This window comes from Pinus tabuliformis, chromosome Q, assembly GCF_031772625.1.
Source record: "Pinus tabuliformis cultivar Carrire ecotype Pingquan chromosome Q, CPIR1, whole genome shotgun sequence".
NCBI lineage: Eukaryota > Viridiplantae > Streptophyta > Pinopsida > Pinales > Pinaceae > Pinus > Pinus tabuliformis.
Window position 1 is genome coordinate 784053778 of NC_142296.1, and position 144179 is coordinate 784197956.

At 38.0% G+C, this 144179-nt stretch overlaps 1 pseudogene; it reads right to left on the bottom strand.

Annotated features, from left to right (window-relative positions):
- Positions 1–34763: 34763 nt before the first annotated feature.
- On the bottom strand, positions 34764–110389 carry LOC149221829 (protein trichome birefringence-like 10; annotated as a pseudogene).
- Positions 110390–144179: the final 33790 nt, after the last annotated feature.

The window sequence follows — 144179 nt, forward strand, 5'->3', positions numbered from 1 at the left end:
GAGGAAGTGATTTTCATCCTCGATGTTCATGTTCTCATAGAGATGGCAGATCCTTTCCATCTATGGTGTTTTAGGAACCACCCAACGACGCGTTTCACTATGGAGCTCATGAGAGTTCGTTCTAATATTTGATATATTAATTTTCTTCTTTGCGCTAGTTAAAACCGAGAGATACTTTTGATCTTCTAGGGTGGGGTTGATGAACTCCTTATAATATCTTAATACCCAGAGGTACTTTTGATCTTCTAGGGTGGGGTTGATGAATCTATTCGGTGCTAAATCTTTCTCACACCACATTTTTTTTTAACTTAGAAGTAACCATATTTTTAATGTTATTAATGTTTTGCAATGCAATATTCTTGTCGATCTCCCAATGGTTTAAAGAGGCCCTGGTGTCCTTATACCAACCTCGTTTGAGCATTAGGTGGTTTTGGTAAATCTATAATTCATTGGAGTAACTTAGATGAGGACCAAGATTAATCCTACTTATTACTACTATAATACCAAAACAATTAAACCTTTGTTTAAATGCAGTATACCTTTCAAAGTTCTATTTATCTATCTATATTACAAACTATAAATTGGGAAAAGTTCAAATATTCTGATTTTAAAAGAACATTGCACTACATTAAATAATAATACCATAACATGACAACATCTATTCTATAATAAAATTTTGTTGATGAGAACTTATGGATACCTTTGTGACATAATTGAAGAGCCCAATGTTTCAGGTGAACACTTCACCCATCTTCAATAGCAGGAAGCAAAATGAGGGTGGGAAGAGTGCATGACCATAATATATAGAGAATGATGATTTCAAACTTTTCCATGTAGGGGGGAGCCCATTGCAACATTGGTGACTTGTTCATTGTATTCTCATTGAAAGCTAAAGAATGTAGAATGTAGACCAAACTTAGCAAGCTTAGTTGTTTCCGTGTTAGCAATCTCATATACAACCTCATTACATCTTCTAAGAGAATCTTGGTGAATAGGGAAACCAGGTCAAAAACTAGATGTTGGTCAATTCCTAAACACCATGGGATAAAAGAGTTTATAACCTTTGTGATATAAGAAGGTGCAAGATGAAAAACATTTTTTAAAATTAGATCTAATTTTCAAAACTTTTGTCATACTACCAACCTCCAATAAAATTATGATAATATAAAAATCCTCCTCACTTCTTTTCTTTAAAAAAAAATAAAATGTTAAATATTTTTATGAATATCTTACTTTCTTCACCTGATGTAAACCATATAAATTTTAAGGAAAGTTAGTGATCATAATGATATATATAAAAGATTAATTCTTATATATATAAAATTAACTTTTGAATATATAAAATAATATAATATTTTTTAAATAATTAAAATTATAAATATATATATATAAATTAAAATAAATATTAAATTTATGTTAATATTTTTTAGAAAATGAAATTTATAATTTAATTTTAATTAAAAAAAAAGCAATTAAAATTAAAATTGATTCACTTAACATAAGGGTGAACGGTCCTCCCGAAGAACTGGCCCTTATCCTCTTCGGTTTCCGGTAGCTGAAATCAAGTGCATCTATATAGACCCTTGAATTGTCAAGAAACACTAGCTATGAAGGAAGACATTCAAGGAAAGATAAATCGTTCTTCCATTTTAGTGAGTAGGCTTTGGGGCTCACGTTTCTCTCTGTTTTCCGGTAAAAAAACAATGTCACCTCACTTCTAGGGCTATTGTCAATCCCAGTGGCTTATACAAAGGACACCCTTACATGTACAGAGTAGGTAGCCCTATAGGCTTTATTTACATCAACTTGTTTTGTTAAATATGTGACTGGAAATAAAAAGCTTCGATCTTATACCAGAGGCACAAAGAATTTACACACTAAACGTTAATATCGTCAGACCTTTTCCCAACCATTTGTTTTAAATGAAAAACGTAATTTCAAACATTTTCATTTCCGCATAACTTACAGGTAAACAAAAATTCAATGAAATATAAACAGGAAGCCTGTAAAATTGATCTGCATATAGAATCTGGTGAGAGTGGGGAAACTAAGGCGTGAACACTCATGGATGTATTAATTATATACATATCATCTAGTCTGTGTCATAATAAAATCGAACCTAAGATGAATAGCGCTGAATTTTGTTCAATTCTTGGACCAACTATGGTTGTAACAATTGCATATGCAACATATATAGACGCTCTTCTATATAATGAAAAATCCAAACCTAAATGAATAGCATTCAAGTATGGGTGTTTAGCTGATTTCTGTGCAACGGGTGGTTCGGAATTTAACCCTGGGGTTAGGCAGCTTCTAGCCATGGTCAGTTTTATAGACCTGTACTCGTCGCATCACCGTAGTATTTTTCTGAATAATAAATTAATTCTTCGTCCTTCGCCTCTTCAGTCGAATCCTCCATTTTTCATACAAGCTGTAATGGATGCAATCTCAAAAAAACAAAGCAGGTGAATTCGGGTAGTGGGTCGTGGTGAGATGAAGGGAACATGAATGAAAAATAAATAGCGAGGGAATATAGATTATGGAAGGCCCACGTACTGTTCGTTTTCATGGACCCTTTTTATAAAAAAAAAAAAAATGGATTTCAAATGCTTTGCTTTCATCCTCCACTCGTCGAAAATGAAAAGTCATGGTTGCTTCGGAGTTTCAGACGGTTCGTTTCCCCACCCGATAGGGTTGCATGGACGTGGCAATCCAGGGATGACGTATGTACAGATGGTTTCCAAGCATTTAGGGTTTTAGGAGATGGGAGGGTGTTGTGGATTTTAGGGTTTTCTGAGAAAAAGCTGGCAGTGAAATTGTGCAACGGCTCTACTTCGCCATTATTCATTTACATAAATTCCCTTTTAATTGGCTATAACGCTACGGTTCCTCTTCCACTCTCGCAATTAGAAAGGCGTTACATTAGCACAACCATCTTAGTCCCCGGTGGTGAACATGATAGCAATTAAAATTGCTTGCCAAGGACATTATCATGTAGCTGGAAACAAAATGTACTAGCTACCAAATGACAAGTAATATGAAATCATCCTTGGTATTTGTCAACCTTATGTGTTCTATCATGGACTATGTAAAGTCATTGGCTATCTTCATATAATATGCTCATGTGGTTGTATGCATGAGAGCTCCCTCTCTACTCTCTTGGAGACTTTATAATCAAGTTTTTCTCTATCATTCAGTATCGGTGAGATGTCTTTCCTTTGTCTATATATGATACGTAGGTTGATTATATATGTGAAATTTTATTACGGGTGGTTATTTCTTATCTTTTCCTATATTATTTTGGTTATACTACAAGCATTTATGGATATACTTTTTCTTTTTTTTTTTCTATAATTCATTGTGTAAGTTGCATTTACTTTGTTTGTGTGGTTTTTTTTAGGCAATTGTGGTGATAATTGTATGAGAAATACAATATTCTTAGATGGAAGTGCATTTGCAACAACAATACATACTCTAATTTTTCTATTCTTATTCATAATAAATTTAATATTAGCAAGACATTTTTTATAAGAAATTAGTTATATAAACTAACTTTTGTATCTCTTTATAAATTATAGCATTTCTAAGTTTTTATGTAGCTTTTACTTAACTAATTTGGCAATACTAAGCAAATACACATTCTAGCATACTAGGAATTCATCCATGCTACTGAAGTCATTATTTTCCCAAGTAAAGACATCTTAGAATTTATTAATAAGCTCAATGTACTTGTTGATCTCATTGGTGTAAGGTTCACCCGAGCTTAAGGATACATAGGAAATCTTTAGTTCCCACATTGATATTAATATATCCCTCAATATGGATATGGTTTCCCTCCTCAAATGTTTCAAGAGTTGGCAAGATCTTAAGGCTACTAATGATGATTGAATCTTAGGGTATTCAAGTGCATGAGTATTAATAAACCTATAAAGTCAATGTTGTAAGGAATATTCTCAATTGAATGATAGGTATTAAGGGGAAAAAGTAAACATTAAGCACATGTAGGATATGTGGTGGAAATTACATATAATAAAAGTGTTTAATTAGGGTTTACATATCAACTTTGTGGAAAATAACAACAAGAAATGTTAAAAATAACATGAAAAAAATCCCTAATTTAATTTTGTCCTTTAAATTGGGAATAAAATTGTAATTCCACATCTCATGACAACTTGTAATAGTTAACTAAGTTAATTTGACTTAGTTAGCTCAGTTAATTCGAGTTGAGGGTCTAACTAGAGTCGTGTAGAGTGTCTCCTACAATTAGGAGCACTAGTTTAATTTATTTTGAGTTGTAATTATTTAATTCAGTCTAATTGAGTTAAATCAGTTAAACTAGTTCCAACTAATTGAAAAATTAGTGGGAGGTCCGGTAATGGGGTGCAACCTGTAGTAGTGGGGTGTAACCTGTAGTAGTGGGGTGCATCATGCAGTAGTGGGGTGTTGCTGGTCGAATAGTGGGGTATTGCCTAAAGTGAAGTGTGGTGCCGCATGGAGTGATCAACCAATAAATTGAAGATTCACTCATAATTAACTCATGTATGTGAGATTAGAGAAAGACCTAGTTGAGATTGGAGTTCAGGGACAATGTATTATGAGTTATAAAATCATCTAAGTTAAACTGATGGTGCATGCAATCACAAGAAGGCCTAAAATAAATCATTCCTTAATTAGAAAAATCACTAATTTTAGCCATTCAAATTGCATTTAAAAGGAGGAATGAAGGCACAAGTTTAATCATTGTTTTGGTGAGCACGAGTTGGTGAGACCAAGAAATAGGAATCACAAGTTTATGCATGAAGCTTGTTAGATAAAGGTGTGCCAAGAGAAGCTTGTGCACAGTTTGGTAGTGAGATAGATAGAGATAGTGTAGAGATTGCTTAGGCTTGAGGAAAGCATTGTAATCTTCTCATATTTTCTGATTAATGCAATATATAGATAGCAGGGGTTTTTAGTTGTGGCTTTCCCTAGAAAATCATTGTGTTATGTGTGATTAAATTCTTTCTCTTATATGCTTCATGATTTTATCGATTGTTTATTTTTTCCTCTCATGAGTAGAGTAGATTCAAGTCAATTGTTTTAGCATATTACAATTAACAGTTTGAATCTACGAGGAATTTCTACATGGTATCAGAGCTAGATTTGTAGGAATTTCTACATGGTATCAAAGCTAGTTTTGTATAAATTTCTACATGGCATCAGAGCTAGATTTGTACAAATATCTACATGGTATCATAGTTGAAATCACATTAGAAGAGAAGAATTCAAAGTTGTCCTTGCAGATTGATGGAGCTCTAGTTCAGGGCAGATCTAGAAGACCCTATGTGCAAGTTTCTTAATGGAGGTAGAAGGATGCTAGTTGGCAGATCAATGAGAAAATGTTTAGTGACACAAAAGGGAGTTTTGATCATTGACATTAGCAGAATGAGAAGAAAAGAGATTTCCCACAAGGAGATCGAGACTCAAAGGGAGTCTAGTTTCAGAGGGATCAACCCTATGGAAGCTAGTACTTCATGATATGGGGAGGTCAGACTCATTATTACAGTAGTTGCAGAAGCAGTGCAGAAGCAACAATAGAGAATTATAAGCAACAATATGAGTAGATGAGAGTTGATTTACATGCAGTTATACCTCCTAGTGTGAGGTGGGGCGATGTGAAGTAATAATCCCAAGAGTTGTAGAAATTTGGGCAGGGTCTATTGAGGTTTTTTGTCTTATGGATCATTACCATGCTATGGGGAGCCATAATATTCAGTAGTAGGAGGATCAGTGTTAGTCAGATACCGAGGAGTGCAGATTAGTGTTGACAGCAGACCAGGAGGCTCAGTAGTATAGTCAACAATAACACAATTTTCCCAGTAGATAGTTGCAGACACAATTGATTCAATTTATTTTGTTTGGATGCTATTTTTTGTTACAGATGTTACAATAGCAACAACAACAATGATAAGAGTTGCATGCAAAAATTTCCAAAGGTATTGGATCAGGATAGACGTGAATCCCTTTCTTGTTGAGAGGGAGAGTTGAAGCAACAAGAAATGTTAAAAATAACATGAAAAAAATCCTAATCTCATTTTGTACTTGAATTAAATTGGGAATAAAATTGTAATTCCACATATCATGACAACTTGTAATAACTAACTAAGTTAATGTGACTTACTTAACTTAGTTAATTCGAGTTGAGGTTCTAACTAGAGTCATGTAGACTGTCTCCTACAATTAGGAGCACTAGTTCAATTTATTTTGAGTTGTAATTATTTAATTCAGTCTAACTGAGTTAAATTCAGTTAAATTAGTTCCAAATGATGGAGGAATTAGTGGGAGGTCCAGTAGTAGGGTGCAACCTGTAGTAGTAGGGTGTAACCTACAATAGTGGGGTGCTTCCTACAGTAATGGGGTGCAACCTGTAGTAGTGGGGTGTTGCTTGTCGAACAGTGGGGTGATTCCTGAAGTGTAGGGTGGTATTGCATGCAGTGATCAACCAATAAATTGAAGATTCACTCTTAATTAACTCATGATTGTTAGATTAGAGAAAGATCCAGTTGAGATTGGAGTTTAGGGACAGTCTATTATCAGTTGTAAAATCATTTAAATTAAATTGATGATGCATGCAGTCAGAAGAAGACCTAAAATAAATCATTCCTTAATTAGAAAACTCAGTAATTTTAACCTTTCAAATTTCCTTTAAAAGGAGGAATGAAGGCACAAGTTTAATAATTGTTTTGGTGAGCACGAGTTGGTGAGACCAAGCAATAGGAAGCACAAGTTTGTGCGTGGAGCTTGTGAAAGAAAGGTGTGCCAAGAGAAGCTTGTGTATAGGTTGGTAGTGAGATATATAGAGATATTGCAAATGTTGCTCAGGCTTGAGAAAAGCATTGTAATCTTCTCATATTTTCTGATTAATGCAATATATAGATAGAGAGGTTTTTAGCTATTGCTTTCCTAAGGAAATCATTGTGTTATGTGTGATTGAATTCTTTCTCTTATATGCTTCATGATTTCATTAATCGTTTATTTTTTCCGCTGATGAGTAGAGTAGATTCAAGTTAATTTTTTTAGCGTATTATGATATCCAATTTGAATCTACAAGTAATTTCTAAAAAATCCATTAGTGTTTATGCATAGTGTAAGGTTAAAAGCATAGTAAAATTCCCACATAAGGTGACTTGAAGACATGAAAAAAGCCAAAATTAAGAAATTCATACTTAAGAGAGGAACTAATAGAAAGAGAAGAAGTCTTAGTCAAAAGAGAATTAGCAACAAACAAGGTAATAGGTGACAATCCCAATGGGTATAAAAAGTAGGGAAAAGTATTATTATGAAGCTCGTGTGAAATAAGGTCAATCATGGTGATGTAGCTACCAATGGTGGGGCTAGTGCATTGAAGTGAGTTAACAAATAATCTAATATGATTGCATTTTCTTACATAATATTAGAATTATGATGTAGAATTTATGATACTAAGCTTTATTTTTCATTGGTTCTCTAATCATAAAGGAGTTGATTCACATTTTGAATTATTTATTTTCACTCTATTTCTTAAGATAATTTCCAAGTTTTTTCCAAAATTTCTAGAACATGATATGTCTCGAAAGAATCCTATAAAATTACATAAACCAGTTAGGTAAAACTAGCCTCTCAAGAATTTTAATAAACCACAAAATTAATTAGTATTTTTATTTACATGTATCTATTCCAACCCATATATAAATATCCTGTTCATAAATACCTTTAACCTAATATACTAGTCATTTTCTTACCTAAAACTTTCATTCTATCCATATAACATAACCACTAATTATTTAATGGAACCCCAACAACCTTTGATAAGAAAGGAATAGCTTTTCACTTTTCATTAATCTAATAATCCTTTTTATTAATCTAATAATCGTCTGCTATCAACAATTTTATACATTAAATTTATAATTAATCTAGATAAATCTTAAAATATAATTATAAATTTAAAATGACAAGAAATTTATTATTAAAAATACTATCCACTAAAATATGTTAAATCTTTAATTTTTAACCAAGAATATATCAAATCTTTAATACCTAACCATAAAATCAAAATTTTAATTAAAAGTATATATTATTGTGCCATTATTTAATAAAGTGGAAGCTATCAAGATAAAGATATCTTCAATTGTGGAATTGAGAAAAAATCTTTAATACCTAACCATAAAATCAAAATTTTAATTAAAAATATATATTATTGTGCCATCATTTAATAAAGTGGAAGCTATCAAGATAAAGATATCTTCAATTGTGGAATTGAGAAAAAATTGCTCACCAGGCCAAATAATATATTTTTATCTGTTCATTACACTTGTTACGTTCATTAAAAAAAAATGTGAGTTGAATTTGATTATATATTACACAAATTATTTTTTTATTAAAGGGAAAATGGGAAAGGTTATACTTTTATTTTCATATTAATAAAATATTATTGTATTTTTTTAAAATAAAATTTAAAAGTTATTAAAATAATATGATTAAATAAGAGTTAATGATAGCCTCTTTTAGCATGTGAGATAGATAGATTTATAGATTTTACATTGTGAATTTCTATTTAAGATTAGGTGGATAGATTTATAGATTTTTACATTGTGAATTTCTATTTAAGATTAGGTGACTGCATTTGGTGGAGCATTTTAAAAGGTAAACCATTCGATAACAATTATTTGTTATTTGATTTATATTTAAAATTAAAAGGTAAATAATTTGATGACAATTATTTGTCATTTAATTTATATTTAAGATTAGGAGACTGCATTTGGTGGTGCATTTGGTTTACTTTAAAAGACAAACAATTTGATCACAATTATTTGTCATTCAAGTATAGGAGTTTTAATGATTGAACCCTAGCTTTGGTTTTTTATTGTTGTGGTGCTAACTGGGTAATAGTGGATTATAAATCTAATATTTTTTTTTTAAGATCAATATAGTTTGGAACACACTTTCTAATTTAATCATGAAAAATTTTAAGTTTGAAGTTTCATCGATAGGTAAAAAAATTTAAGTTTGAAGTTTCATCGATAGGTAAAATTAAGGTTTCTAAATTTTAATTGGGCGAATCTTTTGTGTTGGAGTGTTTTATTATGATTCATATTAAATTTATTTTAAAAACATGTTAATAGATTTTGCTCACACTTAACCAAAAAAACACTAGTTTTTGTATTATTAAATTTGAATTGCAATCTTCCATTTACCTCAATTTCTAAGATTTGGTATTTTTGGAAGCATTTTTTTCATAGTCATTTCATGTAAATTGGGGTTCCTGCTCTAGTTTTCCTTGATTTTTGGAAATGGATATTTTAAAAACTCATTTCATCCACCCCATTTGGTTTAAATAGTGTTTTCTACTCTACATTAAGTTGTTACAAGAAATGAATCAATTTTATATAAAGAACATTCTTGTAATTTACATGTTTATAAAGAGTGGAGAAATTCAAACTTTGAAGTAGAAATTTATCAATACACTTTGATCCTTCCAAAAACTTGTAAATTATATATATATCTTTGTGAATTATATGATTTAATCATCAATGTGTTTTTAGCAATTAGGTATCACTTAATATAATATCATTTATCTATATATATATATATATATGTTGGATATAAAAACTAAATAACAATTTCCAATGTTATATATTTGTTATTGTATATGATTCTTTTGTTGGTAGTACTAGGGTTGTGCCATTTGTTGTATGTATATTTAAATATCTTTCAATATTATATACATAAAATAAAGAATAATATAGTGGTTGTTATGTTAACCCATTGCGATGAAGAATATTGATTTTTATGGATATAAAGATCACTTCAGTTTTGGGTGCAATAAATTTGGCTATGAATTGACACAATTAGTTCTTTTTTGGTACGCTGAACGCTTAATTTTAATTCATTGGAATGATGGATAATTTGTCCTTCATCCCCATTGTGCTTTTAGAGTGTTTGAATTCATTTGACCTTCATGTTTTGGTTATTGTTTCATGCTTTATTTATTTTGAGAGCTTAATTGATTATTTTTTTTTGTTCCTAAGTTTTAATAGCCTATAGATTTTAGTTGTAACATGGCCTCTTCATTTATTTCAAGTCTAAACTTTATTTTTATTGAGACTTAATGATTGTTGGAACAAATTTGTGATAATAGATCTAATAAAATAACTAAAAAGTTAATTTTAGATCTGACAATTCTTTAATAATTGATTTTTTGCTTAAATGAATACAATAGTTGAAATTCAAGAAATATATAACAAAAATAAATATATGCATGCATTATCCTTAATAGACTCAATTTAACCCAAATAGAAGGTGAACCTTCTCTTCTCTCTTTTATCACGTATGTAAATACGAAAATATGCAAGTATAAAATAAGAGGTACTCTTTATGGAGTTTCTTGAAAATTGTTACTTACAAGACTATTAAAGAACCTTAAACCCCTATGGTGCTCTCTAACTTCCCACTCCCACATAATTTTTTGAATTATGGAACAAAATACAATAGCATAGTGGAACCCACACTCCTAATGGATTGGTATTTAAAGATTGATAGCCAATTAGGGGTCAAATTCAACTCCCTCAACCTTACACTAAGGTTACAATTTTGTACCTTCTAGAGTCTTATTGAAAGTAAACACGTGGCTAGGCCAATTTTCATGATTAATGGGGGCTGACTTGGCATCCTCTCATATCATGGTAACTAACATGGTAGGTTAGCTTGAGGAGGCATAAATTTGAATAATAACTTTGGTTGACACTAAGTGTGGATCAATATCCTAGGATGCTACAATAATGTAAGATATTTTTCACCTCCAAAAAATTAATTGGCTTCCTCAAAGTGACTCCAAAAGGTTTTAAGCCACAATTCTCCAAAATGGGATCAATTGTTAAAATGAAGATGCAAGATAATTTCTCCACCATTTTTCCGCTATGAAAGTATCAAGATATATGAAAAATAGTGTAGATCCAATCCATATCATACCTCCTTAAAAATTATTAAAATGAAGTTGCAAGCTAATTACTCCATCTTTCTTCCATTCTAAAAGCATCAGGATAAATGAAAAATAGTATAGCATTAGAGAAATTTTGAGGTCTAAAATGGGCCTCCTAAGGAATATAATAAAATAATATTATATTATATCATCAAGTTTTAGAAGGAAAAAGGATAAAACTATTTTTTCAAGTCGTATTTTTAACTTATCTCCCTACGATTTTACTCAAATTTCAAGTGGGAGAACTCGTTGGATGCAAGATTTAATTCCTCATCCAAGGAGTATCTATGTTATGAACCCTGCTACATGAAAAAATATAAATACATGAAAAAATGTGATTGCAACCGCATTTTTCATGTATTTCTAATTTTTTGTGTAGCAGGGTCCATTGAAAGTATGCAACATGGGTATTCCTTGGATGAAGAATTAAATTCCACATCCAAAGAGTGTCCCCACTTGAAATTTGAGTAAAACCACTCAGAGATAAGTTGAAAATACGAGTTAAAAAAGTAGTTTTTTTTTTGTTACTTTTATACTCCAAAAATGGTGAATCATCCCCCATGATTGACATCATAATCTTGAATTCTATCGGTTCTTATAAAGTTGATTTTGGTTGTACATTTTTTTTTTAGGCCCATTTTCGACCTCAAAATTTCTCTAATCATCTAATCCATATCATACCACCCCATTTTAAAAATTATTTTGTACCCCATAAGATTTATCGAATTAAGTGAGAAAATTTGTCATTTACCCTCCCTTATGAGTACCATAATGATTTTCCTAAAATTTATCCTTTCAACCCATTCTACCAAAGGTCATTGTTCTTTTGTATTTTAGTTCTAGACCTCTACTGTGAGACTTTTCCCCCTTCCAAATTTTCTTGAGCATTTGAAGCTAAACCCCCTATTTAATGCATCGATTGCTCCTCTTTCTAATCAAACATGGAAGGATCATAAAGTTTGAGATTCTTTACATTCACTACTGGGTGACGTTTCATGAATGGGGGTAGACTGATTTTGTTGGCGTTATCTCCTACCTTTTCCAGTATCTCAAAAATGCCACACTAAAGAGTCGTGATCTTCTTATCAAGACCCTATAGTATTTCCTTATTCAATTATAATTAAAATATATCTCCTACTATGAATGAAATATTTGTTTTGTGTTGATCATGTTTGGCCTTGTATTATTCTCATCATTTTTTCAACATCTCTCGTACTTGCAAATATATTTGCCTAATTTTCAAAATATAATTCTCTATCTTGATGCATCTCTTATGAGATCCTCCCTCATTTCTCGTTTTTGATCTATAACATCGAAGGGTGAAGGTGAAAAATATCCAAGGAAAGTTTTAAAAGGTGACTTATAATAGAAGTGTGGGTTGCACTATTACAAGAGTGTTCTATATCAATCATATTTTCATCCCATTTCTTCAAATGTTTCCGATTGTAACCTCTTAAACACTAATCAAATTATTGTTGACTACTTTTGTCTACCCATTTTTTTACAAATGGAATGTTATATACCTCTTTATTTTTGTTTCCATCTTCTACTATTGTATAGTTTGAAATGCATTGAGAAATACAGTATCCCTTTTTGAAATGATGCTTCTTGGCATCCCAAATTTCACGGAAACCTAGTCAATAACAAATTTTTTGCTTCTTTTCCTTTGATGGAACTTTTACAAGGAAGGAGAACAAGCATCTTACTAAACTTGTTAACTACCAGAAATAGGTAATCATGTCCCTTCTTAGTTGTTGGTAATCCTCCATAAAGTCCATGGAAAATATTTCCCAAGGACTAGTGGGTATCGATAAGTGATGGTATAGAACTTGCTTGCTATTATCGAGCTTATTGGTACAAAAAAGTATACATTCTCTATTGTACCATGCTACACCTTCTTGCATTTTGGGTTAGTACACATAGATTTGTAAGTTAGAAACTATATTCGCAACACCAAAATGTCCTGTAGACTTTGAGGTGTGAGCCTCTATGATAAGTTTCAATCGCTCACTTTTAGGAACAAAAATCCTATCTATCTTGGAGAGTAACCTATTTTGGAGATAATAATTAAATTTATTGTCACCATCTTCTTCTTGACTCTCAACCCTATAGTTGTTGGAACACCTCCTTAAAGTCTTGATCTTTTGTGTCTGCCTCTCTATATGCATCATGGGTGAAAGGATCCATGTGCATCGGAGTTCCCGAAGATGTACTTTTGGATGTCGGTGGCCTTGAAAGCATGTTTTTCAACCAATTTTTGTTTCCCTTCTTGTACTTGGTGACTAGATGAAATTGTTGTAAGAAACCCATCCATTTGTATTGTCTAGTTCACTATAGCTTACTTTGGGTGTACATATACCATAGTGGCTTGTGATATATGTGGATGATGGTTTCCTTTCCAATCAGATATTGTTTCCACTTTTAATAGCATGTACCATGACATGGAGTTCCTTGTCATAGGTAGGGTAGTGAAGAATTTCCCCATGAAATGTTTTGGAAAGAGAACACAGAAGCCTTCCTCTTTGCATTAAAATCACTCCCATGGGATACCCACTTGCATTTGTCTATATTTTTAAATATTTACAAGTTTGGTAAGGAGAAAATCGATACTTGAATAAGATTTATCTTCAGCTCTTCAAAAGTCTTAGGATAAGTCTTCCCGATGATAGCATGGTGTTGGGTTACACTTTTTGGAAAGAGAGGGTGCGTTTAGATGGAAAACAAGATGTTTCGATTGAGAAACTTAAGCGATTAATCGAGTTCATTGAGTGCCAAAAAGATAAATCGATCAAGGGTTAAAAATGAACCCTCAATCAAGCCATGTTTTCCCATTAAATTCCCCAGCCACGGTCTACTTGCGCCATTTGCACAAATCGCAGGACAATTTAGAGATCGACCTAGAGTGTTTGAATAGCTCAACCAAGGGTATTGGAACTTGATCGAGCAATTGGATCATGGAGTGTTCTAATAAACCTCACCAACAACCCTGCCAACGTCCTAGAAGCTCAAACGAAGGTATGTATTCTATCCTTTTTGTATTTATTTATTTTTGTAAAATTAAATAAACTAATTTAACAAAAAAAAACTTACCATACAAAAACCATAAAAAAACCCTTCAAAACAACTTAAAAACCACAAAAAAACATAGAAAACCACAAAAAGCCATCTAGAAAACCACAAAAAACCATGAAGAAAACCCTTCAAAATAACTTACAAAACCACAACAAATAACCTAGAAAGCACTTTGAAACCACCAAAAAAAAGTCTAATTTAGGTTTTAAATGATTTCCTTACTTGCAATGGCAACACATTTTATTTATTAAATTCATATTTTCTTATTTTGAATGGTAAAAAGGTTATTTTCTAATTATTTTAGTTTATAAAGTTTTCCTTTAGGAATTTTGTGAAATAAGTTTTCAAAATATCTTATTATTTTGTTATTTTAAATGCATTTTAAATTTATAACAAATTTGGGAGAAAATATACCCCAAAAAACTCCAAAACAAAAATAATCCAAATTATAACCAATAAATAAGTAAATTAGGAGCTTGAGATTGACATGATGAATACGGTTGCTCATGGTGAACCTTTGTTTATCAAATAAAAAAAAGGGTTATTTTATTTTATATTTTAAATTTAAACTAATTCATATTTCAAATATTTTTTTAATAATAAGTATAGGATGATTAGTTTTAAAAATAAAATACTAATTTTAAAGTTAAAAATCTAAAATACAAAAAAATTGTTATCTAATTATATATATGAACAAAATATTTAACTTAATTATATATAATATTTAACTTTATACAATTATAACATAATATATATAACTATAATATAACTATGTTTAACTATTATTTAACTATAACATCACATAATTATATGTTATAGTTCCTAATATAAAATATAGCATAACATAGTTTTATAACTCTTTAACATATCATAAAATTATTTAACACACATACATATATATCTTATAACTATAACATAGCATGTTACAACATAATTATAACTAGCAATTGCACCGATAGGTGCAAAGGAACGAGGATAGGAGGAGTAAGGGATGTGAGGAAGACAATAATCAAGCAAACTATAGACAATGAAATACAATCCAAATTTAAGTTTATATGCATCCTCTAAAGAATGTAGCAGGAGGTTAAATTTGAGAAAAAAGTTGCAATAACATAAATTTCTCAGAGCAATGGAAATCCTTGCAGGCATAAGGTACATAGGTTGTGCAGAGTGTTAGTCCAAGTTAGATAACCTTGTTTTTTTTTTTAATATGCTCAATCATCAGTCCAAATTAGATAGGCCTTTATTTTTAATATCCTCAATCCTTACAGAGTAGATCAAACTCTCTACATGATTGTACTCTGTAAAAATAATATAATAAAATCTTACTCTTTTTTAATTTTTCATATGTAGCATAAAGTTTTTCCCAATACTTATAGATATAAATTTAATATTTTCTTAATTATACTTCTAACTAAAAACATTTTCAAATTATCTTTATGTTTATATTCATTCCCAAAACAAAGCCTTATGTTCCTTTAATTTAGGTATATTATATTACTTTTCTTTAATTTAACTTATATTTTATTTCATATAATAATTGTTCACTCTATCGAGACTTAGCCATATAAATAATTCATTAAATTCTTTTATAAAAAATGTAATTTATAAATCTATTTAATATTTCAATTCTTTAAAAATATGAATCATATTTAGTTTAACTTATTACATATCTATTTAGATGCCATGATTGATTTTATTTATCTTTTAAATATAGATTAAATGAATCAAAACTTATCATATATGAAGAATCCATACATAATTTGAATATTTAATATATGTTTGTATGAATTTGTTGTTTCACTAATTGAAAAAACAATTAAACGTTAAAATCAGTAATATTAGGCCTTCCTCACAATATAGAACTCCAGAGATGGAAAGAGAGGTGTGTATGGAGGAGATAGAAGTCTCTATTAACATAACAAAACAATATCTCAATAAATAAGAGGCACATTTATAACTAAGAAACCATTGCAAAAGCAAGAAATAATAAGTAAAAGAAGAGAGTAAACAATTGATGCTAGTGTGCTTCTTCGTGTGCACCCATTTGGCCTTGGTCCTTGTGTATTTTCTACTCTTCCATTGCAGAAATGCATCTTTCCTTAATAGATGAATATCAAGGCTTTTAAGTTTCAAGTCTGTGACTATTATTATTGACTTGTACTCTTTGAATTTTAAAACATATTATATTAGTTACATTCTTCCAACCATATAAAACCTAAATATGGAATGTTACTGAAGTAAATATTTAACTATTTTAAAAGTCATATTTAAGATAAACTAGTTGTAATAAGTGACCATAACCACTTTTCGTATTTACAATAAAAGCAAGAATCTATTTTCACCATTTACAATAAATATAATAGCCACTTTTCCAATTATATTTTTATAAAAACAAAAATCACTTTTCATATTTTCATAATTATGAAATTTATTGTGACAACTAAGTTACAATAAAAAAACAATAACCACTTTTCATATTTACAATAAAAGCAAGAATCTGTGTAAACCAACAATAAATAGAGAGACCACTTCACTCATATTATTTCTATATAAAAAAAATCCCTGGGCATAATCATGAAATTTACAAAAAACAAGAACCACTTTTCACCCTCACTAAGAAAAGGCCAATTTCTTATTATTGGTTAGTTGGAAAAATTTAACTATACCACTTCATCATTGTTTGAAAATGAAAAATTGGACAATGATTCCAACATTATTCACTCTCAAAGCCTTACATGAAAAAAAAAATGCAAAAATGTTATCAATTATTCAAATTTCTAAAATTAAGAACATATGATTCATCAAAATTTTTTAAAATAAAAAACATATTATTCATTTCTAAAATTAGGAACATGTGATCCATCACAAAAGGTTAAAATTAAAAAAATATAATTCATAACAAAAGGGTGCAATAGTGCAAATATCAAAATGTTCACTATTGAATTTGTAAATTATATATCATCGCATAGATAAAATAATTGACAAACTTTCTGATTCCATATCAAGAATGGACAAAGGGCAAGATTCCTTGACTGGGAATTTTATGAAACACTTCTATATCATGGTCAGTCTAACTCAGTGGTGTGCCTTGAATGCAAAATTTTAGTAAACCCACAAGCTTTTTTGGGAACTTACACAATTTCTTTTATAGATTGGATTTCATTGAACCCACACAGCCCTTATTGGAGATTACATAGTTTTCTTCAGAGATTGAATTTCACTAAACTATACAAGCCTTTTGGGAGACTACACAGTTCTTGTAATAGATTGGATGATATGAGAGATCAACTCATAATTAATTGAATAATTTTGGGATTCATTAATGATTTATGGAGTGAGAGCCATAATCCTTGAGAAATTTTTGAGAAGCGTTCCCACATCCTAGTCAATCTAATAAGGTAGTCTGAATATTGTCATGATAAAAGGAAAAGATTTTTCATTGAATCCACAGAATTTCTTAGTAACTTTACATAGTTCTCTTCACATATTGGATGACCTTTTTCACATCCCAATGAACTAGTCATATACAAACCACAAGGGACCAATCGAGTTAGTGAAAATGAGCATTGTTTTCAACACTAACAGGGTTTAGAGGAACCAAGTTCCTGAAAAATAAGCATTGTTTCAACTCCACCAGGTTTTGAATCTTCTAAAAAGTGAAAACTAGACATTATTGTAGCACCACAAAGCTTTAATCCTCAAAAAGATAAATCAAAACGTTGTTACATCCCCAATAGGGTTTGAATATGTTATGAAACCATCTCACAAAAGGATAGAAAAGAGAGATTAACGCCTTCAAAATAAGCCTCTTCGAGGGGGAAACCTCCTTTGCATTACACAAATGAATAATTCTTCGATGATACAAATGACAAGACCTCCTTTCTATATATAGGATTCTAAGGGATCATAATATAAACAAAGCCGACATAACAATAATAATATAAGGGCACAGTAATAACAATAGTGGGCATTTATGGGGCACAATAATAACAATATGAGGACTACATAGGCACAACAATATAATAAGGGGGTTGTGCTAATAACTATAAGGGGTTACATTAGTAGTATAGGGACCTAACATGCCCCTCTCCTTCAAAAAGTGTTGTCCTCAACACTTGAGTAGTTCTTTATGCTTATGTATAAAATTCTTGTCCTCTCATGTGGAATCTTCTGTGGGTAAGTTCTTACACTTGATGAGATACTCTGAAATTGATCGATTTTGTATCTATGGGTTCTTGTTTTTATGACTGCTACATGTTCCAATATGATTTTTCCTTCCTCGTCAAGTTCTGACAATATTTTTTGAACTAGGATCTTTTGCAACTTTTGAATGAGTGGCCACACTTCTTTGTCCTTCTTCCATTCATCCCTTGCTTCGTTTATCCATTCTGGTTAGATAATAGAAATAGCACAAAACAATGCTTCCACATCCTCATCCTTTCTTGAGAGTGCATCTACAACAACATTTTGCTTCCCTTTTTTTGTAGATGATTTCAAAGTCATAACCCAACATATTTGTGATCCATTTTTTCTATTCTTCTAAAGATAATCTTTGTTCTAAAAATTATTTAAGACTATCATGATCCATTTTTATCTTAAAGTGCCTTCCCATTAGGTAAGGTCACCATTTCTTAAGTGCATGTAGTATTGCCAAAATTTCCTTCTCATAAATAGCTTGCTTGAGATGTAGCCGTAAAAATACCCAATCGCATACATCAAAACTTCTTTCACTGTGATGTTGATCTGCTTGTTGTTTCATTCGATTCCACACCAAAGTGGTGTTATTATTTAAAAGTTGGAAAACTTGTTGTTGATGCTCTATGTGATATTTCACTGCTTGAATCTTTTTCTTCTTGATATGTCCTTCTATCTCAAGAGTTTGAGGAGTGGTAATTTCTTCCAATGCATTACGAGATATGGTCGATTCATTTCTTGATGCTCGATGTGATCTTTCACTTCTTGAACATTTTTCTTCTTGATATGTTCTTCTATCTTGATAGTTTAAGAAGTGGTAATTCTAGCCAATGCATTACGAGATATGGTCGAATTCATTTCTTCTTTCTCGCTGTGATCTTTCACTTCTTGAACCTTTTTCTTCTTGATATGTCCTTCTATATTGAGAGTTTGAGGAGTGGTAATTCTTGCCAATGCTTTACAAGATATGGTCGGATTCATTTCTTCTTTCTTTGGGTTTGGTTCCTAGTGTATATCCTCTTCTTTTGATGTTTCTTGATCCCTTTCTTCCTCCTCTTCATAATCAATGTAAAATAATTTCTTCTCAACACACTTATGACCTTTAGTGTATTTGCTATCACAATTGTAACAAAGCCCTTTTTCTCTTTTTTCTTCCAATTGTTTTGGTGTAAACCTTGTAGGTTGTGGAAGGCTAAGAGAAAAAACACTTCCATAATTACAGCCGTGAGTGGTGGATTCCTTGTTTCCATAATTTCGCTTTCAATTTTTCTTGCCAACCTGAATGCCTTCTCCAATGAATCAGGTTCCCAAAGACGAAACTCATGTTGAATGTTATCCTTTAAAGTCCCTATGAAGACATCAATCCTTTGCTTCCCTGGAGTATCATTTACCCTTATATTCAACTTTTGAAAGTCCTCAATGTTCTCTACCATTAAACCCTTTTGTTTGAGTTTTATCAATTGGCTAAAGAAGGTGCTTCTCTTTGTATCCTCATAATGTGCTATCATTTCCTCCGTGAAAATTGACCACGTGAGAAGTGGTTTACAGGAACAAAGCCCTTCATACCATGAAAATTGATTTGGTTCTAAATATAGAGATGCAATACTTACATTTTTTAACATTTTCACCTCATGTAGATCAAAATATTGCTCCATCTGTAGTATCCAATTTAATGGATCCTTGCCATCAAACATCCTCATATCACATTTTCTTGATTTTAGGAGCTCGATCTTGAAACGACTGCAAATCTGTAATTTCAAATCTCCCAGTTCTGAAATTTCGTCCTACAGTATCCCTCTGAGTCCCCTTTCTAACCCCGCAAGTCTGATTAAGATTGGATTTTGTAAGGAAGATTTATGTCAAATATCCCACGATGACCTGATTATAGACTGGTTTAGTGTAGCGAACTTGTATGAAGTTCCACGTGTCACTATTTCAACCTTAGGACCTGAAGCTGATACACACAAAACTACAGTTTGTCTTATTTCTATAACTTCTTATGAAATTTAAATATGATGATCAAAGAGAAAGTTATGACAATTTTCCGAAGATCACCTCTTTGGTATGTAATTCAGGAGCCTGCAAAAACGCTAAATGTCTTGGACCGTATCTCTGAAAATATAGCGAACCTAAATTTTCAATTCAGGCCTGCACGTCACCAAGATTTCAGATCAAATGGGTTTTAATTTCAGAATCTAAAACTTTGTAGAAAACAAATTATAGCAAAAATACGATGATGACCTATTTGAGATGGAATTATGGAACTTGCCAAAACCCTAACTTCTTTAGATGATATCTCATAAAATATAGCAAGACAAGATTTGAAATTTGGACCCGAGGTTCCGACTGATGTATTCTGAAATGGGTTTTTTGTATGTTTTCAAACATTGCAGAAAACATGCTATATCAAAAATTCCACGAAGACCTGTTTGGAGCAGTGAAACCCTAGAATCCAAAGATCTGATACCAAATGTTATGAAACTAGCTCACAAAAAGATAGAAAAGAGAGATCAACGCCTTCAAAATAAGCCTCTTCGAGGGGGCAACCTCCTTTACATTACATAAATGAATAATTCTTCGATGATACAAATGACAATACCTCCTTTCTGTATATAGGAGTCTAAGGGGTCATAATATAATTAGAGCCGACATAACAATAATAATGTAAGGGCACAATAATAATAGTGGGCTTTTATGGGGGACAATAATAACAATATGGGGACTACATGGGCACAACAATATAATAAGGGGGTTGTACTAATAACAATAAGGGGTTACACTAGTAGTATAGGGACCTCTCAAAATACTGAAATTTAGGGGTTGGTATAGCCCCAGAAGGCTTGAGTCCTCAAGAAAGTGAAAGAAGAGCATTGTTAGCGCCCCACCATAGTTTGAATACTCATTTACAACCTCAGAATGGTTGAGTCCTCAAAAAAGTGAAAGCAGAGAGTTGTTCCAGTTTAATCAAGGTTTGAATACTCTAGAATGAAAAAGATATACATTTTTACAACCCCATAAAAGTTGGGATCCTCAAAATATGTCCTAGGTATTACTGTGAAGGAATTGTTGTGCTGGTTGAACATAAAGGGGTTGTTGTATTGATTGAACTACCATGTTATGACAAGTGGGTGACTTGTTAATAAGTGGTGAAAGGTATCCATTGTAATGAAACTAGGAAGCATTGGGGCGGTGGCATGGTGGTTGGCATGACATAGCCAAGATTTAACCTCAGAAGGTGTAGAGCCCAAAGTCTCCTTTTCCGTATATCAAGAGTGAGGGGAGGTGATGTTGGAGATGCGTAGTTGATTTCCATGGATATAAAAAGTGTTTAAAGTAGGTAAAACCATTGAAAAGACAAGAAAGCAAAATCCTTAACCAAATTGGATAAAACCACCACAGGGCAAACAAAATACTTCACACATTCACACAAGTAGTATACACCAAAATGAATAAAAATGGAGGGTTTAAAATGAGAGGGGAACCTGGAATATCTTTTACCATTTTGGATCTTTTTCCATAAGGCTAAGGAGTAGGCTCCCCACCCTCATGGAATCTCTTAGAAATATTTGATCTTAGGCACATGTTATCAATTCGCCAAGACGTGAAAAATAAAATTGCTTTAGAGACCAATTTCAGCCAAGATTTCCCTCTTAGGTGTGATTCATGGTAAAATAGTCGAAAACTTGGAACTTTTATGAAAAGGATTCACAAAACTGTACCTCTTCAGCAATCCCCTAGCCTTAATGTAAGCCTCTCAACTTTGACTCACGAGACCGGTCATAGCAAAGGAATACATGCCCCCCTACGAATGCAATCAAAGGAAAAAGCGCCAACATGACCAAATTGAGTTGCCAGACCATCGAGAAACCCATTGTGAATCCAATAATGAATCGACTCATGAAGTGAAATAAATTCCCAACTTGCAATAATTCCTTGAAGCCAAATCAGAACCATCTTCCCACCATGCAAGTAATCAAATAACCAGCATGTGTCCACAATTCAACTCTTGCACTATAAGAACATTGTTGGTGATTGTAGACACTACCTCCCTACCTGTGGCATCTATTTTCACCTACTACAAAATGCGTTTTCAGTTGCCTAAAGTACAAAAGAGAAGAAAGGTTTGTAGTCATATACCAAGCCAGATAAGGACTCAAATTATAAATAAGACCACCTCCATTGGATAGTGCTTTTAATAATATTTCCAACGGTATGTGGAAGTACAAAAATGGACTTCTCAATTAGAATATATGACCTGTTAATGTTTAAGGATTTTGTTGCCTTTGAAATGAAGGAGAAGAGCATATCAGAGGTCCCACAAAGCGGAGGTAGGTGGGTCCAGGCCATATCGCATATCAACGATTGGTGTTTTCAAAATGTCAACCTTAACAACGTTGCAATTGGTAAATGTTGATAGTGTTAAATTGCTAGGATTATGCCTTCAGTGTTGAAGCATCGGGAAAGATCGAAGGTGAATTAACAAAGGATTTTAGCGAAAAACTAGAGTAGGTTTAGGCATTTTCTCTCTCCTCTAATGGGACACATAGAAATGTAATATTGGTTCCGATAAGGGACACATGATGAAGAGATATTGGTTTTGATAAGGAACACATGGTGAATAGAGATTGGTTCCGATAAGGGACATGTGGTGAATAGAGATTGGTTTTGATAATCCACGTGGCGGTTGATGTCATGATGACATGAGATTACGATGGACACGTGGGAGGAAGATTCTACATTTTCAGGGGTCAAAGAGGCCAAAAAAGGGTAACATGTGTCACCACTCACGAGGTGCCATGTAGCGAAGGATGATGTTAGATCGAAAATCAACGTTCATAGGTTGAGGCATGTTGTTGCATCAAAGTAAAACCTTTGATTTAAATCCTCCAACTGAGGGGATCCGATATGAGGTTTGGCCCATGGTCAAGAGGAACTTAAAGGACCAGGGGCATAAAGCATGTTACTAAGGGAAAGTAGCCCTCAGGAAGGAATAAAAGGGCCTAGTGCCTTAAGGCTAAACACCTTGTCACCGCGCTCGGTTTTATGAAGAAAAATGCGGGAAGGGCGAAGTAGAAGGGGCTTGTCATATCAGAGGTCTTCAATTGGTAGATTATGCTGCACCACTATGAAGTTTGTGACATGGGACTTCTTTGATAATACACTTTGGTGACACTACAAGGCATATTGGGCTCTAATAGCATGATACAGGAAGTTAAGGGGATGGTCGGGTCAATAGCTATGATTCTGCAACACCACCAAGGCCACCATAGTTGATCGTTCCCTGCTCCAGAGAGTGGGGAATTCAAGTGGTTAAAGAGGAAAGTGACAGTTGAACTGGCTGAATCATCGTGCAGAGACGTGGCATGATCAGAGGTGATTATAGGGATGGTCGGGAGATATTTTCCTCACCATCATTCAAATTTCCTTATTTTTTTTATTCTATATTTCTTGCATTTTAAAGAAAGGAATCGGATCCTAATTGTAATCATTTGGGCAACAGAGATATCACATGTCAAGACAACTAGTTGATCAAACAACTAGAGATCTAGAAGATATATTTTGTAACTGTCAATTCAAAGCTCCCCCTCTTCATATAAATAGGGGGAAGAAACACTTAATAGAGGTTCCATAATTCTGCACCCGAGGGGTGCAAATTCCGTGATTACAATTTTGGTTCTATTTTCTTGTTCATGAGGGGCTTGAGCAATACCTTGTTGAATGTAAATGGACTAGTGAATTGGACTCATTTTGAAGGATGAATGAAACTCTTTGGTGATTCCAATGAAAGAAATATACAATATGTTTCTCTTTTTTTTATCAATTCATGTATGTTTTTCTCCCTCTGAAATAGTGTAATGAAGTTGTCAGTTTCACTCTTATTCATGGTTGTATATTTTGTTGCTAAGTAGTAACAATACCTGTGGTAATTACATATTTACTTATGTTATTCGATAGCCTACAGTACCTATATGAGCACAAATTTACATATGCTAATTAGTTTGAAATGTAGTCATGATGTATAGGTCTTGGAACCATAATTATCACTCCACTGTTTCTATCATTCCACCTCTTTAGTCTTCCATACTTCTACTGGAAAATTGTTTCTTAGGATGTTGTCTTGTTTCCATCCCTATGCATCGAATTCCCTCCTCTCTTTCCTCCTCTTCACTTTACTACAACGACAATATTAAAACTACATATTGTTGTGTGTCGTCCACTAGAACTAGACATTTCTCTCTAAGACCAACCCGATTTAACCTGTGAGCATTCAGATCCATTTATTCACTTGATTTTACCTTAATGAAGGACCATTGAACCAAACCCCCCTTTATTATATTTTTGTAAACTATTTGACAATTGAAGTGTAGCAAAAATCCCCATTGATAATATTTAAAATAACTCCTCCCTTAAGTTGTCCTAGGCACTGGACTACAGTCAACCCAAAGGTTGTCTCTAAGAAGCTTCTATATCGCCTGAAGCACTTGTGCTATAGGTGCTAGAAAAAGTGACAACATCTTTCTGGCACCATTTCCCGTGTTATAGAACCAGCTCACAAAAAGATAGAAAAGATAGATCAATGCCTTAGAATTCAGCCTCTTCGAGGGGGAAACCTCCTTTACATTACACAAATGAACAATTATTGGATGATACAAATGACAAGACCTCCTTTCTATATATAGGATTCTAAGGGGTCATAATATAATTAGAGCCGACATAACAATAATAATGTAAGGACACAATAATAACAATAGTGTGCTACTATGGGGCACAATAATAACAATATGGGGACTACATGGGCAGAACAATATAATAAGGGGGTTGTACTAATAAAAATAAGGGGTTACACTAGTAGTATAGGGACCTAACATGCCCCTCTCCTTCAAAAAGTGTTGTCCTCAATGCTTGAGTAGGTCTTGATGATTCAGTATAAAATTCTTGTCATCCCATGTGGAATATTCAATGGGCAAGTTCTTCCATTTGATGAGATACTCTGAAATTGATCAATTTCATAGCTGTCGGGTTCTTGTTTCTGTGACTTCTCCAGGTTCCAATATGATTTTTCCTTGTCAAGTTTTGGAAATATTGTTTGAACTGGGATCTTCTGCAACTTCTGAATGAGTGGACACACATCTTCATCCTTCTTCCATTCATCCCTTGCTTCGCTTATCCAATCTAGTTGGATAATAGAAATAGCACAAAACAATGCTTCCACATCCTCATCCTTTCTTGAGAGTGCATCTGCAACAACATTTTGCTTCCCTTTTTTGTAGATGATTTCAAAGTCATAACCCAACATATTTGTGACCCATTTTTTCTGTTCTTCTAAAGATAATCCTTTTCTAAAAAGTATTTAAGACTATCATGATCCATTTTTACCTTGAAGTGTCTTCCCATTAGGTAAGGTCACCATTTCTTAAGTGCATATAGTATTGCCAACATTTCCTTCTCATAAATAGCTTGCTTGAGATGTAGCCGTAAAAATACCCAATCGCCTACATAAAAACTTCTTTCATTGTGATGTTGATCTGCATGTTGTTTCATTCGATTATGCACCAAAGCGGCGTTATCCTTTAAAAGTTGGAGAACTTGTTGTTGATGCTCAATGTGATATTTCATTGCTTAAATCTTTTTCTTCTTGATATGTCCTTCTATCTTGAGAGTTTGAGGAGTGGTAATTTCTTCCAATACATTACAAGATATGGTCGGATTCATTTCTTAATGCTCGATGTGATCTTTCACTTCTTGAACATTTTTCTTCTTGGTATGTTCTTCTATCTTGATAGTTTAAGGAGTGGTAATTTCGGCCAATGCATTACAAGATATGGTCAAATTCATTTCTTCTTTCTCGATGTGATATTTCACTTCTTGAACCTTTTTCTTCTTGATATGTCCTTCCATCTTGAGAGTTTGAGGAGTGGTAATCCTTGCTAATGCTTTACAAGATATGGTCGGATTCATTTCTTCTTTCTCTGGGGTTGGTTCTTAGTGTATATCCTCTTCTTTTGATGTTTCTTGATCCTTTTCTTCCTCCTCTTCATAATCTATGTAAAATAATTTCTTCTAAGCACACTTATGACCTTTAGTGTATTTTTTATCACAATTGTAACAAAGCCCTTTTTCTCTTATTTCTTCCAATTGTTGTGGTGTAAACCTTGTAGGTTGTGGAAGGCTAGGAGAAAAAACACTTCCATAATTATAGTCGTGAGTGGTGGGATTCCTTGTTTCCATAATTTTGCTTTCAAATTTTCTTGTCAACCTGAATTCCTTTTCCAATGAATCAGGTTCCCAAAGACGGATCTCATGTCGAGTGTTATCCTTTAAAGTTCCTATGAAGACATCAATCCTTTGCTTCTTTGGAATATCATTATCTCTTATATTCAATTTTTGAAAGTCCTCAATGTGCTTTGCCATTGAACCCTTTTGTTTGAGATTTATCAATTGGCTAAAGATGTTGCTCTTTGTATCCTCATAATGTGCTACCATTTCCTCCATTAAAATTGACAACGTAACGAGTGGTTTACGAGAACAAAGCCCTTTATACCATAAAAATTGATTTGGTTCTAAATATGAAGATGCAATACGTACCTTTTGTAACAGTTTCACCTCATGTAGGTCAAAATGTTGCTCCATCTGTAGTATCCAATTTAACGAATCCTTGCCATCAAACTTCCTCATATCACCTTTTCTTGATTTTAGGATATCGATCTTGAAACAACTGTAATTTTGTAATTTTAGATGTTTCAGTTCTAAAATTTTAGCCTAGGCTAGCCCTCTGAGTCCTCTTTCTAACCCTACAAGTCTGATCAAAATTGGATTCTTGAAGAAAGATTTATTCCCAATCTCCCGTGATGACCTAATTATCGATTGGTTCAGTAGAGAAAACTTGTACGATGTGCCACGCGTCACTGTTTCGACCTTACGTTCTGTAGTTGATACCCCACAAACTATAGTCCATCTTCTTTCTATCACTTTTTAAGAAATTTGTATCAGATGATTCGAGAGAGAGTTATGACGATTGTCCCAAGGTCCCCTGTTTGGAATATAATTCGGGAGCTTGCAGAAACCCTAAATGTATTGGACCGTAGCTCCGAAAATATAGTGCAAGAAGATCTGAAATTCAGGCCCAATCTCCACCAAGTTTTCAGCTCAAATGGGTTTTAATTTCATAATCTGAAACTTTGTATAAAAGAAATTATAGCAAAAATGCCACAATGGCCTATTTGAGATGGAATTGTGGAGCTTGCAAAAACCCTAACTTCCTCAGATCATATTGCCTAAAATATAGTGAGACAAAGTCTGAAATTTGGACTCTAGGTTTAGAACGATGTATTAGAAAATGGGTTGTTGTTTTATCATCTGAAACGTCACAAAAAAAAGATATAGTGAAAATTCCACGAAGACCTATTTGGAGCAGCGAAACCGTAGAATCCAAAGCTCTGATACCCAATGTTATGAAACCAGCTCACAAAAGGATAGAAAAGATAGATCAACGCCTTAGAATTTAACCTCTTCAAGGGGGAAACCTCCTTTACATTACATAAATGAAAAATTCTTGGATGATACAAATGACAAGACCTCATTTCTATATATAGGAGTCTAAGGGTTCACAATATAATCAAAGCCGACATAACAATAATAATGTCAGGGCACAATAATAACAATAGTTGGTTTCTATGGGGAACAATAATAACAATATGGGGACTACATGCACACAAAAATATAATAAAGGGGTTTTACTAATAAAAACAAGGGGTTACACTAGTAGTATAGGGACCTAACATCCAGGGAACAAATTTGAATCCTTTTCCCTAGGTAAGATATTTTTTTTACATTCCCTCTGTCAAGTGAGCAAGGTAAGTGTGGCTTGAAGATATCCCACCTTGGCGACTCCACTGTCTGAATTTCATTATAAACACGTTGGCTACTCCACTGTATGAATCTTATGGTAAACATCCTATCGACTCCACTTTCTATATATTTATTTGATCACCCTGGATTTCAAGCAACCTCATACTAGCTCTGATGCTAAATAACAGAAAACTTCCCTACATCTAAACTTGATATCACTCACCAAAAGGGGTTTTCAAAATGGTCATTCCTCCATTATTGGCCAAAAAATTTTCCCCACTATACTTTTCTTATATTGTTGGTTATCCCAATCATGTCCCTTCATTTCATGAATGGAATGCCTATTTGCCAACATTTAGTGGAAACACAGATACAAGGCTAGACCAACACCTCAAGGAATTTCATGAATGCATGGAATAATAGGGTATTGTTCTTGAATATGTACAAATGAAATTGTTCCTGTATTCTTTAGATGATGATGCTAGAGTTTGGTATATAACAATACCTCATAGCAGCATATCTTCCTTAAGGATCTTTCACATAACATTCAATCATTATTGCAAAAGAATGTATCCACCAGATGCTCTGTTTCAAGATTTTCGTGCATATTTCAATGATGAATATATTTCTGAGGTTAATGATGCTACTGAAGATGTTTTTGAGACTCCATTCCAAAAAGATATCTACTAGCATCAAGAAGCATCACCCAGTGATCAAGAAAGTGAAGAAGAAGACAACATTGAGCTACAGACAAATCCTTAGACGTCTTACTCTATTGAATTGTATGATTATGTTTCTTATGATTCATATCTCTGATGGAGAGACGAGAAATGCAGAACCACAACCGTCTCAGTTATGGGAACCTACACAAAAATAGGAGGCTAAACAAGAGGTTAACAAAGAGGCTCCAGTTCACGATTCACATCCTTCAAATGTAGAATAAGTTCAAGAAGCAAGTATTGAAGTTGATGAAGATTCCCCGATATATGATTCATATGATTCAGAGAATGATGAGACTATTACAGATGGTCAAAGGGATCTACTTACAAGCAAGTGGGCAGAAGGCTTCCAACAACAATTTTTTCAAGAAGAGCCCAAAGTTGAAGGACCAAGCAATGTCTGTGGTTGCCTGTCGCAGAAATATTCCTACCGGGAATCCTTAGTAGACTCTCTGGTCTATGACTCTTACAATTCAGAAAATGAAGATTCTATTGTAGATTTCCAAGAGGGTTGGCCCATTGAAAAATGGGTAGAAAAATATCAGCAACATTTTTTGCTTGAAAAAAATAAACTTGAAAATCTGAATAGTATTTATGGTTTCCCTAACCAAGATGATGTTGGTCTGCCTAATTTTCAAGAATATGAGGTGGTTGCAAGTCTTTCTCATTATTTCTATCACCCTGTAGCTGATACATGACAACATTATTTGGTCAATAATAGAGGTTGTTTCTAGAGTATGCATCAAGTTTTTTATTTGAAGATTTTTCATGGGGCATGCTTGTTTTAATTTTAAAATTTCAGCAGCATGAAGGCATTAGATCCAACACCCAAATGCTGACCTGGTACCATTGGAGGGTTGATCTCATTTAGTTGAATTGATGCCCTATACATAAGTAGTAGTTTTATATAAATATGCTCACTAGCCGAGCATTTAATTTCCAGTTGTTAGAATTTATATTTTTGTATTTCAATTTGATGAAGGAAGGACTCCCTACAAATAAAGTTCCATGTATATTTTCTAGTTTTTTATATTCATTATATTTTTTACTCCATTCCCAATGGTGAAAGCTACTGATCTGCAGGTTTTCATCACCTTGGTAGCAAGGCATTGTCCCCAGTTGGAGCCAATGTTGCCACCTACTGCAAAATGTGTTTTTAGCTACACAAAGTACAAAAGAGAAGAAATTTTTGCAGTCATATTCCAATCCACACAAGGACTCAAAGTCTAAATCAAACCACCTCCATTGGATAGTGCTTGGAATAAGCTTTCTAATTGTATGTGGAAGTCCAAAAATGGACTTCTGGATTAGAAGATATGGCTTGTTGAAGTTTAAGGGTTTTGTGTCCTTTGAAATGGAAGAGAAGAACATATCAGAGGTCTCGCATATTGAAGGCTCCGCAAATTGGAGGTCGGCAGGTCCAATCCATATCTCATATTGACAATAAACATTTTCAAAATTTCAACCTTAACAAAGTTGTGATTAGTGAACACCAATAGTGTTAAATAGATGGGATTGTGCCTTCAGTGTTGAAGTGTCGGGAGAGAGTGAAGATGAATTAACGAAGGCTTTTAGCAAAAAACTACAACAGGGTTGGGCCTTTTCTCTCTCCTCTAACAGGACACGTGGTAATTGTAAAACTGGTTTTGATAAGGGAGACATGGTGAACAAAGATTGGTTCCGTTAAGGGACACATGGTGAACAAAGATTGGTTCTGATAAGGGACACATGGTGAATAGAGATTGGTTCCGCTAGGGACACCTGGTGAATAGAAATTGGTTTTGATATGCCATGTGGTGGATGACGTCATCATGACGTGAATGTACGGTGGACACGTGGCATGAATATTTGACATTTTCATGGGTCATAAGAGGCCAAAAAAGGGTGACACATATCACCACTCATGAGGTGCCATGTAGCAAAGGATGACACCATATCACAAATCGACGTTCACAGGTTGAGGCATGTTGTTGCATCAAAGTAAACCTCTTATTTAAATCCTCTGATTAATGGGATCCATTATGAGGGTTGGCTCACAATCAAGAGGAACTTAAGAGACCAAGGGCGTAAAGCACATTACTAAGGAAAAGTAGCCCCCATGTACAAAGAAAAGGCCCTAGTGCCTTAAGGCTAAGCACCTAGTTTCTGTGCTTGGTCTTATGAAGAAAAATGTGGGAAGGGATAAGAAAAAGGGGCTTGTCATATCAGAGGTCGGAAATCGACATATTTGAATGTTGCACCACTATAAATTTTGTGACATAGAAATTCTCCGATATTATGTTGTGGCAACACTACAAGGCATATTGGGCTCTGATAGCATGATACATGAAGTTAAGGGGATGGACAAGTCGATAACTGTGATTCTGCAACACCACCAAGGCCACCACAGTTGATCGCTCCCAACTTCAGAGAGTGGGGAATTAAAGCAGTTAAAGAGGAAAGAGATAGGAGAACTGGAAAAATCATCATGGTAGAGATGTGGCTTAATTAGAGGCAGGGATGGCTGGGATATATTTTCCTCACCATCATTCAACTTTCCTTATTTTTGTTTATTCTATATTTCTTGCATTTTAAATAAAGGAATCAAATCCTCATTGTAACCATTTTGGTAGCAGAGCTATCGCACGTTGAGATAGCTTGTTGATCAAACAAATGGAGCTCTGACTAAGGTATTTTATAAATTTTAATTCAAATCTCCCCATATCCTTATAAATAGGGGGAAGAAACACTTAATAGAGGTTCCAAAATTCTACACCCGAGGGGTCCAAATTCTGTGATTCCACTTTTGGTTCTATTTTCCTATTCATGAGGGACTTGAGCGATACCTTGTTGAATGTAAATTGGCTAGTGAATTAGACTCATTTTGAAGGATGAATGAAACTCTTTGGTGATTCCAATCAAAGAAATATACAATATGTTTCCCCTTTGTTTATCACTTCATGTATGTTTTTATCCCTCTGAAATAGTGTAATGAAGTTGTTTGTTTCACTCTTATTCATGGTTTTATATATTACTGCTGAGCAATAACAATACCTGTGGTAATTACAAATTTACTTGTGTTATTCGATAGTATGTAGTGCCTATATGAGCATAAATTTACATATTCTAATTAGTAACAAATGTATTCATGATGTATTGATCTTGTGACCTTAATTATCACTCCATTGTTTCTGTCATTCCACTTCTTTAGTCTTCCATAATTCCACCAGAACATTGTTTCCTAGGATTATGTAGTGTTTCTAGCCCTATGCATCCAATTCCATCCTCTCTTTCCTCTTCTTCACTTTAGTACAATGCTGATATTAAAGTTGCATATTGTGACCCAGGTGGATATTGGTGGCCACCCACCAATTCCACGTAGACCCCACAATTGTTCTTTCAAATTTTCAGTTTCCTTAATTGTAGCACAATTTACTATTTTTAGCATTTTTCGGGTCCTAAACTTATGGAGCTGTTTTGAGGCCCTAAACGCCGTTTTTTTGGCAATCTACCACCAGAAAATTTTGATAAGTCATTTTTTCCATCGTAGTCCTCGGAGAGATATTTCCAATGGGGTGTCATGCGCGTCAAACGAAGATAATATGACCAAGTCATGACCCCAGGAAGTTGGTTGCCTAACTAACCCCAACGGGGTCCATAAACTCTTGGTGTTACATCTCTTCAGGTTAGGGTTTTGGTTGTTTATGGTTTTCTCTTAGTGTTCAATAATAAAAAAGGCCCTTAAGCCTCATTGTAACGCAGTTCAAAGGCATGTAGCCACCACATCTCTTCCCAGAGATAAGATACCATTACTGAGCTAGTATAATTTCCATACTATTAATCATATTTCATTATTTGATATTAATCAAAGGAAGTGTTATTTCTGCTTCATCTCTATATTATGGTTATATCTATAATTTGTTGTGTTCTTATTTAAATTTGGATCATATTGTTGTATGTCGGCTACTAGAACCAGACATTTCTCTCTAAGATCAACCTGATTACCCCTTAAGAATTTAGATCCATGTATTCACTTGAGTTTACCTTGATGAAGGACCATAGAACCAAGACCCCCTTTATTATCATTTTCAAACTACGTAAATCCCCACTAATAATATTCAAAAGCACTCCTCTCTTAAGATTTCCTAGGCACTGGTCTACAATCAACCTAGAGGCTATCTCTAGGAAGCTTCTATATCCCCTAAAGCACTTGTGCTACAGATGCTAGAAAAAGCGACAACAAAATCAATGTCAAAGAAGCTCAAATCTTGATTTAGCATGGTTCGCATGTATGCTAGTCGCATGTGAGTAGCATGTTGTTCTCGAATATACATCCAACAATCCACCTCTGCCACCAGTGGAATCTATGTTACACAATTTTTCTATAAATAAATAGAAATCAGATTCAAAACAAAGGTTGTACCAATCCATGACAAGATAAGAACTACAACTTCCAAATAAATGAAATCCAGAGTGTACTACACCAACCCCATAAATACACAAAAAAGTTCTTAGCATCAACATCGTTACTTCACCCTGGCCATTTATTTAGTTAACACATTTGAAGTCAAAGCACAATAGTTTTAGTGGTTTCTAGAGGGTCTAATTCTCCTTCAACAAGGGTTCTATTCTTTAAAGGCAAGTTAGCCAGTGTGGAAAATTTTTGAACAAGTTGAAAATTATAGTGGTAGCCCGCTATGATTCAACTCATTAGTCAATTGTGATGCAACTCCTAAGACATGATTGTGATCCAATCTCCTAAGACGTGACTGTGATGCAACTCCTAAGACATGTTAGTCGATTGCTATTCAACTCTTAAGACATGTTAGTCCGTGTGGAAAAAATATAAACAAGTTGAAAATTATATTAGTAACTATTGTGATTCGATTCTTTGTCTCACAAATATTGAACAAGTTGAAAATTATAATAACAGTTGTTATGATTATATCTGTTGTTAAAGATAGGGGGATTTTACAAGCTTTCCCAAGAAAAAGTATCCAAAAACTTCCCAAGCCGCTCCTCCCCAAAAGTGTTCAAATCAAGTTCCCAAAAAGAATTCAAGGGGGCTTTGCAACAAGCTTGGTATAGACTCCCCAAATCCCAATCCCTGTATCACTACAAGTGCTACTACGTCTATAACTGTAACCCTTACCACATTAGACAGTTGGTGAAAAATAAAATATTTTAAATATCATATTTTAAAAGGTCTTAGAGGTACTAAAAATATTGGTTATGAAAGATTCACATAACTTGACAGAAAACATTCTCCTCATTGATGCGAATTATTGCGTTATTTACATTTTCAACTTACCAGTGTGGCGAGATAAAATCTCATTCAATATTTCTAAACACATTTTGTGTTGTTTCTACGTTGGATTTAGATTTAATTGGGATATTTAGCTTGGCTTATTCTAGTGAAAACAAGCTGACAGTTTTGTGTGACCCTTATTAGCTACCATATATATTTACTTTCACTTATCGTAAAATGGGTTATGAAAATGTGGCATCCCCTACTCAATTGATCTTGTCTTTTCTGAATCTTGGATGATTAATTTGTATTAATAAAAATCAACACATTATGTCTTGAAAGAACCAGAATGAAAAGGAATTTTCAAAACTTGAAATGGATTTTAATGTTGTAATAATTAGTTACTCATCCACGGTATAATATTTTTTGCATGGCAACAACAAGTTACTGTTGTAATTGTGATTGTGTAAACATAGCAATCACTCATGCCAAGATGACCATAAAGACAACAATCATAATAAAATGGTTCTTGCTTTCCCAAATTGTAGCCAAATATGGAATGTAATTGTGACTACAGATTCTTAGAAAAAATGAAAATTTCTTTTGCCTCTCTACTTGAACCAAATGCCTCCTCACAAATTCACTTGGAATTTTATAAATAAATAACAACCTTCATGATAGAATATATATTGAAAATTTAAATTTACAAAGAATGTGGTGAAATTCTACATGTAAATTCCATTTGTTTTATCCCCAAAGCCTCTGCAGTAAAAAAGGCATAGAGCAGTTCATTCAACATTTTTGGCACTCCAGGATGACACCAATGGCTACAATATTTCCTACTAAGGGAAGCAGGTCCACATCCATTACCTAAATAATACAGTGATGAATGGACATCTTTTCTTAATTGACTCATATCTTATGTTTAGCGGTTGCACATTATTTTTGTGATTAAGCTGCTCCAGTGCTTTGGAGATGATGAGATTGTTTCTCCATAGATGTGGGTCAAGGAAATCATCTATACTTAGTGCTAGTTGGGTCTCTAAATGGAAATTCCAATGATTTTTCCATTTCCCTCCCCTGCATGTGAATAACACAACATGAGATACAGCTGAATTCAACATGCTCCTTTTTTTGCATATTCTACCATAAGAGTGAAATATTTAAGTGTGTAGACATTATCAAAGCAATATATATGACACAAACCTAAAATGCACAGGAGCCTAGGTAAGGAAGAATATATGTGTATTTTATGTATTTAGTTTTTGATAGATCCATTCCATCACAGTATTCATAGATCTCTCAAATGAAATAAACATATCTAGTGTCATGTTTATTGTTTCTCCTTCTTGAAAATAACAGCCCCTGTGAAACTGTCTTTGTCAATCCATATGGAAAAGCTAAGGTGAAAATTCTAACAAGGAAGAATTTCTTCAAGTTTAATAAAATAATGAATGCACGAAAAAAATTGTGATCTTGTAAATTAGGATTTCCTATTTTCAAAACTACTTTTTGGGGAAAAAATACCAAGTAGCCCCAAAAACATTTTATGGTGTTTTGTGTCAGAGAAAGGATCACCATTAAGGGATTCTTATTTTGGATATGAACATATAAACAAAATAAAATATGTAGCCTTCCATGATTAAGGCCTTCAACTGAATAACACTAAATCCAAATGCAACATTGCATTGCTGTCAAATTGCAAAATAAAAAGCTTACCGTATGATGGTCTTCTCAAAGTTCCACCAATACCCTGTGTTGAAGACTACAATATTTTCATCCTTTGAATACTGAGATGTACAATCAACCAAATTCAATTTTAGTGTAATTCTAAATTCAGGGGGAGAGCTTTTAGGAGGATGACCTTGCAAAACACAAAATGGTGCCCTATAATATTGCACAGTGCAATTGAACTCCTCTAATTTGAAGGACAAAAACCCCTTGTGCTTTGAAATGGGGCTTCCATTCACCTCATATATTTGGATTTCATTTGGAACTACCTCTACTAGAATACAAATGAGTGATTCCCATTGTTTCTTCTGATTTAATCACCAACAAAGACTGCTCGATGGTTTTAGATCCTCTTCAACATGTTGCTTGCATTGAATATTGTTGGGTCTAAAATGCAGATGCAAATTAGAGTTTCTTTTACTATCAATCCAAGTAAGTAAACTTTGAGGATCATCCAATACATATGGACTTAGAGACAAACTAAACTAAGATAAGTGAAGAAATTCCAAAGCTCCCTCATAGGAGGTCTTTCATTGGGATCTCCAACACCTATTTAGTCATTTAACAAAATGAAATCTAAAGACATTGTGACAAGTGTAAGAAATATTAAAGCTCCCTTACAGGAGACTGTTCACTAATATCTCAAGCATATAAATCTGAAACTTAAACTAATGAAATCAAACATTAAATAACAAATCAGATTCATTGAAAGAAACATTAATACTTTCTTATGAAAGGTCATTCATTAATATTTCAAACATATGAACCTAATGAAATTTACAAACAAAGATAAAATGAAAGCTTACCAAAACAAAAGTGTACTTGCTAGACAATGGGGGCCCTTCCAAGGATTCACAAGCACATCAAAAGAGAAGTCAAATGTAGAAGATCAAAGAAGCTCCATTTTATTTATCTTCAATTGCAAATTGCAATTACAAGTTCTACATTCCAAGAGGTTCTAAAATCTCCATTACAATGATTCCAAATTCTAACTTCTCATTACAAACTTATAAGATCCTAAGGTTCTAAATTCTAACTTCTCAATTTTAAATTCTAAATTCCAAAATTACAAATAAAGGAGATAACACTCCTATTTATACAAAAGTTATGATAACAAATTCATAAATTTGGATCCACTATTCCCTCTTCAAATCCACACATCTCTCAACCCATGGTGACACATAACTCTATCCTCCATGAACTTCTCCATGAGGTCCATGATCTTATCCATGAGGTCCATGATCTCCTCAAATTCGAATTTGAACATAGTGTGCCACATAAGGGTGTCTTAGAAGCTTCCTTTGTACCTACACATTTCAAAAAACTCATTCTAATTTTTAGTTATAAGTATATGGATATTATTTTCTAATGTTTAACCACAAATTCACTTAAAAATACTAAGAATTAATAATGTTTTGGAAAACACAATGGTAACCCATTTAATGATGAAAGTGAAGCTGATGTGGTGACATAGTGGTGGAATAGAGGTGAGAAAATGTGTGAATGGAGTGAAAGTGGATGTATTTTAAGGATAATTCTTAGACCCAACATACCCCCAAACTGAAGGTATTGCATGTCCTCATGCAATTTATTACATTACTTTTTGATACTTGAGCTTTGGCTTAAAATTTGCATGATATCATTTACTTAACTTTGCAAACTGTTTTTGATGAATTGCAACTTGATTGGTTCTTGTGTTTCAACCATATTTTGTTTGTTGCATTCAATTTTAATGTATGAACTTTGCATAATGATAATTTGTTTTTTATTGCAAAGTATTTTGTTGGAATGCATCATGGTTGGTTCTTGTGTAACAACCATGATTGTGTTGCATCCAATTAGCTTATACGTACTTTTTACAAAGCCGTTTATATGCTCATGTAATAGTGAATATATTTTGAAGGTATGTGGGTTTTAGAATGTGATATATGAATATGGAAAAATATGTATATGACAAAGTATGAATGTAAATGTATTCCCCCCCCCCCCCTAACTGATCGTTTTGGCAATTTTACGAAATGAGGAAAGGAAGTTTTTTCCAAAAATTATCCTTCTAGCTTTCAAGGAATTAAATGTATAAAAGTTAGAAAATATCATATCGCAACTTACCCTTTCAAAAATCGATGAGAGTTGTGCATGTGTGGCTGCAAAATTCTGATCATAGTCTTCTTTACTTGGCTGTGAAAATGGTGGATGAAGTCGAAAAAGTGAATCTTTTGTTGTTGTTGCATCTGCTGCTAGATCTGCTACTGGATCTTCTGTTGAATGTTCGAAATCTGTTGTTGAATGCGGCTGAAAATGTATAAGTCTTGGAAGGTATACAAAATTTAGAATTTACACTTCCCCCCTAGCCTTATTGATTGAATTGTCCTCAAGTCATTTACATCAAAAACTGAAAAGTAATGAAAGTAATTCTGCTTCCTCTACTACAAAATGATTGGTCTTCAAGTCTTCAACGGAACTAGATCATTGGCACAATTCTTGTCATGTGAGTAAATGTTTCAGTGTCGAACATAACAAGAAATTGTTAAATTAGTGGCCTTTGATGGATGCTAGTAGTCAAAACGAGAGCTCCCATCTTTGATGTGGATGAGAGTCAAGATACCCCGAACAAATCTTTGTAAGTATGAATGAATTTGTTGTTGTCAAAGACTTAGAAGATCCAACGAACAAGGCACATTAATGTATTCCATTGTTTATCAAAATGATAGCTTGCCCTTAAGGCATGCAAGCTTCAAAGTGTTTTTAGAAAAATATTTAGACTCAAGGACTATGGACTCAATGGTGTATGGAAGCAAGGTTTTATTTGCAAGGGTATGGAAAAGGAAACTAATAATGAATATGTAACATGGAACAAAAAGCTTGTAAGTGAGCTTTGTTGCTTTTATTGGTGGGTTAGGATTGATGAAAATGTAAATGAGAAATGGATAATGACTCTTGCTAGGAAAAAGTGAATTTTTGCATGCAAAATCTCAAAAATAGGAAATCTACTCATTAATTCGGGAATTTCTGCTAAAATAGCTAAGTTTGACCAGCATTGACCAGCCACCTATATACTTTGAATTCATGAGTGGATAGGTATTTCACCGTCCTTGGACATTTAGGAACAAACTCCAGATCTTCGAATTTGCTAATCTGTCATGCAACATGTCAAACTATTTAGCTATTACAGGAAGTTGCAAGAACTTGTAATTTTATGGAAATTTCATTTATGATCATGGACTTGTTCTTTAGAATTTTTCATGAAATTAGTCTTTTGAAGACCAATTGTGCACAAAATTACTATAGCTTAAAATGTAGCTCCAAACTAATTGAAATTTTGGATCAAACTTAGGTCATCTATTTCTCCAAACTAATACTAACATTAGGGCAGAGATCTATTGACTTGGGAATATTGCAGCCCAAAGGTTGCCACCACCATTTCATGTAAAATTTATCTAGCCTCCCATTATCTTGACATCGAAACCTGAGATCAATAAAAGGGAAATAGAATGCCTGGTAAAGGGGATATGATTCGTCCCAAACCCATGATCCAACATGCAAGTAAAATTGATTAAAACTCTATGAATACTCAAGCTTGGGAAGATCCAACACATTTGCAATAGTATAGGCCTCTTTCACAACAAAATAATTTTCTGTAAAAATATTGTGTTTCCCTTCCTCTTTACAAATTCTAAACCCTACAGGTATTTCCCTGATGTCGTTGTACACGAATCAGAAGAAAAATACGTTGGGGGAAGACAAGCCAAAATATAATCACATTGAAAACTTGTGGGTCTATTTAGAGTTACAATATGAAAATTTGAAGCTCCTGGGAGAGCTAAATTATGGTTCCATGGATCAGGAATGCAATCCCTTATAGGGTTCCCTCGACACTATATTTCTACTACTACTTTTCCTCAATGTTAGGACTATATTTTCTACAAAATATGCATTATGAAGGAATCCATTATGTAGGGCTAAACGCTTGACTATTTCCTAAGCTATGGTACAAAAAAAAACACTAACAAAATAAATAGTGTCATGTTCTTCTCAAGTCAATTCCAAGACATGCTAAAATACATTTGGGTTTCCTAATATAAATGCACTAAACATACCCACAAGGACATCTTGCCCTGTGTAGCATGTGTGTGTTAGAATTTTCCACTTGGGCTTGTCCAGAAAGCTATGTAGACATTTCAAATTCTCCAGCAATGACCCATTGTTGGCTCCTCTGTGCTATCTACCAGACTCACATCCATTTAGCCCTAGGAAGATTATATCTGGTAAGTTGGGGTGCCACAAGCCTAGATCTTGTCAGTTGGGGTGTTGTGGAAATCTCCTAACCATTTTACAATGATTCCCTTTGAAACATTCGACCAGGAAGGGATCTGGGAAGGGCCCTTTGAAACATTAGAGTAGGAAAACCTCAAGATAGGAAGGGCCCTCTCGTATTGGTAAACTCTCAAGTTATATTCATCTAGAATACCTGACAACATTTTGCACCACCACAATGATTACAAATAATTGGATTTGGTTATCTAGACTATTGAAATTGAAAAGGAATCAATACCCTTTGATAGGAAATGAAATAATTATACTCAACCTCGGGGAACTTAATGGGAAAAATTATCAATTAGAAAGTTATAATAAAATACTGAGAATCGAGTGAAAAAAATCACAATATCCAATTTAAAGGAACTGCACATAACCTGGTGAACAAAAAGATAAATATTCATCTAAGATAAATATCCATCTTAAAGATAAAGGAGAAATGAAATAAACTGCAACTTAACCTGGAAAGAAAACAAAAAAGTTGATATATATTATAAACAAGAGAAAAGCAAGATACACTCTACAGAATCCAGAATTTGAAAAAGAAATACACCACTGATCCAGTTTATGAACCTCTTTCCTTACTCCAACGAATTAGTCAGACTGCTCACAACTAGGAGTACTAGGACTTTTTTTTTTCCTCCTTTAATCTCTGGATTACTTCTATCTATTTATTCAAACCAAATTCAAGTAGGCGAATAATTAAAAGATAGTTAAGGTGCCCCATGGGAGACTGGAGTACGCAAAGTAATAGATGCTTGATTCTCACTTTTCAAACAGAGGGTCCAAGATTGTGGATCGAATAGAGGAAGGTTTGAGATTTGAAATGGTCCACCTCTATCTATCTGTTCAAACTAAATTCAAGTGGGAAAACAACTAAAAGCCAGTTAAGGTGCCCCATGGGAGAATGGATCATTCAAAGTAAAGACTTCTTGCTTCTCGTTCATCAAATAGAGGGTTCAATCTTTAAAACTTGTCCATATACCTATGCTTATAGTTCTTAAATGAATGTTTCTACCTCCACGAGATCATATGATTTTGGAACAAAATGAGCCTTCAACTCGACACAGGGCTTCCTTCTGGTAAGAGAAGTTGTCCTTCCGGTGATAGAAGAAGATGAATAGGATTAGGGATTGAACCAAACAATGGGAAACAACCATGTGACAGTTTTTAATTTAAAGGAGAATGACGGAAATGAACACTTGTGATTGGCTAGGGTGAATAGTGTTTGCTCACCCCAAGCCCGCAGAAAAATGCCTATCAGCGTAATAATAGTTCATAACTATATAATTATAAATATAACTCTACATATCTTTAATTATTATAAACTTATAACATCGCATATATATATATATATATATATATATATATATATATATATATATATATATATATATGTTTATAACATAACATAATTCTATGACTATTTAACTTAACATAACTTGCTATTTAACATAACGTGTATAGCATAACATGTATGGATGGCGGCTAGAATTTTTTCGAAGGGAAGGCTAGGGTTTGCAGCTTCAGTCTCAATAAAGGAGGCTCTCTCGATGATAACCTTCTTGTGACCATCATTGGGGGTCCATGTGACTTTGTTTTCTCGTTTCCCAGTGATGGTTCTTTCTTTTTCCTTCTTTTGAGCTCGAGATGCAGTTGGCACAAGGTTTCTAACCGGTAGTATTATTAATTTATCCTTCCCTCCCGGTTTTATCCCTTATATTTTACACAGTGAGAGGGGGACAACCTTGTTATTTACCCAAGGTTTCGGTTTGAGGTTTATTTCAAAACAGTTAGGCTGGGAGTTTTTAACGGACGCAGTGGATAGGGTTTGATTTTGACTGTCGTCTCCGAGTGTTTGAAGTCTTCCTCTAAGGTCCGTTTGTTGGGGGTTTCGCCCATTTATCTAAGAACGACAATGGCTCATCCATCAACCATTGGTTTCATGCATGGATATGGACCAACTTTACTATTCATATGACACCTTGGCCCCATCAGACATCTAGGTGGAAGAGAAACACACATCGGGTGTGGTGATGGAACCAGAAACATGCCCTCAACTAGACGTGCAGGTCGTCGAACTACCCTCATTGATGGAAGATATGGAGGTATCCCTTTAGGGTTTAGGGTTTTCGCAACCGGAAGCAGTGGGCTCAGAAGACCTTTTCTCTCTGGGTGAAGGTACAGACTCACCCTTTCTTTATATTCCGTCTCCTTCGAAATTGTTAGAAAATATATATTACAGAGCAATGGAACACATAAAATATTGCAAAAATATAAACACAAACATTAGGGGATTTTTGAGGTCTAAATGGGCCTCCTAAGGAAATTATAAAATAATAGTGGAAATAATAAAATAAGATTAGATGACATCATCAAATTTTAGAGGGAAAAAAAAAAAAAAAAAAAACTATTTTTTCAACTCGTATTTTCAACTTATCTCCCTGTGGGTTTACTTAAATTTCAAGCAGAAACACTTATTGGATGCATAATTTGATTCCTCATTCAAGGATTACCCATGTTCCATACTTTAGATGGACCCTCCTACACGAAAACAGAGAAATACATTAAAAACATGATTGCAATCACGCTTTTTCATGTATTTCTCATTTTTCGTGTAGCAAGCTCCATCGAAAGTATGCAACATGGGTACTCTTTGGATGAGGAATTAAATTTTTCATCCAACGAGTACCCCCGCTCAAAATTTAATTAAAATCTTAGGGATATAAGTTGAAAATACAAGATGAAAAAGTAGTTTAATTATTTTATTATTTTTTAATCTTTTTACTTTTTTACTCCAAAAATGGTGAATCATCCCCCATGGTTAACATCATCATCTTGAATCCTATTGGTCCTTATAAGGTTTATTTTGGTTGTACATTTTTCTTAGGAGGCCCATTTTAGACCTCAAAAGTCCCCTAATGAAACACATAAAACAAGAAAGACACAGATATACGTGGTTCTCCCAATTTGGTCTATGTCCATGGAGAAGCAACCAGTCCTTCCTTTTATATTATCCAACAAACTGAAGAGATACAACCTACAACATATTTTTTGTAATTCCATCTTTGCTCTCAATCTCCTCTCTCTTTCTTGCTCAGAATACACATCTACGTAGACTCTATGCAATTCCCTCATATATAGTGAGGGGTTTCCTTCTAGGGAAAAAAACCCTAAATTAAACATAACTTGTGTCGTCAGATTTCTGCCTAATGAATGGCCCAGATTGACTATGAAATTACAACATTTTACAAGGAAATTTTACAGCTATTTTTAGCTTTGGGGGGTCCAAATAATCGTCGTCACCGCCCCCCCTAGATCTTCCTGGTGGCACACATAAACGGACAACGTTGCCACCACATTACGAAATGGGGTCCAATGCGGCAATACCTCTGAATAAAGAACATAATTAGGCTCCACACCAACCAATATCCGACTTGGAGACTGATTATAACAACTCCATTGCTACTTCATTTTCTGGACAATGACTCCACTTTGGACCTGGTTGTTTCTCATCTTCATCATCATACTTGAAGACCAATTGAAACTGAGAAGAATCTTAATTTCTCTTCGGTTACAACTTTTGTTAACATATCTGCAGGATTCTAGCTAATGTGTGTCTTTTCCAGCTTCAACTATCCATCTTCCAACACTGTCTATATGAAATGGTACTTAAGTTGTATATGTTTAGTCATGGAATCAAATGTAGAGTTCTTTGAAATATGTATGGCACTCTCATTGTCACTGTATAACCTACCCAACTCCTTCTTCTTACCCAATTCATCTATAAACCTTTGTAACCAAATCATTTCTTTACTAGCCTCTATAGCATAAACATACTCTGCTTCCATCGTTGAGAGTGCAACAATAGTTTGTAGTTTTGAAACCCAATGGATAGTTGTTCCACCAACAGTAAACACATACTCTGTGGTGCTCCTCCTGTTATCTCTATCACCTGCCATATCTGCATCAACCTATCCTGTAGAGCAATGCTTGAACCACCAAAGCATAATGCTTGATTTGTGGTACCTCTCAAATACCTAAGAATCCAGTTCATCACCATCCAATGTTATTTTCCTAGATTTTTCATGTACCTGCTACAACTCCCACTACATTTGCAATATCATGCCTTGTGCAGACCATTGCATACATTAGGCTTCCAACTGTTGATGCATATGGAACTTTAGACATATAAGCCATTTATTCCTGAGTCTTGGGACACACCTCCTTACTTAGTTTGAAATGGATAGCCAAAGGTATACTAACGGGTTTTTCATTTTGCATATTAAGTCTTTTCAACACATTTTGTATGTACTCACTCTGAGACAATGTTAACTTGTGATTCTTTATGTCTCTAGTTATTCTCATACCAAGGATTTGTTTTGCACCACCCAAATCCTTCATTGCAAATGAGTTTGCCAATTTTATTTTGAGCACATTTATTTCCTGCGTGTTAGAGCCTGCAACAAGCATGTCATCTACATACAATAACAATATAATATAGCTACCATCATTTTGGCTTTTGAGCTAAACACAATGATCAAAGTGACATCTAGTATAACCTTGTTCAAACATAGCCCTATCAAATTTTAGATACCACTACCTTGGAGCCTGTTTTAAGCCATACAAGCTCTTCTTCAACCTGAACACTAGTTTCTCCTTCCCTTTTACCTCATATCCTTATGGTTGCTACATATATATCTCTTCCTCCAAATCCTCATGGAGAAAGGTTGTCTCTACATCTAACTGTTCAAGATGCAAATCTTCAGCTGCTACTAGACTTAAAATAGTCCTGATGGTAATTTTTCTCTTATTATTCTAGTTCATGTCTAATTATATTTAATTGTATATGCCAAATATTATATTGTTCTGATAGTCGTTTCTCCAAAAATTAATTCTTTTCCCTTTATGTATTGTGTCCATGTTCATGCTTTCACACTTGTAATTCTTCCATGTTTACCCCTGACCATATGTTGTGGTTCATTTTTCAAAACACCTCACCCCAAAGAATATATCATGCAAATTCTATGTTTTTTAAAATGAATAGTGTTGTGACCTGGAAAGTTTTAAAGTGATGTGGTAGCCTCTCATTTAAATTTTTTAACACACATGGCTATTATTATCCATTGTAATGACCATAGTCATATCTTTCTCCATTTTTGATACTTTTCATCTCCCTACACTGATGTGACATCCCCCTTGGCTCATTTTGAAGATGTCTAAAAATTGTTGTAATTGAGGCAAGCTTCACATTCAAAGGTTAAACAAAAGGTTCAAAGGCTATCTCCAAAGGAATTATGTGATAGCCTTTGCAAGATATATATATGTGTGTGTGTGTTTGTGTGTGTCCCCAATGAATCCCATCAAAAATAAAACCTAAAATTTTATTTAACACAACCACTACATCTTCAAAAGTCAAATACATAATTCTCTCTTCATTCTTTTTCATATTTTTTCTAACATTATTTTCTCTATATACTCTTATTTGATATTTACCTAGTTTCATGTCCCTATTTTTTGAGTTACAAGCGCCATTATATATTTGGCACAACCATGTGTCCATCATAAATTATTTTAACTATTTAATTGAGATTTTTTTCATATTTTACTCCCATGATCATATCTGAATCATCAGTAACTACGGTTTAAAATGAATATTTTTCCACCATAATTTCATATTTTCCTAGTTATACATCAAGTTACAATGCAAGTTAATGGAATTCAAGTTGATTAAATTACCTATCATACACATATTTAACTCTACTTGCTTATTTAGTTATTACAACTATATATGAGACATGGTAAATATGGTAAATTACTTTCACAACACCATATAATATATCTTCTATGTACAATTTAATGATGTTGTAATGTTGTTTCAAACAATTTCCTTAGACATAAAGACGTATTCCCTCCTACTGTCAGCTTTAGTCTACCTTCAATTTCATACTGCTTACAGTGGCATGTTGTTAGGTACCTATAATACTAGTGCACCCCCCATACTATTATTGTTGTGCCCCATAGAAGCCCACTAGTTTTATTGTTGAACCCTTACATTATTATTTTTAAGTAGGCCTAATCATATTTTGGCCCTTTAAACTCCTATATATACCAAGGATGTCTTGTCATTTTAATCATCCAATAATTGTTCATTTAAGTGACGTAAAGGGAGGTTCCCCCTCGAAGTGGCTTATTATCTAGTTGTTGATCAATATATTCTTATTTTTTGTGCTATTTTTTTTATCTTGATACATAACATTTGGTTTCAAAGCTCTTGGTTCTAGGGTTTCACCACTTCAAACCGGCCATTGTGGCATTTTCACTAAAAAAAATTCTATGAAATTTCAGACCATGAAATGTTTATCACGTAGAGATAAAATCTTGATGAACATTTCATTACAATTTTGGACCTTGGTTCACTATATTTTCAGAGATAGGATCCAAGGAAGTTGGGGTCTTTGTATGCTCTAAAATTTAGTCTCAAATAGGTGTCTCGGGAAAAAGCATCATAACTTTGTCTTCCAGCATCGAATTTTAATATAATAAAAATTTACTAAAATTGAATGGACTTTTTTTGGGAGGGTATTAATTTTGAGCCATATATTTAAAAAAATGGCACATGGAATCCTATACAATTTCTCTCTACTGAACTAATCCATAATCAGGTCATCATGGGATATTTGGAATAACTTTATCATGAAGAATCCAATCTCAGTATAACCAGTGGGGTTAGAAATAAGACACATAGGGATACCACATGACATAATTTCAAACCTTGGGAGGCCGAAATAACAAAGATATAATACTTTCAAGGCCATCCGATAAACAAGCTCAAAATCAAGCTCTTAAAAGGTGTGTATTTTAAAATTTGTGTAACTTATGTTTGAAAAATCGATTTGAAGTGATTAAAAAGGAATAATGAAGAATATATATCATTAACTAGTTCCAAAATTCCTCTAAAACAAAAAAAAAAATGCTACACCAATTAATACCTTAGAAACCCCCATTATGACGCATGAAGAGGAAGAAATGCAACATGATATATCAAAATTACGGGACCAAGTGCCACAAATTTCAATCTCACAAAGAGAAACCAAAGATGAAATAGAAGAGATGATGAAGGGATTAATAAAATGGGACATTGATGGTTTAAAATGGGACACAGAAGGTTTAAAAGTAGATAGGAAAGGTTTGAAAAAGTTGCTACAAGAAAGGCTTCCTAATGGTGTTAAGGTATTCCCTGAAACTCATGATGAAAACAAAAAGAAGGTGAATCATGATTTTATAGACTCCAACTTTGGTTTTAAGATAGAACACATTCGAAAGATTAATATGAGGAAATTTTATGGAAAGGATCTGATAACATGGATACCATAGATGGAGCAGTTATTTAATCTACATGATGTTCAAAACACACAAAAGGTATGCATTGCATCTTTTATATTTAGAACCCAATCAGTTTGTGTGGTATCGATGGATTATTCTCGTAAATCACTTGTCACTTGGATAATATTTATGGAGCAATTGATAGCACATTATGAGTATACAAAGAAAAATACCTTCATGATCCGATTGATAAATCTCAAACAAAGTGGTTTATCTAGGGAAAACATTAAGCACTTCCAAAGATTGAATAACAAGGTAACTGATATTCCAATGGAGCATGTAATTTATGTCTTCATAGGGAATTTAAAGGTTAAAATCTAAAATGAGGTTTTCCTTTCGAAACCTAATTCATTATATAATGCATTCACAGTGGTAAGAAAAGTTGAAAGAAAAATTATGGCAACAAGGAGGTCTACCACTCACAACTATAAACATGGAAGTGTTGTTGCTCCTAGCCTCCCACAACCTAAAAGGTTGACACCACAACAATTGGAGGAAAAAAGAGCAAAAGGGCTTTGTTACAATTTTCATAGAAAATATTTTAAAGGTCATATGTGTGCTAAGAAGAAATTATTTTACATAGATTGTGAAGAGGGGAAAGAAAAGAAACAAAAAGCATCAAAAGGAGAAGATATATACCATGAACAGACCCCAGGGGTTGAAAAGGAAGAAATGACTCTGAACACATCTTGTGATGCATTGGAAGGAAATACCACTCCTTCAACTCTCAATATAGAAGTATATATTAAGAAGTAAATGGTAATAGTGCCAATTGCTTCAAGTAATAACTATAATTTTATTCATTGTAAGTTAGCCAAGGATTTGAATTGATTTCTATATCTAGCACCATAGTGTCAAGTGATGGTTGCAAATGGAGGAACTATAAATTGCTTAGGAAAGTGCCATAATATCAATATAACCATGGGAGAATTGAATTAAATATTCCAATTCTTTCCATTCCAATGGGTGGTGCTAATGTTGCATTAGGAGTCCAATGGTTACAATCTTCACGACGATAACTTTTAATTTCAAGAAATTTTCTTGAAATTTTTTTGGGAAGGAAAGGAAATTTAATTAAGGGGTATCACAGGGAAGCCTTGGAAGATAATTATATCTAATGGCATGAAAAATATTTTGAAGAAGGAACAACGAGCGGTAATTTCAAAATTACGCTCACCAGATGTTCAAACATCTAAGTCATCCATTTCTCCATATATTTAAAGAATCATTGACAATCATTCCAAAGTATTTGATACTCCCAAAGGTCTCCCACTTATCCGTGATCATGATCATGCTATTCACTTGATTCCAATAAGTGTTCCTACAAACACTAGACCTTATAGATATGCCTATGCATTGAAGAGTGAAATTGAATGTATAGATGCAAAAATGCTATAGGCATGTATAATTCAACCTAGACAAAGTTCTTTCTCTTCTCCAGTAATATTGGTGCACAAGAAGGATGGATCTTAGAATATGTATATGGATTATAGAGTGCTCAATAATATCACTATTAAAGATAAATTTCCCATTTTTTTCATTGATGAAGTACATGGAGCAATTCACTTAATCAAGTTCGATCTTTGCTTAGGATATCAATAAATTATAATGAAGACATACGACATTCCAAAAACAACATTTAGAACTCGTGAAGGTCATTATGAAGTTTTTGTCATGCCTTTGGCCTTACTAATGCACCTTCCACATTTTAAGGTTTGATACATTGCATTTTCAAACCCTTCCCTACAAAATTTGAGTTAGGTTTTTTTAATGGTATACTAATCTACAACAAGTCATGGAAATATTATGTTCAACATGTTGACAGGGTGCTTAAGCTATTGGAGGAGAAACAATTGTATGCAAAACCCTCCAAATGTTTCTTTGAGTTACAAGAAGTGGAATATGGGTCATATTGTATCTCATTAGGGTTTTAAGGTCGACCCTAACACAATTAAAGCCATAAAGGAATGGAAAATCCCCACAACCTTAAGGAATCTTGGAGGATTTCTCAGGTTAACAGGGTACTATCACATGTTTGCTAAGAATTATGGGAAGATAGTAGTACCACTAATAACATTACTAAAGAAAGATGCATTTTTTGGACTCCATGAGTAACTAATGCCTTTAAACATCTTAAAGAGGAAATGTGTTGAACTCTAGTCTTAGCTATACGATAAATCACAAAAACATATATTATGGAATGTGTTGCCTCAGGAAATGGCATTTGTGGCTATTTTAATGCAAGAAGGAATACCCATTTATTTTTAAAGTCATCCAATCAAGGGAAAATATTTATACAAACATATTTATGAGAATGAAATGTTGGAAATAGTGCATACCTTTAATAAATGGTTCCCTTACCTAATGGGAAGACACTTGAAGGTAAAAAAATATCACGATAATCTTAAATACTTCATGGAACAAACATTATCATTAGAGGAGAAGAAAATATGGGTCAAAAAGATGTTGGGTTATGACTTTGAAATCATCTACAAAAAAAGGGAAGAAAAATGTTGTTACAGATCAACTCTCAAGAAGGGGTGAGAATGTGGAAGCATTACTATGTGACATTTCTATTATCCAACCATATTGGATAATTGAAGCAAGGGATTGATGTGGACACTTATTCAAAATTTGTAGCAAGATCCCAGTGCATCTGATAAATTCATCTGGAAAATAATTCACTATGGTACAAATATTGCTTATATATATGTAAGAATTCCCAAATAAAATAAAAAGTTCTTTTGGAATTTCACACCTCTCTTATAGGAGGGAAATCGATATTTTTTAAAACTTACCACAGGGTCAAGAAGGAATTTTTTTGGGATGGCCTTAAATCTAACATTTAGAAGTTTGTGACAAAATGTTTGGTTCTCTAAAAAGCTAAAGTTGATACAATAAAGACCTAGATCTTTTACAACCATTAGCCATTCCAAGCTATTGTTGGGAGGAGGTATCAATGGATTTTATCATAGGTTTAACCAAGTCCAAAAAAAGAGTGTCATCATGGTGGTAGTTGATAGACTTATCAATTATTAAAACTTGTGCTCACTATCTCATCCTTTCAAATCCAGTACTATCACTACTTCATTTGTGGAAACAATTCAAAAGCTACACAAAAACTCAAAGATTATTGGAAGTGACAAAGATCTTATTTTCACTAGAAATTTTTGCACGAAATTATTTTCTTATCTTGGTACTCAGTTAGCTCATAGCTCATCTTATCATCCTCAACCTGGTGGGAAAATTGAGATAGTGAAAAAATGTTTGGAATGATATCCTCATTTCTTTTATATGATAAACAAACACAATGGGTCAAGTGGTTACCTATGGAAGAATGGTGGTATAACACTTCCTTCCATACCACGTCAAAAATAACCCCATTTTTGACACTTTATGGATATCATCCACCATTCATCACATCGTCTTTAAGAGACTATTCTAAGGTTCAAGAAGAGGAAGATCACATTGAGCATCAACAACAATTTCTCCAACTCTTAAAGGATAACCTCACCGTTGGGAAAAATACTAAGAGGGCAGGGGGGTGAATCAATATTTTCAAATCATTAAACTTTTCAATTTCATATCCATATTTATTTACGTGACTTTAGTGAAGGGTACCCATGTATGTACGCGATTGTTATTCAGAAAACTATCATATATCCAGTAAACTTATGTTTTCAGTTAATTCATCATATTTTTATCTTGAGCCAGTGCATTAGTACTTCATCATACATTAAATAAACATTAACTATGTGCAGTAAGATCAAAATAAACCATTCACACATAAGAAACACATCAACACCAGGATTTTTAGGTGGAAACCCAATGTGGGAAAAAGCCGACGTTGTTGTTGTCTTTGTCTTCCTTTTAATATAAATAAAATATTCTTACAATATTGTATTGGTGCTGTTATCACCCCAAGAAGCTCTCCTAGGTTGTATATCAGAGATGCTCGGGAACATTACAAACTCAACAAAAATGTTGGAAAATGGTGGATGAATGAAAGGAAATGATGCATATTCAAGCCAGATAACCACTTCTACTATGCGTAACCCCAGACATGGGTGAACACCCCCAGACTACAGGGCTTTAGACCACCAATTACTCACAGTTTAAGGAAAATGTGATGATGGAGAATACTGATCACACCAGTAGATACACAGGACCCTGTGATGGCCAGCTACAACTAGTTAAAAGGTCTGTAAATCTATCTCCTAATGCATAGACAGGATGACATCTCTCTGGAATTAAAATAACAGAAACTTGCATACAAATTCAATTATACTAACTAGATTCTAACACAGAGGTGGGATGACAGCCCCTCTAATGCTAAACACCAAGAGCACAAGAAAAATGTGTAGCAGGCACAACCTGGAACAAAGAAGAAGAAGTGGAAAGTAAGCAATTAATAGCAAAAGAAGCTTGTATTAGCTGAAAATGAAGACCAAAAGCTGCAGGTATCATAGTAGTTATAGTCTCCAGAAGTTGAACTTTACATCAAGATAACATTCTTCAACCCTTATTACATCTTCTTTGTGGGTATATATGGAGTTTGTTTACAAAATTGCTCTGTTGTTCAAAGTGTGGAGGGGTCATAATGGACCACCAACCACATTTACAATCAGATATGGGTTTCTGTTGCAAGGTGAGTGTTTTAATAAATCAATTTGACATTTACAGGTACTTTGATGTCCTTCTTGAGTAGGCGGAGTACGTATGGGACAAAAACTCCATAACTGGTAAATGAATTCGCCTTCTCGAGGCAGTACTCTCCTTCCCTGGCCGTGCTACTCTTTGAATGTGTTAGCTGAGGATTTAATGTGCAGATTGCTGGATCATGGCCTCCTTCCTCCTTCGGGTGCACAGGACTGCCAAAGACATGAAAATTTTGTGGAAAACGAATGAGGAGCTGAGAACGAATGCTATCCGTTGGATGGCTCAAACGGACGGCCAAGATTTGATGGCGGGAGGCGATGGGAAGACACAGAGGCAAAATTGATTATAAGCCATTGGATCTAACAGATTGGATGGCGGAGATCGGGTTACATGGGCTATCGGAAGGTATATGCACGGGAATATTATAGGCCATTGGAACTCGGGCATGGATGATCGGACGGCTATCATCCCGAGAGAGGGCGGTAAGTGGTTTCCTCACACCACTTATGGAGCTGTGGTGGTATTCGTACATGGGCATGCGATGCAGTCAGATTGCAACACGTGGCTGGAGGGTCCGGCGGGAAACTGCTTTCCCCACGAGCTATCAGACGTGTGGCTTTCGGCGGCGGGAGCAGCGTATGACGTTGGATCACAAGGCAGAGGATCGGATGGTGGTGGATAATCGCGCACGTGCTTCGGGTGATGTGACAGGTGACGGCCCACCGATAGTATTTTTTATATGTGCGCGGCGTTATAAAGGGTTAAGACCTTAGCGCCAGGGGTTATATGACCACAAACTAATGTGTTAACTTTGCACCGGGGCCCAAGGGAAAAGGGTTTATACGGGGTTTATGGAGAAACTTAGAAGAAAAACGGAGGAAACACATGCAGCGGGGTTTAAGTAAATATGGGTTTACACAAGGTTTTGGAAGAAAATAGAGATAAAGGGGTTACGAGGGTATACAACAAACAAAGGTGAAAGGATGAAATAAAGTGTTGTGAGCTCCCTCCTTGTAAAGACACATGGCCACGGTAGTCATTTGGTCCTCCAAACACACAAATGCATAGCAGAGCTAACACTGGCTCCTTCTGGGGATGAGATCCTCCCTGTGAGGTCTCAAGAACCTACAGATCAATGCCTTTCTAGCTGGTGTTCCATTGGGCATTGAGTCTACTGCACCTATACTAAAGCTACTAAAAACACAATATTTACAACTTTTAAGGCCAAAAGACCTTAAACAACATAATTTTTCAGAAAACACCCATTAACTGGGCCATCAAAAACTGCTTCTCCTCCCATACTTTTCAGTATGAAGGTGTTGTTCCCTTAAACCTGTGAAATGATGAAAGGCCCTGTCCAGAAAGCATCAAACTTCCCATGATTTCCTTTTTTTCTTTTAGTGCATCCCATTTCAAAACCAAGTCACCAACCTGAAAATTATCTGTTTTTTCCTTCTTGTCAAAGGCTTCCTTGGTCTTTCTCTGATGTGCTGCAGCCTTTTCAACCAGCTATTCTCTAATTTGATGCAACTCTACCAAATCAGTGATCCTTTTTGCCATTCTTCTTCCTCATTTTTTTCTGTTTGAAGGAAATTTTCCAAGGGGAGAGTTCGCTGAATTGGGAATACAACTTTAGTACTGTACACCAGCTTGAAAGGAGAATTCCCTATGGATTTTTTAATGGTCACTCTGTCAGCCCACAGTGCATACTTGAGCTTTGAATCCAAATTCTTTTTATTTTCCTCTAACAGCTTCTTAATTATTCTTATCAGGCTTTTATTAGAGGATTCTGCTAGACCATTTCCTTGAGGATAATATGAGGTGGAATGAACAAGTTTAGTAGACAGAATCACACATTTCCACCAATTCTTTCGCCCCAAAGGCTGCTGCATTATCTGTGACTAGCTTGTGTGGACAACCAAATCTGTTGAAGATATTCTCTGTCAAAAACTTCATGACCACCTTATGATCAGCCTTCTTGGTAGGGACTGCTTCAATCCATTTAGTGAAAATCAGTGGCTACTAATATCCATCTGTGCTAGCCACTAGAATGTGGATCGATTTCTCCAATAAAATCCAAGCCCCACTGCTGAATAGGTCCTTTTGCATGTATTGGTTTTAAGGGCAGGGACTTCAACTGATGTTTTCCTTCAAATATTTGGCACCTGTCACAAGATTTAACAAAAGAAAATACATCAGAAAATAAAGTGGGCCAATAGTACCCAGCTCTGAGAATCTTATGGGCTGTAGTTTTCTAATAATGGTGTCCTCCACACTTGTTGGAATGAAATTGCTGTATAACTCCTATTGACTATTCTTTGTCCAGGCACCTTAAAAGCACTCCAGATGGATCCCTCCAATAGAGCAGATTTTCATTAATGCAATATTTAGCTGCCTTAAGCTTTATAGTTCTGGCTTGACTTTGAGTGAATCCTGAAGGGATTTCTAGCTTCAGCAAGAAATTAATTATTTCAGCATACCAATGACAAGAAGCTAGATTTTCAGCCACTGACTGCTTTCTGTCTGGTTCAGCTACTTCCTCTTCTTTATCTGTCTAACCAATTTCTGCAATTGTGCACAGGAAATCAATATCTAATGATCTGCAATTTTCTTCAGCCAATTATTTGGCAAGACCCTGACCTCTGACAAGTTTGGTGGGCTTCAGCTCTATATTAAATTCTATCATCTTTGCAATCCATTTTGCCCTTCTTCCATCAGCATCAGGTTGTGTCAAGACATCTTTTATTGCAGCAGAAGGTACATATGTAATTATCTTGGAATGCAAGATATAAACTCTGAAAGATTTCAAGGATTTGATAAGAGCATATGCTTGTTTTTCTATAATGTCATACCTCAGTTCAGCATCCCTCAAGTTTTTGCTGAAAAATGCTACTAGATGTTCTGAACCTTCTTCATCTGCCTGAAATAAAATTGCTGCAATGGTGTTTTCAGAGGCAAATGAGAATAGATGGAACTCCTTGTTGTAATCTGGACTTATTAATGTGGGAGCTTCCATAATGGCCTTTTTAATGGACTCAAATGATTTTCTTGTTGCATCAATCCATATTACCTCTAATCCTTTCTTCAACATGGAGGTAACATGCTTCACCAATTCTGCAAAATTTGGTATGAACCTCCTTACAAAATTAATTTTGCCCAAAAAGGACTAGATATCTTTCTTTGATCTTGGGACAGACAAAGTCTATATTACTTTTACTCTTTTTGGATCAATTCAAACACCTACAACAGACACCACATGTCCTAATAGCTTGCCTTCTCCTAAAGCAAATTGTGATTTTTTGGGATTGACTAAAATTCCAAACCTCCTGCACTTCAAAAACACTTTTTTCAAATGCTGCAAATGATTTTGATAGCTGCTGGAGTATACTGTTATGTCATCAAGGTAGATAAGGACAAATTTGTCCTTCTCTCCTACAAATGCTATATCCATAGCTCTCTGAAAGGTTGCTCCATCATTCATCAATCCAAAAGGCATCTTGGCATACATAAAAGTGCCCCAAGGAGTGGTAAATGCAGTCTTCTCTTGATCATCTAGGTGCATAGCAATCTGATTAAAGCCTAAAAATCCATCCAAGAAAGACATTACTTTGGCTCCTGAGACTTTTTGCAGCAAATGCTCCATCTTGGGCAGAGGATAGTTGTCTTTCTTGGAGCATTTGTTTAGATTTATGAAATCAACACACAATCTAATTTCTCCACTCTTCTTCCTCACCACCACAAAATTGGCTACCCATTTTGAATATCTGAGAGGGACTATAATCTTGGCAACCAACAATTTTTTAATTTCTTTTTCAATTAGAGGAAGAAGCATAGGATTTATTTGTCTCAGCTTCTGTTTGAAAGGAATGGTGTCTTTTTCCATAGGGATTTTATGCTAGATTATGTTCTTATCATACGTTTTCAGATCACTATATTCCCAGGAAAACACATCAGCAAATTGCTTCAATAATTTGCAGTATTCAAAACTTTGATCAGCTGATAAATGAGTGGACAAATTTACATATCTAGGCTGACTTGGACTTCCTATATCATGCTTACATATTGCAGATTGATCTTCTTTTTGGGCAGCCTTGTAAGGCACATCATTTTGGTCAAACAGTATTTCTAGAGGAATTCGACCCTTTGGAATATGATTACTGGGAAGTTGGACAATGCTATTTCTGCCAATTTTATTTCTAAGCTGGGACTGGGGGTTTTCTAACAAAGCATCATTCTCTTGGTCAATTTTCATTTCAAAAAATTCATCAATGACTTGTAGGAACCTATTTAACTTATCATCATCATCAAAAACTTTCCAATGGTGGACATTGTCAGGCAAGGATGGTTTGTACTTTATTTGCACTTCATAAACTAGTTTGGGAGGCATGGGAGGAATAAACAGACTAGCAAACACAGCAAGGGAATCAGCAAGCTGATTTTGGGCTCTAGGAATGTATGAAATACAGAAATAATCAAAAGAATCTCTGATTCTCCATACCTCATCTTTGTATGCTTTTATCCTTGGGTGCTTTGCTTGAATTACTTGCTGAATAATCAAATCAACATCTCCAAACACCTTTATGTTCCTGATTCCTCTGTCATTTGCTGCATTAAGGCCCAATAGCATAGCTTCGTATTCTGCTATATTATTAGTGACTTGAAAAACCAGCTTAAAAGACAACTGAATGCTTTCTTTCTCTAGAGATACTAGCACCACCCCTACTCCTGCAGACTCCCTGGAACATGCTCCATCTAAGAACATCTCCCAAACTCGACCACCTTGTTCCTCTTCGACCTGAACTGCTAGTTTCCTGATCTGCAATGAGGCCTTCTGGGATTCTTCTATTTGGAGAACGCATGCTCCAAAATCAGTGTCCACTGCATATATGGGATGATTTGTAGGATTACTCTCATCACTGATGATATATGCCAACTGTGCTTCTTTGTACAATCTCCTGCTTTCTCCTCCAAAAACTAGGACAGTGGCATAAGATAGGTCATTTTGTAATGTCCCACCTAGTCTCTTAATCCATCCTCTGGACAGCAGCATGCAAAACTTGGGAGGCACATATGTTAGCACAATATCCATCATCATACTCTTCATAGGTAGCTGAGTTAAGGTAATGGCTAGGTCTTTGATTAATCCTAGGCATTTCACTTTCTTTGAATCAAAAGAGAATAAATCATGATAGGGTCTAGTGATATCAAGGCCTAACTCTTCCATGACAGCTTAGGCATTAAATTGTGGCTGGCCCCTGTGTCTAGCAGGAAATTATGGAGGATTTTGTCATGAATGGTCAAGGAGACATAAAAAGATAGGTAATTATTATCAGCAGGCTCAATCATGGGGCTAAGCACAATGGCAGGCTTGTCATCTTGCAAATTTACAGAGTCAATGGAGGCTTGTGTGGTTTCTAGCTCAAGGGCTTCAAGGATAGGCTTTCTAAATACTTCACTCTTTACCAACTCTACTAGAGGCACAGATATTTTCAATTTCTAAACTTCTGACTCAAAGCTGAAGAAAGAAGATAACTTAACAAAACCTTTTACCTCCTAAACTGGGGCTTTGAGGATGATTGGATCAGCTACTGGTCTTCTCTGCCGGATATTCTGTGACTCTGATTGGACAGCAGCTTTCTGGGCAGGATTCTCCTTGACATTTTTTGCATTGGACCTCAGGTTATATCTCTGCTGCTATTCAGTTTGTAGAACAACTTCTATGTCCCATTCTTGACTATCTTGTTCTTGCAGCAATGATTCTTCATAAGCAACCAAATTAAAAAATGTAGCGTTGCCTTTATCTTCCATGCAGTGAATTTCATCCTCATCTTCAAATTCTTCCTCCTCCATGACTACATTTTGGAAGGGATCTTTAAATTTCTGTTCCTCTTTTGATTCTTCACCCCTTTGAATAATTTGCAACTGCTCATTTGCTCGTCTGAAAGGATTTGGGTTTCTTGGAACAAATGCGTTCTGCTACCTTGTTTTTCCTGAACTTTGCTCAACCTTTAACTTAGAAATTTCAGCAACCAATGACTCTATCATATTAGTTATTTTGTCTAATTTAGGCTCTGAAGATGATGCAGAAGAAGTAGAAGCCTGACCTCTCTACCTCCTTTTGTCAGCTTGATTTTTGAGCTTTTCTGCAGCCATGATATTAGACTCTACTTCTAGGGTTGCATCCTGCATGTCTGTCAGCGTAGCACATCTCCTTTCTCTCAATAGTAGGCAGAAATCAGAGTCAAAATCATTGGCATAAGTGAGTTTGGTAGAGGTGGTGGTAGGCTTTACCTCAGCTGGTATCTTACTATACATACGATTGAATTATTTATTAAAATCAGGCAAAGATTCACCATTTTCCCTCTTCAGATTACCAAACTCAGTATGGTAATACAACAAGTCTTTTTTATCTCCCCAATGCTTCAAAAATGCATCATCTAAGGCTTCAATATCTGCTATAGATCTCTGGGGTAATTCTCTAAACCACTTCCTAGCCTCTCTATCAAGGCTCTGGACAAAAGCTCTCATCCACACATCATTTTCACTTATATCTAAATTATCAACATAACTGTAAAAAGCTCTAAGGTGTTCTTCTATTGTTACTCCCTCTGTACCAGTGAACTTAGGCATATATTTTTGATATTCTCCCATAGGCATAGGATTTAAAGGAACAAGCAAGACCAATGGTCCATATCTAGCAGCAACAATTCTTTCTATCTTCGTGGGTGCTTGCTGTCCTGCCATGACTGGGATATGTGGAAGGATACTAGCAGATTGTATGGTAGGAAGTAATGTGATGGATGGCAGAGACAAAGGGATGTTTTGGATTGTATTGGAAGTTTTCTTTGGACTGAGATTCAAAGGGAAACTAACTACATAAGGGGCTGAACTAATCTCTGAAGGAATTTCCTTATTAGCAGTGCTGGACTCTAAATCTTCAAACTATAAATCTTCAGCTATAACTTTATCTTTTAGAGATGCATGAGATTTCTTAGGCTTACCTGATCTTGATGCCCCTTTTTGTGATGCTTTCTTCGATTTGACAGTCCTCTCTGTTATAGACATTTTTGTGCCTTACAACTCCAAGCATGAAATGTCCATAAACCAAGGGCTCCTAAGTCCCTAAAAGTGTTGTTCTAACCCCTAAAGGAACAAGGTCAGCAGATTACAGCTTCTCCCAGAAGTTCTCGACCTAAAACTGCTCAGAATAAGTCAAAACATGATCATTTCAGCTGCTCCACTGGCTAGGTGCATTGTATTGCACCTAAATACACTAGCTAGGTGCGTTGCAATGCACCTAAATACACTGTGAGGGTGCGTTGGGCGAGAAATGACAAATGGCAGTGTCATTCCGCGAGGTGGAGAGACAATGGAGGCTTCCAGAATCTTCTCATGTGACACTTGCCTCACTGAATTCGACCAAAGATGAGTAAGAGGCCTTCAGTCTCCAAGTGGAAGCAAGAACTGACAGAGAGAAGACACTAATCAAATCACAAGCTGACTCATCCTCCTTACACATATCTATATATGGATCCCTCATCTCAGAGATCCAGAGGCTGGAATTTTGCACATTGTAAGGAATTGTTGTTGGTTTTGAGACAAACATAAAAGTATTGGGTGATCTATGCTTTGTTGGAGGTGAAGAGGGGCTTCTTTGCTGGGAGGTTGATGCTGGGTCAGGAACCATCGGTTGTAACTCCTCCTGGATCTTTTCTTGTTTATCAATAAAAACTATTTGAGTTTTTCCTCCATGCTTTTGTATCATTGGTGCTTGTTACATTTGTATGGTTAACTTAAATCTGATCCTAAGTTGTTTATGAATATAGATCCATGTCTTTGTATAGTGTTCTTCTTCTGTGATCTTACAGGTACTTGGTGAAGCTGAGCAAGTAAGGGAGCAGGTAGCTAGAGGCTGTCAAAGAAGAGAGGGATTGGATCAAAGGATTAGCGCAAGACACATGTTGGTTCTTTCTATTCCTCTCTATCTATAGTTCATAAAGGAAATACAAAAGTAGTTTTTTCTCTGTTTGTTTCTAAGGCAGCTGTCACACATTAGTGGGATAGAGCAGTTCTAAATAGACACTTTTCCCGATAACAAAATGGCGACTCCACGGTAAAGTGTATCACCGACGATCATGTAGTCTTTTGCTTGGTATCGAATACGTTTTTGTTCTGAGAAGGTGCCTCACCCATGAGGAGGCCAAAAAAGTCCTAAATGAGTGTCATTCAGGCATGTGTGGGGGGCATCAATCTGGATATGCTACAGCACACAAAGATTTACGAGGAGGATACTTCTGGCCAACAATGTTCAAAGATTGCATAACCGCAGTCAGAAGTTTCCATGCTTGTCAAATTTTTGATAGCAAAACCAGAAGACCACCCGCACCTCTACAGCCAATAGTTGCTGTTGGGCCATTCGCCAAATGGGGCATCGATTTCATGACATGTAACCCCACCTCGACCGGGGGGCATGGGTATATCATAGTCGCAGATGACTATTTTACCAAATGGGCCGAGGCGATGCCTACATTAGATAATACTGGTGAAACAGTTGCCCTCTTCTTTTTCAATCATGTAGTCGCCAGATTCGGCGTACCACAGGCTATAGTCACATATCATGGATCACATTTTCACAATCACATGATGGTCGAATTAGCTGCCAAACTAGGGTTGTCTCACGACAGCTCTACTCCATATTATTTGCAAGCCAACGGACAAGTTGAAGCGATCAACAAGGTCCTGAAACGCATGCTGCAAAGGATGATCGGGGTTCACAAAAGAAGATGGCACCTAATCCTGTACTCAGCTTTGTGGGCTTACCGAACATCGGTAAGGAATGCAACCGGGTTCACACCCTTCCAACTGGTATATGGCCTGGAAGCAGTCTTACCAATCCAGTGTGAAATCTCGTCTCTCAAACTCGCAATTGATCTCCTCCCCGGAACTTCAGAAGAAGAGGCTCGTTTCTTGGAATTAATCCAATTGGATGAAACCCGTCGTGACACTGCCTTGGCTAACGAAACCCATAAGAAACGAGTCAAGGCGTAGTTCGACAAAAATGTCAAACCCCGTGTCTTCTCAAAAGGTGACTTGATCTTGCTTTATCACCAAGAATCCGATAAATTGGGAGCAGGTAAATTTAAGTCTTTATGGATGGGCCCCTATATTGTTAAACGAGTGTTAACAAAAGGAGCCTACGAGTTAATGGATTATGACGGAATTCCACTGGCGCAACCCTGTAATGGGTTGTACCTCAAGCGTTACTATGCGTAATGGTAACCAGTATGCTTTTGTTATGTTTTTGTTTTCGCTAAAGTGTTTTTTTGGTCAAGTAATCCACTTTTTAAATTTATTGCAGATGTCAAACCTATTGGAGCCATGTGTTGGATATGCCGACGGAGCGAGTCGTAGTTAGCGGAACCTGTCCTCCGCAGCCTGGGCCATTTTTGGTCCAAGCGGCGAGTTAGTAAGTTTCAGAGGTGTATGTATTGGTCGATCAACGAATAACATCGCTGAGTATAGCGCGTTGATAGAGCTTCTCTCTGATGCCATCACTCATGGTATACGTCGAATAATTGTCAGGTTAGACTCACAACTCGTAATACTACAACTCAATGGTATATATTCCGTCTGAAACCCAGCTATTTATCGCATGTTCCTAAGGGTTAAGATTTTGGAAAGACAATTTGATCTTATTCAATATCAACATATTTCCAGAAACTTAAACACATTAACTGACTCATTAGCAAACTATGGGTTAGATAGACATTTGCAACATTTATAAAAAGAAACACATCATCAATGTTTTGCATGTGGATCATGTAGCTCAACCAAAATAAAACTCCGAAAATCAAAAATATATATAACTGTTTATGGTTTACACATAATGTTCTGTAACCAAGACAAAATCGGTCAAACGACCCAAAAACTCAAAATGCTAGGGGGCACCCTAGTCTAATGATGCTCGTGATAGCAAGTCACGGCCTGTGCGATCATGCGTAGGAGACGAGTCCATCGTCTGGGCACACCAGTAGTATTCCGCTGTAACCGCAAAGGTAGCTCATCGGTCCTCACATCTGGAATACCGAGAGTGAGGCCCTCAACCTGCTCCTGCAAAGCTGTGAGAGTCTCGGCCACATCGAGGTCACGAAGAATAGCCCTTCCGACGGCCTCTCCTGCTGGGGCAGCAGCTGGTACTCTCAGGCGAACTACTGGACAAATGGGACCAACATCTGCATGTACACATGAGTTTGATTAAATTCTTGATAGAATAAAGCACAAGGACATTATAAACAAAAAACGATAAACAACAATATGGTCAAAGATTTTACCAATGGCGCCCCACTGCTCACCATCTGGCAGTACTAAATCTGGATCACCCCGGAAGTCCATGCCAGCGTATGGATACTCAGAATAAACCATCTCCTGACGATCAAACCACCTGAAGAAGGTATCAAAAAATGAAATCTAAGACTGGCCAGCATGCCTAGACATATGGTCAACCCATCTCTGCATACGTGATTCAGTAGGAGAAGGTAAATTGAGTGCAATGTACTGCGGCTGCATCAGTGGTATCTTCTCCAAGGCAAAGGTGGTCAAAATAGAACCATACCCAAAGTTCTTCAACCTCCCGCTCTTTATCTTGGTCAGTTGTTCTTTCATCACAAGAAGTACTGCGTCGCACCAGTTGAACACCTTCAGTTGGAGGCATTCCAAGGCATGCTGCATATAAGATCGACTGGCTACATGAAGAGACGCACCACCGGCCATCCTACCAAAAGTAAATAGAATAGTCCTAAGGGACCTGTCAGTGACATCACGGATGATGATCTTGCCGTATTTACTCGGCTGAGATCCTTCTCTGCAGTACCGGCGGACATAATCTCTCACAGAATCTCCTCCTCGAGCCGAACCTGACAAAGAGATGGGGGCACCCTGCCTCGACAAGCCAGTCAAGAAATAGATGTCTACTACAGTCAGGGGGATAGATTTTCCCCTGATCTGGAAAACCTAATTGGTAGGATCCCAAGCATCGAGAAAATACTGCAGTAAGTTGATCTGTTGTCTCATGCTAGAAATGCAGAAGAACTTCAGCAAGCCACAATTCCGCAGCGCGTTCACTGTAACTGGATCATGTAGGGCAAGCATGTCCTCTTCTTCATGCTCACGTTCTCGCCATGTAATGGTCATCTTACTCCAAAGATCTCTGAAAAACAAACAAGAGAGGAGTTAGGTCCTGATTTTGGTGAGAAACAGGAAAAAATTTCATCAAAAATTGTGCATCAAATTCCCTTTTTGCACCCAACGCACCTGCAGCAGTGTTCTAGGTGCGTTGAATGTCAGATAGCCTTTAGACAGGCCAACATTCAACGCAGGTTTTGATACACTGAGGGTGCGTTGATGGCAGAACGAGTTCCTTAAACCCCAGGGGCTCAGAAAAGCTAGGAATCAAGCTCAAAATGCAAAATGGAAACCATGAAATGAAAGAGCTCAGGTTTAGCTCCTACCTGGTCCAGACGGCGCCGAGAATCGTCCACAAAATCTCCCGAAATCAACTGATGAAAATCGAGGGGGAAAAGCACCTCCAAAGCTCCAACAAACCAAGTTCAAATGAAATGGTAAAATGAGAGGTAAAAAAAACACTTTTTCATTACTTTTACATAGTTCAAAGTAAAATATTAGCATTTTAACTCATTTTCAAGCAAATATTGTTCATTTCTAACTGGTTTGATGAAGCAGTTGAAAATACAGTACGATCTTTGAAAGGACAAAGCTATTTATGGTAAAATAAAAACAAGACCATATAATCGAGCAGTTTTAGCACATAGTTCAAGCTCGTTAAAAAATAAACATAAGACATGAGCAAATGTTTCCACCCGCGTTTAAGCTCATTAAAAAATGAACTATTCCCCTGTAAATAACCACAGTGAATGTAGTACTTCAGCCATTAAAGCCTTGGTCGTGTTTGCACCGTCACCTCCACTTTTTCATTGGCCGATCATTCACCTCCATTTGATTGTTTACCCATTTTGAGGAACAGCTGCGAAGAGTGATTTCACTAGCCATCCTTGTGACACTGCCGTGATTGGAAAATTCCAAACCTTACCTGGAATCAGCTGCTACCCGTTTTATCACTCGTTCCTCAAAAGACGAGTCTTCTTTAAGCTCTTTTCAACTGAATCGTAAAATATGAAAAGATTGTCGAGTCCTTGGCCTTCCAGCTCGTTAAAGGGACAGGAAGTGCTATCCCTCATCTAGATTTCAATCTTTTTTGACCTGAGGGATTATTGCACAAAAAGATCGAGCGCTTGTTTTGTTCGGCTCATTAAAACTATTGAAAATTCATCCCTTCTGTATTGTTTTATACTTTTTCGGACTTAAGGGATTAGATGACGAAAAAGGAATTTTGGAGTTATCTTTACGTACCTTTTCAGACTCTCTAAAATTGAAAAGGATCGAGTTATCTTTGTCGTTAAACTCGTTAAAAAGATTAATAGCGACAAACTTGTCTTTAGACGAGAACGAGTTTCACTATCACTAGGCTCGTTAAAACATAGCGATAGGTTTGCCCGAAGGGCAAATTATAGAACAAGCATATGTTATCCTCCTCAAGCTTGACAAAAATAAAGAGGTACTGGTCAGCAATGACTGGGGAAAAATTAGGAAGAAAACTCAAAGAATCTTTATTGGCAGCAAGTCGCTCTTGAACATGACACTTCCACTCCGTGTTCGAGTCGGGTTGGGTTGTTTCATTCACCGGTCACATCGCCATGGTCACACCATACCATCCACATTTGGGGTTAATGCTACCAATCCATCACATCAGTGTCGCCGACATGTTCAAGAGAAGTCATCCAGAGAAGCCACCTGTGTCTCACCCACTACCATAAATTATACTCCATTCTTTCATGACCACCACCCTGAACCGTATATCATCAGATCGTTTTCACCTCCATCAAAATCATTTGCTCCGTTCCGTGTCATTGATGTGGGATTCATTAAGGCCCTCCTTTGACAGATCACTTCTTGTCGACATCAGCTCATTATCCAAGAAGTTGGTCTAGGAACACCCCATTCAGTACTTTGAAGCTTGCATGCCTCAATGGAAAGTTTCTCACTTCCAGCAACAGGGTTACATCAATGACCTTCGACCGAAAGATTTTGTGTGGTGTTCGACGCCAAGTCCTTTATTCACACCACGTGAATTGTACTGCAATACCTTGAGGATCATTATCATTATCGGTGATTCCTCTCGCGCTTGTTAATAGTTTACATCATTGACTGGTAATCAAGCGATGTCTTTCCATGTTCGACTTCAGAACATTTCTCACATGGATCGACTTGTACTTCGAGTGAAGATCGGACGAGATTGAAGACCCCAGATCTAGTTTCATCCATCCAGGCTGCGATATATATTCAGGGAAATAAAGACATTAAATGTACAAGCACTGCAGCACAGATAATCATCCTACCAAAAGGATGATGGCTCTATCAGAATCATCAGTCTACACTCAGACGATTGTCTGTCCTATGTACATGAAAATGAATTTATAAAGCTGAGCATGGGAATGCCCGCCTCAGCTAGATCATGAAAAACAATATGAAGATAATGTATTTTATTTATCTTATTACAGGTCTCCTCCCAGCATTGAAAGAACTTCGGATCCTCATAATAAAGCATTTCTCCCGACACCAAAAGGTTAACGACCTCATACTTTAGGGGGCAACTGTTATAGACATTTTTGTGCCTTACAACTCCAAGCATGAAATGTCCATAAACCAAGGGCTCCTAAGTCCCTAAAAGTGTTTTTCTAACCCCTAAAGGAACAAGGTCAGCAGATTACAGCTTCTCCCAGAAGTTCTCCACCTGAAACTGCTCAGAATAAGTCAAAACAGGATCATTTCAGCTGCTCCACTGGCTAGGTGCGTTGCATTGCACCTAAATACACTTGCTAGGTGCATTGCAATGCACCTAAATACACTGTGAGGGTGCGTTGGGAGAGAAATGACAAATGGCAGTGTCATTCCGCGAGGTGGAGAGACAATGGAAGCTTCCAGAATCTTCTCCTGTGACACTTGCCTCACTGAATTCGACCAAAGATGAGTAAGAGGCCTTCAGTCTCCAAGTGGAAGAAAGAACTGACAGAGAGAAGACACTAATAAAATCACAAGCTGACTTATCCTCCTTACACATATCTATATATGGATCCCTCATCTCAGAGATCCAGAGGCTGGAATTTTGCACATTGTAAGGAATTGCTGTTGGTTTTGAGACAAACATCAGAGTATTGGGTGATCTATGCTTTGTTGGAGGTGAAGAGGGGCTTCTTTGCTGGGAGGTTGATGTTGGGTCAGGAACCATCGGTTGTAACTCCTCCTGGACCTTTTCTTGTTTATCAATAAAAACTATTTGAGTTTTTCCTCCATGCTTTTGTATCATTGATGCTTGTTACATTTGTATGGTTAACTTAAATCTGATCCTAAGTTGTTTATGAATATAGATCCATGTCTTTGTATAGTGTTCTTCTTCTATGATCTTACAGGTACTTGGTGAAGCTGAGCAAGTAAGGGAGCAGGTAGCTGGAGGCTGTCAAAGAAGAGAGGGATTGGATCAAAGGATTAGCGCAAGACACAGGTTGGTTCTTTCTATTCCTCTCTATCTATAGTTCATAAAGGAAATACAAAAGTAGTTTTTTCTCTGTTTGTTTCTAAGGCAGCTGTCACACCTTAGTGGGATAGAGCAGTTCTAAATAGACACTTTTCCCGGTAACACTCTCAGGGTCAGGCACTGATTCAGCTGGTGATTTCTGAGGATTTCTTCGAGTATGTCTCACAAATTGAGCCAGAACTTCAATGTGGAGTCGCCAAAGGTTGGTCTTCCTCTAGTGGAGTCACCAGATAGATGATTACAACCAGAAACTGTGTTCAAACCTTGTCTATCATCAAAGCTTGAAACTGTGTCATTATCCCAGGGAAGCTAAGCTTCAATTCTCCTCTCCCCGGCAATGGCGCCAATTAATGTTATCACCCCAAGAAAATCTCCTAGGTTGTATATCAGAGATGCTCAGGAACATTACAAACTCAACAAAAATGTTGGAAAATGGTGGATGAATGAAAGGAAATGATGCATATTCAAGCCAGATAACCACTTCTACTATGCTTAACCCTAGAAATGGGTGAACACCCCCAGACTACAAGGCTTTAGACCACCAATTACTCACAGTTTAAGGAAAATGTGATGATGGAGAATACTGATCACACCAGCAGATGCATAGGACCCTGTGATGGCCAACTGCAACCAGTTAAAAGGTCTGTAAATCTATCTCCTAATGCACAAACAGGATGATAGCTCTTTGGCATTAAAATAACAAAAACCTGCATACAAATTCAATGATACTAACTAGATTCTAACACAGAGGTGGGATGACAGCCCCTCTAATGCTAAACACCAAGAGCACATGAAAAATGTATCACAGGCACAACCTGGAACAAAGAAGAAGAAGTGGAAAGTAAGCAATTAATAGCAAAAGAAGCTTGTATTAGCTAAAAATGAAGACCAGAAGCTGCAGGTATCATAGTAGTTACAGTCTCTAGAAGTTGAACTTTACATCAAGATAACATTCATCAACCCTTATTACATCTTCTTTGTGGGTATATATGGAGTTTGTTTGCAAAATTTCTCTATTGTTCAAAGCGTGGAGGGGTCATAATGGACCACCAACCACATTTACAATCAAATATGGGTTTCTGCTACACGGTGAGTGTTTTAATAAATCAATTTGACATTTACAGGTACTTTGATGTCCTTCTTGAGCACGCAGAGTACCGTATGGGACAAAAACTCCATAGCTAGTAAATGAATTCGATTGCTCGTGGCAATACTCTCTCCTCCTGGCCATGTTTCTCTTTGAATGTGGTAGCTGAGGATTTAATGTGCAGATTGCTGGATCATGGGCTCCTTCCTCCTTCGGGTGCACAAGACCGCCAAAGACACAAAAATTTTGTGGAAAAAGAATGAGGAGCTGAGAACGAACGCTAGCCGTTGGATGGCTCAGATAGACGGTCGAGATCTGATGGTAGGAGGCGATGGGAAGACGCAGAGGCGCAATTGATTATAAGGCGTCGAATCTGATAGATTGGACGACGAAGATTGGGTTAAGTGGGCTATCGGAAGGCATATTCACGGGAAGATTATAGGTCGTTGGAACTCGGGCGGGGATGATCGGACGGTTATTGGAAGCGGGAGCTGTGCGACGGTTAACAAGCGGGAGGACATACTAGAGAGGGAGGTAAGCAGTTTTCCTGCACCGCTTATGGAGTTGTGGTGGTATTCATATGCGGGCACGCAATGCAGTCAGATTGTAACACGTGACTGGAGGGTCTAACGGGAAACTGCTTTCCCCACGGGCTATCGGACGTGCGGCTTTTGATGGTGGGAGTAGCATATGACATTGGATCACAAGGCGGAGGATCGGATGATGGTGGATAATCGCGCACGTGCTTCGAGTGATGTGACAGGTGAGGACCCGCCGATAGTATTTTTTATAGGTGCGCGGCGTTATAAAGGGTTAAGACCTTAGCGCCGGGGGTTATATGACCACAAATTGATGCGTTAGATTTGCACCGGGGCCTGAGGGAAAATGGTTTATACGGGGTTTATGGAGAAACTTAGAAGAAAAACGGAGGAAACACATGCAACGAGGTTTAAGTAAATATGGGTTTACACAAGGTTTTGGAAGAAAATAGAGATAAAGGGGTTACGAGGGTATACAACAAACAAAGGTGAAAGGATGAAATAAAGTGTTGTGAGCTCCCTCCTTGTAAAGACACACGGCCACGATAGTCATTTGGTCCTCCAAACACACAAATGCATAGTAGAGCTAACAGGTGCAGACTCATACCAGCACATAGGCAGCCACCTATAGAAGGCTACAACCTCCTCTCACTCTCCAGAACCCACTGGAAGGGAGATATAACCCCCTCATCTCATTTACCAACACACACGAGAAGGGAGCTCCAACCCCGTAATTTGATTTACCAACTACCACTGGAAGGAAGCTTCGACTTCTACGTTGAAAGCTTCAACCTTCAACACCTCCATGGACCATGTTTCATAAATTTTATACTAGATCCACCTGCTACAAAACATCACAACTTGTAGGCCACGTTTCATCAAATATTCAAATTGGACCCACTACCATCATTTAAGCCCAATAACCAAATATCAAATAGAAACTAATAACTGTAATAAATCACTTAATTGTTAACTGAAACAACCAACCTCTGAATTAACTGAATCAACCAATCACTTAATCAAATGAAACCCCAACTCAATCAACTTATTCTCAAACAACCATAATAGTTAGATCATTGTAACCGTAGTACTAATACTAAACCCAACCACTGCATCACCTTACTGAATCAACTGAAAGCCCTAATCAATAAACTATAAGAATATATATGCTACTTTGTTGTAGAAAACTCGCGTGTATTCGCGATTTCCTTGAAACATACCCACGTAAAGATCGCAAAACATTGAACCCTGAAATTGAACCACTGTCACTTTGAAACAAACACTAAATCATACACAGAACCACTACATCATTCTGAAATAATCACAGAACCATCCTTGATCTTCAATCACAAAAATCTGGCATCCTCATCATTCTTCAATCAATCAATCCCCAACCAAAACATAACTATTAATCCCAAATCATCAAGAAATACTGCATTGACAGACAAAAGTAACATAGTAAGACTCATTAAACTAATCAGACATATTTTTCAGCAAAACCCTAGTTTATGTACGTGTTTTGCTCAAAACAATTATGTGTATATGCACTTTTTAGGAAACAAACTCACGTATAGATCTGAATATATACACGACTTTCCAGTATTGAAACCACATGTGCATGCACCTTTTAGGCTACCAAACTTGTGTATAGATCTACAATTACTGGCACAAACCTTCAGTGCATCACAAAACTTCAGACATACCCAAATCTTAGCATACAAAAAAAAATCACATGTCAAGACACTATCATCACTGATGTAATCAACCCATAATCAACATTTCTAGTTTATATCTATCATATCTTATCCATCATCAAATTCCCAAGTCCATACTTAGTTTTAGATCAAACAGATCAATAATAGCCCATTACATGCACACTTGTTGTAGATCTAACTATTCATAAAATATTCATCACTTGCACACCTCTACTACTTTGATCTTAATATCCATATATATCTTAGACCTTATCCAATACCACAAGTTAAAACCATACTAATGCCAATGGCATTCTTAAACGAGATCAAATATCCATTTGTTGGGCTCAATAACACAGGTCAATACCATGGTAGAGACCCTTGGTATTTAGAATACCATGGTATAGAAACTATACGTACCTTTCCTTCTTCATACCTACATGAATATGCGGTTTTTCTTTATAAAACCCATGTATACTTCTTGAAAATTCAACTTTATCAACCCTTTGTCTCTGAACTGCTATGCCTTTGACTAAACTCTCTATCACTTGTAGACACATCATGTTGACATCTTCATCAAGTCGGTTGCCGTCAAAATACAACTCATCAAGTAGGTTTCCATCAAGGACAACATAATAGTCATAATGCCAACAATATCTGCCTTTGGACTTTATGGAAACCACATTGGTGTTTGGTCACCACAACATGTAGATCCTTGTAAGATACATCAAGCTAATCACTAAGATTCTCAAACACCAAGTTACTCTCCCCCTTTGACATAAAGGGAAAAGGTGACCAAAACTTTCAATGAAGGCTTCTCTTCCTTTATTGATATGAGTGTTGTAAATCTGATCTGAATGAGTGTGAACATTGAATACTTACCATGCTCCCCCTGAGCACATGCTAAAATTTCTGAAGGATGTACAAAAAAATATGACTCTATGACTTAGGTTTTTATGACCAAGGACTCAAATATACATTAATCACCCAATCACAATGGGTTTACATATTTGACTTCATTATTACATCAACCACCCACTCACAGTGGGGTTACAAATTTCATCACATGCCCAAAAGGACTTGACCACAATAGTCCATACATGATTGAATTTTACAGTGATTAGATCCTAAGTCTTTACATGAACTTTACAGCAAATGATAGATATGAAATTTATAACCAAGACCAAAGACCTCAATAATACCATGATAGTCATCAACAACTATTATATACCATATAAGATCTGCACCAGAAACATATGTCAGCAACAACATGAACAACAACATGCACTTCTTCACCTTTAATTAAGAAATTCAACAACATAAGAAACATCACCATTGATAAGCATCATTATGTATCAAGGAATTATAAAGCCAACAATGCATTATTATAAGCATTGAAAATGCTCCCCCTAAACTTGTGCCCTATCTGTATATTGTACTCAGCCAATTCAGAACCAACAAGAAAAATTGGAGCTCATTTCTTCATCATACCAAGATATATGAGATTGTTCGATTTATAACTCACGTATATATACAACCTGCATTTATAGGATCCACGTACATAAAGTGAAATATTGAAACTTCAGAACTTCAACTCCCCCTAAGCCTATACTCTATGTACTTGTTCATTGTTACTACATCAGATGCACTATCAGTAGTATAAGAAACATGAATATCATAAGAATCATAGGAATCATCATCAACATAAAACATGTATTGCACCCCCTGAGATTATACATCGCTGATCCTGAGGACCTGATAATCATCTTCTATTCTCATGTAACTCTCATCACTTCTGCAGTCATTGTTAGAAGTATCCTTTTAAGAATAATGGACTGCAATGGGCACCATCTTCTTTTACTCTAATTCTGAATTCTCCTCATATTTGCGAGAATTTAATTTTTCAAGCACATATAAATTGTTTGGGTTTCTATACCCTATTTTTTAGGAATTTTCCTATTTCTTCATCCATAACCTTGCACTTGGTTGTTGTAAACACAATTATGTTTCCTTTATATTCCATTTGACCTACACTTAGAATATTCTTCTTTAGAACTTGAACGAATAAAAAATCAACAACTCCTCTATGTTTATTAATTATGCCTTTACCCTTTCCCAGAACTTTTGTTGGAACATTAGTTCCAAGAATAACATTACCATATTGATTTTTCTTAAGAGACTCCATCTTAATCTTACCTCCTGTCATGTGATGTGAGCATATGATATCTATGTACCATTCATCATCTTTTTCAAATGAGAAAAGTGCAAGACCACACTTTAGATGATCCTCTTATTTCTGCTTGTTATGATAAACGTTGGTGGATCCATCTATTTTAGGTCTTCTGACATCAATGTTCTTTTCTGGTTTCTTATCATGTTGTATGCGGTGATCCATAGACTTTTTCATGAATTCTTTTTCTACATGTCCAAACTTGTTATAAGCATAACATCTTATATGAGCAGAAAAATCATAATATTTTTGTTTCATATTCCTTCCGAAGCAATCAATAGTTTTGTGACCATATTCATTGCAAGAAAAAAATATCCCTTAAGTAAACTTGAGTACCTAGGAGCTAGGGATCTTTCTTTGAAGCAATTATTTGCTTGTGATTGAAATAGTCTGCTTTTGCAATTAGCTACAACATGTCCATAATTATGACATATCAGAAATTCAACATTGTTGGTCAGAGGAGAGAATCGATTAACATTTCTATATTTAGGAGTAAATGATTTCCTTTAAAGTTTCACTTTCCTTCTTTGTTGATCAGGTTGAATTTTTATCTTTTTGTTGAGAATTTCAGATTTTTCATTGTTATTCATGAAATTCCTTTCCTCATCTTGTGAGCTATATTCTCCTTCAATAGTTTCATGAAAACCAAGAACAAATTTGATGGCGGGAGACCTTTGACTACTAAGAATATTATCGAAAATTTTAGTACTATATTGAAATCGCAAATGTTTATCATTTACTTCTAATTTACCTTTTAGTATGTTTACCTCAACCTCATATTTCTTTTCCTTTTCTAGATACTACTTCTTCATAAATTCTTCAACCCTTCTTCCATCCTCAACTTGTTGCTTTAATTTGAGAATCTCTTCATTCATCCCATTTTTGTTTTCTTCAAATTCTTGAAGTAGTTCTTCATTCCACTTATCTGATTTTTTAAGATCTTCTTTTAGAGAGACGATCTGAGATTCAAGACCTTCACAATTCATTTTAGATACCATACCATCATGATCCTTGTTATCATAATCATGCAACTTATCTTTAAGATTAACAATATTTCTCAAAGCAAGATCAAGTGTTGTTCTAAGATCGAAAATTTATTCTAACGTGTCTTCTTCTAAATCAGAAACTCCATTTGACATAACAAAGGTTGACACATTCTTAAGGAAAGGATTACCTAATAATTCCCTCTTTGGGATTTCTTCATGGATTTCTTGTATCTTATCCCATATTTTCTTTGCAAATGTATAATGCATAACCTTATTTAATTTTGAATCGGGTATGCTACAAAAGATGTTACTCAAATCCTTACTATTCTTTTCCATTTGCTCATTCGATGGAGGAGAATTAGTGTAGCCATTTCATACTAAACACCAAACATCAAGATTAATTAGATTAGACTTCATATTTTCCTTCCATTGTTGATAAATATCTTCTCTTAGCATATCCACATCTGCATTGTCTATTTTTTTTTACTTGTCTTGATATTCTTCTTCTAGAGGCATCATTTTTTAATCTATCTTCTTTGTAGAGTGCTTACTTTCACTTTTACCCATGAGTGCAAGTTCAGGTTCTTTACTATCATCATTATTGCATAGACAAGGAAATGGATCACAGTTAGCACAAGAGTCCATACCTGATAACTCTTTATTACTATCTTCTTCATTCTTGATTAGTAGAAAGTAGGTTACTCCCAAACATGAATATTTGTTGACATCTGTAACTATTACTGCATCTGATATATCCTTGTCAAAGTTTTCAAGAAAAATATTATTTTCTTCTAGACCATTAAACCCATTACTACTATCTTCAAATTCCATAAGTGATTGGTATTCTTGACCAGACTCACCTTCTTCACCATTTGAAAGACCATCACTATCTTCATGTGTATAAAAACTTCTCTTGTTTTCAAAACTTCTCTTATTTATTTTTGCAACTTCTTTCTCTTTCTCATGATTTTCTCTATACAAAAACTTAGCAACGTAATGACCAACTCTACCACAAGTAAAACATTTGAAGGGAAGCTTACCTTTGAATATTCCAGTACCCACTTGGAGTTTCTTTATGAAGTTTTCCTCTTCTTCTTCTTATTCTTAACCTGATTCTTCCATTTCCTTTCCTTTTGCAATAGCTTTGAGGGTTGCTTCTCTTATGTCTGAAGGACCACCTTTCCTCATCTCAAATGTTGTCAGTATTCCATGGAGTTGATCAAGTGTGAGAATTTTTAGACCCTACATTTCTTCAATAGTGGAGACTTTGGAATCAAACTTTGGAGTTAGTGATCTCAAAATATTTTAAAAAATAGTAGCATCTTTTATTTCTTCACTGAGTTTTCTCATGGAATTAGCAATTTCATCTACTCTAAGAAAAAATGTTGCAATGCTTTCATCATCATGCATTTTCAGCATCTCATAATGCATTCTGAATGTTTGGAGTTTAGCACTTTTTACCTTGGTGTCACCTTCATAACCTAGGATACTCTTATCCCACATTCCCTTTGTTGTGTTCAGTTGCATTACCTTTACAAACTCAGACTCAACCAGACTTCCCAAGATGGAATTTACAACTCTTGCATTGATTTCATATTGTTTCTTTCATGTAGTATATGTGGGGATGGAGGTTGGATATTCATATCTGATTTCAATGATTTCCCATTCTTCAGCTCCTACTGCCTGCAAGTATGTTCTCATCCTAACTTTCCAAAATACAAAGTTAGTTCCATTAAATATAGGTGGCGTGATAGAAAATACTCCTTCTTGACTACTCATCGTGACAGATCTCCTTCAAGTGATCAAGCTTCTGATGAAGGAGTTGCTTTGATACCAATTGTTGGGAAAAATACTGAGGGGGGGGGGGTAGTGAATCAGTATTTTCAAATAATTAAAATGTTCAATTTCATATCTAGATTTATGTATGTGACTTTACTGAAGGGAACTCACGTATGTACGCAATTCTTATTCACACAACTAGTGTATATCTAGTAAACTTATTTTTCAGTTGATTCATAATCTCTTTATCTTTAGCCAATGCATCAATACTTCATCAGAAATTAAATAAATAGTAACCATGTGTATTAAGAACAAAATAAACCATTCAAATATAAGAAACACATAAACACACATGAACCCTAGGATTTTTAGGTGGAAACCCAATGTGGGAAAAAAAACATCACTTATGTCGTCTCTATATTACTTTTAATATAAAGAAAATATTCTTACAATCTTGTATTGGCATGCGGGAACCCCCCTGCAAAAGGAGACAACCTTATCTCATTCTCCAACACCCAGTGGAAGGGAGCTCCAACCCCTTAGTCACGTTTACCGGCAACCACCAAAAGGGAGCTCCAACCCCCTGATCTGATTTCCCAACTATCACTAGAAGGAAGATTCAACTTCCTCATTGAAGGTTCCAACCTTCAACACCTTCGTGGACCATATTTCATTAATTTTCATACTGGATCCACCTGCTACAAAACATCACAACTTGTAGGCCACGTTTCATCAAATTTTCAAACTAGACCCAGTACCATCATTTAAGCCCAAAAACCAAATATAAAAATTGAAACTGATCACTGTAAAAAATCACTGAATCATCAACTGAAAAAACCAATCTCTGAATCAATTGAGTTAACTAAACCCTGAATCAAATGAAACTTAACTCAATCAACTTATTCTCAAACAACTAGAATAGTTAGGTCACTGTAGCCAGAGTACTAATACTGAACCCAACCATTGCATCACCTTATTGAATCAACTGAAAGACCTGATCAATAAACTATCAAAATATATACGCTAATATGTTGTAGAAAACCCCCGTGTATACACAACTTCATTGAAGCATACCTTCTTACTGATCTCAAAACATTGAACCCTAAAACTGAACCATTGTTACTTTGAAATAAACACTCAATCATACATAGAAACACTACATTTTGAAATAATCACAGAACCATCCCTAATATTCAACCACAAACAACTAGTAGCTTCATAATTCTTCAATCAATAAATCCTCAATCAAAACATCATTATTAAGCCTAGATCACCAAGAAAGTCTTCATTCACAGACAATAGTAACATAGTAATACTAATTAAACTGATCAGACATCTTTTTTAGCAAAACCCTATTTTATGTACGCAGTTTCCTCAAAACAATTCTGCATGTATATGCACTTTTCAGGAAAGAAACCTGCATATAGATCTGAATATATACGCAACTTACCAGTATTAAACCTGTGTTTGTACGTGCCTTTCAAGTTACCAAACCCATGCACATATCTGCAATTATTGGCAAAAACCTTCGCTACATCACATAGCTTCAGACATACCCAGATCTCGGCATGCACAAAAAAATCACACGTCAAGACAGTATCATCACTGATCTAATCAACCCATAATCAACATTCTCATTTCAGAACTATTAGATCTATTCCATCATCAAATTCCTAGGTGCATACTTAATTTTAGATCAAACAAATCAATAATATCCCATTACATGCACACTTGGTTCAGATCAAACTATTCATAAAATATTCATCACTTGCACACCCCTACCACTTTAATCTTCATCTCTTTATATAGCTTAGCCCTTATCCGATACCACAGGTCAAAACCATATTAATGCCAATAGTATTCTTAGATGGGATGAAATATCTATTTGTTGGGCTCAATAACACAAGTCAATACCATTGTAGAGACCCTTGGTATTTAGAATACCATGGTGAGGAGACTATATGTGCCTTTCCTTCTTCATACCTGCATGTGTACATGACTCTGCTTTACAGAACCTGTGTATACTTCTTGAAATTTCAACTTTATCAATCCTTTGTCTCTAAGTTGCTATGCCTTTGATCAAACTCTCTGTCACATGTAGACACATCCTATTGACATCTTCATCAAGTAGGTTTCCATCAAAAGAAAACTCATCAAGTAGGTTTCCATTAAGAACAATAGATCAGTCACAATGCCAACACTTACTTCGACAAAGAATCAAATGAAACAACAGGTTGATCAATGTTACATTATAGTGAAAGGACTTTTGATGTAGGCGGCTGGGTATTTTTACAACTATAGTCATACAAACAAATGACCCTCAACTAAGCTAACAAGGATAATAAATTATCACCCGAGTACTATTGCCCTTACAAGGTGTTGCAAAAGATTGCTACTATGGCATACAAATTGAAGCTTCCTATATATTCATAAGTACACCTAGTTTTCTATGTTTCATGGTTAAAGAAGGTTATATGTGACAAGCTCCCAGTTCAAAATTTGTTGCCAAAACTTAATGAGGAAGGAAAAATCATATTGGAACTTGAAGAAATCATGGAAACAAGAATTAAATACCTACAAAATTAATCAATTTCATAGTATCTCATTAAGTGGAATAACTTACCTACTAAATATTCCACAATATGGTAGGATGGGTATTTCATATAGAAGCATATGAAACTACTCAAGAAATGAGGGAAACACTTTTTTGAAGGAGGGACATGTTAAGTCCTACTATAGCAACTACAACACCCTCCAAAATTTTGGCCTACATCCAAATTTCAGAGCCTTCCTTGGTTTTTCCCCTTGATGGTCACAAACACTTGGGCTCATCCTATGAGCTCTTGTCGAGTCTTCACACCATTTTTTCTTGATCAACCACTAGTCATCTTTTGGCATGTTAATCACTATGTCATGATTGCGAGTTTGTTTTGACATTTTTGAAGGTTATCTTTGTGTGCATGAGTTGTTTTCGCTCTGTCGACATCAATCGCACTCACGCAAAAAGTTGTAAAAATTGTTGCGCAAGTGTCATCATGGTCGTTTGAATACATATCTCAACTGTTGCACTTGTCGCTCTCAACCTTTGAGTCAGTCTCACTGAGCACATGTTTTTCTTGAGGTGTTGTGTCATTGAATTGTGCTAAGTGTATGAACACATTGTCATGTATGCACAAGTACACTTTCTTTCAAACTTAGTCATTTTCCTAAAAATTTGTCAACCTGACAACCCTCCTTCAACCGGAACCCGATCTCAGTGACCTTGCATTGTTATCCAAAACTACGCAGAGCTTGAGGTTGTCCACTGAGTAGCGTGCACTACGCAATTCTAGAAATGAGCTAGCTGACTCTCTCCCAGAGCTCTGTAGAAGTTTTCCTAGAACCCCATCCAGTATGTGCTTCTCGCAAGATCTCTCATCAAGCCTCCCGCTGGTCAACCAGAAAAATTGACTTGATTTGTAATCGAGGGCTGCATTGATCTGAAAAACTATGCAGAACTTGTCTAGCCTGGTTTCCTGCAGAAACTGCACAGACATGTGGGAAATGCCTCTGTGGCCTGTCATTGCACTATCCCAGGAAATTATGCAGACTTTTTAGGTAGGCTTCCCTATTGGCCTACTCTTTCATCAGCCCATAAATTACGTAGAGTTTTCTATCACCTGCCCTTTGGCCCCGCTCTGTAATCAGCTCAGAAATTGCACAGATTTTCCAAACAAGATTCCCTGCTGACCTGCTCTGTTCTCACTCAAAAAATTGCACAGATCTGGTTGTCACCTACCCTTTTGTCCCACTATACAATTAGCCCAAAATTTTCACAGTTATGTCCGAGCCCGAACTATCTCCCAAAACTGTATAATTTCGACTAGCAACTCCTGCAGCCCAATCCTGTCCTCCTCTAGAAAAATGCACAGATTTTTTTGCCAGTGCCTCATGTTGCCCACACTATCTTCCCCAAAGAAACTGAGAAGATCCCATTTGGATGACCCACCCAATGCTCCCCTTGAAAATTATGCAGATTGTCCCAATAGTTCCTCGACACCCTGCCTAGCCTTCCTCCCGAAAATTGTGCAATTCTACCTCCCAGCAAGGTTTTTCCCCGCAGCTGCCACTGCTAGCTCAGATTGTGCATATCTTCCTCCCAATGACATCGAAACATTTTTTCTTAACAGTTCTCCAGAGCCTCGCATCCCGACCTGTGTTGTGCTCTAAGTAGTTTTAGTGCCTTATCCCTCTCTCGGTCACTTGCACGGAAAGGGAAAACAATGCAGCATGTTAGACTAGGAGATATTTGGATTTGGTGTCGTCTCGTCATGAGTGATTGCAATAACAAGTACATCAATGAAACGTGGTGCGATGACGAATGGGATGGAAAAGGAGCGCATGCTAGAATACTTGCTCGCAATCGAACGAACGCATGAAGCACATCGAGCAGTGAGTGAAAGGGACACATATACATGCATCAACAAGAAAATACCAAGACCATAGAAGACCCCTCACACTTTTCCATGTGGAGGTGAAGAAATTTCACATCAAGAGCATATCATCACTCAGCAGCACATCTGCTTGACATGAACACCACAGTCAACCTGTACATGTTAGTAGTGTCATGTCGAGTTGTGTCATGAGTTGTCTCAGCCACATCACTACTATTGGCCATACTTGTTGTAATCAATGTAATGTAAAGTGGAAGTTCAAGAGATCCACATATGATGTTGAAGAGTCATGTAAAGTTGAAAAGTCATAGGAAGTCAAATAGTCATGAGGGAAGTCAAAGAGTCACTAGGGTCACTTATTTACCCTTGGCTATATATACCACTTCATTGTATGAGCAAAGGAAATTTCACCTTGGCTCCTCCCGCAAAGCCTTGAGAGTTTGTAGTTTGTTCTTTGAGGAGTGAGTAGTGGCTCCAACATCCCATTACTAGGACTAGAGATGCATGGTGTATATGTCTTGGATCTTTTGGTTAATTCAGAAGCATATCTCAGGCCAGCATGTTTTCATGCATGTTTGTATCTATTTGTAAGATCTTTAAATGTGTGTAATGCATGTTTTCTTAACCTGTACTAAGATAGTTGAACCACTTCGGTTATTTTAGTACTCATATTGTTGAATATGTGTTGTATTTTTTATCATTGTTGTCTTGTCCATGTGGACTACTCCACCAAAAATTAGATAGACAACATTTGTTTTTTCTTGGTTCTAACAACCGTCACCTCCTGTGGACTATTTCGCCAGAAAATGTACGTGTTTTCCCTTGGACTTTTGTTTTCACGACTTCCGTATCCACTGTGGACTATTCCACTAGATGCTAAACAAATCCTTGTTGTTGTTCACATGCGTTTCTTCTTGGGTTGGGACTATTCCCTCTCATCAAGAGGCTCACTTTACCTCCAGATTTTGATAGCAAGAGAACCGGGACACAAAGTTACATTAAGCACTCACTAGGCACACTCACCTCACTTTCTTGAAGTTACAAAAATAACACTCTCATGTGTTTAGCAGCAAGAGCTAAGGAAAATATCTAAGATAATGGAAACCAGGCCATCATATCGGATGGGACTCCTACACCAAATGGTGTGAGGTATATTTGGGACTTCATACTGGGGGGATCCCCTAAATGTTTTCGAGTCCAGCACTGTCAAAATTTTTGGCACTAGTAGGGTCACTAGTATTTTATGGTTGAATTTCCTCTCAATCCCATGTATCCATCATCTAGTCAAGGCAGTAACACGAACTCCCTCTCTCCCATGCACAACTCTGAAAGTTGATTACTCCTCACCTCCCATAACCGAATAAGAAATTTCCTATCATCACCTTCGCTCAGTCCATCCTCTCACCCATCCGTTTTCTAAAGTTGTTGGACTTATTCCAGGAGTACACAATCTTCCCTCTTCACAGAGGAAGCAAAATACTACACCCACATGAGAGGTATTCTCATCTGTTGAAGAATTAATCCTCTCCACTATTGAAGAGATGGCATAAGTTGTTGAGAATGAAGAGGAACCTCTTGTTTTAATGCAAGGTGAAGAATTTAATAATACACTCTTGGGATGAGGTTCTAGTGGAGGCAGCAAAGGGAAAGGCAGCGAAGGAGGTGGAGGCGGAGATGAACCAACAGATTCGAAGGGTGAACCGTCTGATTCAGAAGAAGAGGAGGAGTATGAAGAAGAAGACAATATGGCTAATCCAAATCTAGAATGGATGACACAGGACCCATTGGCACTCCACGGTGCCTTGTACAAGATGCTAAGGAACGCAGAGAAATTGTTAACAAAGTATGACCTTGATAGAGTAGTGAAGGAAGAAGACCATCTAGACATGTTCTACCTATATCTGTAGACAATTGAGGTACGTTACGATGATGTTGCATGTAGACTATTTCCATGTACCTTCAATGGAAGAGCAACTATATGGTACCACAACCTTCCTGTCAACTCCATTCAGAACTGGGGGATGTTCAAGAGAATTTTCCTAATGAAAAAACACCCACCATGTTGTTGAAAGAATTGGGTAGTCTTTATATGGATCTAGAGGAGAAAGTGAAAGACTTTAACCATAGGTTTAACAATATCCTGAACAAGTTCACTACAGACACTAAACCTCATGATTCCATCACAATTGACTACTACACTTCTGCACTGCTAACCATCATTGCGCAGTTCATCAAGCAAGCTACGAAACCAACATTTTTCAAAAATTTCCAAGAAACAATTGATATGGAGAAAGAATTGCATGCGGCTGGAGTCATTGTATATGATGAATCAACGAAGAAATCTAAAGATGCGGGTAGGAGACCCCAGGCTACTTTGAGTAAGGTAAAGGAAAAAGAAACAAGTGAAATTGAGACCCTTACTCATATTCTTAAGTCCATGACAACTGAAGTAGGAAAACTCAAGCAACGGAAAACCGAGATAGTAGTGAGCAACAGACCTCTCAGTTTTTCATGCAGGAAGAATGTGACATTAGGTAGTAGCAATAGTCACCCGACTAAATCTACACAAAGTTCAAATGTTGTGTTCCAAACATACCTGATTTTGAAGGACAACTTCTGTGAGTTCCACCAAGCATGACATTCAGAGAATACCTGTGCATTTTGGAACCAAGTTATGGACTCTGTGGCTTCAAGGATGGATGATCATTTTAATGCCAATGAGGAAGTTCAGTCGAAAGATGAAGAAGATGTAGCATCTGATGAAGCTCCAAGTTTTGGGCACGTGGTTAACATGTATCAATGTCTAAACACTGCCTAGAAGAAAACAACCACCGAGAAGGAGCCCCCAAAACAGAACGATAGATACAACTTGAGAATTCAAGGGGATCCTACTGCAATTGAGATATCGAAAGAGAATTTCAAGCAAATGATTAGAAAATTTGATCCACCAACATCCTCAACACATAAAAATTCAAGGGGGAAGACAGCTACAATGAAATATATTTCCATGAGAAGTTCACTTCAAAACACTCCACCAGACAATACAATCACACAAGTCTTCCCCTAGACAAATCGGTGAGTCTTCCCACTTTGGACTACAATATTGTTGAAGACATGAAGAAGACATGTGTGAACATCTCCTTTTACAAGCTTACCAAACTCACGGGTTAGCAGGATATTCTTTTGCACACACTGGGGCAAACCTCCATAGACAATGTTGCCTCTTCTAGCAAGGGACCAAGTAGGTCTCTTAGATCACTCGCATCTGTAATCAACGTGCTTCGTATGGAATAAGAGAACTCACTTTGACCACCATTTTTGTTATCATTCAAAATATTCAACTTCAATGTCCACAACTATTTGGTTGACTCTGGTGAATTAGTCAATGTTATGCCACTCTCCATTTCTAAATAGATAAATGCACAATAGAGTAGTACAATCGCGTAGATCATCCAACTCGACCAAACGTGTGTACCAGCCATTAGTGAACTCCGAGATGTGATCATCTAGTTATCGTATGATGGGAAAATTAACCAATGGATCAACATTATAATCATGGACATCTCGGAAGCATATGGCTTACTATTCAGTAGAGACTGGTCCAACAAGAAATTAAGACCCTTACTCGTCTCCTTAAGTCCTTGAAAACTAAAGTAGAAGAACTCAAGCAACAGAAAATCGAGACAGTGGTGAGAAGCAAACCTTTAGATTTTTCACGCATGAATAATGTGACATCAGGTAACAGCAGTGGTCACCTGGCTAAATTTGCGTAGAGTTCAAATGTTGTGCTCCAAAAATACCTGATTTCGAAGGACAACTTCTATGAGTTCCACTAAGCATGGCATTCCGAGAAGACTTGTGTAGATTGGAACCAAGTTATGGGCTCTGTGGATTCTAGGATGAATGATAATTTTAATGCCAGTGCGCAGGTTCAGCTGGAAGATGAATATGATGAAGAAGATGCAGCATCTGATGAAGCTCCAAGTTCTGGGCACATGGTTAACATGTATCAATGTCTAAAAGCTTCCTATAAGAAAACAACCACCAAGAAGGAGCCCCCAAAACAGAACGATCGATACAACTTGAGAAGTCTAGGGGCTCCTACTGTGATTGACATACTGAAAGAGAATTTCAAGCAAATGATCAAAAAATTTGATCCACCAGCATCCTCAACATAGAAAACTCAAAGAAATTTGGGGAAGACAACTGCAATGAAAGATATGTCCATGAGAAGTTCACTTCAGAACACTCCACCAGACAATACAATCACAATTCTTCCCCCAGACAACTCAGTGAGTCTTCCCACTTTGGACTACAATATTATTGAAGACATGAATAAGACCCGTGTGAAGATCTCTTTGTATGAGCTCACCAAACTCACTGGTCAGCAAGATATTCTTTTGCACACACTGGGGAAAACCTCCACAGAAAATGTTGCATCTTCTAGCAAGGGACCAAGTAGGTCTCTCAGATCACTCACATTTGTAATCAATGCACTTTGCATGGAAGAAGAGAACTCACTCTGACCACCATTTTTATTATCATTCAAAATATTCAACTTCAATGTCCACAATTGTTTGGTTGACTCTGGAGAATCAGTCAATGTTATGCCACTCTCCATTGCTAAACAGATAAATGCGCAATAGAGTAGTACATCCATGCAAATCATCCAAATTGACTGAACGTGTGTACCAACCATTGATGAAATCTAGGATGTAATCATCTAGTTATCATCTAACGGGTGAATTAACCAGTGCATCAACATTATAATCTTGGACATCCCGGAATCATATGGATTACTATTCAGCAGAGACTGGTCCAGCAAGTTGCAAGGATATTTTGCTACAAACTAGTTACACTTATGGCTTCTGTACCATGGCAGAAACAACCAGATTCGAGTGTTGTCCGAGAGGTATATGAAACACAATGTTACTCCCTTGGATGATCAAAATGAACCATTGGTTCTTGCAAAACTTCTATTCGGAAATTTATTTCTAGAAACACAGTTGGGGTGTTATCTTGCATAGTCGATCCCCACCCCACTAGATACATAGTTGGGTCTCCTTCCTTGCCCAACTGGTGAAAATGAAACTTGTACAGTACTTTGTAATAGTAGTAGCAGTAGTGTTAGCGATACTAGCATGGCAAGCATTCCTTGTACAGACAACTTGTGGACCTTGTATTTTAATGGATCCAAAACACAAGATGGCTCTTGAGCCAGGTGTGTTTGGATCGACCCAAGGAAAAGAAAACATTTAGCATCAAGCCGCTTGGAGTTCAAGTGCACAAACAAAACTGCTGAATATGAAGCACTCGTCTTAGGTTTGCAATAAGCCCTCAGCCTCAACATTGTTATGCTAAAAGCGGTAGGTGATTCAGGGATTGTGGTATGACAAGTATGTAACACCATACACTATGTCTCACCTCATCTTAAGAGTTACCAACAAGAGGCATGGCTACTTATATCTAATCTCCAAGATTTTAATATCATATTTGCACCAAGAATGTGCAATGCAGCTGCAGATTCTCTGGAAAATGCAGTAGGATGACACCACTTAAGGATATATTTAGTGTTGAAATTTTGTATAAACCATCTATCCCTGACAAAATCACTAATTTGTGTGCTTTTGATGATGATGAACAGATACTAAATTTTATAGCCAACTATTGGCTTGAGGGGGTCTGGACCCATGTTCAGAGTTAGTTGCACCAACCAGCAAAACCCTACACTGTCGGCACTTTCGGCAACAACCTGCATAGCACAGGCTGTAGTCTCACCCAAGGCAGTATTCAGGGATGATAGAACCAGGTTTATGCATCCAGAGGTCTATATGACGTGTTCCCATTACTTCTAGGGATTTATTTCGGCCTTCACAAACCCTAACCCTTGAAACGCGAAAATTACAGTAATTTATAGAAAATAGATCTAAACTCTTCACTAAATGTTCTAAGAATTCATAACATCCTATAATTAACTAAGTCTACCACTTTAATTCATCTATTAAGCATGTCGTACAATAAATTGAAGTGAACAGGGTGAATGCACAGTAAATTCAGAAGTAAACATAAACACACAGATGCACAGATATAGCTCCAAAATACTCTTTATTATATTCAGATCTTCTATTACAAACTCTTTCTGCCCTGCGCACACAGTTGTAGGGCCCGCACATTGAGCTGTGAAATTACCAAGGTCTCTGCGCACACAACTGCAAGAGCCTTCCCTTTCACCTAAGTACAGAAAAAGAAAAAAAAGAAAAAAAACTCTTTTCACTTAGATCACTTTCCCATACATAGATATTCGATATTATATTATATCCTATGACTCTTTATGACTTTTTTTATAACATCTTCCATTACAATACCTTGGTTCACGAACCATGGGTGGGTCATAAAGAACTTAACTTCTAACAAACTAAATGGATTTGACCTTCCTAAAGCCCCTTTGACTCCTAATGACCTCCACTCCTCAAAATGCGGAGACTTTACAAAAATACAAAACTATTTTCAAAATTCAACCAAGGGGACCCTGTCCTAACTGGCCCCCAACACAAAGTCGTGACTCATCCTCGAGTCACTCTACTAGTGGCACCTCAATCTTCACCTGCAGATCACTAAGTTTGATCTTCAACACTTGCAGGTGTTTTTTCCCCTTTACAATGGCTTGACAGACTTCCTCGACAAATTTTTCTGTGGTTGGGCCTTCAACTACAAGGCCCATGGTTCTCTGCGTTTGTTGTCGCCTTCAGTATGATCTATACTAACAGTGTCAACTGACTTGCATCATCCACCTAGGGTTGTGTCTTTGAAGATATGATGGATTTCTTTCAATGCAGCTCATCAATCCCACTCTGGATGAGCTTTCACTCCTATAATCTTGTGAACCTTTCGACTGGTTCTAAGGTTCATGTTGTCGACCTAATCTCATCAAACTGCCTCTCCTTTTCTCAGATATCTACTGCAATCTTCTACAATGTTGGATTCTCTTGCAGCGAGGTCCATAATTCCATGGCTTTTTCAAACAAGTGGGTGTAGCCCTTGACTGCAACTTCTAAGCTATCCATCTCTTCTTTAATAGTAGCCTCACATTTCTCTTTGACTTTTGAAGGAGTGGTAGGCTGCAGCTTCAGTTGGAGCTCAAATATCTGTGGCTGCAACTCAAATCTAACTTTCCAATTTCCTCTTTCGACTCCTTGAATGCGAAAACTATATTTTGAATCTTCTCTGCAGAAGTCTCATCTTCTAGAATCTGAAGCTTGAGAAGCTCAATACAGGCCTATGCTATTGCTGCTTCTAGCTGCTCACTTTGTGCCATCACTTCCTCCCTTTGCTTGAGGACCTGTGCCTTTTCCTCAAACATCTACTGATTGTTGGTTTTGACTTCATTGATGATCAATAGTGCATGTTGTTCCCGAAATTTGAGCTCATCTAATACCCCTTGATGTAGCTAGTGCAGTGTTTGAATAGGGAGTGTCACCAGGTTCAGATGCAAATCATTCATATGTAAGAGGCATGCCATGTCTTCTGATGCCTCGACATGCAGTGACCCCTCTAGCAATTGTTTTGTGTGGAGGTCCATGATGAGCTCTACTACTAAGGACAACCCGCTCGCTTGTTTTAGGCTTGCTTTCTTCAGGCTCGCCTGTCGCACACTCACTTGAATGATACATGTTTGGACCTGCAATTCCCTCAAGCCAAGTTGCACCTTATCCAGTATTTGGTGGTATTTTTCTTCGATGTGGCCCCAAATATTCTTTAGGGCATCGTGGAACATATCGTCGATCTTGTCTAGGTCCTCCTATGTGAGGATGAAAGGTGTCGCGCTCGCCGATTTTTCTGACTTTTGCTTCTTGCACGGCCCTTTAGAACACCTCTTTTGCCTCTTCTTGGTGATGAAGGGGAACTCCAAGCTTGCACCCCCTTCCTCTTCTCCCTTTGTCTCTCCATCCACATTTGTGCACTCCATGTCTAACTTGTCGAGGTCAATAGTGGTCTACGACGTAGTAGAGGCCTTTTCTTTTGTTTCCTCTTTCTCCTTGGCAATAGCTTCTTTCTACTGCGCAACCTTCTCTTTTTTTGTTGTCTACACTACTTCACCTTCAACAGCCTTACTAGTTCCGACTCTGACATGAGAGGGGGTAAGCCAGTCACATAGCCATTTACTAACAACCCCCAGAATATCATCCTCCACGACTAAGTATGGAAACTTCTGCCATGTGCCCATGGAATCATTATTCACATGGATGTGCAGATTATGAAAATCTGTTGAAACATTATTGTATTTCGCATGAAAACTTGGTGATGACCTTGGCCGCTGGTTAATCACCATCCTTAGCTCTGACTAAAGTAAGACCCAAAATGTCTTTTTCTCCATAATGCGCTCGAGGTCTTTGGTGGCCCACATTAAAGCGAACTTCGCAGCCTCAGGTAGATCTAATTCCTGTTGAGGGAAACAACTTTCCTCGAGCATCCTCCAAACCACCAACGTGATCGACAACAACATCCACGTGCACTGGAATGCCTTGCCCTCATCCTAGGCTTCTCTACAATCCTCCAAAAATTGTGACATAGGTATGAGCCCAATTTTATTAGACTCCTTTAGCACACTGCATAGCCAAAGAGACTACTGGCACTGGCACTTCATCGGTACAACACTTCCTCACGAGTTTTCCAACCAAGATTTGTGCAAGGAACTGCACCATGCCATTCGATATGGAACTTATAGCATAGTCGCGTGACTTCTTCAACAGCTTGAAGTCGCTCTTCATTTTATCTGCCAAATTCTTCTCCTATGTCTTTCCCACGAAAGCCTCCACAGGGTCCACTCCTTGGTAAGGAAACAATGTGATTCTATTAATCAAAATGTCAGTAATCGGGATGGTCCCTCCCAACTAGAGCCACCCATTGTGCACCAGAATCAAAAATTGGCACACACAAATTGTATTAATAGTGGTGCAGCTAAAATATGGCACCCATGACACATTTAATAGCCTTGCTCACCCAACACTAGCCACCCATTTCATTGGCTCAAGTTTCGTGACCTTTGATTCTTCATCATATACCTTCTTCGGGTATTTTCTTGACTCCAACTCTGGGAACTTCACATGGTCCCCTAGGTCCCAATCATCCATTTTTAAGTATGGTATCCAAGCCAGAAAATTTCCCTCAAATGGCATATTCTCTGGAAACAAAGGTGTGGGGACCATGAACTTCATTGAATCCAGGTATTTAGGCACTTTAGCCATGGTTTTTCTTGGTGGTATATACTGCAGTAGCCGAGTTATCGGCTCAACCTCCTCTGCACCAATCTCCTAAACACCCCCGACTAGTTCTTCCTCATCTAAGTCTAAGGGCTCCATTGACTACCTGGATCGATCCATCTTTCCCTTTTGTCAAATCTCCATCCGATTTTTACGTGGTGATTGTTGCACCACTACTTTTTGGGGCTTCTTCTACTTCTTGTCTCCTGTCATGGAATCATATGGCTTAGGTCTTGGCGACCTAGGCGCTGTAGTAGGAAACCATATAAGTACAGGTTGGGCCAACTTTGGCTCAGGTCAAGTGCAGCCACTCTCCTAATGAATATCTCTCTCTACTATTCAGTTAAATTTGTGAATCCTTGTTGTGAAATATGCTCTTTAATTCTTTCCCAATCCACGACAGGCATACAACACTTCTCTTGGTGCAAAGTAAAGCAAAACAACTCAAGGACAATTATCAAGAAGAAAAGTGTTTGAATGTGGACTGGCATGCCATATTTATAGCTCAATTTGAATTCAAATCCATCCATTCCCTCTAAATCCCTGTCATTAATGCATTTTTGGAAGCAAATTTCCAAAGATATTCATCTTAAATTCTCCCCCCCCCCTTCGCTCCCTTTAACGAAAAAATCACCATCAAATCAACTACAGTGCTCCCAAAAGACACTTTTTGGCCAAGCTGCATAAGACCCACCATTGTACTGTAGCTCCTTCGTCGTAGTTATCCTCTGTGCCTTCCCTTGATTCGTTGCGCAGACCATTCACTTCCCCCAACCATCCTTGTGGCACTGTAGTCTTTAGTTATGCAATCCCTTGCAACTACCTAGACTACTAAGACTATCCCACCCCTATATAGTCATTACATAGGGGTAGGATCACCCCTGTACAATTTTAACCAAATCCCATCGACCTTTCCCAGAAACAACTCCCCACTCAACTTTGCGAGCTGAACCGCACCTCCATATGTAATATTCTTAATAATATATGGCCCCAGCCAATACATTTGGAACTTCCTAGGAAACTTTGTGCACTTACTTTCATACAACAATACCAAAGCTTTGTTCTAAGAAATGCGTTGTTTAATATGGTGATCATGCCATGCCTTTTCGCGATCCTTCTACACCTACTGATGAAAACCCACCAAGAAGCGATATTCCTCTAGCTCAACTAGTTGCGCGAGGCATTCTTCCATGGTAGCTTTATCAACCATGTTTGTAGTTGCAACAATCTGTAAACTTGGAAATATGTACTCCATCGAAATTACAGCTTCTTGTCCATAAACAAGTTTGAGCGGCGTTTGTCTAGTCAACTTCTTAAAGGTAGTTCTATACGCCTATAGAACAGCTGGTATGCGCACATCCCAATTATTTCGCTTCGCATTACAAATATTCGTTAAGGCATTTTCCATGATTTTGTTAAAGGCTTCCACTGTGTCGTTCATTTGATGATGATACAGCATGCGTTTCTGGTGATACATCTAGAATTCTTTGAGCAAAGCCAGAATTTTTTCATTCAAGAAGTACGAACCCCTACTGTTAGCTACCTATACCAATAGGTTTCATTTTTCATGATTGGCAGGAGAAGTGCCAATATGATCTACTTTGATGATTCAAAGATCTCATATTCTTGTGGAAGACACATATCTACAGTTGGTTGATGTTGTCCTACTTCTGAATGGGTGATCCAACAGTCTAAGCTGGGTGATGCCATGTTCAATTTTTTGTTGTAGATTAGAGAAAGAAATATGTCCAAACAGTTCAATCTTGGCAGATAAAGTAGTTAGGTAGAGAAAGAAGGTTCCCAACTGTTTAATCTGGGGCCTTGGAAGCAATAAGGATAGCCTTAGATAGAAAATCAAAAGAAAAAGCCAAAGGAAAAGAAAAGGCACATAAGGGTTTGCAAGTCTAAGTGCACCCTCTTTGAAGTAACAAAGAATGCTAGGCAATAGAGTGGGTAGGTAGATGGGGTTGCAGAAGCATGATTTCTTTCATATCACTGGCCCAAGCAAAGGAAATACATGGTGCCAGTGTAGATCTCTTAGTCAGCAGTTTTGCAGCAATACAATGAAGCATGTCTAACTTCCTAATCATCCCCCATCACCCTCCTTGCTAACATCCCAAGACCACCTATGTTCATGAAAGAAGTCAAACTCTTTTGTTAATTCTTGTTGCATTAAGAGCCACATTTCTTGTGTAAAATTCTTTTCATTTTGATCTACTTCCTAACTAAGTTTGTTTCCTTAAAAACTTAGTATCTATCACTTCCCATTCCTATTCCCCTCCAATACTAACTACTAACTCTATCTACACTTAATTCCCTATGTTTCCCTTTCCCTATTACTATAACACCATGGTGTATAAAACCCCAACAATATGTATATTCCCTCCCCCTTGGCATTATAGCCATATGTCCAAATATTGGACAGATCATGCAAAATTCAAAGTCTGGTTCAAGATGCTTTGTGCAAAATCAGGGATTAAACTAACCCCACGTTGGTTTAATAACCTAAGCCCTACCCCTTTTTCCCTTTACAACCCTTTGAAATCATTTTCCCACTTTACTTACAAAAAGGCCTTGTAAAAACCCACTATTACCCCTAACCCGCGCTATTTGCAATAAACACTAAAAACCCATTTTTCCGCCTATCCAAAGTTTTAGGTTAAAAAGCGCATTTTGCATAAAACATTGAAAAAACCCACAAATCCGCCAAAGTTTCCAAAGTCTCGCCTGGGCGCACATTTCAAAAAATACCATAAAATATTCCCCGCCCCGCTGCCGTATCGTCCTTCCGTTTTATCGACCCGTCGACCGTTGGATCTGGGCTTTCCCATCCGACGGCCCATATCAATATCGGGCCGCCCCCGATGACCGGACGTTACCTCCCGAAAAGTGTCAGAGGGTGACGTCAGGCCAGTGCCACGCGTCGCTCCCAAATCGTATCGGGAGGCCGCCTGCCATTACCGCCACCGTACCATAAGCGGTCCGATGGAACCGCTTACCGCCCTCCGTATACCGCCTACCAACGTCACGTCCACGTCATGCCAACTCATCATCGCATCGCCGCCCCGCCCGCCATGGATCCGAGCTGTCCGCCACCTCAGCAGTCCCCGTGGACCACTCACAGACCGCCACGTCACCCTTCCGTACTTGACCCCACCCGATGACGTCATGCTGACGTCATCCGGAAAAAGCGCGCCAAAGCCAAAATTGCCCATATTTGGCCGAAATTCATCGTTTTTTCGCACTTTTTCACAAAACAGCACTCTGCCTTCTGCATGTATTTTACGTCCATTGCTGCCGCCAACCTACTGAAAGTCACTCCACAGTTGCTGCCGCCTCCAAATTGACTTCAACCGAGTGCTGCTGTCGCTCCACGACCAGGTACTTACCATATTCTCTGCCTGTTGATTCTGTTCCGTCCCGCATTTGCTAGAAACCTGTGAATTGCCATTTTCGCTGGAGAATTCAACCTGCAACGCCTTGTAAACAAGTCAATTACTCTTACACCGGCCAATTGTGCCCAATTTCACTTCAATTATCCTTAAAAAGACCGTAAACCTGCAAGTTTACCTAAAACTGTTGCGCAGAACTGCATTTGCCCGAAGTTGGTCATAAATTGTATTAAAAACACATTCTGACCATGGAAACACCGGTGGCTTTGAATGTTGCCCCTTTAAATGCCCCGCACAGGGAGCTGGAATGGCAGTCCTTGGGTGATAGGGATTACCAGATGACAGAGACACTCTCAATGAACACCAAATATAATATCCATGTACTCAATGAGTTGAAGGCCCAGCACCTCAGTGGAACTGATATTCTAGGGATTTGGGACTCCAATTTGCCCATTTATAACCTCCCTCAAGTCAATGTCCTCCCAGACTTGATCCATCGATGCTGTTCTAGCTACGACCCATGTCAAAGAGCTGTCCTCAATACCTCAGGTGCAGTTTTGTTCCATATTACCCCTGAGGCTATAAATCAAATGCTGAACTTTCACTCTACAAAGCCATTGACTCCTCTCTCCATGATGGACTTACTAAAGAAAGGAGGCAAGCTGTCTAGTGCCCAAATCTTAAAGATAAATCAGCTATTCATTGAATCGGGCTCTGAAACTCTGAGGACCCCTCCTATAGGAAATGTATATTTCAATGAGTTGGGCAGGTTGCTTGTGGATTTGATCAGTTATGTCCTGGGTTACAGATCAGTTGAGGATGCTGATGAAACCATTCTGGTAATGATGTCTATCTTCTCCCCTGGAATGCCTCCTGCTGTGCACTATGATTATGCTGCATACATTGCTAATAAGATTCATGAACAATTGATGAATCTAGAGAGGGAAAAGGTGTTCAGATACACCTCATACATCTATCATTTGTTTCTATTTTATCAACCTGATGGCTTCCCTATTCCTCTCAAGAAGTTTGATGCTCAGGGAAACCCAAGGTCTGTGGTATTTTGGACTTCAGTCTTTCACCACACCTCTTACTCACCATACAGCTACTGTGAGTTCATAGACCTCTTCATCCATCCAGCTATGACATTGTTATTGGGCACCCCCCCTCCAAGATTGACAGATGAGATGCAAAGGATACTCCAGCTCTCAAAGGCCTACAGCATTGGGGATTGGTACTTCTACCAAAACCATACAGTAATCAGAATATATGGCTGTGAGTTGGCCCCATATAGGCTGCCAAGATATGTCCCTATGAGACTCTTTGCCTTAGAATACTTCAGGCAGTTTGGAAATGCAGACATGGTCCATTTCCACAGCAAAAACAAGAAGGTACAGCTCAAAATCAGAAACCAGCTAGGGCCTTTTCTGTATAACAAAAGGGAAGAAGGATGGAAAGAAGCAGATAGCATCCTAGAGGGTCTCCAATTGCAAACCAGTTTCCTCTGGTCACCCTATGACCCCAATCACTTCATTAGTCTTAGAAGGGTCAAATATAAGATGGCTAGTTATGATCATGTCAGGTTGCCTCATATTGAAAAATATGCAAACCTGTTAAGATGGAAAGAGGGCACTCTAGAAGAGGCAAGTACTAGAGAGGAAATACTACAAAGAGAGGCAAAGAAACTTGAGAAAGAAGCTGACTTGGAAACTTGTGGGCAGGTTTCCACTTCGTATCAAAGGCAACTTGGAGCAGTTGCCTCATCCTCTACAGCCCACCAGCAAGCAGCTAAAACTGTTCATCAGGTATCAAGCAAGGGTAAAGAAAAGGAGATGGAGCAGGAACAGCCACCCCCTACAGCAGAACAGCAAAAAGAGCAGCCAAAACAGCAAGAACAAGTGGCTGAAGCTCCCATTTCTACTGAGCAGCAGGCTCAACAAAGTGTGCCTCCAAGGCAGGAAACAGTAGTGGAGACCTCAGTGCTCCAAACACCAGTAAATGAAGAAAGAGGCAAGAAGAGGGACAGAGAGCAAGAGACTCCCCTCACCGCATCCACAAACCAAGGGGAGAAAAGGCAGAGATTAAATCCCCTCTCTGAAGAAGAAATGCCTATTGGGCAATCATTGGGTATGGGTCCACCAAGCATGGAGGCATCTGCCAGTTCCTTTCAGCAGGAACAAGAAAGAACCCTTGGAGGAGAGGTCAGCTCCTCAAGTCAGCAAAGGAGAGCTGAATCAGGCATTAAGCAACAATTCATTGACATCAAGAAGAGAAATGAGCCAGTCAGGCTCCAGCTCTATAATCACTTGCTTAAGATGGCCCCTACAAACCAGCAGAGGCTTATGTCAGCATATGACATAACAGAGGGGAAAATGACAATGAGTCATTTCATGCCCACTATGCTGCAGCCACAGTCAGCTGCAGACTATATAAGGACCAACCTTGAGGTCCTTGCAAAAGACATCCACCCTATGGACCAGATAGAGCTTCACAAGCAAACGGGTGAGATGGTCTATTCAACGCTGGCAGACAAAACATTCCTGGCACATAAATTGCAAAACAGTCTGCATAATACAACTGCTCAACTTGAGTTGGAGAAGGCATCCTCTCAGGCCAAAGACAACAGGATCAGGTCTTTGGAGGATATTATCATAGAGCTTGGGCATGACCCCAAGGATCCCAAAGCTATACAAGCACTGCTAAAGGAAAGAGATGCAGATATTGCAGCTTTAAAAAAGATGGTGAAGCTCCCAGCAACCCTTCACCCTCAAACAGAAGAGGTTGCCCAGCAAAGAAAGGACCAGGATGTAGCAGCCATGCTGCTAACACTGCACAAGCAACTGGTACAGACAAAGGGAAAATTGGTAGAGACAGAGGCTGCATTACAGGCAGCCCTACAGCAGAAAGAAGGAGGCCAAACATCTCAGCCCCCTCAACAAGTAATCAACCTTGAGGAACCCCCTCAAATTGTCACTCCTCCCACAGTGCAGACAGTTGAGACAGCTCCATCAACATCAGCACCAGCACCAACATCAGAGCAGGCTCCAAGCCTTGATATGCAGAAGTTGATGAATGAGATTCAAGTCCTAGAAGCCCAGATGGCAGAGCTGAATCAAGCCAAGGAGAAATTAGCTACCCTTAATGAAAAATATGACAAATCTAAGCAAAGTGTAGCTGAAAAAGGAAGAGAAGTGAAGGCTCTCAAGGAGAAGATAAAGGAGCTGGAGAAAGAGCTCACCCTTGACAAAGTGGTGACTGAGATCAAGAAAGTTCTATGGGCCAATATTGGCCAATCAATAACAGATCAATGGCAGTACATAGAGACTATTCATGAGCACATGGAGCTCATAGGCAGGGCACACAAAGAAAGCCAAAGAGCAAGGGCATCTCTAGGCACTATGCCTGAGATAGCCAATAGAATGATCAATGTTCTCAATAACCGCACAGGTCCTCAGCTAGCAGCAATAGGAATCCCCAATAGAACTGAAACCATCCTGATGATAAAGAGGGTCCTCACATTGAGAAATCTGGTGCAGACCTTGGATAGAAGGTGCCAGGAGATGCAAACAGAAGTAAATAAGTTCACAGATAAATTCACAGCATTACACAGCAGAGGCCTTCCCAGCTTACTGAACAGCGCAGGAAGGCTACTATCACATGAGAACTATGCGAAAAGGGTGAACACATATGCCACTAATCAGATCACTGTAGGATCAAGCACCCCAGAAGAAGCAGGGCCTGCATCTGGGCAGAGCCTCTATGAGAAAATAGAAAATTTGTTCTTTATTATGAATGAAATCAGGCATCTGTTTGAAGTGCCTCCTACTTACTTCAAATACACTGAGGCAGATGAGACATTAGGCACAATTTTGAGGCATCAGTTGCCTACACAGGAGTGGTGGACCAGCATGATACAGTTATTACTGTAAACAAGAGGCTTTCATCAAGTTTTTTCATCAAAATATAAGTCATCATGTTCAGAAAATTTGATGCATTCAGTATGACTGGAGAAGAATGGACTGAGCCAACTCAGCAAACCAATTCGGCCACTAAAGCAACACTGACAGCTACAGATGACAGGGCCGAGAAAGCTACAGCACGACAAAGCCATAAAGACATATCATTCAGCATTAATGCAGAAACGCTCAACCGACTCAGTGGCCTCCAAAGGTCAAAAAGACTTCTGACAGAACTAAAGAGTATTTATTTTGTATTTAGAGCAGCAATAACTTCTTTATCTGCTATCCTGAAAGTTGGTGAACGTATTTATTAATCAAATGACTCAGCGGTTCAGATATTTTTGTAAAACTGATTGTATATATTCCCCCTCGCATAAGCTAGCAGGGGTTGTTGATTTTCTCTTCAAGACCTCCTATGCTGTAAATGTTCAGAGTTTAATACAAAGAGCTGATGGAATTTCGAAAGTTCTGTGTTGTTTGATGCGTTGTGGTGTGTTTGTTGAATGCTACAGGATTCCTGTATATTTCATGACACAATAAGTTTCTTTAACCTCTTCGTTATGTATTTCATTCTTTCATAATCCATTCATGTTCTATGTTTCACAGTTTGATAGCAAGGAAAAAGAATAGCTTCAGGATTTATTCATTGAATACCCTGAACTCAATCTATGTTGTTATGAATGTTTTCCTCAGTTATAGTTATGATAGTGTAATTCTTAATTGCTGCACCTTCAGACTATAATTTTCACAGTGATTATTGTTCAGGAATTCAAGCCTGCTCCTGGGCAATATATCTCATTCTCACACCACCAGTTTAGTGGAAAACTCTTAATTGCCTTCCACTGGCTAATCATATTTCATCATCACAATTTCAAGTTTGTTTCATGGAATATCTAAATGGCCCTGCAGTTTAAACAATCCCACTCAACATTTCAAACAACCTACAACCACAGAATCCATTTCCCAATGGACTAAACTGTCTAAAGACCTCATCTTAGGTATTGAAAGACATCACTCAACCAAAATTTTAAACCAAACCCTCACCACATAACTAGCCTAAGATCCTCAAGAACAAAGTTAAAAAATTTAAAGAGAGAGCCCTCTCTGATTACAGGTTGGCTAGAACCTGTAATCCAAAGCTTGGTTAGTGGTTACCCCGGCCGTATTCCCTCAGGAGTCAAAGGGAACAACCTGGGTGTTAACACCTACCACTCATCAATATAATTGGGTAGCCAAACTAAGATAGGATGTATTAAAAAATTAACCTCGCAGTTTTGGTCATACTACAATCCTTCATAGGTTGTGCCTCAGCCCACTTGGTTAAATATTTGGTCATTGTAATGATGTATCTCGATACTGTCTTCTTTCCTAGTAGCCGAATTGGTCCCACAAAGCCTATTGCCCACTTATCAAATGGCTATAATGACACTTGTGGGTTGATAGAAAATTCATCTCTTCACGACGGCCTCCTCGTTCTGTGAAAAGCATCACATGTCGTGTAATAAGCCTTGGTATCCTTATGCACAGTCGGCCACCATAGTCCTACTTGTAGAATCTTCTGCATAGTTTCTCTTCCTACATAATGTCCTCCTGCAACTCCTCCATGTGTTTTGGTGAGGATACTTTGTCATTCATACTCCAGGACATACCTACACAATATTTCATCGGACCCCATTTTACATAAGTGTCCTGTGACAATGGAGAAATTTGCAGCCCTGACCACCAACTCTTTCTTTTGCTTCGTGGAATACCCTTTAGGATTTGTACTTATGGATAAGAACTGGATTATGTCAGCAAAATGCTCGTCTACGACACGCACATAAAAGAGTTGTGTATCAGGCAATCCTTCCTCCGGATTTTTAGGTTTGTCACCATTCTCAATGCACAAGAGGTGATTTGGTCCAAAATTTAGTCGCCCTAGCTTCACAATTACTTCAAAGTCATATTCTTGAAAAAGTAGCGGCCATCTATAGATTCCCCCTCCCTGGAACATAGGCTTGTTGAGCAAGTACTTCAAAGTAGAATGGTTTGTGTACATCTTGAACTACACTACCAACAAATACTGCTTGAACTACTCGAGCGCATACACCATTTCCAATCCTTCGTGCTTTGTGGTTGAATAATTCTTTTCTTCCTTTGATAACTTTCTACCCACAAACCCTATAAGATGGTCGATATCACCTTCACCTGGTTGGGTTAGCACAACTACTAGTGCTATGTTGGAAGCATCTACGTGTACGTGGAACTCATTCTTCCAGTCGGGGAACACTAGAATGGGCGTGGTGACTGTTTTTTCCTTCAAGACATCCAAACTCTTCTGGCAATCATCGTCCTAGCAAAACGTCACATCCTTTTTCAACAATTTTTCCATGGGCGCAGTGATCTGCACTTATGCTTTGATGAATTTCCCGTAATGCCCTGTGTGGCCCAACGTCACACACAGTTGTTTAAAATTCTTGGGGAGGCTCCAGATTAATAATCACTTCAATTTTGGTAGGGTCTACCATCAATCCCTGCTTGCAAACAACATGGCCCAAGAGTATCCCATAGGGTACACAGAATATGCATTTCTTCAGATTAAGGGATATCTGATACTTTCAACAAGTATCCAACATGAAGTGAATAATGGAAACATGTGTCTTTACTAACCCAAACATTGTCTAATCACTGAAGTAAAGCTCCAAAATCTTGTGAATAAATTCTTTGAAAGTTGCGACTACTACCATAGAGAAGATTGCAGGGGAGTTTTTAAGGCTAAAAGGCATAATAGTATACTGAAAACAACCCCATTCAATCTCGACAGTGGTCATACTCTGATCCTTCAATGCAATCTTAGTTTGACGATACCTTGAGAACCCATCAGTAAATGAATAGGCTTCTTGACCTCCAACATTTTTACTTCATCTATGAGTGGTGTAGCAAATGGATCATGGACACAAGTGTCATTCGACTTCCTTAAGTCTACTCATATTTGAATCTCACCCTTCGTCTTCTTTTCTTGAACTAACAGAGGAGTAACCCACTTCGTTTCTTAGACAGACTCAATAATCCCGGCTACAAGAAGATTATCCAATTCTTTGCACACTTTTTCCTTGTGCTTAGGATTCAATCAATAAGGGTGTTGCTTTACTGGCTTCGCATCAGGCTTCAAAGTGATCTTCATAATGCCCAGATTTCCTATTATCCCTTTCATGTCAGAGAAATGGTGTGAAACAAGTCTTGATATTCCCGGAATAACTCTGTGAATTTTTCTACTGCATCTTCCTCCCAATAGTCACCTATGTGTATGAACTTCGACTGTGCCTTTGATCCAATATCTATTTTCTTGATCTTCAAGGGCTTTGAGATATCAGGGACTTCCGCCTTAGGCCCTGCGACTTCTCGTTGTCCTTTTCACTAAGGAATATTAATGTTCCTATGATCTTCTTTGCCCTCCTCAGTGGTCACATTATAACATTTGAGCGCATGGCGCAGCTGCATGCTCCAGTCTAGTTGTACGCACGCAACAGGTTCCTTAGGCATTCTAAATATTGCAACTTTGATCTCTTGTAATGCTTCATCAATACTCTCAAATCCATCCTCAAAGCGAAAATTGAGCATCTAACTTTCCTTTAGAACATCCCATTCTGTGGTTCTGTGTTGGAACTCCATTTCTAGATACCAGTTCATCAGAATCGTATCCAAAGTGTGGAAAAATATATGAACCCATTTGGGATGTGATTCTTCTCCCCATGCTTTCGTCCATCAACCCATATTCTCACGTGGATCATCCTTCCCCATATATTTCTCCACAATGTGGGTATTGGCATACCCAAACCGCAGCTTCATCATTCATCGATATTCCTTCCAATATGCAAAGTTGTTCTTATGCGTACCCCACCATCTTGTAGGCGTAGCTCTCAATGCGATTTCTAATGTTTGGAATTGATGTTCCTCCAGTACATCCCTTTCAAATTTATCCAGAAATGAATTGAAATCTTCTAAACCATCATAATATGGTAAGTTGTGTACCTCAGTGGATATACATTAGAGTGACTTTGTAAGCCTATTGCATCACAATGTCGATACATCATGCAACTTGTTTTTCCAGTGTTCGAGCTCCTCATCTGAATATGAATTGCATGAGTTGTCCTTCTCCCAAGTAATTCGCCCATATACGGTAGGGTTGATCCAATCCTCATCTCACACAGTAAACTTATAGATTCTCAATATCATCCTCATCATCACAATTGCAAACTGGCTCAGTATATCACGCACCCTCGGTTGGATCCAATGGAACAATAACCCTTAGTTGTTTCTTTTCAAATGTCATATTACACTTCTTAAGTTTGATGACTACATTCATATCAAATGCCTAATCAATCCCAAGAAGTGTTGGGTATCAGTTACTATCATCCACTATTTCGATCACTTCAAAATGGGCCATGGTGTGTGCCTCTTCAATATCCACAGTCACCCCATGTAGGCGCCCCATAGGAATAATATTTTGTTGATTCGCCATTCTCAACTAGATTGGGGACCCCTATAGCATTGGTCTTCCCATTACTTCCCAGGTTTTCTTCGGCAGAACATTTTCATTAGACCCCAAATCAAGGGTTACCTGGTCCATTTCGAATTATCCAAACTAAGCAGTCAATCTCATTTCACGACCAATCCTTTCTTACTTTTGTTCACCTTATGTACTGTGTGTTGTTCCTAAAGTGGCTTATTCTTTCCAGTGCAGTTATCTGTCAACTCTTCCAGTCCCTCGACTTTTTTTGGTCCCTTAGGAGCTTCATGCAGGTCCAGAAGAAAGATTCCAATAATGATGGATCTGTTTCTTGCACAGTACTGACTCCTTCAAGCTTCTTTGTGCATGCACTTTGAGTCATTGATGTAGAAGCTCTTGAATATATGAAGCTTCCCCTTGCCTCCATAAACTTTTCCTTTACTTTATTCACACTAAATCCAGCCTCCTTGTTAGCAGCCTTGCGAACTAATACATTTTCCTCTGGTTGTCTCCCTTTATCCTCCCTGGTAGCTATGCCACTTAGCATGATGATATTAATGCTAGCACCCTCTTCTTGTGGTTCTAATCTCATCATTTGGATATTCTAGGTAGGTTGTTGAGTCAATGTCTTATTTTCTTACATCTTCACGATGAGCACGGGACAATCTTCTATGACATGATCAAATTGTTGACAATATTGATGTGAGGGGTGCATTGGATTCTTACAATCTCTACAAAGTGACCTGTTTCTCCACAGTTGTAACAAATATTCTGGCCACGACCTCTTGCTCCTCCTCCTCATCCTCTTCCTCATCCCTGAAACCCTCCGCGTGTTACAGTTACGCCTTGATCCTGAGGACAAGCCTCGACTATACTCTATATGTTGGTGTTATGTCAATCATCAATTCATAACTTTGGAAATTGCACTCATCATGACCTACATACTTATAAAAATTACAGAACAGTTGTTGGGGAGTCTGCATAAAATTATGCAGAAAATGACCATTGTTTATCATGTGTTTTCCTATAATCTAACAAATAACGCACCATGGTACCACTCTTTTACTTGGCTCGGCGTGTTTTATGGATTCAAGGGGATAGGTCCTCCCCTAAGGGACCAATAAGGGACCAGTAAGTCTCCTAGATCACTCACATCTATAATCAATGCACTTTTCATGGAAGAAGTGAGCCTGCTCTACCCGCCATTTTTGTTATCATTCGAAGTATTCAACTTCAATGTCCACAATTGTTTGCTTAACTCTGACGCACCAGTCAATGTTATGCCACTCTCCATTGCTAAATAGATCAATGCGCAATGGAGAAGTATAGCCACATAGATCATCCAACTTGACCGAACATGTGTACCAACCATTGGTGAACTCTGGGATGCAATCATCTGATTATTGTCTAACAGGCGAATTCACGAGTGCATCAACATTGTAATTGTGGAAATCCCAAAAGCATATGGCTTACTGCTTAGCAGAGACTAGTCTAGCAAGTTGCAAGGATATTTTACCATAGATTGGTCACATTTATGGCTTTCGTATCAGGGTAGAAACAACCAGATTCGAGTGTTGTCGAGAGGTATATGAAACACAATGTTACTCCCTTGGATAGTCAGAATGAATTGTTGGATTTTGCAAAACTTATGTTCATCAATTTATTTCTAGAAACACAGCTGGGGTATTATCTTACATAGCTAAGCCACACCTCACCAAATACACAATTGGGTCTCCTTCCTTGCCCAACTGGTGAAAATGAAACTTGTACAGTACTTTGTAACAGTAGTAGCAGTAGTGTTAGCAATATTAGCATGGCAAGCGGTCCTTGTACATACAACTTGTGGACCTTGTATTTTGATGGATCCAAAACACAGGATGGCTCTCGAGCCAGGTGTGTTTTGATCGACTCAAGGAAAAGAAAACATTTAGTCTCAAGCCACTTGGAGTTCGAGTGCACAAACAAGACTATTGAATATGAGGCACTCGTATTGGATTTGCAATAAGCCCTCAGCTTCACCGTTGTTATGCTGAAAGTGGTAGGTGATTCAGAGATTGCGATATGACAGGTACATAACACCATACACTATGTCTCACCTTGTCTTAAGATTTACCAGTAATAGGTTTGGCAGCCTATCTCTAATTTCCAAGATTTTAATATCATATATTTACCAAGAATTCGCAATGCAGCTACTAGGATGACACAACTTAGGGATATATTTATTGTTGAATTTTTTTGTAATCCATTTATCCTTGACAACATCAATAATTTGCGAATTTTTGATGATGATGAACAGATACTACATTTCATAGCTAGCTATTTGCTTGAGGGGGTCTGGACCCAAGTTCAGAGTTAGTTACGCCAACCAACAAAACCCTACACTATCGGCCCTTTCGGTAATAACCCTCGTAGCGCATGCTGTAATCTCACCCGAGGTAGTATTGGGGGATGACATAACCAAGTTCGTAGATCCAGAGGTTTGGATGACATGTTTCTATTACTTCTGGGGCTTTCTTTTGGCCTTCGCGAACGCTAACCCTTGAAACGCGGAAATTACAGTACTTTATAGAAAACATATCTAAACTCTTCGCTAAATGTTCTAAGCATCCACAACATCTTGTAATTGACTAGATATACTACTTTTGTGCATCTATTTAGCATGTCTTGCAATAAATTGTAGTAAATAGGGAAAATGCACAGTAAATTCAGAAGTAAACATAAACGCACAGATGCACAAATATAGTTCCAAAATAATCTTTATTATATTCAGATCTTCTATTATAGACTCCTTTTTCCCTGCACACAATTGCAGGGGTTCGTGCACTCAGCTGCGGACTTACCAAGGTCTCCACGCACACAACTGTAGGAGCCTTCCTCTTGACCTAACTACAAAAAATAGACTCTTTTGATTTAGATCACTCTCCCATACATAGATATTTGATATTAGATTATCTCCTATGACTCTCTATGACTCTTTTTATAACATCTTCCATTACAATACCATGGTTCACGAACCATGAGCAGGTCATAAAACAACTTAAATTCTAATAAACCAAGGGACTTTGACCTTCCTAAAGCCCCTTTGACTCCTAACGACCTCCACACACCATTCCTCAAAATAGGGAGACTTTAAAAAAATACAAAACTATCTCCAAAATTGACACCAAGGGAAGTTGTCCCAATAGGCCCCCCACACAAAGTTGTGACTTGTCCTCGAGTCACTCTACTGGTGGCACCTCGATTTTCACCTGCACATCATTAATTTTGATATTCAACACTTGCAGGTGTGTTATCCCCTATGCAGCAACCTGACGAACTTCCTCGACCAATTTTTCTGTGGTCAAGCCTTAGACTGCAAGGCCCATGGTTCTCTACATTTTCTGCATCACCTTTAGCTTTCTCTGTACTAATAGTGTCAACTGACTTTCTTCTTCCACCCAGGGTTGCAGCCTTGAAGATGCGATGGATTCCTTTTGATGCAATTCATCGATCCCACTCTGGATGAGATTTCCCTCCTACAATCTTGTGAACCTTTGCCCTGGTGTTAAGGTTCGTGCTGTCGACTTGATCTCGTCGAGCTTCCTCTACATTTCTCTTATATTTGTTGCAATCTTTTGCAAAGTTGGATCCTCCTGCAACAAGATCCACGGTTCCATGGTTTTTTAAAACAAGTGGGTGCATCCCTTGACTGCAGCTTCTAAGGTAGCCATCTCTTCTTTAATAACAACCTTGTGCTACTCTCTAACTTCTGGAGGAGTGGTTGGCAGCAGCTTAGGTTGGAGCTAACATATCTGTAGTTGCAGCTTAAATCTAACTTTTCCAATTTCCTCCTTCGACTCTTAGACTATGGAAGCTAGCTTTTAAATCTTCTGTGTGGAGTCTGCATCTACTGGAATCTGAAGCTCGAGAAGCTCAATAAAATCCTGAGCTATTACTGCTTCTAATTGCTGACTTCGCGCCATCACTTCCTCCCATTCCTTGAGGGCTTGCACCTTTTCCTCGAACATCTATTAATTTTTGGTTTTGAATTCATATATGATTAGCAGTATGCATTCTTCCCAAACTCTGAGCTCATTTGAGCTCCTTGATGTAGCTAGTGCAATGTCTGAATAGGATGTGCTACCAAGTTCAGACTCAAATCCTTCATCTGTAAGAGGTGCGCCCTGTCTTTTGATGCCTCGACGTGCAGTGACCCCTCTGGAAACTGTACTGTGTTGAGGTCCATGGTGAGCTATGCTGCTAAGGCTGACCTGCTCACTTGTTTCAATCTCACTTTATTCAAGCTCACCTGTCCCACGCTCGCTTGAATGATACCTATTTGGACCTGCAATTCCCTTAGGCCCTGTTGCACCTTATCCAGCGTTTGTGTTGGGTTGTGTTATATTCTTTCCACGACTAACCTAAGTAGCTAACTGGGGGGTTATAAGGGGGGCGGAGCCCCCCCTTTGTTGCGCTGATTGCATAGCGGGGGGATTCATAGGGGGTTTGAGGGGTGCAAGTAACCCCACTCTATCGGGTCCGGGGCAATGCCCCAGAAAATTTGGTTTTGGACCTGATGTTAGGTTGGGAAGACCTACCTACGGTTTTGTGCATGATTTTTGCACATGGTTTTGGACGCAATGGTTTTCGGTCCATGGTATTGGATGCTTCAGCATGTATAAATATATATTGTAACATTGAAAGGAACATAATGAAAAAAAAATTTGGTAGTCCCAGTTTGGGGATCCATGGGGAAAATCTCTGTGTATATGTGTTTTATATGTTATGCTCTCGCATTATTTATTTTCTGTGTTTTAGAATTCGTATGCAGGTAATTTCTATACAGGGTTAAAACCTACATTTGGTATCAGAGTTGTTTTGGCTTCAAGGGGACGCCTTTGTTGCTGAGGGGTTTCGCTCGGGCCTATGGTATACCATGTTCAGTGGGAGATCTACAAGATCGATTCTGGTGGTGAAAGAAGATGGAAAGCAGTGGAAAGATAGAGATCGAGAAATTTAATGGTCATATTTTGAGTTGTGGAAATTCAAGATGTAGGATCCGTTGGTGGATAAATATTAGTGGATCGTGGTAGATTCGGGTACTAAACCAACGGGAGTGTCCGATGAAGAATGGAAGAAGTTGGATCGAAAGGCAAAGAGCACAATACGATTGTGTGTCTCAGATTCAGTATTGCTAAATGTATCAGGGGAAGCTACAGTGAAGGCTTTGTGGGACAAGTTAGGGACTTTGTACCAATCTAAGTCTCTGGTGAATAAACTGTTCCTATGGAAAAAGTTGTATAACCTAAGGATGAAAGACGGAGACTCAGTGACAGAGCATCTAAATGCATTTAATACTATGGTAAGTTAGTTATCGTCTGTTGATATCAAAATTTTAGATGAAGATAAGTGCATTAGTTTGTTGTGTTCTCTACTAGATTTGTGGGATAGTCTAGTTATTGCAATAGGTAGCAATGCAACTGCCTTGCAGTTTGATGAAATAGTCTCATCCGTGCTAATGGAGGAGATGAGACAAAAAAATTTGGAGAGCCAAAATGGTGAAGCCTTGTCTGTACGAGAACGGTCCTAGAACAGAAACAAAAATAATTCATTGAGTGGAAGATCTAAATCTAGAGGGAGATCTAAATCTCTAGGAAAACCTATAAAGGTGGTGTGCTAGAAATGCGGAAAGGAAGGGCACTACAAAAGGGACTGTAAATCTAAAGCTCCTGAAAAAGGAAATCGATCTGATGATGCTCCTTCTACAGAGGCCAAAATCACCTCGGATGGAGGTGGGGATGTGTACTTGGCTTCTTCAAGTACAAATGTAGATCATGAGGCATGGTTGATTGACTCAGGTGCATCCTTTCACTTCACTCCCCATAGAGAGTGGTTTTGCAAGCATGAGAAATATTATGGTGGTGATGTCTTCTTAGGGGATGACAAGAAGGCTAGAATCGTTGGTCGCGAAAAATTAAAGTTGAAGTTGCAAGGTGGAAGGGTTAGAACACTTCTGGGTGTTCTCCATATTCTTGCATTAGCTAGAAACCTGATTTCTATAAGCAAGCTGGATGATACGTGTAAAAACAGTGTTTGAGAAGGATACCTACAAGATGGTTCAGGGGGCACTGGTATTGATGCGGGGAGTTTGAATTGAAACTCTGTAAAGCTACAAGGTAGCACTATTTTTGATGGGTGCAACAGTTCTGTGGTTCCTGAAGGTGGAGCAGAAAATCTAGTGGTCTCTAGAGAGAAGACCATGCTGTGGCATCAAAGGCTTGGACATTTTGGAGAGAAGGGCCTTAGAGTACTTCATGGTAAAGGTATGGTAGAAGGTATGAGGAATAGCTCTTTGGATTCTTATTTCTGTGAAAAATGTGTATATGGGAAGCAGAATCGGGTGAGTTTCCCCTCTAGTGGTAAGACGACGAAACAGATATTAGAGCTGGTGCACAATGATGTGTTTGGACCTGTGAAGGTTCCATCACTGGGTAAGTTTGTGTACTATGTATCATTTATAAATGAATTCTCAAGGAATACATGGATATATTTCCTTAAGAAGAAATCTGAAGTCTTTGACAAGTTTAAAGAATTTAAGGCTCTAGCGGAAAACCAGACAGAGAAGAAGGTAAAGGTGTTGAGGACAGATAATGGTGGAGAATTTTGAAGTAAGGAATTTGAAGAATTCTATAAGACATGTGGTATAGCACAGAAGAAGACTACTCCATATACATCTCCGCAAAATGGAGTTGCAGAAAGAATGAATAAGATGTTTATGGAAAGGGCAAGAAGCATGATCAGTGGTGTCAGGTTAGGACAAGAATTCTGGGCAGAGGCAGTGGAGATAGCATGTTACCTAGTCAATAGATCACCTTCATCAGCATTGGAGGATAAGACTCCACACGAGGTATGGACTGGTAAGAAACCCTCTCTTTCACATCTGAGGGTATTTGGATGTGATGCATATGTACATGTTCCAAAGGAGAAACGAACCAAGTTGGATAGTAAATCTGAAAAGTGCATCTTTATTGGGTATAAGGATGGTTTAAAGGGTTATAAGCTTTGGAACCTAGTAACAAGGAAGGTTGTGTACAATCAAGATGTGGTGTTTAGAGAGGTGAAAGATGTTATTAAACATGAAGTCCAACCAAAGGAACCTGAGAATATAGAGTTTGAGCTAAAGGAGGAAGAATCAGACTCTACAATAGAGGAGGAATCAGAAGATGAAGAGCCACAAAATCCGAGTGTGAGAAAATCAATTCGAGAAAGAAGGCAGCCATAAAGGTATAGTCCATCTACTTTCTGTTCAAATTTTTCTTTATCTATTACTGATTATGATCCCATAACTATGAAGGAAGCAGTAGATTCAGAGGATGGAAAACTCTGGAAAGAGGCCATGGTTGATGAAATGGCATCTTTGCACAAAAATGAGGCTTGGGATCTGGTGGAGTTGCCGGGTGGAAGGAAACCCATTGGCAGCAAATGGGTGTTAAAGACGAAGACAAATGTAGAAGGAATGGTGGAGAAATACAAAGCTCAGTTGGTAGCAAAAGGTTATTCCCAGGTGCCGAGAATTGATTTTGGTAATATTTTTTCTCCTGTTGCCAAGGTAACTTCTATTAGATTATTTTTATTTGTTGTTGTTGCTTTTGATTTTGAGGTAGAACAGATGGATGTGAAGACAAAATTTCTTCACGAGGATCTGGAAGAGGAGATCTACATGAAGCAACCTGAAGGCTTTGCGGTGAAGGGTAAGAAAGAACTGGTATGCAAGTTAAACAAGTCTCTGTATGGGTTAAAACAGTCACCAAGGATGTGGTATCAGAAATTTGATACATTTATATGGGGAATTGGCTTCACCAGAAGAAAAGCATATCACTGTGTGTATTTTAAATTAATTGGTGACTATGTTATTTATCTGGTCTTATATGTGGATGATATGTTGTTGGTTGGAAATGACAAAGAAATTATCCAGGATTTGAAGACCCATTTGTCCTCCAAATTAAACATAAAAGTTCTTGGAGCTGCAAGCTATATTTTGGGCATGGAAATTAAAAGAGATCAGACAAAGAGGAAGCTTTGGTTACATCAGAGGAAGTATGTTGAGACAATATTGCATAGTTTTAATATGCAGGATAGTAAACCGGTGAAGGTTCCTATTCTTGTAGGTGTAAAGTTGTCTATTGAACAGTGTCCCAAGACACAAGAAGAGGAAGAGGACATGTCCCGTGTTCCATATGCAAGTGCAGTCAGTAGCCTGATGTATGCAATGGTCTGTACTAGACCAGACATTACACATGCAGTGGGAGTATTGAGCAGGTTTATGTCAAAACCATGGAAGGAGCACTAGACAGCAGTGAAGCGGGTTTTTAGGTATTTGCGTGGCACTAGTGATTATGGTTTGTGTTACCAAGGAATACCAAGATTGGACAAAGTGTTGGATATTCATGGCTTTGTTGATGGAGACTGGGTTGGAGATCTGGATCAGAGAAAATCTACAAGTGGGTATGTGTTTAACCTGTTTAGAGGTGTAGTCAGTTGGATGAGTAAGAAACAATATGTAGTGGAACTATCAACAATAGACGCAGAATACATGGCAGCCGCTCATGCAAGCAAGGAAGCAGTCTGGTTGCAGATATTGTGTTCAAATATGGGGTTAGTATAGGGAGCTATAAGGATAGACTGTGACAGCCAAAGTGCAATTTTCTTGGAAAAGAACCCTGCATATCATTCAAATACAAAGCCATTGATGTTCAGTATCACTTTGTGAGGGATATGATAGAAGAAAAAAAGGTGTTGCTGGTAAAGGTGGACACTTTGAAGAATACTGCAAATGCATTAACAAAATCTATGAGCTCTAAGAAGTTCTCTTGGTGTAGAGAAACAATGGGCATTGCAGGGCTGGATAAATGACTAAGCTCTCTTGTCGCCCCCTGTCGAAAGAAAACAACAAGTGGGAGAATGTTGGGTTGTGTTATATTCTTTCCACGACTAACCCACATGGTTAACGGGGGGGTTAGAAGGGAGGCGGAGCCCCCCCTTAGTTGCGTTGATTGCGTAGCGGGGGGAGTCATAGGGGGTTTGAGGGTGGAGGTAACCCCACTCTATGGGATCCGAGGCAGTGCCCCAGAAAATTTTGGTTTTGGACCCTATGTTAGGTTGGGCAGACCTGCGTATGGTTTTGTGCATGATTTTTGCACATGGTTTTGGATGCGATGGTTTTTGGTCCATGGTTTTGGATGCGATGGTTTTTGGTCCGTGGTTTTGGATGCGATGGTTTTCGGTTCATGGTATTGGATGCTTCGGCATGTATAAATATGTATTGTAACATTGAAAGGAACATAATGAAAAAAAAAGGCTGGTAGTCCCAGTTTTGGGATCCAGGGGAAAATATATATGTATATGTGTTTTATGTGTTATGCTCTCACATTATTTATTTTCTATGTTTTAGAATTTGTATGTAAGTAATTTCTGTACATGGTTAAAACCTACAGTTTGGTAGTATTGTTCTTCAATATGGCCCCAAATATTCTTTTTAGTTTCGCAGACCACATCGTCGATCTCATCTAGGTCTCCCTCTGTGAGGACCAAAGTCATCGCGCACGCCGATTTTTCTGACTTCTGCTTCTTGCACAGCCCTGTATAACTCCTCTTTTGCCTCTTCTTAGTGATGAAGGGGGACTCCAAGCCTGCTCCCCCTTCCTCTTCTCCCTCTATCTCTCCCTCCACATTTGTGTGCTCCATATCTAACTCGCCGAGGTCAATAGTGGCCTGCAACTTAGTAGAGGCCTTTTCTTTTGTTGCATCCTTCTCCTTGGGAGAAACTTCTTTCTGCTACGTAGCCTTCTATTTTGTAGCAGCCTTCTCTTTTGCATAAACCTTTTGTGATTCCTTCCTCTTCTATTTAGCTATTGTTTTCGTTGATGTGGTCTGCGCTGCTTCACCTTCAGTAGCCTTAATAATTTCCACGTTGATATCAGAGGGGTCGACCAGTCACTTGGCCATTTATTAACAACCCCTAGAATATCATCCTCAGCGAATAAGTTTGGAAACTTGTGCCATGTGCCCTTGGCATCTTTCTTCGTGCGGATGTGCAAATTATGAAAATATGCCTTGAAATCTGCAATATTTATGTACTGTGCATGCAAACTTGGTGATAACCTTGGTTGTTACCATCCTCGGCTCTGACTCAAATAAGACCCAAAATATCTTCATCTCCATAATGTGCTCAAGGTCTTTGGTGGCCCATAGCGAAGTGAACTTCACAGCCTCAGGTAGATCTAAGTCCTGTTGAGGGAACTGACTTTCTTCAGGTGTCCTCCAGGTCCCCAACATGATCAACAACAACAACCACACGTAGTGGAATTCATTTCCCTCATCTTGGGCCTCTACAATCCTCCAAAAGTTCATGACATAGGTATTGAGCCCAATTGCATTGGACTACTTTGGCACACTATGCAACCAAAGAGACTACTAATTCTGGAACTTCATCGGCGCAACACTTCCTCATGATTTTTCCAGCCAAGATTTGTGCAGCAAACTGCACCAGGCCATCTGATATGGAACTTATAGCATAATTGCGCACGACTTATTCAACAACTTGAATTCGCTCTTCATTTGATCTGCCAATTTCTTCACCTACAACTTTCCTAGGAAAGCCTCTACAAGGTCCAATCCATGTAAGGAAGTACCATGATTTTTTGAATCATGTCAGTAATTCGGATGGGACTTTCCAACAAGAAGCACCCATCATGTACCAATGTCAACAATTGGCACACACAAACTATATTAATATAGTGGTGCGGTTAAAATGTGGCACCCGCAACATATTTAAGAGCCCCATGCACCCAACACCAACCACCCATTTCATCATCTCAAGTCGCGTAACCTCCTATTCTTCATAATATACCTTTTTCATCTATTTTCTCGGCTCCAACTGTGGAAACTTCGTGTAGTCCCCTAGGTCCCAATCCTCCATTTTTAAGTATGGTATCCGGGCCAACAAATTACCCTCAAACGACACATTCTTCAGCAACAAATGTGTGGAGACAATGAACTTTGTTGAATCCAAGTCTTTAGGCACTTCAGTTGTGTATTTCCTTGGTGGTATATATGGTGGTAGTCGATTTATCAACTCAACCTCCTATGCATCAATCTCCTCAACACCCCTAGCTAGTTCTTCCTCATATAAGTCTAATGGATCCGTTGGCTACCTAGATCAATCCATATTTCCCTTCTGTCAGATATCCATAGGGTTTTTGCATAGTGCTTGTTGGGGATTCTTCTTGTTCTTGTCTCCCCACCGGGGAAGCAGAGGGCTTAGGTCTTAGCGACCTAGGCACTGTAGTAGGCAACCATGTAGGTACAAGTTATGCCAACTTTGACTCAAGTCGAGTTGCAGTCATTCTCCCAATGAATAAATCACATTTCCAGTCAGTTAAATTTTCTAATTCTGGCTGTGAAATCTGCTCTTTAATTCTTTCCCAATCCACAATAGACATTATACATCACTTCTCTTGGTGCAAACTACAATGCAACAACTCAGGGAAAATTATTAGGAAGCAAAGTGTTTGAATGTGGAGCAGCATGCCATGTTTATAGCTCAATTTGAATTCAAATCCATCTGTTCCCTCCAAATCCCTACATTGATGCATTTTTGGCGGCATATTTCCAAAGATATGCATCTTAAATGTTTCCCCACCCACCCCCTTTAACAGAAAAATCGCCATCCAATCAGCTACAGTGCTCCCAATGGTCAATTTTTAACCAAGCTACATGGGACCCACCATTGTAGTGCAACCCCTTCATTGTAGCTCTCCTCCACACCTTCCCTTGATTCGTCACGCAACCCATTCGCATCGCCCAACCATCATTCTGGCAGTGTAGTTTATAGTCCCACACTCCCTTGCAACTGCCTAGAGTACTAAGACTATCCCACCTCCATATAGTCATTGCATAAGGGCGGGATCACCCCTATATAATTTTAACCGAATCCCATTGACCTTCATGAACTTGCTGTCATACAGCAATACCAAATATCTGTTCTTAAAAGCACGATGTTTAATATGGCAATCATGCCATGGCTTTTCGCGATCCTTCTACACCTACTGATGAAAACCCTACAAGAAGTGATCTTCTTCCAGCTCAACTAGTTGCATGAGGCATTCTTCCATGGTACCTTGATCAACCATGTCTTTAACTGCAGCAACCCATAAACATGGCACGATGTACTCCATCAGGATTACAACTTCTTGTCCGTAAACCAGTATGAACGACGTTTGTCTAGTCAACTTCTTGCAGGTAGTTCTCTACACCTATAGAACAGCTGGTATGCACACATCCCAATATTTTGCTTCACATTACAAATCTTCGTTAAGGCATTTTCCAAGATTTTGTTAAAGGCTTCCACTGTGTTGTTCACTTGAGGATGACACGGTGTACGTTTCTGGTGATACATATGGAATTCTTCGAGCAAAGCCACAATTTTTTCGTTCAGGAAGTGTGAACCCCTATCGCTCATCAATATATTTGGGTAGCCAAACTGAGATAGAATGTATTCAAAAATGAACCTCTTAGTTGTGGTCGTGCTACAATCCTTCACAGGTTGTGCCTCAGCCCACCTGGTTAAATATTTAGTCATTGTAATGATGTATCTCGCTCATGTATTCTTTCCCAATAGCTTAATTGGTCCCACAAATTCTATTTCCCACTTATCGAATGCCTGTAATGACAGTTGCAGGTTCAGATGAAATTCATCTCTTCACAATGGCCTCCCTGTTATCTAACAAGCATCACATGCCCTACAATAAGCCTTGGAATTCTTATTCACAGTCATCCACCATAGTCCTGCTCATAGAATCTTTTGCGCAATTTCTATTCCCACATAATGTCCTCTTACAACTCCTCCATTCTCTTTGGTGAGGATACTTTGTCGTTCATAGTCCGGGACATACCTACACAATATTTCATTGGACCCCATTTTATATAAGTGTCTTGCGGTAACAAAGAAATCTGCACCCTGAACCAACAAATATTTCTTCTACTACATGGAATACCCTTCAGGAGTTGTACCTATGGATAAGAACTAGATTATGTCAGCCAAATGCTCGTCCATGATGCGCACAACAAAGAGTTGTGCATCAAGAAATCATTCCTCTATATTTGTAGGTTTGTCACCATTCTCAATCCATGAGAGGTGGTATGGTACAAAATTTAGTCACGCTGTCTTCACAATTACTTCAAAGTCATATTCTTGAAAAAGTAGCAACCATCTATAGATTTTCCCCCCAAACACATGTTTGTTGACTAGGTACTTCAAAGTAGAATGGTCTGTGTACATCTTGTAGTGCACACCCAAAAAATAGTGCCCGAACATCTCGAGCGCATACACCATTGCCAATCCTTCACACTCTGTGGTTGAATAATTATTTTCGGCCATCGATATCACCTTCACCTAGTTGGGTTAGCATAGCTCCTAGTGCTATGCAGGAAGCATCTACATGTATGTAGAACTCCTTTTTCCAATCGGTGAACACTATAATGGGTACGGTGACCATTTTTTCCTTCAAGACATCTAAACTCTTCTAGAAATCATCGTCCCAACAAAACGTCGCATCCTCTTTCAACAATTTTTCCATGGGCACGGTGATCTGCACATACACTTTGATGAATTTCCTGTAATATCCTATGTGGCCCAAAATCTCACCCAGTTGTTTGACATTATTTGGAGGCTCTAGAATAATAATCACTGCAATTTTGGCAAGGTCTACCATCAATACTTGAAAACAACATGGCCCAAGAGTATCCCATAAGGTATGCAGAATATGCATTTCTTCAGATTAAGGGATATCTGATACTTTCGACAAGTATCCAACATGAGGTGAATACTGGCAACATATATTTTTACTAACCAAAACATTGTCCAATCATCAAAGTAAACCTCCAAAAACTCATGAATAAATTCTTTGAAAGCTAAGATTACTACCCTAGAGAATATTGCAGGGACATTTTTAAGGTCAAAAAGCATAACGGTATACTGAAAACAACCCCATCCAATTGCAAAAGTGGTCTTACTCCAATCCTCTGGTGCGATCTTAATTTGATGATACCCTGAGAACCCATCAATAAATGAGTACACTTCTTTACCTCCAACATTTTCCAGTACTTTGTCTATGAATGGCATTGGAAATGGATCATGGACACAAGCGTCATTCAAATTCCTTATGTCTACGCATATTTGAATCTCACCTTTCGTCTTATTTTCTTGAACTACCATAGAACTAACCCAATCTGACTCTTCGACATGCTCAATAATCTAAGCTACAAGCATCTTATCCAATTCTTCGCGCACTTTTTCCTTGTACTTAGGATTCAATCGATAAGGGCATTGCTTTACTAGCTTTGCATCGGGCTTTAGAGTGATCTTCATAATGCCTAGTTCCTCTATTATCCCTTTCAGGTCATAGAACTCGGTGGGAAACAAGTCATGATACTCCCGCAATAACTTTGCGACTTTGCCTACTATGTCTTTGTCTCAATAGTTGCCTATGTGTATGAACTTTGACTGCGCCTTCGATCCAATAATTAGTTGCTTTGTCTTCAAGGGCTTTGAGATACCAAGTACTTTTTCCTTAGGCCTTGTGACTTTGTGTTGTCCTTCGGACTCAGGAATATTGATGTTACTAGGATCTTCTTTGCCTTCTTTAGTGGTCACATGATAAAATTCAAGCGCATGACACAACTGCATGCTCCATTCTAGTTGTGCACGCAACAGGTTCCTAAGGCATTATGAATATTTCAGCTTTGATCTCCCATAACACTTCATCAATGCACTCAAATCCATATTCAAAGCTAAAAGTGAGCAGAAAACTTTCCTTCGGAACATCCCATTTTGTGATTTTGTGTCGCAGCTCCGTTTCTAGATACCAATTCATCGGAACCATATCCAATGTGTGGCAAAATATATGAACCCATTATGGTTGTGGTTCTTCTCCCCATTCTTTCATCCATTGAGCAGGATGCTTGCGCGAATCATCATTCCTCGTATATTTCTCCACAATGCGGATATTGGCATACCCAAACCATAGCTTCATCATCCGTCAATATTCCTTCCAATCTGCAAAGTTGTTCTTATGCGTACCCCACCATCTTGCATGTGTAGCTCCCAGTGCGATGTCTAATGCCTGGAACCGATGTTCCTCTGGTACATCCCTTTCAAATTTATCTAGAAATAAATTGACATCTTCTAAACCATCATAATACTGTAAGTTGAGTACCTCAGTGGATATACATCAGAGTTATTTTTTAAGTCTGTTGCATCGCAGCAAAGATACCTCATGCAACCTGCTTTTTTAGTGTTCGAGCTCCTCATCTGAATCTGAATTGCAGGATTTTTCGTTCTCCCAAGTAATTTCCCCATTCATCTTAGAGTTGATCCAATCCTCATCTCACATAGTAAGCTTATATATTTGCTCAATATCTTCCTCCTCATCATAATCGCAGACTGGTTCAGTATATCGCGTACCCTTGGCTCAATCCAATGGAACAATAACCCTTAGTTCTTTCTTTTCAAATGTCATACTGTGCTTGTTAAGATTGATGAATACATTCATATAAAATGCCCAATCAATCCCAAGAAGTGTTGGGTATGGGTTATTATTGTCCACTATTTCGATCACTTCAAAATCGGCTATGGTGTGCACCCCTTCAATATCCATAGTCACCCCATGTAGGTGCCCCATAGGAATAATTTTTTGTTGATTCATCATTCTCAGATGGATCAAGGACCCCTGTAGCATTGGGCTTCCCATTCATTCCCAGATTTGGTTCGGCAGAACATTTGCATCAGACCCCAAATCAAGGATTACCTGGTCTATTTCAAATTCTCCAATCTGGGAAGTCAATCTCATTTCGCGACCAATCCTTTTCTTACTTTTGTCCACCTTATGTGTCACACAATGTTTTGGTACTGGCTTATTATTTCGAGTGTAGTTATTTATCAACTCTTGCAATCCCTCGACTGAGTTTTGGTCCCTTAGGAGCTTCATGCAGGTCTATAAGAAAGATACCAACAATGATGGTTCTATTTGTTGCAAAGTACTAGCTCCTTCAAGCTTCTTCATGTGCACACTTTGACTCCTTGATGTAGAAGCTCCTGCATCTATGAAACTTCTCTTTGCCTCCATAAATTTTTCCTTTACTTTATTCAAACTGAATCCATCCTCCTTGTCAGCATCCTTGTGAACCCATACATTTTCCTTTGGTTGTTTCCCTTTATCCTCCTCGGTATATATGTCACTTCACGTGACGATATTAAAACTAGGGCCCTCTTCACGTACTTTTGATCTCATCATTTGGATGTTCTAGGTAGGTTGTTGAGTTTGGGTTTTCTTTTCTTTTCTTGCATCAAATTGTCGACAATATTGACATGAGGGGTGCGTTGGATTCTCACATTCTCGTGTAAAGTGACTTGATTCTCCAAAATTATAAAAAATGATCTAGCCATGACCTCTTCTAGCTCCTCCTCCTCCTCCTCTTCCTTGTCCCTAAATCCCTCCATGCATTGCAGTTGCACCTTTATCCTAAGGACAATCCTCCATTTATACTTTATATGTTGGTGTTTTGTCCATCATCAATTCATAACTCTAGAAATTGTGCTCGTCATGACCTACAGACTTACAGAAATTACATAACAGCTGTTTGGGAGTCTACCAAAACTTCTACAGCAAATGACAATTGTCCATCATGTGTTTTCCTATAATCTGACAAATAGCTAACCATGGTACCACTCTTGTACTTGTACTAGTGATGTTTTCTGGCTTTAGGGGGACAGGTCCTCCCCCAATAAGATAATTCTGATACAATGGGTAATGGTCCTTGTCGTGACCATGTCCCTTACATTTCAAACACCATACTTCCACGTAGACCTCATTCTATACTTCTTTTCCCTTCTTAAGGCTCTGTAACTCCATATGTAGGCTAGCCAACTGTGACAAAATTTTCTACACTCCCAAATTCATATCCTAAATAGGTGAGGCTTCCAGTTTCATAGAAATCTATAGCACCCCAACCTGCGTTCAAATCTTCTACTGTGACAGTGGAAATATTAAATGGGGTAGTAGCAAAGTAATATACCAGTCATTGTGTTGGTCATGCTTGATCTGCATATTAGCCTGCTGGAGCAGACATTTCAACCTCTGATCAAAGTCCCACATAGACTCATTCACCTTCTACTAGATCTCTTTGATCTTTATTACTAATTGGGCTTGCGACTTAGGATTTTTGAATTCATTATTTAGAGTGTCTTTCGTTTCTTTTAGCGTCACATTTGGATGAGTCGAACAATACTTAATATACCAACTCATCGCTCTATCTTGTAATGTCATGACCAACTGCGCTTTCTTCAGGTCATCATCTATTATCTGTTGTGACTTCCAGATAACATATACTACAAACCAAAACTATTTAGGGTCTTTTGTCCCCAGACCCTTGAATGTGTACATCTTCATAGTGTTCGTCATGTTGAATAATGGAGGTGGAGGTGGAGGCGGAGGTGTAATTGTAGGTGTGTGAGGCGGAGGTGATGGTGGAGGTGGAGTGGATGGATGTGGTATTCCTATGATACCTTGATTTACCGTCTGTAGCACACCTTGAGGTGTTTTCAGAATACTAATTTCTTCATCACTCTCAAATGCTCCCAAGGACTATACTTAGTACCTGAATCTAGATCTCTTCTGAATGTATTTCCACTTTGCATAGTTCCTTTCAAGTCTCTTCTAAACATTAATTCAATGGCATAACCCTTTTCTCACACAATAGCATTTTAATCCAATTTTTTAGGGAATTCAGATACTTACCTCTTAGTCATTTGAAAAACGGTGTTCATCTTTGCTGTGACTGACAGATTTATCGATCACAAACTCAGTAATGAATCTGCCCAAGATGTTATTGATCCAGTAATAGAGTTTTTTGAAGCTTCCAGGCTCCTTACCAACTTTGGAGTCCACATAATAGGGTTATCCAACTTCCACATACCTTGATTGTCCACCAATTTAGACAACCGTTCATATAATTCGCATGGAAAAGAGGAGAAGAAAATTTTATGTTCATCTATATATAGGTATCTATTTAACCACTCTTGCTTTTGACAAGCACGAATTCGTATTTTCTTGGGATGCAAATCCTTGCACCTTCTCATTATCCTTCTTATTTGGGAACCATTTATTCGACATCACACATTACTCAGACATATCCGAGTCCTCACAATGGAACCATTTGTTGGCTTGAGGGGATCTGGACCCAGGTTTAGACTTAGCTGCACCAACCAACAAAACCCTACACTGTTGGCCCTTTCGGCAACAACCTGCGTAGTGTAGGATGTAGTCTCACCCAAGGTAGTATTAGGGGATGACAAAAAAAAGGTTTCTACATCCATAGGTCTATATTATGTGTTCATGTTACTCCTAGGGCTTTATTTCGGCCTTTGCGAACCCTAACCCTTAAAACGAGAAAAATACAGTAATTTATAGAAAACAAATCTAAACTCTTCGCTAAATGTTCTAAGCATTCATAACATCCTGTAATTGAATAGATCTACTACTTTCACGCATCTATTAAGCATGTCTTATAGTAAATTGCAGTAAACAGGGCGAATGCATAGTAAATTCATAAGTAAATATAAAAGCAAAGATGCACAGATATAGCTCCAAAATAGTCTTTATTATATTTAGATATTTTATTACAGACTCATTCTTCCCTACGCACATAGCTGTAGGGGCCCACACACTCAGCTGCAGACTTACCAAGGTCTTCATGCACATAGATGCAGGAGTCTTCTCCTTTGCCTAAGTACATAAAATAGACTTTTCTAACTTATATCACTTTCCCATACATAGATATTCGATATTAGATTATCTCCTATGACTCTTTTTATAACATCTTCCATTACAATACCATGGTCTACGAACCATGGGTCGGTCATAAAACAACTTAAATTCTTACAAACTAAGGGGCTTTGACCTTCCTAAATCCCCTTTGATTCCTAATGACCTCTGCGCTCCACACCTCAAAATGTGGAGATTTTACAAAAATACAAAATTATTTGCAAAATTGACTACGGGGGACCCTGTCCCAACATTAACACTGGTGTCTTCAAATACACAGCGATAGATAAATATGTGCACGAGAAGTCTCTGCAAGACACAACTAATGGCAGCAAAGGAAAACCCATCCCCAAGGGTGTGGTTTCAATTGAGAAACTTTATGATTTGAAAATCCGCTTCAAAGGGCCCAGGAACACCAAAACCCACAGTTCTACACTTATGCACGAACATATTAACTTGGGAACAGAAAGATATCCAAAGTTCATAAATATCGGTACATTTTGCACACCAAAGGAACGACAAGCATTTTTCCACCTATTCAGGCAGTACCATGATTTATTCGTGTGGACATACAATGACTTGAAAACATATGACACACGAATAATCCAACACATCATTCAGATCAAAGAAGGGGTCAAGCCATTTCAGCGGAAGATCAGAAAAGTCCATCTATCACTTGAAGCCCTCATATAGAAAGAATTAACTAAGTTGTTGGATGTTCATATCATATACAAGGTTCATCATTCTACTTGGGTTTCAAACTTAGTTCTTGTAAGGAATAAGTTCAAGGAGATCTACCTATACGTAGATTTCCCAAATCTTAATAGGGCCTCAGACAAAGACAACTACCCTATGTTGTCTATGGTGCACATCTTGCAGACAGTATCTGGAGCTCAAATGTTCTCTGTCCTTGACGAATTTTCTAGATATAACCAACTTCTAGTAGCATAAACTAATAGAGTTAAAACTACTTTCTATATTGTTATAGACATTTTTGGGCACTACAACCCCAATCATAAATGTCCATAAACCAAGGGCCCTTAAGTCCCTAAAAGTGTTGTTCCAACCTCTATAAGAACAAGGTCAACTGATTACATCTTCTCCCAGAAGTTCTCCATGAAAAACTGCTCAGAACTAGTCAAAATTGGACCATCTCACCTTCTCCATGGTCAAGGTGCATTGCATCCCACCTAAATACACACAGTAGGTGCGATGCATCTTGAAAAGCCCTTCTATGGGGTGTGATGGGTGAGAGTGGACAAATGGCAGGGTCAATCTGCAAGGTGGAGGATCATGGAATCTTCTAGAAACTTCTCCTGTGACACTTGCCTCTCTGCATTCGCCCAGGGATGAGTAAGAGATCATCAATCTCCAAGTGGAATCAAGAACTATTAGAGAGAGGACACTAATTAACTCTCAAAAGCTGACTCACCCCCCTTGCAAACATCTATATATGGATCCCTCATCCCAGAGATCCAGAGGCTGGAATTTTGTATCTTGTAAGGAAGTGCTGCTGGTCTCTTGGTGCAATATCATGGTGTTGGGTGATCTAAGCTTTTCATGAGGTGAAGAAGGGCTTTCTTGCTGAGAGGATGATGCTGGGTCAGAACAATTGGTTGTAATCCTCTTTTCTCTTTCTTGATTATCAATAAAGCTATTCAAGTTTTCCTCCACAATCTTGTATTATTGATGTATGTGCATTTGTGTGGTCAATATATATCTGGTCCTATATTGTTTATGATAATAGATCTATGTTCTTGGATAGTGTTATGCTGCTTTGATTCTACAGGTGCTCTATGAAGCTGGGTAGACAAGGAAGTGAGTAGCAAATATCTATCAGAAGGGAGAGGAATCGAGCAAGGAACCAAGCGCAAGACAGAGGTTGGTCTCCTTATTCCCCTCTTATCTATTTCTCATAAAGGAAAACGAAAGTAGTTTTAGTTTGTTTGTTTCTAAGGTGGCTACCAGCCTTAGTGGGACTAGCAGCTTTGCATAGACACTAGTTTTCCCAACAACAAAATGGCGACTTCGCCGGGGAGCGAATAGATTGTTTGTTTATCTACATTTTTTTACTTTATAAACTTACAGACGAAGCCTGAAGTTAAGCCAGTTAGCCTTCGAACTGCATTTGCTATGCAAGTGCAAAGTAGATCAATGCTGCTTCAGTCTATCTCCTGGTTTTGTTTATGAACTGAACAATTGATTTACAGGCTCTCTAATTGCCCTTATGGTGGCTTTAGTAACCTCTTTAGATCTACCCCTGTGATTGATTTACCGATTACCACTTGCTCGGCCTAAATCCCTGAACTGAGCTGCAAACTGTGACCCGGAACCCAGTTAAAGTCTCGTCCCTGGTCCAGCGCACTGTCTCTTCTGTGAATTCTAGATGCATCGCACTTCTCGAGTGTAGTAGGTGCGCTGCATCTCCAGTTCACTGTGTTACAGGTGTGTTGATCAAACAAGACCTTTCCTGCTCCTAGATTTGGTTTTTGTGTTCACTCTTTTCAGCTCTATTCAAGAGTTTTGCTGCTTGTAGTCAGTACACCTTTGTTGAAACCCCCTTCCTTGCCATTATTCTGCTCCATTGTGCAAAGGACTATAAATGTTTTTATGTATTTTGAGCCATTTTTAGTTCTCTTTTACAAAGAAGTGGCGTAATCGTACTGTCGTTTCTTGATTTGAAAGTGTCGCAAGTGTCGTTTTCAGTCATAAAAGAGAATATGATTGTTCTTGATAGTCGATTACACTGTTACTCTTGTATTTGATTTGAATTAGTAGTTTTTCAAGTGTCGAAAGCAAGTTTTCATTTCCAAATCGCAAAGTGTCGTCATTGTCCTCATTTTGTCTTGAAAAGAAACTTGTTAGTAACGTCACTTTGAAAAATAATTTAGATTTGCACTTAGCTTTCTTTTTATCATTCACACATTAAGAAGGCTGAAAACAAATACGTGCACGTGCATTTGCATTTAGACTGTTTGTTGGTTTGATTTAGGACAGTGCATATAGTGTGTGCTCTCTGCTCTATGTTGAAAGAACGTCGTCTCTCTTTCCTTAGTAGCTAGGATTTTCATTGCAAAAAGAAGATTAAACGACTGTTTATCATCTTAGATTGCATCTTAGGAATTGTACATCTACATCACGCGGTGAACCTGAAAGGCAAATTTCTTAAGCAAGATCAACTATAAAATAAATTTAATGAATATAAAAACGCTTTGGAACCTAACGCACAACATCTAGAAGTCTAGGCTAGAGACGTATTCCGGCGTCGTTAAGCCTGGTAACTGTTGTTCTCATTGTTGGTTGGGTGATTCCTCCACCTTGAGAAGATAAGTTCTAGTACGAACTTGTACTCCCACGTACCGTCGAGTATATATTGGGAGACCACAATAGGCTTTATCCTTTATCCATAGGAAGCCGTGTTTGCTGCCCTATCGATCGCAATGCACTGAACACAACATTCGGGAAGATTGACTGTCGTACCATAAAAAGTATTCTATAGTTTTGCAATTGGTTTGGTAATCCCTCTGTCTAGATTTCCAGAGCAGTCCCTTTCGTTCATTTTCAGACTCCTTAAAGGAAAAGGTCCATTTGAGCACTTCTCACTTCAGGCTCATTAAAAATCGAAGGCGACTAGAGCCATCTTTTGTTTTTTCTCGACTCTTAAAAATTGAAAAAACAAGTTGTGTCAAAGCGTCTAAAATTTATTTTAAACAGAATAAATATCACCTTTCCTACGTTGGTCTTAGGTTGAGAAGAATGGAGCCCACCAGCCAAGGAGTTCCCCTTAGGGGAAATCTTAGTCCCTTCTCCTCTTGGGGAGATGTTGGTGCGCCCCATATGGCCATATTCTCGCTTCCGGGATTGACAATTGGTTTGCCCGTATGGCTCTTCTCAACTTCTGTCGTTCAGAACCCCGTGATTCCTGAACAATCAAGTCAGCAACTAAACAATGCCAAAGTTACCCCCCAACCCTCTACTTCGTCCAATTCTTCCTCTCCTCCTTCCTCTTTGCTTGATGAAGCTGGTAAGGCCAAAAATCAAGTAACCGAGAAGAAGAAGGAGAAGAATAAGAAAGAGAAGAAGAAGAAGGAGCCAAAGGCGAAAAGGGGAAACCAAGCATCATCTAGCGAAAATCCACACACTGCACCGACTAGGCCTAAATCGCCATGTGTCATTTGTAAAGGAGACCACTGTCATCGAGATTGTCCTGCATCCGTCAGATCTTAAGGGACTGGTCTCCCCGTTTGCACAATCCGGTGTTGTCAACGTCTGATGATCATGTTGAAGGTACACCATCAACTAGTGAAAGTGAAGCCCCTGGACAAAAAGGAAGATGTAAATTTCCTTGTAAATTGTGTGAAGGTGATCACGATGTCCACCGTTGTCCCTTCTTAGACGAGGCTAAAAGAGTTTTGGACAACCGTCCGGTTTCACCGTTACGACTTCCTCCGGGATGTAAGAAACTCTTGCCGAGTCCGTCACTAGTTGAAAATCCGGCTGACACGCCCTTGTGGTTGGCCGAAGCGTCTATCATTGAAGATAAACCATCTGAATCCACACCAAACGAAAGTCAAAAGGTCGAGGCGGTAGTTGACCCGGTCTTGCCTTCAGAGGATCCATCTTTAGATGATACAATCATCGAAGAGAATAAGGATGACACCGTCCAAATTCTTTTCGTAAGCACTGACTCCGATGAACATGGGGGCAGTCTACCCGTTCCTTTACCGCAGGAAGGAAGTTCGTCAGAGTCGTATTCGGCCGTCTATTCGGTCCCACCTCCAAGCAACCTAGTTGTTTCCTTCGATTTGAATCTACTAGGTAGACCCCGCTTACCAGCTAGTGTACCATTTCAAATCATCGCTCAAATATATAGAATGGTCATGGCTGGTACCATCATAGATGAAGGGGCTTCTGTGAGTATCCTTTCCTCAACTGCTTGGAAAGCGCTTGGTTCACCATCGCTTTTGCCTGAGATGAGAAATCTAACAGGCTTTGACAAAGGAACCAGTCGACTGTTAGGGATCCTTCCCAATGTGCTGATAAGGTTGAGAAGGAAAGATGTTCACATGAACGTAATGGTAGTCCAAGGACCCCTGGATTATAATCTACTACTTGGACGAGACTATATTTATTGCATGGGAACCATTGTCTCCTCACTCTTTAGAGTAATGTATTTTTCGCATGAAGGAAGAGTGGTCAAGCTTGTAGACCAGCTTTCATTCCCCGCTTCAAACATCGCAAATAGTCATATACCAAACCTGAATGGTCTTTTCACGCAAGGAATGTCTCATCAATCCCCAGTCCATCCTCCTGATGAACGTGAGTGATTCAGAGGATATGACTGAAACCCAGGGGGCATGCATCCTAGCCTGTTTCGACAGGAAAACCTTGGTATAGGGTGGGTTTCTGTGGAGAGTATATGACTGGCCTGACACACCCGTCCATTTTGGAAAATGGGATTAGACCGGAATAAGGTACCTCTGTTAAGGTAGGCCTTTCCCGATAAAACAAATATTTTGTCTTCAAATTGATGGGTAACCTGAAAAGGTAGGCCTTTCCCGATAAAACAAATGTTTTGTCTGCAAACTGAGGGGTAACCTGGAAACTCTACTTCGCTATACCTGGGGGCATACAAACCTTTTGGCGTGCAAGCAAAGAGCGACCATTTATTTTTTTAAATTTATAGGTCATCTAACCCTTTAAACTCGTAGGATTGGTCGTTTCCTAACTTGCATAAAGAAAGGATGTGGGGCAAAGCTTTGAAATAATGCCGTTTTTATATACGAGACATCCTTATTATACGACTGGATTAATTGAGCAGTTTTAATGCAGAATTCAAGCTCATTAAAAAATAAACATAAGCAATGAGAAAATGTTCCCCCAGAGTTTAAGCTCATTAAAAAATGAACCATTCTATGGTAAATAACCATTATGAATGTATTACCATCAGCCTTTGAAGCCTTGGTCATGTTCTCATCATCACCTCCACTCTGTATTGGCCGATCATTCACCTCCATTTGATTGTTTACCCTTTTTGAGGAACAGCTGAGAAGAGTGATCCTATTAGCCTTCCTTGTGACATTGCCGTGATTGGAAAATTCCAAACCTTACCTGGAATCAGCTGCTACCCATATTTATCACTTGTTCCTCAAAACACGAGTTTCCTTTAATCTCTTTTCAACTGACTCATAAAATATGAAAAGATTGTCGAGCCATTGGCCTCTCCAGCTCGTTAAAGGGACCGGAAGTGCTATCCCTCCTTTAGATTTTAATCTTTTTGGACTTGAGGGATTATTACACAAAAAGATCGAAGCGCTTGCTTTGTTCGGCTCTTTAAAAGTACCGAAAATCCATTCCTTTTGTATTGTTTTATACTTTTTCGGACTCAAGGGATTATATGACGAAAAAGGATTACTGGAGTTTTCTTTACGTCCCTTTTTCAGACTCTCTAAAATTGAAAAGGACCGAGTTATCCTTGTCGTTAAACTTGTTAAAACCAAATAGCGACAAACTTGTCCGTACAGACAAGAACGAGTTTCACTATCGCTAGGCTCGTTAAAACATAGCGATGGGTTTGCCCAAAGGGAAAATTATAGAACAAGCATATGTTATCCTCCTCAAGCTTGACAAAAATAAAGAGGTACTGGTCAACAATGACTGGGGAAAATTGGAAAGAAAACTTGAAGAAACTTTATCGGTAGCAAGTCGTTCTTGAACATGACACTTTCACTCCGCATCTGAGTCGGGTTGGGTTGTTCCATTCACTGGTCACATCACCATGGTTCTGTCACACCATCCATATTTGGGGTTAATGCTACCGATCCATCATGTCAGTGTCGCCGATATGTTCAAGAGAAGTCACTCAGAGAATTCATGTGTGTCTTACCCGCTGCAATACATTCACACTCCATTCTTTCATGACCACCACCCTGAACCTTATATCACCAGATCATTTTCACCTCCATTAAAATCATTTTCTCCGTTCCGTGTCATTGATGTGGGATTCATTAAGGCCCTCCTATGACGGATCACTTCTTGTCGACATCAGCTCACTATCCAAGAAGTCGATCTAGGAACAACCCTTTCAGTACTTTGAAGCTTGCATGCCTCAATGGCAAGTTTCTCACTTCCGGCGACAGGTTTACATCAATGGCCTTCGACCGAAAGATTTTGCGTGGTGTTCGACACCAAGTCCCTTATTCACACCACGTGAATTGTACTGTAGTACCTTGAGGGTCATCATCATTATCGGTGATTCCTCTCACGCCTGTTAACAGCTTCCATCATTGGCTGGTAATCAGGCGATGTCCTTCCATGTTCGACTCGAGAACATCTCTCACATGGATCGACTTGTACTTTGAGTGAAGATCGAATGAGATTGAAGACCCCGATCTAGTTTCATCCATCCGGGCTGCGATATATATTCAGGAAAATAAAGACATCAAATGTACATCATTACTGCACAGATAATCATCCAATCTAAGGGATCGTGGCTCTACCAGAATCATCAGTCTACACTTAGACGATTGTCTGTCTTATGTACATGAAAATGAATTTATAAAGCTGAGCATGGGAATGCCCGCCTCAGCTAGATCATGAAAATATTATGAAGATAATGTATTGTATTGTATCTTATTACAGGTTGCCTTCCAGCCTGAAAGAACTTCAGATCCTCAAGATAAAGCATTTCACCCGACATCAACAGATTAACGACCTCATGCTTTAGGGGGCAACTGTTATAGACATTTTTGGGCACTACAACCCCAATCATAAATGTCCATAAACCAAGGGCCCTTAAGTCCCTAAAAGTGTTGTTCCAACCTCTATAAGAACAAGGTCAACTGATTACATCTTCTCCCAGAAGTTCTCCATGAAAAACTGCTCAGAACTGGTCAAAACTGGACCATCTCACCTGCTCCATGGTCAAAGTGTGCTGCATCCCACCTAAATACACACAGTAGGTGCGATGCATCTTGAAAAGCCCTTCTATCGGGTGAGATGGGCGAGAGTGGACAAATGGCAGGGTCAATCTGCAAGGTGGAGGATCATGGAATCTTCTAGAAACTTCTCCTGTGACACTTGCCTCTCTGCATTCGCCCAGGGATGAGTAAGAGATCATCAATCTCCAAGTGGAATCAAGAACTATCAGAGAGAGGACACTAATCAACTCTCCAAAGCTGACTCACCCCCCTTGCAAACATCTATATATGGATCCCTCATCCCAGAGATCCAGAGGCTGGAATTTTGTATCTTGTAAGGAAGTGCTACTGGTTTCTTGGTGCAATATCATGGTGTTGGGTGATCTAAGCTTTTCATGAGGTGAAGAAGGGATTTCTTAATGAGAGGATGATGCTGGGTCAGAACAATTGGTTGTAATCCTCTTTGCTCTTTCTTGATTATCAATAAAGCTATTCAAGTTTTCCTCCATATTCTTGTATGATTGATGTATGTGCATTTGTGTGGTCAATATATATCTGGTCCTATATTGTTTATGATAATAGATCTATGTTCTTGGATAGTGCTATGCTACTTTGATTCTACAGGTGCTCTGTGAAGCTGGGTAGACAAGGAAGCGAGTAGCAAAGATCTATCAGAAGGGAGAGGAATCGAGCAAGGAACCAAGCGCAAGACAGAGGTTGGTCTCCTTATTCCCCTCTTATCTATTTCTCATAAAGGAAAACGAAAGTAGTTTTAGTTTGTTTGTTTCTAAGGTAGCTACCAGCCTTAGTGGGACTAGCAGCTCTGCATAGACACAAGTTTTCCCGATAACATATACCAAGTGGGGTACATTCGCTTATCGAAGAAAGCCAATTGGGTTGGTAAACGTAGGCGCAACTATTTAGCGTGACATGGGCATCACCTTCTTTGTGATCATCAGACAGAGAATGGTGGTCTACCTTAATGATGTGACAGTGTTTTCCAGAAAGTGGTCAGACCACATGCACCATCTCAAGAAGATCTTCAAGCGATGTCAAAAGTACGGGATATCCCTAAATCCCAAGAAGAACATATTTGTGGTGTCTGAGGGGAACCTCCTTGGGCATATCATCACCAAGAGTGGGATCAAGGTTGATTCAGACTGAGTTTGGACTATCACACAGATTCCTCACCCAATCAACAAGAAAGTTATGTAGTCCTTCTCTGGGAAGATCAACTTCCTATGGAAGTTCATCGCAGATTATGTGTAGATTGTCAAACCTATCCAAGGCATGATCAAGAAGGATGAATTCTACAGCTTGGGGAAGAAGGAAAAGGATGTTTTCACTTGTATCAAGTAGGAAATATTAGATGTACCTACATTGTACAACCCAGATTTTAGTAAAGACAGATTCCTCACCCAATCAACAAGAAAGTTATGTAGTCCTTCTCTGGGAAGATCAACTTCCTATGGAAGTTCATCGCAGATTATGTGTAGATTGTCAAACCTATCCAAGGCATGATCAAGAAGGATGAATTCTACAGCTCACTTGTATCAAGTAGGAAATATTAGATGTACCTACATTGTACAACCCAGATTTTAGTAAAGATTTCTTGCTTTATACAAATTTCGCTTCCAACAACTCACTCGTTGTAGTGCTCACACAGAAGGATGAGTTGAACATCGAACGTCCGATCTCCTTCATGAGCGCAAGCATGCAGGGACCCGAGCTTCACTATCCCATCATGGAGAAACAATAATATGTTGTATACAAGGCAGTGAAACATTTTAGACCCTACCCACTAAAGAAACATTTCATAGTCTTTACGCCACACCCTGCAGTCAGAGCGTTGCTTGTTCAATAAGAGTTGGGTGAAAGACGTGTGAAATGGATGAAAATAATGAAAGAGTATGATATTGATATCAATCTAGTTCACATTTTCAAGTGTCACGACCTCTGCATACATGCAGCAAAAGCAGTACATGCGCAAGAGGAAGAAGAAGAACTCACCGGTTGGGAGCAAGAAATCTACATGTACAATATAGAGCGAGCACCACCCACTTAGCACAGCAACCCTTGGTATGAAGAAGTGTGCCAATTCCTTGAACACAACTATGCCCTCTCACTTTTCCATGAGATGGAAGAGGGAACTTCGCCTCAAAGCCTTATCTTACCAATTGGTGCGTGGATTTCTTTACAGAAAGAACAACAATGGAATTTTTTGCAGCTGCTTGGAGGTGCAAGATTTAGTGAGAGTATTATGTGACATGCATGATAGACTAGCCGGAGGTCGCTTTGCGGGTAAAAAAACTACGCATAAGGTCATGAGAGTCAGTTTATACTCATCCACATTGTTTGAGGATGCACACGCTTATTCCCGCAAGTGCCCGGTCTGACAGCGATGCCTCGACAGAACACGAAGGTCAGCAACCCCACTGTAGCCTGTTGCAGGGGACGAATCATTCCAACAGTGGGTCTTAGACATCATTAAGGAAAATTTCCTGAATTAATCAAAGCAACATCACTACATTTTGACTGCTACAATTTACTTCACGCAGTGGATAGAAGTAGTTCCACTCAAACAAGCGAATGACCAAGAAGTCATCAGCGTCCTTCAGCAGAACATCATTTTGAGATTTGGCATTCCTATATCACTTGTTTTTGACAATGCAACTTACTTCTCTTTGTTGAAATTGTATTATTTTGCATTGTAATATGGTATTGTGCTTAAACATTTAGCTAATTACTACCCTCATGGAAATGGTCTTGCCGAATTCACAAATAAGAATTTATTCACATCATAAAAATGACCATTTACTTTGAGCAACAAAATTGGCATTCCGCCCTAGTGAATTCACTTTGGGCTGGCTGAGTTACACCCAAGCCCTCTCTGAACACATCTCCATACTTCCTTGTATACGGGAAAGAAGGAATCCTTCCACTTAATGTATACTTGCCTGCTCTCCATTTATCCCAAGAATCCTGAGCCAAGCTGTGTCTATTGATTCAACACAGGGTGGACACATTACACAAGTTACAAGAAGAACGGATGAAAGCAAAAGAAAAATTTTCACTCCACCAGAATTGTATCAAGAGATGGTTCAATCAAAAGTTTGTAGGGAATGCTAGCTTTGATGTGGGTGACTTAGTCTTGAAGTGAAATAAACACCATGAAGACAAAGGAAAACATATGAAGTTCCAGTCTCTATGGATTGGTTCGTACACAGTTCATGAAAAACTTGGGCAACACACCTGTCGCCTGCAATCACTTGATGGGAGGATTGAAAACCTTCCTATCAATGGACAAGACTTAAAATGCTATTTTCAGCGATTTGGGGACATGCCCCGCCTATGTACATAGCATGCTTATTGTTGCTCTGTTGCTTTGCTTTGTTATTTTATTTTTTTGTTTTACTTTGCCATTTTGCTTTGTTTTGGTTGTCTTTTCATTTCTTTTTTGTAAATAAGTGTTGTCTTATACTGTGTTTTGGCTTTTGAATAAGGATGTGAATGAGTTTAAAGAGTCTTGTGACACTACAACACTTGGCCAGTCATGTGTCCGTCTTCTTTGTGCTTGGTTGTAACTTTTGGTTGATGAAGCCTGGACAAAAAATATGATTCGTCTATAAGGGAATATTTGGTAAAACCATGAACCTCTATCCAAACTAGGAAACCCCATGCCTTTCATCATTCTTCTTCTCTATGTGTTCAATATTAATCCAACTAGTTGGAACGGAGAAGGGGGAAAATCTAAACGAGAAAATCTAAATCATAGGTCTTACATGCTTCTCTAAAGGAAAAACCTCTTCTGCTCTCAATAAGTTGGGATCCCTTCTCTGACCCAAAAATAAATAAGTGCCTATGAATAGTCCTCTTTCAAAAAATACAAAGGTGAAAAAAGAGAAAGGCTTCCTATGCAGAGAGGTGAAGTAGGCAACTCCATCGGGGTACTGACTAGGCGTGTTGGAAGTGGAGCAACGCTTGTGTTCTTGCATGACTCCACCAGGGTACTGTCTAGGCCTGCTGGCAGAGAAGCAACACCAAAGATGAAAACTTATACTCTGCAAATATTAAGCTCATAGACCAAACTACCCTTTCCGATTTTGAAACACTGTGATCTAGCTGAAAATTTTGTTGTGTTTGACTGAGTTGGTACAAGGTGAACCATGTCTATCCATGGGGTAATTGGGGAAGCCAAAGTAACCTACACAATGAATCAATACTTCTTGAAAGGCCAAGCCCTTGTGCTACAGATGAACCAAAATAGAGAATCTTGTATTCAACCAGTGTGTTTCCAAGTGTTGTAGCGGCTGCAGCACCCTCCAAAATTTTGGCCTACATCCAAATTTCAGAGCCTTCCTTGTTTTTCCCCTTGATGGTTGAAAACACTTAGGCTCATCCTATGAGATCTTGTCGAGTCTTCACACTCTTTTTTCTTGATCGACCACTAGCCATCTTTTAGCATGTTGATCGCTATGTCATGATTGCAAGTTTTTTCTGGAATTTTTGAAGGTTTTTCTTTATGTGCATGAGTTTTTTTTCACTCTGTCAACATCAGTCGTACTCACACACAAATTTTTAAACATTGTTGTGAAAGTGTCATCGCGATCTTTCGAAGACATATCTCAACTGTCGCACTTGTCGCACTCAACCTTTGAGTCACTCTCACTGAGCACATGTTTGTCTTGAGGTGTCTTGTCATCGAGTCATGCTAAGTGTGTGAACACGCTGTCATTTATGAACAAGGACACTTGCTTTTGTACTTAGTCATTTTCCTGAAAATCTGTTGACCGGAAAAGCCTCCTTCAATCGGACCCCGATCTCAGTGACTTTGAATTTCTACCTAGAACTGCACAGATCTTGAGCCTGTCCTCCGAGCAACCTGCACTGTACATTTATGGAAATGATCCAGCTGACTATCTCCCAGAACTGCGCAGAATTTGTCCTAGAAATCCATCCGTTATGCACTTCTCGTAACATCTCCCATCAAGCATCCTGCTAGTCAACCAGAAAAATTGACTTGAGTTGTGACCCAAGGTTGCATTGATCTCCAAATCTGTGTAAAAATTGTCCAGCCTGACTGCCTTGCACTACCTATAGAAACTGCATAGACATGTGGGACAGGCCTCTATGACCTATCACTGCATTATCCTGGGAAATTGCGCAAATCTATTAGGTTGGCTTCCCTACTGGACTTCTCTATCATTGGCCCATAAATTGCACAGATTTGTATGTCACCTGCCCTTCTACCCCGCTCTGAAATCAACCTGAAAATTGGTAAATTTATCAGGTAGGAATCCCTGCTGGCCTACTCTAATTTCACTCATAAATTTGTGCAGATCTGGGTGTGACCTACCCTTCTATCCTGCTCTATAATTAGAACAAAAAATGTGTAGTTATGTCTGGGTCCCGATTGTCTCCCAGAATTGCGCAATTTTGACCAACAACTCCTGCAACCCGACCCTGTCCTTCTTTGGAAAACTGCACAGATTTTTCTGCCAATTCCTCCTGCTGCCATCACTTTCTTCCCCAAAGAAACTCTGTAGATCCCAGCTGGATGACCTGCCCAATGCTCCCATTGAAAATTGCGCATATTGGCCCAGTAGTTCCCCAACACCCTGCCTAACCTTCCTCCCCAAAACTACACAATTCTACCTCCTAGCTAGGTTTTTCCTTGCAACTGTCACTGTTGTCCTGATTGTGAAAATATTCCTCCCAGTGACATCTGCACAATTTTTTCCAACAATGCTCTGGAGCCTCGCATCCCATATTGTGTTGTGCTCTGCACAGTTTCAGTGCCTTTGCCTTGTTCCTCTCCCTGTCACCTACACTGAAACGGAAAACAATCCAACATGTTAGACTAGGAGATTTTTGGATTTGATGTCATCTCTTCATGAGTGATTATAGGAATAGGTACATCGATGAAACATGGCATGACAACAAATGGGATGCAAAAGGAGTGCATGCTAAAAGACTTGCTCGCAGTCAAACGAACGCATGAAGCATATTGAGCAACGAATGAAAGAGACACATATACATGCACCATCAAAAAAAGACAACGACCATCAAAGACTTTGTGCACTTTGCCATTTGTAAGTGAAGCGATGTTACACTGAGATAATATCATCACTCAGCAGCACAATAGTTTAACACAGACACCACAGTCATCCAGTACATATTAGTAGTGTCATGTCAAGTTGTGTCATGATTTGTCTCGACCACATCACTACTATGGGCCATACTTGTTGTAATCAATGTAATGTAAAGTGGAAGTCCAAGATACCCACATATGAAGTTGAAGAGTCATGTAAAGTCGAAAAGTCAAAGGAATTAAAATAGTCATGAGGGAAGTCAAAGAGTCACAAGGGTCAGTTATTTCCCCTTGGCTATATATACCCCCTCATTGTATGAGAAAATGACTTTTCACCTTGGATCCTCTCGCATAGCCTTGAGAGTTTGTAGTTTGTTCTTTGAGGAGCAAGAAATGGCTCCAACATCCCACTACTGGAACTAGTGATGTATGTTGTACATATGTGTCTTGGATATTTTTCTTAATTCAGAAGTCCGTCTCAGGCCAACACATTTTCACGCATGTTTTGCATCAATTTGTAAGACTATTTTTTAAACCTTTGTAATGCATGCTTGCTTAACCTGTAGTAAGATAGTTGAACTGATTCGGTTATTTTAGTACTCATATTGTTGAATATGTGTTGTATTGTTTATCATTGTTATCCTGTCCATGTGGACTACTCTGTCGGACATTATACATACCATATTTGCGTTTTCTTGGTTTTAACAACTGTCACCCCATGTGGACTATTTTGCTGGACGATGTATGTGTTTCCCTTGGACTTTGGTTTTCATGACTACCACATCCATTTTGGACTACTTCGTTGGATGCTGGACAGACCTTGTTGTCATTTGCGTGTCTTGGGTTGGGACTATTCCCTCTCATTAAGAGGCTCACTTTACCTCCTCCTTTTGACGGTAAGAGAAACCAGAAACAAAGTTACATTAAGCACTCACCAGGCACACTCGCCTCTCTTTCTTGAAGTTACAAGCATAAGACTCTCACATGTTGAACAACAAGAGCTAAGGAAAATCTCTAAGATAATGGCGACCGGGCCATTGGTGGGCTCCAGTATTGTAGCAATAATGCTACAACTCCTGGGGCTTCCTATCTCTAATTTTATCAACCCGGTAGTTCGTACAAACTTGGAAGCGACGATGCTGTATGCACAAGTACTAGCTCTTGTCGCAGCTGTCACTTGGTCAGCTGGCACAAGTCCGCTGGGGCTCAAGCCAACTTCTATATGCTCTCAGAAGAAGCTTTCCAAATGATGGACGAAGGCTATCTCAAGGGAAATCGATCTACTTTGAAAAAATGAACTGAAAGCCAACCAAAGCATGGAAACCCTAGTAAACCCTAATCTGACTAGTTTAACCTCTATGGTGCAATAGTGAGAGTGCAAATGTCTACAAATGATGCCATTACTTCTAATGATGTGAAATGCATGAACTCAAACTACTTCTATGAAAAAGAACATTGTTTTTGTATTTTTGCTTAAGTGGATGGAGTGATTATGAATTTGTTTCTTATTAGGGTTTGGCTGTGCAGAGGTGGTGCGAAGGGAAAGAAAGTTTGGGAAAGGTCAGGAAGGCTAGGAGAGGTCCCAGAGGGTCCCTAGCATTAGTCCACAGAGGTCTACAACATTCGGATGCTCGGCAACCAAGTTTGCAGGCTTCTACAGGATGTCTGCAGGGGATCCTACAGGAAACTAAGGAATTCTACAGGAAATCTGCTAACTTCTACAGGATGTGCTGTAAGTGGAAGTTTTGGGTGATGGTGAAGTGATGGATACACACCGAAGGATGGACTCCTTTCACTCCTTATAGCTCCAAGCAAAAGCATCTAGGTGACTGGCCAACAGGCTACACAGCTCCTTTTCCTGGGAAGGAGATAGGGAGGAGCTGATCTTCAACGTTCTCTCAGGGCCGAACTCCACATTCTTGACTCTGGGAGTGACAGGGTTGGTTGTACAAAGATCCACTAAGGTGCTAGCTTGGGCATCCTCCACCAATTTCTCTAAGGATAGTGCACTGGAAGGTGGATTCTAGATCAAGGTCTCAATCAAGTCATCCTCGGTTGGGGGGTCTCTTCTGGTGGTATCTAGGGTGCACAGAGGTGCTGAGTACACCTCGTCTTCCTCTCCTTCCTCTAACCAGAGTGGTAAGTCATGCTCTAAGGAGGGTTGGGCAGGAGGGTATAGGACTAGCTGTTTGGACATAGGACCATTTTTGATGGTCATATTTCCTGCACGGCAACTTATGTAATCATCTGCAGTGGCTAACCAAGGCCTTCCCAAAATGAGAGGATATCCAGTAAGCTTTGCCTTGGGTTGCAGAACCAAGAAATCTGTAGGGTATTCCAAAGAGTCGATAGAGACCAAGACATCCTCCACAATCCCTTCGGGAGTCACAGTGGAGCGATCTGCTAATTGCAGTACTGTCGAGGTCTTCCTCAAGGAACCCTGAAGATTGAGTTTGAGCATGGTATCCCTGGTCATCACATTAATGTCAGCCCCCAGATCAATCAAGGTGTGAGGTATGATGGTGCCATTGATGTGGACATCTACTACAGGACTTCCAGGATCTAGGTACTTTGGGCAGATGACTTGTCCTAACATAAGGTCAAACAGTTGTCCTATGACATTGATGGTTGAAGCATCTTTCTTCCGCCTGCCTGGGTGTTTGAAACACTTTTCCTTAACCAGTTTGTTGTATATTGGCACATCCTTGATGGCTTGGAGAAGTGGTATTTTTACACACAACTACTTGAGCTCACCCAGAAGCTCATCCTCTTCTGGGTTGGGTTGTGTCGTGGTTGTTAGTCTCTCAGGAAAGGGTGGAATAGCCTTTGATTCACTTTCCTGTTTATCTTCCTCATCCTCTGGGGGAGGAGGTTGGCGATCTGGTAGAGTCTTTCCAGATCGAAGATTGATCTCCTGGATCTCCACTGCATAGGTGGGGCATGAGGTTTCCCCAGTGTACACCTGCTGGGCCTGTCTATTGTTGGGGTTCGAGTTCGGTTGAGCAGGCATTTGAGGTTGCCTTGGAGGAGCAGGAGGTAATGGCTGAGGTTGAACTGGTGGTGGAGGCAAAATGGCGGGAGGAGTATTGTACTGGGGCCTCCACCCCGACTGAGGTGCATTCCACTGAGGCTGTGGCTGGGCATGTGAATGATATGAATGAGAAGTAGGTTGAGTAGGGAACTGAGGTGGATAAGACCATGGAGGAGGCATGGACCAGGAAGGATGAGCAGGGGGACCCTAGGAAGGCATAGGAGTCGATTGGTTGGGGCTGTAATAAGCTTGAGGTGCCCCTTGCATCCCCTGCTGATAAGGTCTAGATCCTTGTGGCCTCCTTTGGTTGAGGTAATAGAGAGGTTCAGTGGGAGCTTCTGTCCCTTGGTACATGGCTTTAAACCCAGGTAAGGTTGGACACTGATTTGTGGGATGGTCCTCCTCACAAACGAAACATACTTCAACCGAATGCAATGGGCATTCGTTCTTAGGGTGTCTCCTTGTGCACCTAGGGCAGAAGACAGCCAAGGCTCTCTCAGCTTCTTCTTTCTTCTGCTGGATACTGAATGTGTCCAGCTGTATGGCAATGGTCTGTCTCACCTCACTCTTGAGATCTTCTAATTGATTTGCAAGCTCATGTTTGGAGAAAAGGACACTAGTTGAGAGGAGGTTTTCTCTACCTCGTTTCCGAGCTGCCCTGGAGTGGTTTCTAAACACAGTCTTGATGTCCTCATAAGGCAGTTGGTAAATGTCCCCCCCAGCTAACATGTGAAGGGTATCTAAGAGGTCTTCAGGGACTCCTCGGAGCAGGACCAACTTGAGGGATTCAGGGTCAAGTGTGCACCTGGCCCGCTTATAGCTAAGTTGGAACCTCTCCTCATAATCCTCTAAGGACTCATCATTTCCCATGGTCATCCGAAAGATTTCTCCCTTGGTTTCCTTAGACCTACAATAATCCCTGTACTTGGTATTGAAAGCTTGCTGCATCTGAGCCCAAGTGGTGATACTATTCCCAGGTAAGCCCATGAACCAGCGTAATGCTGCATCCTTAAGAGTTGAAGGGAAGAGTTTCAGCTTTTTCTCATCTTCAGTATAGTCATAGGTTCTACAAAGGACAGCAAACTCAAACAGGAAGGTATCAGGATCTTCAGTAGTTAGTCCATGGAAGTGAGGTAAGGCGGAGGGGCTAATGTTCTTCATTTTCATCTCTCCATTGGTCTCTCGGATGGGGAAGGCACCTTCTATTCTCTCATCTTCTCTTCTATTGTCAGCCATAGCTTCAGATGGAGTGGTCTCTAACTCTTCTTCTACTATAGGATCTTTGTATATCTCGGGATGTTCACCTATAGGTTCTTCTGGGTCACTGTCACCAAAGAAGAGAGAAGGGTGACTCAGTGATGTGGTGGGGGTGTTGGGTAGGAATTTGCCTGATTTATCTCGGTTCCTACGAGGCATGAAATGGAAAAGACTTTCTTTTTTGATTGTTTTTGCTTTTTTTCTTTTGTACCTGCAAAACTGAAACAGATTGATCTACAACTAACTATAAAGATGCAGAATTAAACTGAAAGCAGGAAAGAACTAATCTACTTTGCTCAAATGAAATTGCAGGAATGGAAATGCTAGTCTACGCTTGCAGAAATGAAATGCTAATCTATGAAAGCAGGAAATGTTAATCTATGAAAGCAGGAAATGCTAATCTATGAAAGCAGGAAATGCTAATCTATGAAAGCAGGAAATGTTAATCTATGAAAGCAGGAAATGTTAATCTATGAAAGCAGGAAATGTCTATGCTACTTTTGCAGAATGGAAATGAAATAAACTACTTAGTAGAAGGCAAGAGTAAGAAAATAGAAGAAAAGCAACAATCACTAATACTCTGACGCTTCCCCGGCAACGGCGCCAAAAAGATGGTGGGCTCTAGTATTGTAGCAATAATGCTACAACTCCTGGGGCTTCCTATCTCTAATTTTATCAACCCGATAGTTCGTACAAACTTGGAAGCGACGGTGTTGTATGCACAAGTACTAGCTCTTGTCGCAGCTGTCACTTGGTCAGCTGGCACAAGTCCGCTAGGGCTCAAGCCAACTTCTATATGCTCTCAGAAGAAGCTTTCTAAATGATGGACGAAGGCTATCTCAAGGGAAATCGATCTACTTTGCAAAAATGAACTGAAAGCCAACCAAAGCATGGAAACCCTAGTAAACCCTAATCTGACTAGTTTAACCTCTATGGTGCAATAGTGAGAGTGCAAATGTCTACAAATGATGCCATTACTTCTAATGATGTGAAATGCATGAACTCAAACTACTTCTATGAAAAAGAACATTGTTTTTGTATTTTTGCTTAAGTGGATGGAGTGATTATGAATTTGTTTCTTATTAGGGTTTGGCTGTGCAGAGGTGGTGCGAAGGGAAAGAAATCTTGGGAAAGGTCAGGAAGGCTAGGAGAGGTCCCAGAGGGTCCCTAGCATTAGTACACAGAGCTCTACAACGTTCAGATGCTCGGCAACCAAGTTTGCAGGCTTCTACAGGATGTCTGCAGGGGATCCTACAGGAAACTAAGGAATTCTACAGGAAATCTGCTAACTTCTACAGGATGTGCTGTAAGTGGAAGTTTTGCGTGATGGTGAAGTGATGGAACAGTATGGGTGGATAGGTAAGGTGGAGATGGAGCTTGTGATGACTCAGGGGCAGAGAACCAGGATGGAGAAAGAGTGCACGAAGTGGTTGGTGGATAGAAGGATGGGATCAACGAAAGGTCAAAAAGATGAAGCTACGTGGGCAATGGAAGAGTTGGAAGGTGAACGAACTGAACAGAGGTCGAGTAGGTGGATTTAGGCGTAGTTAAGAAGAAGAAGAAGGAAGTAGAATGATATGGAGCAGTGTAAATAAAACAAATTACTTATGTCTTGCACCAAAAACGAGAATTCATTAACCAGTGCTACCTGTGCTATTAAACCAATGAACAACGATGTAAATCATGAAGAAAAGTCGTGCATGGAATTGTAATGACGAAGTATGGCTCAAGAGCAAAATGCATGGAAGGATCCACGATTAAACCGACTGTGTTGCAGCTTGCATGAAAGTAGAAAAGACTGCGTTTTTTTGGTGGTTGGTATAGACTGCACTCCAATCCCTAAACAGAGATGGCAGTGGAGGCACTAACAACCTTTTCTTGGAGCTCCAGTGAATTACAAACCTCCTATCCTAATCTAAGCAGCTGAAAGTAATTTAACCATAAGCTAATCCTACTCAATCTTATTAAAGAAATCAGATCAACAACCTGTGTTCTTTGAAATGCATATCCAAACAAGGAAACAAAATGCTGGAAAGAAAGGTAAATAACACTACAAGAAGAGGAGATCTATTGCTCTCAGGTTGGGCCCTAACCTGAGAGCTATAGCTCCCTTAAAAGCTCAGAATTAGATCCAAATCTGCTTGCCTTTATTCATAATCAAAAGTCAAATGTCATGCCAAAACTGGCTTACAAAAACAAACACCGAGCTGTGCTCAGAAATTACAATATCAGTCCAAAAGTTCAAAAAGCTCCTAATAAAGGCTACGGCCTTCATATTTATACAAAATGAAGATCAAGTTGGCTTCCTCCATTCGTGGAGCTTGGCTGTCCAACTGAAAGTCAAACTGCTGTAAAACTGCTGATCCTGTAGAACGTGTTGGCTGCCTTTAAGCTCGGTGGGGGGAGCTGTTAGAGCTTGGAGTTAAGGTGAAAATTACGAGGAAGGTCATCAAGACTGTGGACAACCTCCCTATGAACCCGCAGTGTCACCTTTGCTGTCTCCTTGTCTCCTTTTACGTGGTCTTTTGCTCTCTTTAATGCCAAGAACCTGAAATCATCATGCATTAGCCACATAGATATAATGTCTGCCCTTCTTCCTACAAAAAACACGAATATACTAAGAAATGAATGCATAAGTGGTAAAAGATGAATGGTTGAACAAGGTAAGTAGGCCAATATGAGCCCAAATTGTACCAAAAATTGGGGCTCATCAGCCATCGTACCAGATGGGACTCCTACAATATACGGTGTGAGGTCTAGTTGGGACTTCATACCAGGGAGATCCCCTAAATGTTGGTGGGTACAACACTGTCAATAGGTCCCTATAATACTAGTGTAGCTCCCATATTTTTATTTTTCTAACCCATAGAAGACCACTATTGTTATTGTTGATCCCTTACATTGTTATTGTTATGTAGGTCCTAATTATTTTTTGACCCTTTAGACTCTTATATATACCAAGGAGATCTTGTCATTTGAACCATCCAAAAATTGTTCATTTATATGATGTAAAGGGAGGTTTCCCCCTTGAAGTGGCTTATTATCTAGTCGTTGATCTATCATTTCTTATGTTTTTGTGTTATTTTTTATCTTGATACATAGCAAGCATGCTATCATAAAGTTCATTACTTTATTGATTTCTTATCTTGTGACTTTAGGTAAAATATTTCATAATAGATTTCTCCTTGATTACAACATATAATGAGTTTCTTTAGCATAAGATCTTGAGGAAAACAAATGGGTTAAGGTAGAAGGACAAATGTGTCATGGAGAGAAAACATATAAAAAATAAATAAATAAATTAAATTAAATTAACTTAGATTTTCTGTACATTTTGATGTTGATTCCAAAGAATTTGATAAGTTAATACAGATAAGGCATCTATATCTTGGGGGTCCTCCACCTCCTCCTACCCCTCATTCCTCACATAATTTGTCTCCACTACACCTAAGTATCATGGAGATCCCTAAACCTCACTTACTTCAACAACAACCATTGTAACATGATGGTTGAGAACCCAAAATTGTTAGGCCCACATATGGTTTTGCTCATTGGTCTTCTATTTCACATCATTCAACCCATCCATTGATTGTAGCACCTCAAGTACACCCTCAGCACTTTCATAAGCCACATCTTCTCATGCCCATTATGTTGGGTGTGGAGCCTGATTATTTTTTGGTATTCAAAGCTATCGCCACATTGGACCCTAGTTTGAAATGAGGCGGCAACACCGCACGTAAAATATTTGTTGCAGGGGGGGGGCGCGGTTGCGACCTTTGGGGAGCCCACCTCGGCGGGGACTTTGGGGGGCAGCGCCACCGAAGCTAAGAATAGATGTAAAATTTCCTTGTAAAAGTATAGTAATTTCTAGTCAATCTAGGCCATTCATAAGCAGAGATCTGACGGTAGAAGTTATGTTTAATTTAGGGTTTTTTGCCCTAGAAGGCAACCCCTTGCTATATATGAGGGAATTGTATTGCGTCTATGTAGATCTATATCCTGAGTGAGAAAGAAAGAGGAGATTTACAGCGAAGAGGGTGTTATAGCAGATCTGCTATAGCTTGTATCACTTCAGTTTGCTGGATAATATAAAAGGAAAGACTGGTTGTTTCTTCGTGGACGTAGCCCAAACTGGGTGAACCACGTATATATGTGTCTCTCTTGTTTTATGCGCTTTCTATGTTTATATTTTCTGCAATATTTTATGTGTTACGTTGCTCCATAATATATAATTTTGTAACACATTAGCCCCTCAACTCCCCTACTCATATTTTAGTAGGAAAGATTCATGTGCCCTCTATGCTTGAACACTCCCTTTTTGAGGCCACTTTAACACACACATACTAGTACATCAAGAGAAAATGGATGGAAGAGAGAAATATATTTCTAGGACATGCACCCGAAGGTATAAGGAGAAGGAATAAGTGAAGAGAAAAGGCATATGGTTGGTCCTAGAATACCTATTGAGTTAGCATAAGTTGTTTAACTCTATATTATCATTATGTCTCTATTTGACTTTATTTGGACATATTTCAAGCTATGGTACATTTTATATTTTTGGTACAACATATTATTTTTTACGATGCTATATTTTTAACAACATTGCTACTTGTGGGAGGCACGAAGGTTACTTTACATTGTTTGTTTCCTATGTGGTGAATGATGATATTCTACATGCATGGTTTTATGGAAGATTTGATGATAATGTTATTTTATGATGTCTTATTTTCACGGAAGTCACAACATTTTAAAAGAATATTTGATCAAATATGACGTTGTTGGAGACCCTGGCTACTAAATTAAATCAAATCAAAATACTCCTTCTAGATGATCCTCTCTTGAATTTAAAAATAAAAGCTTATCATAATGAAAGAAGATTAGTTCCAAAACAATTACCTTCTCCAACTACCCAAGGAAGGTATAAAATCAACGAAATTGCAAAAAAGGGGGATGGATGAAAAATAAGAGTGAGGAGAGGTATAATTAAACTTTAATAGTTGTCATTTACCCTGATAAATTATTTTCTTGAGTATCAGGTCTTACTTGTTTTGGTTGACAATGAAATCATTCAAGGAATGAAAAGAAGGAAGTAAGTGCATCATTCTTAGATCAATTTGCTTATGTTTTTATACTTTTCCCACATTATTTGTGTTGTTAGAAGGTTTGATTTATTTCATATCTTTTCTGATTGGTGCACCTTTTACAAAATTATTTGTTGATTTAATCTTACTAGAGAGGTCCAAACCTTCCCAACTACATTACCTTGCTTGTTTTTGGCATCCATTTTCCTATGTATGAGTTTATAACATCTTAGGTATTCAGAATAGATTTTGTCAATATTTTCAGAGAAATTTTCCGTAACAGTTTGTTGTACTCACATATTTTTAATAATAAAAAAAACAATGTTTGAACGCCTCTCTTATTTGGCATACATTTCTAATTTTTTATGTTTTATTATTTGAACCTTATGTGAAAAATTACTGGGATATATTGCTAGAGTTGTAAGTGTAATTATGTCATTTTAATTGTATTCACATGGGCTTTTGGCCTACGAAATACACCTATAAATCTACCAAATTTATTTTATTAGTTTGTTTTTTGCTTTGCAATTTGGTTAGTTGTATAGTGTGCCTATTGTACAAATTTCTTCTTAAATTTTATTTGTTTTTTGTAGATATTTATTTTCTTTTATTTTATCATATTATTATATTATACCTAATTAGAGTTAATACACATAGGGAGTTAAGAATGAAGCTCTGTCCCATTATCTCACCCACCCTGTGAGATTTGATGATGTTGTGAACGAAGTATATAGTACCATGTTGGTTAACATGGTAGGTAAACTTGTGGAGGGCATAAATTTTGAATATGAACTCTGATTTACATTATTATTTCATTAATGGAAAGGTCCCTAAGTGTGAACCAATGTATCCTGGTCCTACACTTTAAAAAAAAAATGACCCCAAAGAATGGCATTTGATAGCTCAAAATGACTACAAAACTTTTGACCCTAATTCTAAACTAGGACCCATTGTTAAAATGACTTTACAAGATGATTCTTCCAATTTTTATCCACTTCAAAAAACATGGAGATAGATTAAAAATAATATGATGATCTAATCAAAATCTTACCTTCCAATTTAGGTAGGATTTTTGTCCCTAAAATCTTTATTAAATGAAGTGAGGAAAAGTTTCCTCTACCTTATCCCTACGGTACCACTTTTCTTTGCATGTAATTTTTCCTTTCAACTCAATCCACCAAAGGCCATGCTACCCTATCTTGTTATTCTATAACTTTTCTACAAAACTATGTCCTCTGCTACCTTTGTGTGAGCATCTCGTGCAAAGTCCTTTA